Genomic DNA, 121,896 nt, shown 5'->3' with positions numbered 1-121,896 from the left:
TGGTTTCCCAGCAGTTATGCTGAAGCCCCTTGGTGCGAGAGCCTGCCAAGTCTGTAAAGGCGTCATCATTTACTCTTTTAATATTCTCCAGCAATGGCGCTTGTGCTGCTTGCTTGAAACAAAGGCGTTGAACTCGAGCCCCAGCGAGCTCTCTGCGGGGCACCTGCAGCAGGCAGCATTTGCTAACTGCAGTCTCAGTTTCTCCTTGACTGTTTGAGTCACGTGGCCGCCTTTTGCCAAATATCAGCAGTTCCTATCAGATGAGACATGTCACCTTTTGGGCTGATCAGAGGAAACTCCTTGAACTCATCAGACCAGAAAGCAAGGGAAGAGAGCACTTTGCACGATTAAAATAAATGGCAAGATCTGGGTTCAAGTCCCTGAAGGCAGGAGAATAGGAGATGATCTGAAGTCTGGCAGCCCTGCTGGGAGGTAACAAATATAGTTCTTCCACCACACTGTTGAGCTGGGAATGTGAGGCCTGTTTAAAAAAAAAAACAAAAAACACAAAGACTGAGGGCAAGCCGTTTCTGGACCTGGCTAAGTAGGAGGCACCGTCATGGGAGCTGACATCCTCCACAGCAAGGAGTGAAAGGTTTGAGGCAAGAAACCTAAGAGCCAGGACATCTACCTAAGGCTGTTGGTCAAGCGGTGCAGGTTTCTGGTCAGACAAACCAACTACACCTTCAATCAAGTTGTTCTGAAGAGATTGTTCAGGATTGACACCAACTGGCCACCTCCGCCCTTTCCCAGATGATACTGAAGACGAAGATTCCTGCAGGGGAAGGCAAAACAGCTGCGGTTGTGGGGACTGTAACCCATGATATGCATGTGTCCAGAAAATGAAAGTGTTAGTTGCTCAGTCGTGACTAACCCTTTGCAACCCCAGCATAGCCCACCAGGCTTCTCTGTCCATGGAATTTTCCAGGTAAGCATACTGGAGTGGGTTGCCATTTCCTTCTCCAGGAAATCTTCCCAATCAGGGATGGAACCTGAGTCTCCTGCATTGAAAGCAGATTCTTTACCGTCTGAGCCACCAGGGAACCCAAGTGTATGTCCAGGAAGTGCCCAAATTGAAGGTGTGTGCCCTGTGTGTGAGCAGCGGCACTCAGAGCTGCATCCTCCAGGCTGGGGACAAGATCCTTACCTTCGAACAGCTGTCTCTGGACTTCCCCAAGGGCTGTGGCACTATCCTCTCCGGTCCTCGCAAAGGCCGAGAGGTGTACAGGCGTTTCATACATAAACCCTGAAGAGCCACACCAAATACTGTGTAAACTCCGAGGGCCAGAAGTTTGAGTGCATCAGATGCCTAGGAGCCAGCTGGGACTACAGAACTAACCCTAGGTTCTACCTTGCTATGAAAAAGATTTTGGATACTAAAAAAAAAAAAAAAGACAGGGCAAACTTGATTTTGGGGAAACCCACAGGTTACTTGAGCTTCCCAGGTGGCACTTGTGGTAAAGAACCCTCCTGCCAATGCAAGAGATGGAGATGTAAGAGACATGGGTTCCATCCCTCAGTTGGGAAGATTCCCTGGAAAAGGGAATGGCAATCCACTCCTGTATTCTTGCCTGGAGAATCCCATGGAAGAGGAGCCTGGCAGGCTACAGTCCATGGGGTCACCCAGAGTCGGACACGACTGAAGGGACTTAGCACACAGGCCCAGGTTACTATTTCCCTGGAGATGGAGACGGTCTCCAGGGAAGATGGAGCTGATAGACCTCATGGAGGCGGCCTGGCTCACCTTCAATCCTGAATCGTCTTCACTCATTTTCTCTCTCCACCCATCCCCAAGGCTGCCTCACATTTTTTTGTTTTTATTTTCGACTTTTTGATGTGGACCATTTTTAAAGTCTTTGTTGAATTTGTTACAGTATTGTTTCTGTTTTATGTTTTGGTTTTCTGACCACAAGGCACGTGGGATCTTATTTCCCTGCAAGGATTGAACCCGCATCCCCTGCATTGGAAGGCAAAGTCTTAACCACTAGACCACCAGGGAAGTCCCCCCAATTTCTTTTTTTTTCTTAAGAAATAAATGCTGACTCTTCTACTTTTAGTGTCTGCACACTTGCATGCATTTTAGATGGAGGGAAACAGCGTGATTGGGTTTTTATACTGTACTTCCCTGGTGGCTCAGATGGTAAAGCGTCTGTCTATGATGCGGGAGACCTGGGTTCAATCCCTGGGTTGGGAAGATCTCCTGGAGAAGGAAATGGCAGCCCACTCCAGTATTCTTGCCTGGAAAATCCCATGGACGGAAGAGCCTGGTAGGCTACAGTCCATGGGGTCACAAAGAGTCGGACGCGACTGAGCGACTTTCTTTCTTTTCACCCTTACAAGTTTAGATCTTTCTACATTTCCTGTTCCTCACTTGCAAAATGGAGATGATGATTTCCACCCCAGTGTCAGAATTAAATATGAGTAGGAGGAATGGCCCCCTGAAGGATACCGGGGCTTTGGAGGAAAAGCAGACCTGTTCGCATCCTGCTTTTCTCTTAGCTGTGTGACTCAGGGCAAATCATTTTACTTCTCTGGGCCTCAGTGGCCCCAGATGTATAACTGAGGGAGTGGCTTTGTTCTGAATGGTTGTAAATGACGTGGAGAATCTTGAGCACAGTGCATGGCGCCCCAAACATGCTCAGTGCGCAGTAGCTGCTCTCATTGAGGACGTTTTTATATCAGTGCATATCCTGACTCTCAAACTTACCATATTTCAAAATTCAGTATGTGTTGGTCTGGCCTTGAGCTTGTCTAGACAAGGGGAAGCTGTCAGCACTTCATCATACCCTGGCCTCTTAGTGAAATTTCGGGCCGTTGGCCCTGACGGCGGCATTGCAGAAGGCCCGGGAGCCAGAGCCATGAGGCTGGCCTTGCTGGCAGGACCCAGCGAGCACCAGACCCTCTGCTTCGGGGGTGGGGGTCTTGCTCGACCTTGGTGTTTCGTGGCTGCCAGTTCTCAGGGCAAGATGTTAATTCAGTGGAGTCCCAGTATCAGGATTTCCAAAGCCAAAGTCAGGTGAGTGTGTCTTGGGTGTTACTTTAGTCCTTTTTCACACGTGAGAAGGTGGTTATGGATGGTCCATAGTCGTTGAGGTCCTGGGGTTGTCCTGTCATGGAGGCAAGAGATACAGGTGCACTGCGGACCCCTGGACTGGACCCAGGTGGGCTCTGAGAGCAGGATGTTGATCATTATTGCATAAAATAGACAGTAGACAGAAATTTCAGGAAATGAAAGGAGCATATCTTGAGTACAGAGACAGACACGAATATTCACTCCAGGGGTCCTACCTACTGCCTGTCCTAGGGCGAGCATCACCTTAGAGCATTTCATTAAGTTCCCAGCAGGTGCCCGGTGCTGTGCCTGGCACTTTGTGCACATTACCCTCAATCCCCCAATCCCCCAGAGTCTGTGGTTGAACTTCAGTGTTGTAGGTGGAAAAACAGGCTCAGGAGCTTGGCTGCATGATGGCCATGGAACTAGGGGAAGAGTTTTGTTTAAACCCAGGTTTCTCTGAGGCCAAGTCCAAGCTTTCTGCACTCTTGAAGTGCTATGTATTACGTTCTCGGGGAGAAAGGAAAGGCGAGGCTTCAAAGGGTACTTTGGAAACCGTATCTCTGCAGGGCTGATATGGGGATGGGTGCTGATGGTTTTGCCTGGGGAGAAGTAACCCTGAAGTAAACCCTCTTGCTTGAGCAGCACAAGGAGAGGAAAGAGGATGAAGAGATGCTAATATTCACTAAGTGGTAAGGCGTGGGGACCACTCACCCTAACCATCCTGGCCTTAAGCCTGAAGCAGGCTCTTGGAGGCCCCAGATGTGGCTGCTGTTAGCAATTATTATTGTTATTTTTTTTTTTTTTTACTGTTTTTTAAATTATTTATCTTGCCTGTGCTGGGTCTTATTGCTGCACATGGCGTTCCCTAGTTGCAGCGAGTCAGGGCTGCTCTCTAGTTGGGGTACACAGTCTTCTCACTATGGTGGTCTCTCGGACTGCAGAGCACAGGCTCACTAGTTGGGGCACGTGGACTTAGTTGCTCTGGGGTGTGTGGAATCTTCCTGGACCAGGGATCGAACCTGTGTCCCTTGCATTGGCAGCAGATTCTCAGCCACTGAACCACTCGGGAAGTCCTACTGTTAGCGTTCAGATGCTGGATCGTGGGGAGGTTCCAGAAAGTTCCCAAAGATAGACCAAGGACTATCAGGTTGGGGGGCCACACAGAGAGATTCAGGATTACAGCCATTTTCCAACTAGGTTAGAAGTTTTGTTTTGCTTTTAAGTATTCAGACATTAAAGAATCTGCCTGTAGTGTGGGAGACCCAGGTTCGATTCCTGGATCAGGATGATCCCCTGGAAAAGGGCATGGCAGTTGACTTCAGTATTCTTGCCAGGAGAACCCCATGAACAGTGGAGTCTGGTGGCTGCTATTCACAGGGTCGCAAAGAGTCAGACATGACTGAATGACTAACACTTTCATTTTCACATTCTGGTGTCTGCTGGGTCGGGGCAATTGTTGATTACCTGAGCATCAGCCTTGTTGGGAGGGGTAAAGCAGGTCTGAGACCACTGAGGCCTCCTGATTTTCTGGATGGTGAGCCGCACACCTACCCCTATGACCGACAGCCTTGTTTGGTTTTAGTGGAAGGAGCAGGAATACAAGTGGTTCTGCAGGGAGAATCTTTTGTCTGCCTCAGCCGTTTTCTCGTCTTAAAGCCAATATTGGTAGAGGGAGTCTTTTTTTTTCTTCTTCAGCATTGTTTACTTCCCGGGATTTATATGGGGTTATCTATCATGCCCTACCTTGGAGTACTGTTTTATAAAAGATAAACAAGTTTAGTTTCTTCAGCTTCTCCTAAATTTTAAATATGAGACTAATTTCATGTTCATTTGGTTTCTCTCTGCAGAGCCAAAGACTTCTCACCTCCCCTCATCATCTTCCCCATGAGTGATTGTTCTTACAGATTCATTGTTTTCTGGAAAATGTTCTGCAAAACACATTGATTTTTGTTTCAACTCAACAAGGCCCCAGTGTCCTGGCTGATGTTAACCTAAATGCTGGGGTGATTTAAGATGCAGGAGGTGCTGGACCTGTTTGATTTGGTTCCCAGACACTGGTTTTGTCCTGATTCCTTTGGGTACCTGCTCATCCATTCTGCTGTTTTCTCTCCTCCACACTCCAGCTGAAGATCCAGGGGCTTTTCTGGACATGTGGTGGGAGTGTGTGTGAGTGGTGGGGGCCCTGGGAGTGTGGAAAGAGAGCGGTTAAGGTTAGGGTCTGTTTTCTCTTCAAGTTCAATGTAATTTACAGTAGAATGGTAAACACTCATTTTTTTTTTTAAGTTGGTCTCTAGGCCTTTCAGCAGAAGGTACGCTTTGTGACTACTTTCCCTAGTTTTCAGAGTAAATCAGTGGCCAAACCAAGTCACGGTCACTCAGCTCAAAGACAGTGATTTTTGTCTTATTATAATTTTCTCACTGAAGATTCCCCTAACCCTCAACTTCCATATTTTGAGACTTCCCATCCCTTTCCTACGGGCTTCCCACGTGGCTCAGGGGTAAAGAATCCACCTGCCAGTGCAGGAGATGTGAGTTTGATTTCTGGATCGGGAAGATCCCTTGGAGAAGGAAATGGCAACGCACTCCATTATTGTTGCTGGGAAATCTCATGGACAGGCTATGTCTGTCTCTGGAGAGCTATAGTCCATGGTTTCACAAAGAATCGAACATGGCTTAGCGACTGAGCATGCATACACATATCCCTTTTCTAATCTAATAGGAAGCTCATTATTTGGCAATTTCCTCTGAAACATTAGTTCTGAAAGGTGACCCCGGGTTGATCCCCACTCTTCCCATCAGCAGGGACCTTGGGACCAGCCTGTCTCCCATTACAGTCCATCTTCATCTGAACAGCTGTGAGGGACTGGGACTGGGCGAATTGACCGCCCAGCGAGCAGGCAGCTGCTCCTATGCAGTTTGAGTAAGTGCCTGAACTTGCTGTGGCACGGAGACCAGAGACAACCAGAGCCAGAGATGCCTCTAACCACTTGGTGACTTCATCTTTGAAACCACAACCAAGAAACCTGTCTCATTCGTCATGGGTGACTCAGCAGAAACAGGGCACAGCGTTTTGTACTCAGAAGGCGCCCGTGCTTCTTTGCCAGCAGTGCCTGATAATGGATTTGTGCTGTAGATATGCACATAGAGAGATCTTACTGAATGCCACTGCTCACGCAGGTAAAGCTATTTGCTCCTAGAGAGGATGTTGTCCCGAATAAAGATGAGAATGTATTTATTGCCATCCTTGAGGGGAAGTGGGCCTAGGTCCAGAGGCTGATGGAGCTGGAGCCAGGCTGTCTGGGCCATTGCAGCACTGGTGATAGGGAAGCGAGTCACTGGACTCCTCTGAGTCAGGTCTCACGGTAAACGCAACAGAGGTCTTTCTCCAGCTCTCAGGATCGTAGGAGGATGTGAGTGAAGCTGAGGTGTCTGCTATCTTTCTGGACAAAAGGATGGGTTAAGGTGGGGCCTGTGAGTCTAGGGCAGGGGCTAGCACTGAAGGGCCCTAAAGTGAGGGTGAGAAGACCAGTCCCAGCGCAGAGGAGGAGCAGGAGTTCTTAGGGGGAGAGTCCTGGGCTTGAGGACCCCACCCCGAGGAGGCCAAGAAGAGGAGGAGACAGTATTTTGCAGTCCCAGAGTAATGAATATCTGAGCGAGAAGGAGAATGCTGGATCGAGGGAAAGTCAGTGACAACGCAGCTTCTCATGGGGTGTTCCCTCCTTTGTTTCCACAGAAGGGTCAGAGGCCAGACAGAGGGCCACCACTCAGAGTCTCTGCCACAAAGAAAACAGGTCCCAGAGCAGCTTGAAGGGCGGCCTAGGGCAGGTTCAGTTGCAGCTCCCAGCTGGTATTCCTTTGTGGTGACGAAGGTACCAGGCCTGGGAGGGGAACAACCCCAGGCTTGTCTTGGAAGAAAACAGTTGAAGGAATAAGTGAGAACTGCTTCTGAATATTTATGGAGAATGTTGTTTATCAGTGGATAGTCCAGGCGCAGGTGAAGTGTCTTCTAGCAGCTTCCCCCTCCCCAGCCACAGCGGGGCTCCTGTGTCCTATCTGCTGTCAGTAGTTGGAGGGACATCCATCACTCCCCAGCTCCTGCTCCTCTAGGTTTCCCCATTAATCATGCTTTGGTGATGCCCGAGTCTCCTGGTTGTTATTCAATCGTGAAGTCGTGTCTGACTCTTTGCGACCCCTTGGGCTACAGCATATATGCTCCTCTGTCCTTCACCACCTCCTGGAGTTTTCTCAGATTCATGTCCGTGGAGTCAGTGATGCCATCTAACCATCTCATCCTATTTCACCCTCTTCTCCTTTTGACCATCTCCTGGCCACTCCTAAATGACTGGCTTGACCCAGTCTGGTGTAAATCATGTATATGATCATATAAAATAGAAATTCTGTAACATAGGAGAAATCCTTTGAAAATATTAAATACCATCTTAATATGAAATGTAACACTATTTTTATCATCTACTCAAAATTACCTGGGCAAAAGTACTTATTTCATCTCCATCCACAATTCTTCCATAATTCCAGTTTCTTCACCCCAGTGGATGGCACCATCTTGTACCTCTGAGATTTCAAGTTATAAACTCAAGAGCAATTTTGATTCATTATTTATTTGAACAGACTGTATGTAAGCCCAGTTCCTTTACCCCAGCTTCTGGTGGGTGACCCAAGGACACTGGAGTCAGATGGCCAGGTTTAAATTCTGCTTTTTCTCTTACTAGCTGTGCAACTTTGGGCAAATTTGTTTCTGTCTTTCCATGTCTCTCTTTTGTCTTTTGTAAAATTAAAAAAATAATAATAGTATCTATCTCCTAAAGATTTTGCAAAGATTTAAGAGGCAGAAAATATCTGGTTTATAAGTGTTCGAAATACATTAGCTATTGTTATTATAAATATTAGATTCATAGAATTCCACTAGAACTAACTTTTTCTGGGGTTGGAGAAACATGATGGATTGGACACTGAGACAGACCTGGGTTTTAATACTGACTTTAAAAAAATTCCTCCCCACTTTTCCTTGGTAACCATAACTTTATTTTCTATGTCTAGTTCCATTTTTTAAATAAGTTCATTTGTATCACTTTTTAGCTTCCACATATAAGTGATATCTTGTGATACTTCTCTTTCTCTGCCTGACTTACTTCACTGCTGCTGCTGCTGCTGCTAAGTTGCTTCAGTCGTGTCCGACTCTGTGCGACCCCATAGATGGCAGCCCACCAGGCTCCCCCGTCCCTGGGATTCTCCAGGCAAGAACACTGGAGTGGGTTGCCATTTCCTTCTCCATACTTACTTCAGTAAGTATGATCATTTCTAGGTCCATTCATGTTGCTGCCAGTGGCATGATTTCATTCTTTTCTATGGCTGAGTAATGTTCCCTTACGGAGAGGGCAATGGCACTCCACTCCAGTACTCTTGCCTGGAAAATCCCATGGATGGAGGAGCCTGGTGGGCTGCAGTCCATGGGGTCGCTGAGGGTCGGACACAACTGAGCGATTTCCCTTTCACTTTTCACGTTCATGCATTGGAGAAGAAAACAGTAGCACTGGAAGTTGCTGAAGAAGGCTGGAGTTTGCTTTCTCATAAATGTTAGCTACTACTGTTATTGTTATTTGCTTTTTTGTGTGTACAAGCATCAGCTTGGGATCACACGTGGGTAAGAAAAATAACGTACTCAAGGGGCAACCTTTCCTGTCTCAGAATTAGTCTTGCTTTGAGGTTGTATTCATTCACACTGGCTTCTCTGAACTTTTTAACCTTTGCCTTCCCAGTGTCATCTGGTTCCCTGAATGCTTGGGCTCTTTGTTGTCAGTCTGCCAATTAGTCCTGGATCTCAGCAGTGTGGCTCTTTCCTGGGTTCACCTCCCGGCTGTGGCATGTACATGAAGCCTGTGACTTAACTTGCCTGAGGCTCAACCATGTTTCAAACGGTCACTGCAATAATCATCTCGTTGAGTGATTGTGAGACCTAACAGAAGTACCTGAGAGCAGCCACTGTTCAAATGTGCTCTGTCTTCAGCTGGTTTTCCTGGAAACAGACTCTGAGGTGGACATTTACATGCAGAAGATTTTAGGGACAGTGGTCTCCTGAGGAACATTTGTAAGGAAGTGAGGGTAGTGGGATTACACAGAAGAAGGAATTAAATCACAAGGCAATTGAGACTGAAGGCTCGGTCAGCTCCCAGGGGAGCCTGGAGTCAGAATGATCCTTGGGAATCATGCAGAAGGCCCAGTCTTTGCTCCTGTATCACCCAGTCCTTGGGAGGGGGCTCCCCAGGGGAACGGTGTAGTCTGCCAGGGAGAGATACAGCTGGGTGCTGCCAGCAGGGGTGCTCCTGGGAGCTGAGGACTGGGTGCCTGGTGTGAGGGAGCTGGGGGCAGCCACGGTGCCCACCACCTGCTTGGTGATGGGGCGCTGGTCAGCCCTGCCCTCTGCATCTACTTCCTTTCTGCTCCAACAGTGAAAGGTTGTTGCTGAACCATGAAAAAAAGCCGGGATTCTCAGCCTCTGGAGGAGAAGAATTCAGTCTGGGGCCAGAGATGAGGCTTGCTCGCTCAGAGCTTTTGTGTAATAAAGTTTTATTAAAGTATAAAGGAGATAGAGAAAGCTTCTGACACAGGCATCAGAAGGGGGCAGAAAGAGTACCCCCTTGCCAGTGTTAGCAGTGGAGTTATATGCTCTGCAATGAATCAAAAGAATGTCTGGAGGTTGTAAAGACCTCACCAGACCTACTCCCATAATTTACATTTTAATGACAGGATTAGCCAGAAGGTTTAATCCAGAGACTGTCCTCAGGTAGGGTACATTCAGTTCAGTTCAGTTCAGTCTCTCAGTCATGTCTGACTCTTTGCGACCCCATGAATTGCAGCGTGCCAGGCCTCCCTGTCCATCACCAACTCCCGGAGTTCACTCAAATTCATGTCCATCGAGTCAGTGATGCCATCCAGCCATCTCATCCTCTGTTGTCCCCAATCACTACCAGCATCAGAGTCTTTTCCAATGAGTCAACTCTTCTCATGAGGTGGCCAAAGTACTGGAGTTTCAGCTTTAGCATCATTCCTTCCAAAGAAATCCCAGGGCTGATCTCCTTCAGAATGGACTGGTTGGATGACCTTACAGTCCAAGGTACCCTCAGGAGTCTTCTCCAACACCACAGTTCAAAAGCATCAATTCTTCAGTGCTCAGCTTTCTTTATAGTCCAGCTCTCACATCCATACATGACTACTGGAAAAACCATAGCTTTGACTAGATGGACCTTTGTTGGCAAAGTAATGTCTCTGCTTTTCAATATGCTATCTAGGTTGGTCATAACTTTTCTTCCAAGGAGTAAGCGTCTTTTAATTTCATGGCTACAGTCACTATCTGCAGTGATTTTGGAGCCCCCCAAAATAAAGTCTGACACTGTTTCCACTATTTCCCCATCTATTTCCCATGAAGTGATGGGACCAGATGCCATAATCTTCGTTTTCTGAATGTTGAGCTTTAAGCCAATTTTTTCACTCTCCTCTTTCACTTTCATCAAGAGGCTTTTTAGTTCCTCTTCACTTTCTGCCATAAGGGTGGTGTCATCTGCATATCTGAGGTTATTGATATTTCTCCCGGCAATCTTGATTCCAGCTTGTGCTTCATCCAGCCCAGCGTTTCTCATGATGTACTCTGCATATAAGTTAAATAAGCAGGGTAACAGTACACAGCCTTGACATACTCCTTTTCCTGTTTGGAACCAATCTGTTGTTCCATGTCCAGTTCTAACTGTTGCTTCCTGACCTGCATATAGGTTTCTCAAGAGGCAGGTGAGGTGGTCTGGTATTCCCATCTCTTTCAGAATTTTCAACAGTTTATTGTGATCCACACAGTCAAAGGCTTTGACGTAGTCAAGAAAGCAGAAATAGATGTTTTTCTGGAACTCTCTTGCTTTTTCCATGATCCAGCGGATGTTGACAATTTGGTCTCTGGTTCCTCTGCCTTTTATAAAACCAGATTGAACATCTGGAAGTTCACAGTTCACATATTACTGAAGCCTGGCTTGGAGAATTTTGAGCATTACTTTACTAGAGTGTGAGATGAGTGCAATTGTGTGGTAGTTTGAGCATTCTTTGGCATTGCCTTTCTTTGGGATTGGAATGAAAACTGACCTTTTCCAGTCCTGTGGCCACTGCTGAGTTTTCCAAATTTGCTGGCATATTGAGTGCAGCATTTTCACAGCATTATCTTTTAGAATTTGAAAGAGCTCAACTGGAATTCCATCACCTCCACTAGCTTTGTTCGTAGTGATGCTTCCTAAGGCCCACTTGACTTCACATTCCAGGATGTCTGGCTCTAGGTCAGTGATCACACCATCGTGATTATCTAGGTCATGAAGATCTTTCTTGTACAGTTCTTCTGTGTATTTTTGCCACCTCTTCTTAATATCTTCTGCTTCTGTTAGGTCCATCCCATTTCTGTCCTTTATGGAGCCCATCTTTGCATGAAATGTTCCCTTGGTATCTCCAATTTTCCTTAAGAGATCTCTAGTCTTTCCCATTCTGTTGTTTTCCTCTATTTCTTTGCATTGATGGCTGAGGAAGGCTTTCTTATCTCTTCTTGCTATTCTTTGGAACTCTGCATTCAGATGCTTATATCTTTCCTTTTCTCCTTTACTTTTTACTTCTCTTCTTTTCACAGCTATTTATAAGGGCTCCCCATACAGCCATTTTACTTTTTTGCATTTCTTTTCCATGAGGGTGGTCTTGATCCCTGTCTCCTGTACAATGTCAGGAACCTCAGTCCATAGTTCATCAGGCACTCTATCTGTCAGATCTAGTCCCTTAAATCTATTTCTCACTTCCACTGTATAATCATAAGGGATTTGATTTAGGTCATACCTGAATGGTCTATTGGTTTTCTGTATGTTCTTCAATTTAAGTCTGAATTTGGCAATAAGGACTTCAGGATCTAAGCCACAGTCAGCTCCTGGTCTTGTTTTTGCTGACGGTATAGAGCTTCTCCATCTTTTGCTGCAAAGAATATAATCAATCTGATTTTGTTGTTGACCATCTGGTGGTGTCTGTGTGTAGAGTCTTCTCTTGTGTTGTTGCAATAGGGTGTTTGCTATGACCAATGCATTTCCTTGGAAAAATCCTATAAGCCTTTGTCCTGCTTCATTCTGTATTCCAAGGCCAAATTTGCCTGTTACTTTAGGTGTTTCTTGACTTCCTACTTTTGCATTCCAGCCCCCTATAATGAAAAAGACATCTTTTTTGGGTGTTAGTTCTAAAAGGTCTTGTAGGTCTTCATAGAACCGTTCAACTTCAGCTTCTTCAGCATTACTGATTGGGACATAGACTTGGATTACTGTGATATTGAATGGTTTGCCTTGGAAACGAACAGAGATCATTCTGTCGTTTTTGAGATTGCATCCAAGTACTGCATTTCAGACTCTTTTGTTGAGCATGATGGCTACTCCATTTCTTCTGAAGGATTCCTGCCCACAGTAGTAGATATAATGGTCATCTGAGTTAAATTCAGCCATTCCAGTCCATTTTAGTTCGCTGATTCCTAGAATGTCGATGTTCACTCTTGCCGTCTCCTGTTTGACCACTTCCAATTTGCTTTGATTCATGAACCTAACATTCCAGGTTCCTATGCAATATTGCTCTTTACAGCATCAGACCTTGCTCTATACAGTCACCAGTCACATCCACAACTGGGTATTATTTTTGCTTTGGCTCCATCCAAAGCAAAGAAATAACTGGAGTTATTTCTCCACTGATCTCCAGTAGCATATTGGGCACCTACTGACCTGGGAAGTTCCTCTTTCAGTGTCCTATCATTTTGCCTTTTCATATTGTTCATGGGGTTCTCAAGGCAAGAAAACTGAAGTGGCTTGCCATTCCCTTCTCCAGTGGACCACATTCTGTCAGATCTCTCCACCATGACCCACCCACCTTGGGTTGCCCCACGGGCATGGCTTACTTTCATTGAGTTAGAAAAGGCTGTGGTCCTAGTGTGATTAGATTGACTAGTTTTCTGTGATTATGGTTTCAGTGTGTCTGCCCTCTGATGCGCTCTTGCAACACCTACCATCTTACTTGGGTTTCTCTTACCTTGGACGTGGGGTATCTCTTCACTGCTGCTCCAACAAAGCGGAGCCGCTGCTCCTTACCTTGGACGAGCGGTATCTCCTCACCGCCGCCCCTCCTGACCTTGAACGTGGAATAGCTCCTCTAGGCCCTCCTGCGCCCGGGCAGCCACCGCTCCTTGGACGTGGGGTTGCTTGTCTCGGCCCTCACCCCTGGCCTTGGGCGGGGTGGTAGCTCCTCCCGGCCGCCGCCCCTGACCTCGGATACATTGAAAGTGAATGAAGTCGCTCAGTTGTGTCTGACTCTTTGCGACCCGTGGACTGTAGCCCACCAAGCTTCTCAGTCCATGGGATTCTCCAGGCAAGAATACTGGAGTGGGTTGCAATTTCCGGATACATTATTGTTACATAATCCTTGTAAAGACCTCACCAGACCTACTCCCATAATTTACATTTTAAGATAACAGGTTTAGCCAGAAGGTTTAATCCAAAGACTGTCCTCAGGCAGGATACGTTATTGTTATATAATCCTAAGGAATGTAGAGGGTAAAAAAGTTTGTCCTTTCTTCCTCCTTGAGAATTCCAGACCCCTCTCTCCTTGGGGACCCCTAGAGTTCTTATCAACCCGCCTAGGAAATGACTCTCTCAACAGCACCAGGTTTCACTCTGAGTAGCAGTCCCTTTTTCCTCTGGGGACCAAGAATCCCTGTGATGTGCCTTCTGAATTGATGTCTAAGGACTCTGTATAGTTACCATTTATTATTGGTCAACCCTTTCTTGGGTGGACTTCCCTGGTGGCTCAGACGGTAAAGTGTCTGCCTACAATGCGGGAGACCCCGGTTCAATCCCTGGGTTGGGAAGATCTCCTGGAGAAGGAAACGACAACCCATTCCAGTATTCCTGCCTGGAGAATCCCATGGATGGAGGAGCCTGGTAGGCTACAGTGCATGGGGTCGCAAAGAGCTGGACACGACTGAGCGACTTCACTTTCTTTCTTTTCTTTCTTCCTTGGGTTGGGGGAGAGAGAACAGGGCAACTGATTATTTGTTTCTTATTGTCCAATGAACAAAGACTTAAAGTAGAGATGGTATCTTTCCTTTTTAAATTTAAAGACTGCTTCTGATCATTTGTCAGTATGAAGTCTACTTAGAGTTCTGAGATAAAAAGAATTTAAGACTGTGTCTGTGCCTGGCCTGGAAAAGGCTGTAGTCAGGTAGAGGTGGTTGCCATGTGAGATAAGACACTTGGTGGTGGGGGCGTGGCAGGGGGCGGCACCCTCAGGCACCGTGTTTTCCATCCCATATGTAGAGCCTGGTCTTTCTTTCCAGTGGTGGATGTTAGCATGCTTTTGACTCTCAGTCTTCCTGGGTGAATTTCTCTGCCCATGCTTACATCAGCTTATCCCCTTTAAGTGCAATTAAGCCATATTACTAGGCTTCCCTGGTAGTCAGATGGTAAAAAATCTGCCTGCAATGTGGGACACTCAGGTTTGATCCCTGAGTTGGGAAGATGCCCTGGAGAAGAGAATGGCAACCCACTTCAGTATTCTTGCCTGGAGAATCCTATGGACAGAGGAGCCTGGTGGACTACATCCATGGAGTCGTAAAGAGTTGGACACGACTGAGCAACTTTCACTTCGGTGGGGTCAAGACTGCAAAAGTGTGTCCTGTGAACATTTGGGGCCCTAAGAGGGAGGCAGGCCTGGAGCTCTTGTGGACTACTGTCTGTGGGGTCACAAAGAGTCAGACATGACTGAGCAATTAACATTTTCACTTTCACTTTCTTTCAAGCCATATTACTAGAATTATTTCTGAGGTCACCTTGATCACTCCATCTGCAGCTTCATCTCCAAGAAACCTTCCATCAAATAACTGAAGAGTTTGTTAGGACAGTTGGGTGACTTTTATGAACATTTGTTTATTGGCTTCCCATTAAATCTGAACTCAAGTTTTGTGAACGCATCACACTAAGGATTATTTGTCTATGGATTGTTTGGCGTCTTACCTGAGCAGCACTGTTTTTCTGCCATCCCTGTCTGCCTTAGATTGTTTGAGCTCTCAGAAGACAAATGCATGTCTTTTTAGATTGCATTGTACAGTGTTATGCACAAATGAGCAATTAATTTTCAAAACACTGACAGTGGGAGAAAGCACTAGGGAACTGATAATATCTTACATGATTAAAATAATGTTTTTAATGTATTGGTTATCCCCATTATTTTTTGCTAATAAAAGCTGTCAGAAAAAAATGAGTTAATGTTCAAAGAATATTGAGTTTCTTTGAACTAAATCATTGGGTAAATCAAAACTATCATCAAAAAAAGTCAGTCAGGTAATTCTGTGTACATTCATGAGCTGTTATTGTTGGCTGCATCTACCAGGCTCTTTAAATTGTCCTTACGAGTTTGAGAGACTGAAGAATAACCATGATGGCAATGGGAGAGTGAAGGACCTATACTTAATCTGTCAGGGGTTGGCAAACTTTTTCTGTAAAGGGCCATATGGTAAAAATGTCTTCAATACTGTGAGCCATGTAGTCTCTGTCACAACTGTCACAACTACTCAACTCAGCTGTTGTAGCAAGGAAGAAGCCATAGATAATATGAAAGTAAATAATCATGGTGGCGTTTCAATAAAACTTTATTTATAAAAACAAAAGTGGGTCAGATTTGGCCTTTGGCTTGTGTTTTGCTAACATGGATCTAAGAGATAAAACTAAATTCCAGTGATGCACTACTCATGAACTGAATCAGGAATATGTTACTAAATTGAACCCATGGCAAGAGAGACAAAATTTCAAAGTCAAGAATGTGAAAAAAAAATTTTTTTTTGGATTTAAATATAGTCAAAGCTATAGTTTTTCCTGTAGTCATGTGTGAGCCAAGTGCCGAAAAACTGATGCCTTCAAAATGTGCTGGAAAAGACTCTTGAGAGTCCCTTGGACATTAAGGAGATCAAACCAGCCAATCCTTTAGGAAAATCCTTTAGGAAATCAAGAAGATCAAACCAGTCAATTCTTTAGGAAAATCCTTTAAGAAATCAACCCTAAATATTCATTGGAAGGACTGATGCTGAAGCTGAAGGTCCAGTAGTTTGGCCACCTGATGAGAAGAACCAACTCATTGGAAAAGACTCTGATGCTGGGGAAGATTGAAGGCAGGAGGAGAAGGGGATGACAGAGGGTGAGATGGTTGGATGGCATCAGCGACTCAATGAACGTGAGTTTGAGCAAGCTCTGAGAGATGGTGAAACAGGGAAGCCTGGAGTGCTGCAGTCCATGGGGTCACAAAGGGTCGGACACGACTGAGTGACTGAACAACAATAGCTGATTTACAATGTTGTGTTAATTTCTGCTGTATAGCAAAGTGATTCAGTAATATTTATGCTGTGCTGTGCTTAGTTGCTCAGTCATGTCTGACTCTTTCCGACCCCATGGACTGTAGCCTGCCAGGCTCCTCTGTCCATGGGGATTCTCCAGGCAAGAATACGGGAGTGGATTGCCATGCCCTCCTCCAGGGGATCTTCCCAACCCAGGGATTGAACCCAGGTCTCTCACATTGCAGGCAGATTCTTTACTGTCTGAGCCACCAGGGAAGCCTCTCTCTCTGTGTCTATATATAAATTGATACAAATGAACCTACCTATGAAATAGAAATACCCACTCCAGTGTTCTTGCCTGGAGAATCCCAGGGACAGGGGAGCCTGGTGGGCTGCAGTCTATGGGGTCGCACAGAGTTGGACATGACTGAAGTGACTTAGCATTAGCAGCATGAAATAGAAATAGAATATGAACACAGAGATCAGATTTATGGCTGCCAAATTGGGGCTGAGGGGAGGGGTAGATTAGGAGTTTGGGATTACCTGATGCGAACTATTATATATAAGATGGATAAACAACAAGATCCTACTATATATAACACAGGGAACTATATTCAGTATCCTATAATAAACCATAATGGAAAAGAATATAAAAAAGAATATGTGTATATAAACTCTTAATCCATCCCTCCCTAGATCCCCAACCTGGCAGCCACAAATCTGATCTTTGTGTTCATTAATCCATTTCTGTTCCATAGGTAGGTTCATTTGTATCAATTTTTAGATTCCACATATAAGTTATATCATACGATGTCTGTCTTTCATTTAGTATGATCATCTCCAGGCCCATCCATGTTTCTACAAATGACATTATTTCATTCTTTTCATAGCTGTGTAGTATTCCATTATGTATATGTACCACAACTTCTTTAACGGATGTGGAAATGGTTTTCATGATTTACACTCATACCATTTTTTTTCCTTATTTAATTACTCCTGAGTGTGGTGCACAGGAGTGTTCAATGAAAGGAGGGTTCCTAATTTGAAGGGTTCAAGGCACTTTGATTTTTTTTTAAGTAATTTATTTTAATTGGAGGCTAATTATTTTACAGTGTTGTAGTGGTTTTTGCCATACATTGACATGAATGAGCCATGGGTGTATATGTGTCCCCCCTCCTGAACCCCCCTCCTACCTCCCTCCCCATCCCATCCCTCAGGGTCATCCCAGTACACTGGCCCTGAGCACCCTGTTTTATGCATCAAACCTGGACTGGCAATCTATTTCACACATGTTTCAATGCTATTCTCTCAAGTCATCCCACCCTCACCTTCTCCCACAGAGTTCAACAGTCTGTTCTTTATATCTGTATCTCTTTTGCTGTCTCACGTATAGGGTCATCATTACCATCTGTCTAAATTCCATATATATGCGTTAGTATACTGTATTGGTGTTTTTCTTTCTGACTTACTTCACTCTGTATAATGAGCTCCAGTTTCATCCACCTCATTAGGACTGATTCAAATGCATTCTTTTTAATAGTTGAGTAATACTCCATTGTGTATATGTACCACAGCTTTCTTATCCATTCGTCTGCTGATAGACATCTAGGTTGCTTCCATGTCCTGGCTGTTGTAAACAGTGCTGCAATGAACATTGGGGTACATGGGTCTCTTTCAATTCTGCTTTCCTGGGTGTGTATGCCTAGCAGTGGGATTGCTGGGTTGTATGGCACTTCTATTTCCAGTTTTTTAAGGAATCTCCACACTGTTCTCCATAGTGGTTGTACTAGTTTGCATTCCCACCAACAGTGTAAGAGGGTTCCCTTTTATCCACACCCTCTCCAGCATTTATTGCTTGTAGATTTTTGGATAGCAGCCATTCTGACTGGTGTGAGATAGTACCTCATTGTGGTTTTGATTTGCATTTCTCTGATAATGAGTGATGTCGAGCATCTTTTCATGTGTTTGTTAGCCATCTGTATGTCTTCTTTGGAGAAATGTCTGTTTAGTTCTTTGGCCAACTTTTTGATTGGGTCGTTTATTTTTTCTGGTATTGAGCTGCATGAGCTGCTTGTAAATTTTTGAGATTAATTCTTTGTCAGTTGCTTCATTTGCTATTATTTTCTCCCATTCTGAAGGCTGTCTTTTCATCTTGCTTATAGTTTCTTTTGTTGTGCAAAAGGCTTTAAGTTTAATTAGGTCCCATTTGTTTATTTTTGCTTTTATTTCCATTACTCTGGAAGGTGGGTCATAGAGGATCCTGCTGTGATTTATGGCAGAGAGTGTTTTGCCTATGTTTTCCTCTATGAGTTTTAAGTTTCTGGTCTTACATTTGGATCTTTAATCCATTTGGAATTTATTTTTGTGTATGGTGTTAGAAAGTGTTCTAGTTTCATTGTTTTACGGGTGGTTGACCAGTTTTCTCAGCACCACTTGTTAAAGAGATTGTCTTTTCTCCATTGTATATTCTTGCCTCCTTTGTCAAAGATAAGTTGTCCACAGGTATGTGGATTTATCTCTGGGCTTTCTATTTTGCTCCATTGATCTATATTTCTGTCTTTGAAGGCACTTTGATTTTTAGGATCCTGGCCACTAAGTGTTCTCAGGATGGGCTCTTCACTTACTACCTCACAGATTGGAAAGTCCACTGAATGTCTCAGCACCTGTCTTCATATCTCTTTCCTATATGAACTAGGCTGTGGCTTTTTCCCCTACTGATTTACCTGGAGTGTTGTAATGGAATATTAATTTGCTTGTTTTACTTTTTCTCTCAAGCAGAGCATGGAAATTGGTTGATGTTTTTTTCCTGGGCAAGTGTGTGTGTGTTTGTGTGAGGGAGACAGAGAGAGAGAGAGAGAGAGAATATACAAACACTGTTGGATAATTGAATGGTTCTTAAGTTTTGCTTAACATCTGACCAGCTGCACTCTTAAAAATCCTAATGTCTCAGCAGCATCCCAGATTAACCAAATCTGAATCTTTTGGAGGTGGGATCCAGGCATTCATATTTTTTTTAAACTACCCAAGTCAGTTGTTTTCTATTGTTGCTATAACAGATTACAACAAATTTATTGGCTTAAAGTAAAAAAAAAAAATAATATTATACTTTTGTTGGTTAAAAGTCTGCCACAGGTGTCACTGGGCTGAAATCAAGAGGTCAGTGAGCAGGGCTGTGTTCCTTTCTGGAGACTCTGGTGAAAAAGGTGCCTCCTGCCTTTTCCAGACTCTGGGGCCGCCCACATTCTCTGGGTTGTGGCCCCCTCCTTTCTTTTCTAAGCAGCATCTGTGAGCCCTGTCCTCCTCACACTATATTGCTGCAACCTCCTTCTGTGGGTCCTCTCTCTCTGGCTCTCCAGTGCTTCTTCCCTTTTAAGGACCCCTGTGATTACATTGGGCACATCCAGATATTTCAAGATTAACTCCCTATGTTAAGGTCAGCTGATTAGCAAACTTAATTCCATCTCTATCTTGATTCTTCTGTGTAATGTAACCTTATTGATAGGTTTTGGGAATTGTGATATGAATGGCTTTGACCCAGTTCTTAAAGGGACCAGAATGTGAACACTTGCTGGCTGGAACAAATCAAGCCCTCATGACTCACTGATTCACTCATTCATTCCTTCTTTGATGAGTTTATACTGTGTGTTAGGTGTAAATTCTTGGGGTGCACTGGGAAACAGGATATCAAAGGTCTAATGAGAGGAAGAAGATATTTAAATCAAGAAAATGCAAGTGTCTTGGGTCCTCATAGGAAGGATCCTTTCCTAAATGTTAAGACCAGGTAAAGATTCCTGGATGAAGCAATGCTGGAATTAAGTAGGTATAGAATGCTCCCTGGTTCAAAATTGGGAATGGAGTGTGACAAAGCTGTATATTGTCATCCTGTTTATTTAACTTATATGCAGAGTATACCATATAAAATGCTGGGCTGGATGAATCACAGGCTGGAAGCAAGATTGCTGGGGAAAATACCAACAATCTCAGATATGGGGATGATACCACTCTAATTTCAGAAAGTGAAGAGGAACTAAAGAGCCTGTTGATGAAAATGAAAGAGGAAAGTGAAAAAGCTGGCTTAAAACTCAACATTCAAAAGACTAAGATTATGGCATCCGGCCCTATCTCCTCATGGCAAACAGAAGGGGAAAATGTAGAAGCAGTGACAGATTTTATTTCCTTAGGCTCTAAAATCACCACAGATGGTGACTGCAGCCATGAAATTAAAAGACGCTTACTCCTTGGAAAGAAAGCTGTGACAAACCTAGATAGCATGTTAAAAAGCAAAGACATCACTTTGCTGACAAAAGTCTGTATAGTCAAAACGAAGGTTTTTTCATAGTCGTGTATGGATGTGAAGAAGACTAGTGCCAGAGAACTGATACTTTTGAACTGTGGTGTTAAGAAGACTCTTGAGAGTCCCTTGGACTGCAAGGAGATCCAACCAGTCAATCCCAAAGGAAATCAGTCCTGAATATTCATTGGAAGGATAGGTGCTGAAGCTGAAACTCCAATACTTTGGCCACCAGATGCAAAGAGCTGGCTCATTGGAAAAGACCCTGATGCTGGGAAAGATTGAGGGCAGGTGGAGAAGAGGGCAGCAGAGGATGACATAGATAGCATCACTGACTCAATAGACATGAATTTGAGGAGAGTCTAGGAGATAGGGAAAGACAGAGAAGCCCGGCATGCTGTAGTCCATGGGGTCACAAAGAGTCAGACATGACTTAGTGACTAAACAACAGCAACAATGACCACTTTTCCCATTGTTTAGAGGGTGTGCTCTCTACACTGTTCATATTAATGAGGTGTTATTCCTCTTAGAAAAGATGTGGATTTATGGATTCCAGAAGACTGCGGACTCTTTTATTTCATATTCATCAGTTTATTGATTATTGTCTCAGTAGTGAGGTAATGAGAGATGATGACGTTGCTGTTTAATCACCTATTAGGGACCACTTGCAACCCAAATGTAAGCACCTCAAATGGATCTTAGTTTGCTTATTACCAGGACACTTGCATCATTTCTCTGTTTCAGTCTGAGTTGAAACCATGTTGTTGTTGATGGACTATGTAGCAATTCTGGTATGATAGACACCAGCAAACACACATGGAATAAACGGCCTTGCTAGGGTCTTCAAATAGCGATCAATGTCTATTTTGTTTGCTCGGCCCTCCCTCTGGCCTGTGGCTGGGCCTCCATCATGAGCAAGCTGGGATGATTAATGATCTCTTGGAGGTATTAATGCCTCACATTTTGGTGCTCTAATTATAGAAGCAGATTGGAGCCAAGCTCTAGAGTGAGTTTGAGATTGAGGGATATTTACAAAGCAGGCAATTGGTCCAAAACTTCCACTTCTTTCCATTTCCCCATAAATCAGTCATGAATGATTTTTCTACTGTTATTTTTCATAGGTTTTGAACTTGGCTAATGAGCATCCCTGTCTTCGTGAAGCTGTGATTTTCCTGGCTCTTGCTGGAAAGGCGATGAAGATTTATGAAGGGGCTTGGTGGGAAATAGATTGCATTTCTTCTTCCCCTCTGCTTGTTTTTCCCTCCTCTCCTGTCCTCCAGCCCCAAGAAGTCTCAGCTTTCATGGCCAGCATAGAGTACGGGGGAAACAGGAAAGCGCCGATGTGTCTTGACCTAGTTTGTGGTGACTGTATGATGACAAATAGGCAGCTGAGAGTGGATGAAGTAGCACTGGATTCCACGCTGAGGAGCGTGTACGGAGGAGCAGAGAGTGCATTTGCTTGGGTGGCCCTGATTCTTACTTGCCGAATATGTTGACTTCAGATCTTTAGAAAAATATGGGGCAGTCCAAGGTATTGCTCCCACTGAAGGAGCTGCCTTGAGGACTGGGAGCAAAGGTCTTAGGAACCTGGATAAAGGGAGGAGCTTCCTTTGGACGCCGTCCCCAGGGTGGCGGCCACCTCTGTACAGGCCATGCCCTACACCTGTGCCTGTTAGAAACCTGGCTTGCAAGTCTTGGAAAATCACAGAGTTTTTTGCATTTATATAATTTTTGTTTTTTAAGAATTTCACTAATTGGGAAACAGAGTGGCAGCAAAGAGCTTGTCAAATAGATACTTGACAGAAACTCAAATGGAACAGATGCTCACCTTTACCTTTACACCAGAGCAAATAGAAAGATCCAGCCACCAGGGCTTTTGAGATGCTCAGTTTTTCTGTTGCTGCAAGGTTGTTTGAAGTGCTAGGTATCAGAGCAATATATTACATTGATAATCTGTTTAAACTAAGAGGGTCATTTGTGAACAGATTTGCATTCCAGTTCTATAAATGTTCCAAAAGAATGTTTCTCTTCCTTCAATCCTTCCTGCTTGTCTACTTGTCTGCCTTTCTTCCTAAAATATCAAACCGCTCAGCTGGTCCTGGGAGGCAGAAAAGGAAGGTGATTTTGAGAATAGATGACTCGGTTCTTATCCTCAAAGACCTTACACTCTAAGTTTACATTGTTGTTCAGACAGCAGAGTTTAAGGAAAAAAAAAAAAAAGATTTATTGAGGGTGTTAGGTAGCTGACAAGGTCTTAGGAAAGCCCCGGGAACCCCATTCGGATGCACCATAGCCAACTGTGAGAGCTGGAAGGGGTGGGAACCCATCCATAGCCTTGCTCATGACATCAGCCAAGACCTCTGCCGTCATTGCCACTGGAGAGAACCCCGATGCCAGGCTGGGAATGCCCTTCTCCTCAAGAGCATCAGTGGTCTTGTGTTGCTTTCTTCATTCCAAAGGTTTGCAGAGTGCATCTTCTTGGTGAAGTCTAATCCACAGTGGCCATCTAGCCTGCAAAGTCATCTGGGAAATGTAGTTTTTGGGTTTACAGTTTCTGCCAGGTAGGAAGTTAGACTAGAAAGGTTGACATGTATGTGGAGAAAATGAAACCAAGATGCAGTAAGTCCCCTACACATGGGTGAGTTCTGTTCTGAGAGCACATGCCTAAGTCCAATTTGTTCATAAGTCACCAAAGTTAGCTTTGGTATCGAGCTAGCACAGTTGGCTGTAGCGTACTGTACTGTGATAGGTTTGTAACACTTTTTGCAAAAAATACATAAAAAACAAAGACAAAAAGTAAATATTTTAATCTTACAGTACAGTGAGTACTGAAAAGTATGCAGTACCAGCTACCTCATCATTGTTTTTACGCGTGCTTCCAAACATCCTGGGCTGGAAATACAGAGCCTGTGCTACTGTTCTCTGTACAGCACAGTGCACAGAAGCACAGCCACGTGGAGAGGATGCTCACGTGTGACAGTGTACGCCAGACACGTGAACTTACTTACATGACTGGACAGGCGAGCGCGTGTTCTCATCCTTGCAAGTTCACAACTTGAAGGTTCAAATGTAGAAGACGTATTGTCTCCAGTAAGTGAAGGCGTCTGTCTAGGAAGGAGGAGGGGCATTCAGGCAACGTTGGCTTAGGGCTGTACTTACAGAGGCTTGAAGTGCTTCATGGTTATGTTAGTCAATATAAGAGAGGGATGTGATGCAAAAACAGCTTCAAAATCTCAATGCTTCTCTCTCTCTCTCTCTCTCTCTCTCTCTCTCTCACATACACACACACACCCCACATGCAAAGTCTGCTCCATGAATGGGACTGGGTATTGATTTGTGAGGCTTGGTGCAAAATGAAAACATCGGCCCCCCTTTCTAACAATTATTCAGAATTTCAGAACATTAATAGCAGGACATTAAGCCCAGCACAGAGCGTGAGGTTTTCTGTAATAGCCTTGGTGTGCCGGTGAAGCTGGCCCTGGGGACAGAGGGTCCAGGGGTCTCTCCAAGAAGCTTTCTTCTCCTGGGTAACTCAGTGATTCAAGCAGCCTTAGTCTGCGGCTCTGCCATCTCCACAAACTTGCTCCATATTTGCCAAGACTGGGCGACAAGGCTAGGGGGCCACGCTGGGGCTTTCACAGCCTCAGGCCAGAGGTGACATGTCTCTCTTCTGCTCATGTTTTGTTGGTGAGAGCTGGTCACCTTGATTGGCTACAGGGAGTCTGGAGGGAGGGCTCCTCGGTACCCAGGAAGTCGGGGGGCGGACACATCACGGTGAACCAACAGTATGTACCTAGTCGCTCAGAGAGAAGGGAAAGGCAAATGCAGTAAGTTTACTCTTTGAAAACACGATCTGTATTTTAATTTTAATCAATCTAACGTGTGGCTCAAAAATTCAAGAAGTGTGTTTGCTTTTCACCAATCCATTCACTTTGAACAAAGCAATCTCAAAAGAAAAACTATTTTGCTAAATCGAAGTGCTACTAGAATAATTAGTAGTAACTAATGAAAATTCGAGGGGGTTTGAGTCAAATGCTTTAGAGCAAGAAAAAATATTTCTGTTTAAATCCACATGTCTTGTCTGATAACATGAATTATTTTTTTAAAACAAATGTGTATGAGAACTGAGGAAAAATATTCTCTTGAACTTGTTATCTTTTATCAATGAACCGACTCAAATATCTGTGCTCAGACAACAAACAGCATCACTAAAATTATCCTGAATATTTGTACCTGCTTCTGTGAGCTGTTCTTCACCTGCCATGTGCTCAGGTAGACTCATGCATGGAGTCTATGACTGAACTTGGGAAACTGGCCTCAAAAGAAGCTGACCCTTCATGACACTAACATTGTATATCTATTACTCTGACACTTCTTTTTTATGGTATTGGCACTTTATTTCATCATACTTTCAAAATAAGGCTTAAGTACTGATAATACCTGTGTTGACATGTCTAAGCATCATTCAAACTTAAGATGTTTAACTTAGTAGATGTAACATGCTTTTATAATGGGCTGTATTTTTGTTCTATTGTGTATTTTTGTGTGTTTTTTTAATGTCTTTATTGAATTTGTTGGGCTTCCCTGAGGGCTCAGATGGTAAAGAATCTGCCTGCAGTGTGGGAGACCTGAGTTTGATCCCTGAATTGGGAAGATCCCCTGGAGGAGGGCATGGCAACTCACTGAAGTAAACTTGCCTGGAGAATCCCCATGGACCGAAGAGCCTGGCGGGCTACAGTCCATGGGGTTGCAAAGAGTTTGAATTTGTTATTTTGCTTCTATTGCTCCTATTTTTATGTTTTGGTTTTTTGTCCATGAGTCATGTGGAGTCTTAGCTCCCCGACCAGAAATCAAAACTGTACCCCCTGCATTGGAAGGTGAGGTCTTAACACTGGACCACCGGGAAAGTCCCTGTTTTTTGTTTTTTGAATTATTTTTTAATGGAGAATAGTTGCTTTAAAATGTTGTCTTAGTTTCTGCTGTAGAGCAAAGTGAATCAGCTATACATATACATACATACCCTCTTTTCTGGATTTCCTCCCCATTTAGGTCTCCACAGAGCACTGAGTAGAGTCCCCTGTGCTATGAAGTAGGTTCTCATTAGTTATCTATTTTATAATAGTATCAGTAATGTATATATCAGAGAAGGCAATGGCACCCCACTCCAGTACTCTTACCTGGAAAATCCCATGGACGGAGGAGCCTGGTAGGCTGCAGTCCATGGGGTCGCTAAGAATCGGACACAACTGAGTGACTTCACTTTCACTTTTCACTTTCCTGCATTGGAGAAGGAAATGGCAACCCACTCCAGTGTTCTTGCCTGGAGAATCCCAGGGATGGGGGAGCCTGGTGGGCTGCCGTCTATGGGATCGCACAGAGTTGGACACGACTGAAGTGACTTAGCAATGTATATATGTCAATCTCAATCTCCCAGTTCTTCCCATACCCTTTTTACCTACCTGGTGTTCTCTAGTCTGTGCCTATTTCTGTTTTGAAAATAAGATCATCTGTACCATGACAGTTCCAATTATGAACTAAAACTCAAAAGAGCCAAGTTCATGATGAAGTACAGACAATAAAAGAAGCTCCAGTAAGAGGTAAATGAATGCGGTTCATAGTAGGCAGGTGAGAATTCCTTCTGACAGCTCTGTCTCTCTCTTTCCAGTGAACTCCTGTTATTGATGTGTGCAGTTAATTTACACTCTTTTCATTTACTCCTTTAAATCTAGTTTTTTCCCACCACTTTCTTTTGCCATTTCTTCTACTCTGGGACTGAATACTAATACAGTGTTTAGTTTTTTCTTTTATTATTTTTATACTTCATTTAGAATGCTTTATTTTATGTTATCTAGAAAATAAAGTGTGTTCAACTGGAAAGAAAATTAGACTTGAGAACAGATCATCAAGGTCCCAGTCCAAACACTGTAAATGGCTTTGTAAGTATCTCTTTTGGTGTTTCCTCATAGAGACACTTAACAGTGTTTGAACTGGGACCTTGATGATCTGTTCTCAAGAGAAGGCAATGGCAACCCCTCTGGTACTCTTGCCTGGAAAATCCCATGGAAGGAGGAGCCTGGTAGGCTGCAGTCCATGGGGTCGCTAAGGGTTGGACACGACTGAGCGACTTCACTTTCATGCATTGGAGAAGGAAATGGCAACCCACTCCAGTGTTCTTGCTGGAGAATCCCAGGGACGGGGGAACCTGGTGGGCTTCCGTCTCTGGGGTCGCACAGAGTCGGACACAACTGAAGCAACTTAGCAGCAGCATCTATAAAATGAGAATGATGATCACAAGGATTATAATGAGGAATACACTGAGTAGGATGATGGGTGATTAACTATTTCTCTGTCTGTTTTATACCCTAGAATCTGAACCAGAAGTAGGCAAACTGTAACCAAGAGATCCAATCTGATCTTTCCCCAGTTTCTGCCATCATGTTTTACTGGCACACAGATTTGGGCTCCCCAGGTGGCACTAGTGGTAAAGAATCCGCCTGCCAGTGCAGAAGATGCAAGAGATGCAGGTTGGATCCCTGGGTGGGGAAAGATCTCCTGGAGTAGGAAATGGCACCTCACTCCAGTGTTCTTGCCTGGAGAATCCCACGGACAGCGGAGGCTGGTGGGCTGCAGTCCATGGGGTCACAAAGAATCAGACAGGACTGAGCTCTCACACAGGGGCACACAGATGTGCCATTGACTTGTGTCTTGCTTTTGTGCTGCAGTGGCTGGATTGAGTGCTCACAGCAGAAACTGTAGCCTGCAGAGTTTAGAGTGTCTATGATCTACATGGTCACAAAATATCTGTTTTGATTTGGGAAAATTTAGTTATATTGCCTGAGAGAGATATAAGGCTGCCTTTAGAAAATTCTGTACTGTCTATTGTACCTAGGAAGTCCCCAAGGAGAGCCTAATCCAGCTTTCAGCCTCTAAGAGAGACACATAGAGTTGATCATTTTGTATTCTTTGAAATACTACCTACAGGGCCACTGTTGGCGGAGGTCATTATGTGAACACAGACTCATCTCTCCATGGTAGCTCACACAAGGCATTTGTGCACACATACATTGATTGCATTAAGACCCAAGTATAGTGTATATACTTTAGTTGCTTTATGAAATTGCTCAGTCATCTGGTTGTCTTGCACTGACTTTACCAGGAAATGTGAAATGGAGAACTGACCAATTTTCTCATCAATTTGATCAATGCAGACTGGATGCCTTTTGTCTTTTTTAAAAAATGCTCCCCCTGTTGCTGGAATTTATTTATTGCTTTTACTAAATTACTCTGAATTACTCCAATTTTCCAATCTATCTTACCACTGAAGGCTCAGTCTGTTGGAATTTTGCATGTGGTTGTTACGCAATTGAGGTCTGTTCCTAAAGTGTAAGTGTGTTCAGTGTAGGATTCATGTTTGTTTATCCATCTACTTGCTTGGTTCTTTTGACCTACAGCCTAAATTGTTCAAATGTCAACTTTAAATCAATCAAGAACCACTGTTGAAACACACAACACACAAAGGAGGGGAGACACTGGAATGAAAGATCCCAAACTGAAGAATTGGGAGAAATCATACTCTATTACAAAGGGGAGGCTTTAAGATAAAGAGCCTCCGAGGAGGCAAGCAGATAACAGAAGGCCATGAATGGAAACTTTGGGAGAAGCTGTGTAGGATGTGAAATGATGCATAAGCGGTCAGTGCTTCAGAAGGGACCTTTAATGGGAGAAAGAAAAGAAAGAAAGAAAGTGAAGTTGCTCAGTCGTGTCCAACTCTTTGTGACCCCATGGGCTATAGCCTGCCAGTACCCTCCGTCCATGGGATTTCCCAGGCAAGAGTACTGGAGTGGAGTGCCATTTCCTTCTCTAGGGGATCTTTCCAACCCAGGGATCGAACATGGGTCTCCGGCATTGTAGGCAGACAGTTTACTGTCTGAGCCACCAGGGAAGCCTTAATGGGAGAGGAGTGATCATTGAGTTCATGTAGATCCATGAGTGAGAGAGAATGTTTTATGAAAGGTTAATGGCCGAAGCTCCAATACTTTGGCCACCTGATGTGAACAGCAAACTTACTGGAAAAGATCCTGATGCAGGGAAAGATTGAGGGCAAAAGGAAAAGAGGGCAATAGAGGATAAGATGGTTAGATAGCGTCACTGACTCAATGGACATGAATTTGAGGAAATGCCAAGAGATGGTGGAAGACAGAGGAGCGTGGTAGGCTGCAGTCCATGGGGTTGCAAAGAGTCGGGCACAACTTAGTGACTGAACAACAACAACAACAATGGCCAGTAAAGTTATATTCAAGAATAACCAGTCTGGGAAAAGAAAACTGGATGCGAATTACAACATGGTCCCGATGGAAGAGGAAATCTTGAACTGGTTCCATCTTATCCTGCTTTGGCTAGATGTGCAAATTTTCTCATCATGCTCCCACTGTCTCCTCCTGTGTTCAAGAATCCTTCACCCTGTAGGGATTAATGAATGTCCTAATCATTAAACAAGGGTTTATATGTGGAGTGGGAAGAGGGGGTCAGAAGCAAAGTTACAGGACCAAACGGATGTCATCACTGAGGGACATCAGCAGGCCTCCTGTGTCCTCGGTGGCATCAAGGAAGAGATGTCCAGATTCTGGCCTCTCAAAGCCCCAGATTCTGGTCACAGATGCTGCGTGCTTCAGGGAGGATGTTGGTTTCTGAGTCTCACGCCTTCCTGCTTACACATCTCCTCTCCTTCGTCTTATGCTCATTTATGCCCATGGTTTGTACATTTTGACTTTGTAGCTTTTGAATTTACAGTGAAGTAGTTTTGCAGTCTGTTTTCAGGTTTCCCCCAAATTGACTCATTCGTATTCTAGAAAGAGCCCTAGAAGTTCTGAGGAAGGAATTCCATGTGAATAATGCCTTAAAATACTGTAACCTGCCAAAAGCAGTCATTAGACTTGATGATGTAGAGTTTATTGATGACTTCTGACATTGGAGGAAGCCATGTCTGAGGACCAAGATCCATACAGTTTTCAGAGAGCTTTGTTACTGGTTTGTTGGTTAGCTGTTTCTAGATAGGAAGTTTTAAGTGACTACGGAAAGGCAGTGGGACATTCCAGAGTGATGGCAGAAGACCACACACTGGGCCATGTCTCAGTCACTCAGCTCAGAAGACAGCTGTCACAATTAAAGTGGAGAATCTGAGACTAACAGGAAGAAGCAGGTCAAGTCCAAAAGAATGGGATGGAGAGAGGTTTTTGGCCAGTAGGTAGGAAAAGTTCCTGCAGAGAAGTTTTGCAAGTGAGTGACATCTTTCGAAAGCCTTCCTGCCAGTGACCTTTCTCAGATGCAAGGGACTTTCCATGATTCGATAAGTGGATGTCTGAGGAAGTAGTAGTTAACTTGTGTCTTGAAGACATATACGTTAGCTTGGTAACTTGGAGGGAATATAAGGTCATTCTAATTAAGAGGATTTACTGAATGAAGACAGAAGTGGTCTAAGTCTGGTGTATCCTGAAGACTCTTAGCAAACTGGCATATTCCAGTCAAAGCTTTCCAGGAGCTGGTATGTGTTCTGAGGGTCTCAGTGCAACTTTTGATTTTGTGTCTTGTGCTTTTCTTCAAATGTAAGTGTATAAGCTGTTGGCCAAGTTAGGTTATCAACTTGAAGGCTTAGCCTCCATCTTTCATCTCAAAGGACAGATCACATTAGTGAAATTACAGCAGCTTTAGTACAGTTTTAACAAAATGCTGTAATTCTTTGTCTTCCTTCCCTTATCTCACCATAGGGTTTCTTCACCTAGATCTGTGCAGATTTTGATGTATATACAAATCACTTGAGGATTATTCAAAATGCAATCTTCGACCACTTATATGTGGAATCTAAAAAATGGTACAAATAAACTTACAAAACAGAAACAGACTCACAGACATAGAAACCAAACTTATAGTTAGCAAACAGGAAAATGGGGAGGAATAAATTAGGAATTTGGGATTACAGATGCACACTTCTATATATAAAGCAGATAACGAGCAAGGACGTACTGTATAGCACAGGAAACTATATTCAATATCTTGTAATAACTTATAATGGAAAAGAATATAAAAAAACATAGATATATACATATATGAAAACTGAAAGAAAGAGTTAGTCACTCAGTTGTGTCTGACTCTTTGCGATCCCATAGACTGTAGCCCACCAGGCTCCTCTGTCCATGGAATTTCCCAGGCAAGAATACTGGAGTGGGTTGCCATCCTCTTCTCCAGGGGATCTTCCCAACCCTGGGATTGAGCCTGGGTCTCCTGCATTGCAGGCAGATTCTTTACTGTCTGAAGCAGCAGGGAAGCCTAAATACATATATATGTGTAACCAAATCACTCTGCTGTACCACCCGAAACTAACATAATGTGAATCAGCTCCAGTTGAGTGAAAAGCAAAGTGCAGTTTCTGATTCAGTAGGTCTAGTGGGGGAAAGGCCTAAGAGTCCTGCTGGTGGTGCTTGTCTGAGGACCGTATATTTTGAGTAGAAATTGCTCAATGAAGGGGAAGGTGAGTAGTGGCATAAAAGGGTTGAGGCCTAGGTGATTTGAATTCTGCCTCTGAGACTTATGACTTGAAATTTGTGTGATTTGGACAAGTTATTTAAGCTCGGTGAGCCTTATTTCTTTATCTGAAAAGTGAGCGTAATAACTCTGCCATAACATGTGTGGTTCTAACATATGCACTTCCTCCCACCTCTGTCTTATTTCCTCTTTTATCTACAGTGCCACTCACAGAGCCTGATGTATCATAGATAATCCACACACATGCAGTGAATGAATGAGTCAATTACCAAAAAATAGGCCAGATTGTATATTTTAGGATGTAAATAGAACATACAGCAGAGTGGCTGGCCCTAAGAGACATTTTCATAAATGTTGGTCACTTCCCTGTCTGCTCCCTCTCCCTCTGAAACCGAAAGCTGAATCTGGGTGCATCTCTCAAGCTGTTGAGGCGACAAAGCATAAAACAGGTTCTCTCTTTGTGATCCTTCAGTGAAATAAGAGTCACACTTGGATGATGGAAGGTTGATGGATGTTTGAGGAAGCAGTTTCACAATGTTATTGTTACACATACATGGACCAAGGTACAGTTGGCAATCCCTTCTCACAAACTGATCATCAGAATCTGTGTATGTGTTTACCTGCTGCTGGAGCCCTGGGAGAGAAGCAATTGTGCAAAAATGCAAAGCTTTTTAGAATTCTGGGGATTCATAAAAGACTGAAACCAGGAATACAGCTGTCTTGGAAATTCAATTTTGACAGATCTGGCTCACCAATTCATAGGACCCTGTGTCTCAAAAATGTTGAAATTTGAGTTTAACAAGTTTGATCTTTTTGACTTATACAACAGTTGTTAAAATAATAAAGAGTTAACATTAATTCACATATTACTATGAGTTCTTCAGGCAGTCTGTCTACCAGATCTAGTCCCTTGAATCTAAGACATTTGCTCCTTGGAAGGAAAACTATGACAAACCTAGACAACATATTAAAAAGCAGAGATGTTACTTTGCGAACAAAAGTCTGTAGAGTCAACGCTGTGGATTTTCCAGTAGTCATGTATGGATGTGAGAGTTGGACCATGAAGAAGACTGAGTGCTGAAGAATAGATGCTTTCAAATTGTGGTGTTGGAGAAGACGCCTGAGAGTTTGGACAGCAAGGAGATCCAACCAGTCAATACTAAAGGAAATCAATCCTGAATATTCATTGGAAGGACTGCTGCTAAAACTAAAGCTCTAATACTTTGGCCACCTGATGCAAAGAGCTGATTCACTGGAAAAGACCCTGATGCTGGGAAAGATTGAGGAACAAGAGGAGAAGGGGGTGACAGGATGAGATGGTTAGATAGCATCACAGACTCAACAGCCCTGAATTTGAGCAAACAGGGAAAGGGAGATAGTGAAGGACAGTGCAGTCCATGGGGTCACAAAGAGTTGGACATGACTTAGTGACTGAACCCCAACAATATGAATAGTTTAATCAGAGTGCTTTCCTCACTTTCAACCAGTCAATAGCATTTGGTAATACCAGCCATATATAGGGGCTGAAGGAGATGCTGATCAATCTCATCATATCTTAGGCAGGACACCTTGGGCAGTTTCTGAGTTAAGAATGATGAGTGAGCCCATGAGCTGGCTGGGTCATCAGGTAGATGGGACCACCATTGGTTCTAAGAGCAGTCAACCACACTAGTGGTGACTGGGGTGGTTGGGGGGCAAATTAGTGCTCTGGGATTAAGAGATACATACTGTTATGTATAAAGTAGATAAGCTACAAGGATATATTATACAGCTCAGGGAATTACAGCCATCAGGTCAGTTCAGTTCAGTTGTTGAGTCATGTCTGACTCTTTGCCACCCCATGGACTGCAGCACGCCAGGCCTCCCTGTCTAGCAACTCCACCAACTCCCAGAGTTTACTCAAACTAATGTCCATTGAATCAGTGATGCCATCCAACCATCTCACCTCTGTTGTCCCCTTCTCCTCCCACCTTCAGTCATCCCCAGCATCAGGGATTTTTTTAAATGAGTCAGTTCTTCACATCAGGTAGCCAAAGTATTGGAGTTTCAGGTTCCGCATCAGTCCTTCCAATGAATATTCAGGACTGATTTCTTTTAGGATTGGCTGGTTGGATCTCCCTGTAGTCCAAGGGGCTCTCAAGAGTCTTCTCCAACACCACAGTTCAAAAGCATCAGTTCTTTGGTGCTTAACTTTCTTTATGGTCCAACTCTCACATGCATACATGACTACTGGAAAAACCATAGCCTTGACTAGAAGGACCTTTGTTGGCACAGTAATGTCTCTGCTTTTTAATATGCTATCTAGGTTAGTCATAACTTTTCTTCCAAGGAGTAAATGTCTTTTAATTTCATGGGTGCAGTCAAAATTTGCAGTGATTTTGAAGCCCCCAAAAATAAAGTCTGTTACTTCTTCCTCTGTTTCCCCACGTATTTGCCATGAAGTGTTGGGACGAGATGCCATGATCTTAGTTTTCTGAATGTTGAGCTTTAAGCCAACTTTTTCACTCTCCACTTTCACTTGCATCAAGAAGCTCTTTAGTTCTTCACTTTCTGCCATAAGGATGGTGTCATCTGCATATCTGAGGTTATTGATATTTCTCCCAGCAATCTTGATTCCAGCTTGTGCTTCATCCAGCCCAACGTTTCTCATGATGTACTCTGTGTATAAGCAGGGTGACAATGTACAGCCTTGACGGACTCCTTTCCCTATTTGGAACCAGTCTGTTGTTCCATGTCCAGTTTTAACTGTTGCTTCCTGACCTGCATACAGATTTCTCAAGAGGCAGGTCAGGTAGTCTGGTGTTCCCATCTCTTTAAGAATTTTCCACAGCTTGTGGTGATCCACACAGTCAAAGGCTTTGGCATAGTCAACAAAGCAGAAACTGGAACTCTCTTGCTTTTTCAATAATCCAAAGGATGTTGGCAATTTGATCTCTAGTTCCTCTGCCTTTTCTAAAACCAGCTTGAACATCTGGAAGTTCACGGTTCACAGTTGAAGCCTGGCTTGGAGAATTTTGAGCATTACTTTACTAGCGTGTGAGATGAGTGCAATTGTGCGGTAGTTTGAGCATTCTTTGGCATTGCCTTTCTTTGGGATTGGAATGAAAACTGACCTTTTCCAGTCCTGTGGCCACTGCTGAGTTTTCCAAATTTGCTGGCGTATTGAGTTCAGCACTTTCACAGCATCATCTTTTAGGATTTTGGAATAACTTATGGAGTATAATCTGTAAAAATACTGAATCTCTTTGTGTTCCAGGAAAACCCAATTATGACTCCATGTTGGATCTATTTCTTTTTCTTTCACCTTTGCTTCCAGTTACTTTTGTTCACTAAAAGGATACTGTTTATTTCTTTTTTCTTTTTTCTTTTTAATTTTTCCTGAACCCTCCTCCCTCCTCCCTCCCCATACCATCCCTCTGGGTCGTCCCAGTGCACCAGCCCCAAGCATCCAGTATCGTGCATCAAACCTGGACTGGCGACTTGTTTCATATATGATATTATACATGTTTCAATGCCATTATCCCAAATCATCCCACCCTCTCCCTCTCCCACAGAGTCCAAAAGACTGTTCTATACATCAGTGTCTCTTTTGCTGTCTCATATACACGGTTATTGTTACCATCTTTCTAAATTCCATATATATGCGTTAGTATACTATACTGGTGTTTTTCTTTCTGGCTTACTTCACTCTGTATAATAGGCTCCAGTTTCATCTACCTCATTAGAACTGATTCAAATGTATTCTTTTTAATGGCTGAGTAATACTCCATTGTGTATATGTACCATCGCTTTCTTATCCATTCATCTGCCGATGGACATCTAGGTTACTTCCATGTCCTGGCTATTATAAACAGTGCTGCGATGAACATTGGGGTACACACGTCTTTTCAATTCTGGTTTCCTCAGTGTGTATGCCCAGCAGTGGGATTGCTGGATCATAAGGCAGTTCTATTTCCAGTTTTTTAAGGAATCTCCACACTGTTCTCCATAGTGGCTGTACTAGTTTGCATTCCCACCAACAGTGTAAGAGGGTTCCCTTTTCTCCACACCCTCTCCAGCATTTATTGCTTGTAATCTTTTGGATCACAGCCATTCTGACTGCATGAAATGGTACCTCATAGTGGTTTTGATTTGCATTTCTCTGATAACGAGTAATGTTGAGCATCTTTTCATGTGTTTGTTAGCCATCTGTATGTCTTCTTTGGAGAAATGTCTATTTAGTTCTTTGGCCCATTTTTTGATTGGGTCATTTATTTTTCTGGAATTGAGCTGCAGGAGTTGCTTGTATATTTTTGAGATTAGTTGTTTGTCAGTTGCTTCATTTGCTATTATTTTCTCCCACTCTGAAGGCTGTCTTTTCACCTTGCTTATAGTTTCCTTTGTTGTGCAGAAGCTTTTACATTTAATTAGGTCCCTTTTGTTTATTTTTGCTTTTATTTCCAATATTCTGGGAGGTGGGTCATACATAGAGGATCCTGCTGTGATGTATGTCGGAGAGTGTTTTGCCTATGTTCTCCTCTAGGAGTTTTATAGGTTCTGGTCTAACGTTTAGATCTTTAATCCATTTTGAGTTTATTTTTGTGTATGGTGTTAAAGTGTTCTAGTTTCATTCTTTTACAAGTGGTTGACCAGTTTTCCCAGCACCACTTGTTAAAGAGATTGTCTTTAATCCACTGTATATTTTTGCCTCCTTTGTCAAAGAAAAGGTGTCCATATGTGCATGGATTTATCTCTGGGCTTTCTATTTTGTTCCATTGATCTATATTTCTGTCTTTGTGCCAGTACCATACTGTCTTGATGACTGTGGCTTTGTAGTAGAGCCTGAAGTCAGGCAGGTTGATTCCTCCAGTTCCATTCTTCTTTCTCGGATTGCTTTGGCTATTTGAGGTTTTTTGTATTTCCATACAAATTGTGAAATTATTGTTCTAGCTCTGTGAGGAATACCATTGGTAGCTTGATAGGGTTTGCATTGAATCTATAAATTGCTTTGGGTAGTATACTCATTTTCACTATATTGATTCTTCCGATCCATGAACATGGTATATTTCTCCATCTATTAGTGTCCTCTTTGATTTTTTTCACCAGTGTTTTATAGTTTACCATATATAGGTCTTTAGTTTCTTTAGGTAGATATATTCCTAAGTATTTTATTCTTTTCTTTGCAATGGTGAATGGAATTGTTTCCTTAATTTCTCTTTCTATTTTCTCATTATTAGTGTATAGGAATGCAAGGGATTTCTGTGTGTTGATTTTATATCCTGCAACTTTACTATATTCATTGATTAGTTCTAGTAATTTTCTGACGGAGTCTTTAGGGTTTTCTATGTAGAGGATCATGTCATCTGCACAGTGAGAGTTTTACTTCTTCTGTTCCAATTTGGATTCCTTTTATTTCTTTTTCTGCTCTGATTGCTGTGGCCAAAACTTCCAAAACTATGTTGAATAGTAGTGGTGAAAGTGGGCACCCTTGTCTTCTTCCTGACTTTAGAGGAAATGCTTTCAATTTTTGACCATTGAGGATAATGTTTGCTGTGGGTTTGTCATATATAGCTTTTATTATGTTGAGGTATGTTCCTTCTATTCCTGCTTTCTGGAGAGTTTTTATCATAAATGGATGTTGAATTTTGTCAAAGGCTTTCTCTGCATCTATTGAGATAATCATATGGTTTTTATTTTTCAATTTGTTAATGTGGTGTATTACATTGATTGATTTGTGGATATTGAATCCTTGCATCCCTGGGATAAAGCCCACTTGGTCATGGTGTATGATCTTTTTAATGTGTTGTTGGATTCGGATTGCTAGAATTTTGTTAAGGATTTTTGCATCTATGTTCATCAATGATATTGGCCTGTAGTTTTCTTTTTTTGTGGCATCTTTGTCAGGTTTTGGTATTAGGGTGATGGTGGCCTCATAGAATGAGTTTGGAAGTTGACCTTCCTCTGCAATTTTCTGGAAGAGTTTGAGTAGGACAGGTGTTAGCTCTTCTCTAAATTTTTGGTAGAATTCAGTTGTGAAGCCATCTGGACCTGGGCTTTTGTTTGCTGGAAGATTTCTGATTACAGTTTCAATTTCCGTGCTTGTGATGGGTCTGTTAAGATTTTCTATTTCTTCCTGGCTCAGTTTTGGAAAGTTGTACTTTTCTAAGAATTTGTCCATTTCTTCCACATTGTCCATTTTATTGGCATATAATTGTTGATAGTAGTCTCTTATGATCGTTTGTATTTCTGTGTTGTCTGTTGTGATCTCTCCATTTTCATTTCTAATTTTATTGATTTGATTTTTCTCCCTTTGTTTCTTGATGAGTCTGGCTAATGGTTTGTCAATTTTATTTATCCTTTCAAAGAACCAGCTTTTGGCTTTGTTGATTTTTGCTATGGTCTCTCTCTTTTTTTTTTTTGCATTTATTTCTGCCCTAATTTTTAAGATTTCTTTCCTTCTACTAACCCTGGGGTTCTTCATTTCTTCCTTTTCTAGTTGCTTTAGGTGTAGAGTTAGGTTATTTATTTGACTTTTTTCTTGTTTCTTGAGGTATGCCTGTATTGCTATGAACTTTCCCCTTAGGACTGTTTTTACAGTGTCCCACAGGTTTTGGGTTGTTGTGTTTTCATTTTCATTTGTTTCTGTGCAAATTTTGATTTCTTTTTTGATTTCTTCTGTGATTTGTTGGTTATTCAGCAGTGTGTTGTTCAGCCTCCATATGTTGGAATTATTAATAGTTTTTGTCCTGTAGTTGAGATCTAATCTTACTGCATTGTGGTCAGAAAAGATGCTTGGAATGATTTCAATTTTTTTGAATTTACCAAGGCTAGATTTATGGCCCAGGACGTGATCTATCCTGGAGAAGGTTCTGTGTGCACTTGAGAAAAAGGTGAAATTCATTGTTTTGAGATGAAATGTCCTATAGATATCAATTAGGTCTAACTGGTCTATTGTATTGTTTAAAGTTTGTGTTTCCTTGTTAATTTTCTGTTTAGTTGATCTATCCATAGGTGTGAGTGGGGTATTAAAGTCTCCCACTATTATTGCGTTATTGTTAATTTCTCCTTTCATACTTGTTAGGATTTGTCTTACATACTGTGGTGCTCCCGTGTTGTGTGCATATGTATTTATAATTGTTATATCTTCTTCTTGGATTGATCCTTTGATCATTATGTAGTGACCTTCTTTGTCTCTTTTCACAGCCTTTGTTTTAAAGTCTATTTTATCTGATATGAGTATTGCTACTCCTGCTTTCTTTTGGTCTCTATTTGCATGGAAAATCTTTTTCCAGCCCTTCACTTTCAGTCTGTATGTGTCCCCTGTTTTGAGGTGGGTCTCTTGTAGACAACATATGTAGGGGTCTTGTTTTTGTATCCATTCAGCCAGTCTTTGTCTTTTGGTTGGGGCATTCAACCCACTTACATTTAAGGTAATTATTGAAAAGTATGATCCCGTTGCCATTTACTTTATTGTTTTGGGTTTGAATTTATATGCCCTTTTTGTGTTTCCTGTCTAGAGAATATCCTTTAGTATTTGTTGGAGAGCTGGTTTGGTGGTGCTGAATTCTCTCAGCTTTTGCTTGTCTGAGAAGCTTTTGATTTCTCCTTCATATTTGAATGAGATCCTTGCTGGGTACAATAATCTGGGCTTTAGGTTATTTACTTTCATCACTTTAAGTATGTTTTGCCATTCCCTCCTGGCTTGAAGAGTTTCTGTTGAAAGATCAGCTGTTATCCTTATGGGAATCCCCTTGTGTGTTATTTGTTGTTTTTCCCTTGCTGCTTTTAATATTTGTTCTTTGTGTTTGATCTTTGTTAATTTGATTAATATGTGTTTTGGGGTGTTTTGCCTTGGGTTTATCCTGTTTGGGACTCTCTGGGTTTCTTGGACTTGAGTGATTATTTCCTTCCCCATTTTAGGGACGTTTTCAACTATTATCTCCTCAAGTATTTTCTCATGGTCTTTCTTTTTGTCTTCTTCTTCTGGGACTCCTATGATTCGAATGTTGTAGCGTTTAATATTGTCCTGGAGGTCTCTGAGATTGTCCTCATTTCTTTTAATTCGTTTTTCTTTTTTCCTCTCTGATTCATTTATTTCTACCATTCTATCTTCTAATTCACTAATCCTATCTTCTGCCTCTGTTATTCTACTATTTGTTGCCTCCAGAGTGTTTTTGATCTCATTTATTGCATTATTCATTATATATTGACTCTTTTATTTCTTCTAGGTCCTTGTTAAACCTTTCTTGCATGTTCTCAATCCTTGTCTCCAGGCTATGTATCTGTGATTCCATTTTGATTTCAAGATTTTGGATCAATTTCACTATCATTATTTGGAATTCTTTATCAGGTAGATTCCCTATCTTTTCCTCTTTTGTTTGGTTTGGTGGGCATTTATCTTGTTCCTTTACCTGCTGGTATCCCTCTATCTCTTCATCTTGTTTATATTGCTGAGTTTGGGGTGTCCTTTCTGTATTCTGGCAGTTTGTGGAGTTCTCTTTATTGTGGAGTTTCCTCACTGTGTGTGGGTTTGTACAGGTGGCTTGTCAAGGTTTCCTGGTTAGGAAAGCTTGTGTCGGTGTTCTGGTGGGTGGAGCTGGATTTCTTCTCTCTGGAGTGCAATGAAGTGTCCACTAATGAGTTATGAGATGTCTATGGTTTTGTAGTAACTTTGGGCAGCCTGTATATTGGAGCTCAGGGCTGTGTTCCTGTGTTGCTGGAGAATTTGCTTGGTATGTCTTGCCCTGGAACTTGTTGGCCCTTGTGTGGTGCTTGGTTTCAGTGTAGGTATGGAGGCGTTAATGAGCTCCTGTCAATTAATGTTCCCTGGTGTCAGGAGTTCCCTGGAGTCAGGGTTTGGACTTAAGCCTCCTGCTTCCAGTTATCGGTCTTATTTTTACAGTAGTCTCAAAACTTCTCCTTCTATACAGCACCATTGATAAAACATCTCCTTTTGAAGACAATGGGTTGCTTTTCTGGGTGCCTGATGTCCTTTGCCGGCATTCAGAAGTTGTTTTGTGGAATTTACTTGGCGTTTAAATGTTCTTTTGATGAATTTGTGGGGGAGAAAGTGGTCTCCCCGTCCTATTCCTCTGCCATCTTAGCTCCTCCTCTCATTTTTGAGAACAGTCTGGTATTGCTATCAGAAACTCACTTTTGAAGTTGTGTCTTGGTTGAAATATTTCTTTAAAACCAGGCAGACTCTTCTGGAAGGTCCTGGTTGAGCAGCCCTCTGTCAGCACACCGCCCTCACTTGGAGAGTTCTGTCTAGTCAAGGATACTGTTTATACATAATGGCCTTCCTTGGGGAACCCTGCCGCTCTGCCTGAATGTTAAACAAAAACCCCTTCGTTCAGGACCCAGTCCACCAGTGAATTAGCTACAGGAAGGAAGAAACTGACTAGTCCCCTCCCCAAGGTTGGGCTTCCCTCACAGCTCAGTTTTATGTAAAGAATGTGCCTGCATTACAGGAGACCCCGGTTCAATTCCTGGGTCAGGAAGATCCGTTAGAAAAGGGATAGGCTACCTACTCCAGTATTCTTGGGCTTCCCTGTGGCTCAGCTGATAAAGAATCTGCCTGCAATGCGGGAGACCTGGGTTTGATCCCTGGGTTGGGAAGATCCCCTGGAGAAGGGAAAGGCTACCCACTCTAGTATTCTGGCCTAGAGAATTCCATGGACTATATAGTCCATGGGGTCGCAAAGAGTTGGACACAACTGAGTGACTTTCACTTTCCCCAAAGTTGGCCATTTTAGGAGATATTTGCAAGATTAATGGCCTTTTTACTTTACTTCCTCACCTCCCGCCTCTTGTTCTCTAAAAGAAACTGGCATCCAGACCCTGATAAGATGGTTAAGGCATTAGCCTACCCTCTTCTCTGTCAGCCAGGTTTCCGAATAGAGTCATATTCCCTGCCTCTACACCTCATCTCTTGGATTTATTGACCTTTTATGCAGCAAGCAAATTGAGCTTGGACTTGGTAACATATGAATTGAAACTGGTATAATATTGTAAATCAACTATACTTCAGTAAAAAAATAAAGATAAAAAAATAGTCAGCCATATTAAGATTAGAAGTCCTTAGAAATGTGAATGGGGCTTCCCAGGTGTAGCTCAGCTGGTAAAGAATCTGTCTGCAATGTGGGAGTCTTGAGTTCGATCCCTGGGTTGGGAAGATCCCCTGGAGAAGGGAAAGGCCACCCTCTCCAGTATTCTGGCCTGGAGAATTCCATGGACTGTATAGCCCATGGGGTCACAGAGAGTGGGGCACGATTGAAGAAGCCACTCTCAGTTTCTCTTTTTCACAAATGTGAGTAGCATCAGTTGAAGTACTGCTGCTTAGTGTTAGCTGTGAGGGAAATACTGATACTGAAAAGTGGTAGGGCGAGAGGGGAATAAATCAAAAACACTGTCAAAAGAAATTTTCTTGTCCTGAAGCAATAGTCTTTCTAGAGATCTTGTCCCAGGAAATCAATCTTTTCTCATTCAGTTCCGTTCAGTTAAGTCCAGTCGCTCAGTCGTGTCCGACTCTTTGTGACCCCATGAATTGCAGCACGCCAGGCCTCCCTGTCCATCACCAACTCCCAGAGTTCACTCAGGCTCACGTCCATCGAGTCAGTGATGCCATCCAGCCATCTCATCCTCTGTCGTCCCCTTCTCCTCCTGCCCCCAATCCCTCCCAGCATCAGTCTTTTCCAATGAGTCAACTCTTTGCATGAGGTGGCCAAAGTACTGGAGTTCCAGCTTTAGCATCAGTCCTTCCAAAGAACACCCAGGACTGATCTCCTTTAGGATGGACTCCTTGCAGTCCAAGGGACTCTCAAGAGTCTTCTCCAACACCACAGTTCAAAAGCATCAATTCTTCGGCGCTCAGCTTTCTTCACAGTCCAACTCTCACAACAATGTGAAAGTGAGAAATAATTGCTCTTTCTATTTAATAAGTTAGAGCAGAAAGACGTCTCAGGGTTATATAAGAAATAAGCCATGAATAATACACTATTTTTCTGGAAGGCTAAGGGTGGAGCGGAAGGAGCCAAGTACAGGGAAACTCATTTCCAAATGGGAAAATGTGGTCTTGAGAGTAGGTGCAAGAAATGGGCAAGAAGGCAGGAAACCAGGAGGAAATGAAACATGGCTTGAGGAAAATGGAACTGGTCTGGAAGCAGAGGAAGAGGAGGGGGTGAAAGGAAGGGGAGTGGAGGACACAGAGAGAGAACCAGGAGAGCAGACTGCCTCTCAGACCAGCCATGTGCCTGTCCTGTTCCAAGCAGAGCGGATGGACTACACTCAGGGGTCTTCCCTCGTCCTCTGTATATTCTAGGCATGTGGGAGGGGCCTGCTTAGGGTGTAGGTTTGGTTCAAAGGTGGCTGAAGGCTAATGATCCAGGAGTGATCTCTAGATTTAACAACTTAGGATTTTCTGACTTTTATCATCTCTGTAATAGGGAAGGATTGATGATGAAAAGCAAAGCAACACTTCTATTTTATGCTTCCAATTAACTGAGAAACATACTGTACTTGCTTAGTAATCTGTATGTAATGTGATTTGATGATGTGCAATTAGCACTTGTATCTCCAAAATCTTGTTACTCTCATGCACACATTGTTTAGAAGAGGAGTCCCCAAATTCATGTTGACTCACTGAACCACCAGCTTCCTAAAGTGGCATGGAGACGAAATAGGAAATGGACTAAGGTCCTGGAAGGAAGCGCTACATGTGATGTCCCCAGTAAGTCACATGTTGCTTAATTCATACAGGTTATGAGCTCAGTGTTGGCATTTGATTTATTGGATTGGGTAATGTAGAGACTCACCCTCTCTTAGTTCCAGCAAAGTAAAGATGCTTTAATAGACTGGCACCCATAAGGAGGTACTGAAATGCTTCACAGGGTTTTGGTAAAAATGAAATGAGTTCTCTCAGTGGCATATTATGGTGTAGGGAGGACCCGGGGTGAACAAGGGAAGGAAGGGCAGGGTGATGGTGAAGAGCCAGGTAACTCCTTCTGAGCCAACTGTAGGGTGAGTTACTGACGATGCTGGGTTAGGAAAGCAGGAAGAGAGGATCGGCAGGCAGACAAAATACGGTGCTGACCAGAGACTCTTTTCTGTAGCTCAGAATGCTGACCCCACAGTTTCTTGGAAGTTGAATGGGTCTTCTAGGTAAAATGAAGGAAACAGCATAAACCTCCTCTCAACTTGATAATGAGAGTGCCTTTTAAGAAGAACTTTCAGTGGAGTTTAGAATGACTAAAATAATCTATTAATGATTCCTATAATTTTATCTTTGCCAATGTTATTTTAATAGAAAACCCATTTAAAAAATTTTGGCATGTATTTATTTGTTTAATTGGAGTATAATTGCTTTACAATGTTGTATTATTAATAGTCTCCACTGATGAGTGAATCAGCTATACGTGTATATATATCCCTCCCTCCAGAGCCTCCCTCCCACCCCCTCATCTCAGCCCTCTAGGTCATCACAGAGACAGAGCACCGAGCTGAGCTCCCTGGGTCATAGCAACTTCCCCTACCTATTTTACAGATGGGAGTGTATATATTAACACGTGAGTGCTTCTCTCTCAGCTTGTCCCACTCTCTCCTTCCCCCACTGTGTTTGTAAGTCCGTTCTCTGTCTGTGTCTCTATTCCCGTCTTGCAAATAGGTTCATCAGTCTTAACAGCAGCAAACAGCTCATTCTCACTGATGGCTAGCAGTAGCTACTGTACTGTAGGGCCCTTTTCCTTGAAGGACCAGACAACATTAGAGAAGGAGCACAGAAGCCGTTAGAGGATATGCTGACGTCATAAAGCATCTTCTGGTAAGCAGCTGCCACCAGCAGCAGCACCCGTGATCAGGGCTCCGCTTGCTGCCCGAGTCCTCCAGCCCCTTGAATTTGCAGGAGCTGCATCTCATCCTCCTGTTAGCTTCAGGACAGGTTGGTCCTAATAGTATTCTGACAAAGGTCAATAAGTATCTCAAATAATGTTGTGTTATATCCAGCACATTAAAAGAAAAAGCCAGAAGCAGTTACTGAATTGTTTTCATCTGGCAAATAATGGAGATTGGTTTTTGACCTGTCGTTATGCCCAGAAATAGTTAATCCCATTATTGTGGAGAAAATGAAGCTATTAGCCTAATTTATAGAAGGATATTTTAAAAGACTGAACAATTGGGGCCAGAGAACACTTTCTCAGGCTTTTAAACACAATTAGATTTTCAACTAAGAAGCTGAGAATGAAAATTGCTCTTCGAAATGTAACTTGAACATGTTATTTTGTATATCATTATCTGTACGGGAACAATTATAAGAACCATATATTTTGAAGCCAGATAATTTTCCTGAATTGTGTGCCTTTTTTAACCCATTCAACTAGACATTCGGAGACCCCCAGTCTTATTCTGGTGTCATTTGTCAGAATTATATCAAAAGCTTAGTATGCATGCACTCATGTTATCACTTGGGGTAATGCCTTCAAGCCCTAAATGAAATAAACACATATCGTTATAATTTATATGTTCACCTCTTTAGTTTGTTTTTTCCCCACTGTTCTTTACCATTATCAGTAAACAAAGTGGTGCAAGACTTTGAACAGTCTAAGAGGATGTTAGAATCATTTTTGACATTTCAGGGCTTGACACACTCGACTAATGATGTCCTTGATGACACAGGATGTGTTTTGCTGCTTGAAAGCTCTAATGTGCTTAAAATTGATGGAAAGAACTAATCTCCTTGGGGTGACAAGTCAGTTTATAGTGAGTTAGTTGCACACTCAAACTCTGTTTTCAAGACAAGCCGGGATTTTATTTTCCTGTGCAGAATAGTGAATGCATGATTGGATCCCCTAGGTACTGAAGGCTTTCCTCCTGGTGTGCAGGGTATTTTGTTTCTGGGTGCATTTCTCAGAGTAACTACCTGCCGTTCAGCATTGTTTCTCAGCGGGGATGAGGTCACCTGTCTCAACTGTGAATGGCCTGGCGTGTGCATCAGAGATTTGTTGAAAGGCTATGCAATGCTGATTCTTGACTCCTTCCCTGCCCCCTGATGCTGAGTTACTGTAAGGCCACCATACATATTTTTGGCCTTAACATTCAAGTCCTTTGTCCCATTAACTGAGCCATAGCATCTGTCTCCTCGCTTTTCCTGCCGCACTTCAATCTCTAGAAAATTTGCAGCTGTCTTTGCTGTGATTTTTTCCCCACTGATTCTGACCTCCTGAAATGCTTCTGTCCTCCCAAATCCAGTACACCCACAAGTCCTACCCTTTCTCTGAAGCCTTCCCTGACCAGCTCAGGGACCACCTTGGCTGAACTAAAACTGTGTTCTCAGCACCTGGACTGTCTTTTCCTGTTGTTTCTCTGTTCTGTTGTAATCCAAGTTTGCACTTCTGAGCTTCTCAAAGGCAGGTTCCTACCACAATTGTGTACATCACTTCCTTATCCAGTGCGTGTTTATATATAGTTGAAGCAGTTGGGCAAATTGAAAATTATTAATCTGAGTCCATCTCTTTACCTTTATGTGAGCCTGATACCCTAAACCAGAAGATTATAAGCTTGTTGAGGACAGGGACCACGGTAAAGTAAAGTGAAGTTGCTCAGTCGTGTCCGACTCCTTGAGACCCTATCGACTGTAGCCTACCAGGCTCCATCCATGGGATTTTCCAGGCAAGAATACTGGGGTGGGTTGCCATTTCCTTCTCCAGGGGATCTTCTTGACCCAGGGATCGAACCTGGGTCTCCCGCATTGCAGGCAGACGCTTTACCATCTGAGCCACCATTCTTTAGCACCCAGATGCTACCATGCTGTAGGCACTCCACACTGTGTGTTGAACTAAGCTGAATTATCTCTAGTACCTGGATATACATGCCCATTTTAAAGATATTGAGAAAGAATCATATTTCACATGCCTATGAAAAGGCTATGGAAAGATATTTCATAGCCTTCCTTGATGACTTGGCTTCTGAACATTATTTGTGTGTTACTGAAGCTGTCCTAGCTGAGATGGCTTCTGTTTTGGCATCGGCAAAACCTTAGGCTATCGATGGTGGGTTGACTTAATCATCCATTCTAATGAGAGTTGCATTATTCATGTACACAGCCTCCCAGCTTAATTTAAATATTTTAAAATAAAATGACAAATATCCCAAGATACTTTAAATCCTATGAAAGGGGCAGATCCAACTGAGAGCTGCAACCATGGCTCTTACGATGAAATCTTCACATGGACGTGTGCGGCTGCCTTTCCACATTTCTGAGTCTGACTCTCAGCTTTATCTAGAGAATGCTAGACTCACTGGCCAAAAGAGAATAAATGTGAAGTCATTTGACTAATCAGCCTGAGTATTTCTCTACATTGACTGGTAGATACCCAGCCTGCATCCCCACTCTGGTGATGGTCCCAACATTTACTGTCCAGGGCCTGTTTGGAACATGATGTTGGTGGTGGCTTATGAACAGTGTTGTGACATGGTGTTAAAACTCATAAAATGTGATTTTTCATTTGCCCTGCCATGGTCAGGGACATTCCATACATCTCTGAGAATAAATCCACCAAGAACAGACGCACCCTCAAATATCAAGGTGACAAGATGTTCATTTCCGTTGTCCTTTAAGTGTAAGTATAGATGTAAATACTGAGGAAAATGTACTGTTATTAAAATTCTGTGGAAGGAGAGCAGGGTTGGGGAACACGTAGCCTCTTCCTCCCCATCCCCCCACAGCCATGTCCTCGTTGGTCTCCACCACCTACAGAGACACTTAAGCCTCAGACCTGAGAAATTTGTTGGACATAGTATGTAGCCTGGATTGTACACTCAAGTAAACACACTCTGTGTGTTCCCCAAAAGGCCAATATTTATATATCAAGCTCACCAAGTTAAATTTACTTTCCCGCATTAAGCCTGCATGATGAATGGCTTTATCTTGCCTATTACTGCCTGTTAAGTCATAAATCCCCAGGCAGGAGAAAGAGAAAAAATGACTTCTATGAAGAAAACCACTGTGGGACAGACTATTACCATTTAAGATGGTTACACAGAACCACATTTGCTAACAATAATATGCAAAAGACCTGGGAAAAGCCATTTACTCTTATTTTTCTTCCATTTCAATTTCTGTTGCTAACAACAACCAAAAAGGAATGTTGATACAGGAAGAGATATTCTAATGACTAACCCAATATTTCCATTTCCTTATTTTATTACCTCCATTATGCAGTATTCCTGGAACCAATTTCACTTATTTTCTTATTTGTTAGATGAGTAAAGGGATGACTGAATAAGCGTGAGCCACAGTGCCGCTGTGTTCCAGTAGGGAGGCCCTTCTGCTGACAGGAGGCCCTGCCTGCTGCTCAGGGTTTAGGACACTCCCCGTTTCTCAGAGGCTCCCTGCCTCGGTGGGCGGGGCTCCCTCTAAACCACACTTCCCTACAGGTCTGTATTTTGTTTAGGTAGCTATTTTAATCTGCTTTCTACTCAAGGTATTTAAGTAGTGTTAGTGGTCACTAGAAAGGACCTATGGAAACAACCTAAGTGTCCTTTGGCAGATGAATGGATAAAGATATATCCCACCCATAAAAAAGAGTGAGGTAATGCCACTTGGAGCAACATGAATGGGCCTAGAGATGATCATGCTAAGTCAGAAAAAGACAGTCACCAAATGATACCAGTTATGTGTGAAATTTAAAGTATGACAGAAATGAACTTATCTATGAAATAGAAACAGACTCACAGACAGAGAGAACAGACTTCCGGTTACCGAGAAGGAGGGGTGTGCGAGAGGGATTGTTTGGGAATTTGAGTTAGCAGATGCCAACTATTATACATAGCATGGACAAAGAGCAAGGTCCTGCTGTATAGCAGAGGGAACTATACTGCGTCTCCTGTGATAAACCATAATGGGAAAGAATATGCGAAAGAATATATAGCTGTATAACTGCGTCGCTTTGCTGTTATAGCAGAAATTAACAGAACATTGCAAATCAACTATACTTTAATACATTTGCAAAAAACACCAAGATGGTGTTTTTTATGCTTCTTTGTATTCCACAGTGTGGAGCGTAGTGCATTTAGAAGGTAGGTTAGCACCAGGTGACCATATAATTTATAGACCAAACCAGACAGATTGAGAGCAAAGGAGTAGTATTAGAAATTACGCTGGGACGGCAGGTATAAGCCTTGACCCTCCTGGGCAAACCAGATGTCTGGGCTTCTTAGGAAGCACGAATAACTGTGGTTTAAATAAGACTGAAATGTGAAGGACTTCTCTGGTGGCTCAGTGGATAAGAATCCACCTGTCAATGCAGGGGACACTGTTTGATCCCAGGTCCAGGAAGAGTCCACATGCTGCGGAGCAACGGAGTCTGTGCCGTAGCTGTCACGCCTGTGCTCCAGAGCATGGGAGCTGTGACTGCTGAGCCTCCCTGCCACAGCCACCGCAGCCTGTGCACCCTAGAGCCACAATAAGAGAAGCCACCACAATGAGGAGCCTGCACACCTCAAAGAAGAGTGGCCCCACTTGCTGTGGCGAGAGAGTCTGTGCCTAACAACAAAGGCTCAGTGCAATCAAAAATAAGTAAATAAATAAAAATTATATATACATATATAAAGATTGAAATGTGAATGAGATTGTGCAGAGGTCATTGTGTTTGGTTCTGTTTTCTGATACCTAAGAACAGACTTTGGTGGAATATTTTGAATCCATGGTTCTTAGTATTTCTATTAGAGTTACACACTGAAGGACAAGTGAATAAACATGGAAAGCAAATTTCGGGGTTGTTCAGACTCCAGCCTGGCAGGTGAGAATACAAATAAGATGTGTGGTTTCTGTTGTGTTGGGTTACACTGTATACCGGCTGCCCTCAGGAAATAATTGTTTATAGCTTAACATGATGGCTGTGTGCATGTCTGTCTCTGTAACGAGATGAAGAACAACTTCCCAGCAGAAAGTGCTTGTTATTTATGTTTTTTAGAATATTTATTTACTTACGGATGCACTGGGTCTTCATTACTCTGCAGGCTTTTCTCTAGTTGCGGTGTGTGGACTTGTCATGGCTGTAGCTCCTCCTGTTGCGGAGCACAGGCTGGAGGGTGCGGAGGCTTCAGTAGCTGTGGCTTGCCACCTCTAGAGCACGGGCTTCGTGGTGCTGGCACGTGGGCTTAGTTACCCCATGGCACGCGGAACCTTCCCAGGCCAGGAGCTGGACCTGTGTTCCCCGCATTGGCAGGTGGATGCTTAATCAGTGGCCCACCAGTGATGTCCCTGTTATTTATGTTTGTGTCTCTTACAACATACGTTGTACAACAGTGAAACACTGCGCTGGGAAATTGTGTGGAATTTTGAAAGATTTTACTAGTTCTATCTATGCTCAGTAAAGCTTCTTCTATAAAATTCTTGACTGATGGAACTCTCCACTCAGGAGAAACTTACAAAAGAAGCCATCCAATTTTTTAATTGCTCTATGTATGGGAAAACATCTCTTTAACTTGAATGAAAACTACACCTTGTTATAGCTATGCTTTGATCTAACATGTTTCTTGAATGCTCACCAATACACGGCATGGTGAATCCATCCACTAATCTTCACTTGCCCTTCTGAATCTACCGAGAATAAACCTTATCCCCTTCTTTTCAAGTAGCTGAAGTCTGCTGTCATGGGCTACTGAGTTTGCTTTTATAAAGCCTTGGCTTTACCAGGGCTTCAAATTCTTTCTCCTAAGACTTACTTTCTAGGCTTAATTGCCAATCTATTCATCTTTGAAATTATCTCCCTTTGAAAGTCTTTCTTAAAAAAGGATACCCTCACACCAGTCAGAATGGCCATCATTAAAAAGCATCTACAAGCAGTAACTTTGGGAGAGGATGTGGAGAAAAGGGAACACTCCTACGCTGGTGGTGGGAATGTAAATTGGTGTAGCTGCTATGGAGAATAGTATGGAGGTTTCTTTAAAAAATCTACAAATAGAGCTACCATATGATCCTGCAATTCCACTCCTGGACATTTATCCAGAGAAAACTATAATTTGAAAATATTCATGCATCCTGGTGTTTATTGCAGCACTATTACAATAGCCTGGACATGGAAGCAACCTTAATGACCATCAGCAGAAGAATGGATAAAGAAGGTGTGGTACATATATACAATGCAATATTACTCAGACATAAAAAGAATAAAATAATGCCATTTGCAGCAATATGAATGGACCTGGAGATTATCATACTAAATAAGTCATAGGAACACAAATGTCTTATGATATCACTTGTATGTGGAATCTAAAATATTACATAAGTGAATTTATTTAGAAAAGAGAAACAGACTCATAGAAATAGAAAGCAGAGAGTTACCAAAGGGGGATGTAGCAGGGAGAGATAAATTAGGAGTTTGGGATCAATATATACATGATTATATATAAAATAGATATAGGACCTGCTGTATAGCACAGGGAACTCCACTTAATGTTTCATAATATTGTATAAAGGGTAAAGAATCTGAAAAAGAATATATATATATGTGTGTGTGTGTGTGTACATGTGTATATATATATATATATATATATATATATATAACTGAATCAATTTGTTGTATACCTGAAACTAACACATTGTAAATCAACTATACTTCAATCAAAAAAACAATTTAAAGGGTCACGCCATTCAGAGCAAAATCTGCTGGGTGAGGTCTGAGCAATGCTCTTGATAGCAGTTTATTGCCAAGGCTGCCATCCAGCTGTGCAGGCTGCAAACTGCGCGATGATGCTGCCAAAGGTGGTGGAGGGAGGCCAAGCTCCAGCCTGTGTTCCCCTCTCAGTCATGTGCTCTGGCTGTGGGCTGCATCCTCACAGAGGCTCCATTTTATCAACAGGAAGTCATGGTATGGCCTGCCAATACCAACTCTGACCCCTTCTTACCTTGCCCACCTTCTAGACTCTGTACATCTTTAAAATACTGCCTAAAATTTCCTACTGTGTTTGGGCAAGCATATCATTCAAGCATCATTTTGACCTTGTGGCTACTGAAAGTCCCTGGGTCTCTTCATGGGAGCTTCTGTTCAGCCAGATTCCTTCTTTTGTATCGGACACTGATATATGTCATTGAAAAGGATAAAAACTTTCTGCAACTTATACAGACTTTCTTCCACATTGACCTGAAGTCATTAATCAACACTCTTTGGGAATATTGTTTTCAACCAACAGTTAATCCATCTCATTCCTAGTCATTTCTCCATCTTTTTTAAAAGGATATCTTGAAATGGTAAAATCTTTCTCTGAGCTTGTCATTTCATGTCCCTGAATCAGCCAGATTTGGTAACCTTATCTAGGTAAACAGATATTAATTCTTGGCAATCATGTGTTCTTTTGAAACAGCCACAGTTTATTTAATGTACATTAGAGCTTTTTAAATTTATTTTTTATTGAAGTATAGTTGATCTCTCCCTTCCTGGTAGCTCAGATGGTAAAGAATCTGCCTGCAATGAAGGAGACCTGGGTTCAATCCCTGAGTTGGGATGATCCCCTAGAGAAAGGAATAGCAACCCATTCCAGTATTCTTGCCTGGAGAATTCCATGGACAGACCGGGGGGTCGCAAAGAGTCAGACACGACTGAGCGACTAACACTTTCACTTTTCACTTTCACTTCACATAGTTTATTTACATTGTTGTGTTAATTTCTGCTTACAGGAAAGTGACTCAGTTATACAGAAATATATATATATATATATATATATATATATACACACACACACACACACACACACACACATTCTTTTTTATATTCTTTTCCATTCTGGTTTATTATAGGATATTGAACAGAGTTCCCTGTGCTACACAGTAGTACCTTGGTATTTATCCACTTTATATGTAGTAGTTTGAGGTTAGTAGATGCATATTAGAATTTAATTAAGGCTTTATATCAAGCTCACCAGTTTCTGGAGTCTGTTTTACCCCTTCATTGCTCACCCCCCTCCTTTTGTAAATCAGGATATTTCTCGCTGGGCATCTGGCATCTCTCTCTTTCCTCTTACTCTTCAGGGTGACATCTGTGAAGCTGACTGCCCACTCATTCATTTGCCCACCTATCCCTGTTAACTCCTCTTTTGGGGCATTACAGCAACCAGAGGAAGAAGTCTGGAGGGCCCTGAGGGCGCATTCCCCAGAGATTCCCAAGAGAACTGGCATGGAGTCTCAGAGTCACCGGGCAGAGGAAAGGGACAAGCAACAATGAAGGTGCTTTACCTCACATAAGTGTTGGGGTTGGTCAGGATGCTGACTTCCGGGGTTTGTGGGGAACCCACCTCTTCCCACCTGTGGCTTCTGCTCTTTGAAGGGTCCGCAAAAGCTGACTCCACTTAAACACGGTGTTTTATTCCACGAGGAAGTGAGCACCTTCCAGTCTCCAGAAGTACAAGACGAGTGTCATCGGTGCTGTGAGAACTTGAGATCAGAAAGGACTCGTCACATCTGAGAAGAAGCAGCTCATTCAGAGCTGGCCTATTAGTGTAAGAAATACCACTTTCTACTCGCCCTCTCTGCATGAGAACATCCGACATCTTCATCTGCACAAGTTACTTAACTCGCTACTGACCAGGGGATTTTTTTAGGAACTAGCACCTATGGCTGGAGGTTTATATTTTGGCTGGCCAAAAATTAGTTCTGGTGTTTCACTAACAGTTTGCAGATCATTGCTTTCAATAGTTACCCCGGACGCACCTGTAAAGTCTTCTAATTTTCATGAAATGTTGTCCTCAATCCACTCTTCTGTAGAAGCAAAGGAACATTCTCCAGCACTGTGAGTTTCATTCTCACCTTCCGTGTCAGAATCAGTCACTAAAGTTTGTTGTCTTTTTGTTGGTCTAATATTCACATCATCTGAGTCAGAACTATATTCTGAAGAGCTATCATCTTCTGAGACACTAGTATATATGTTGCTTGAACAATCTGAGAAAGCCTACATAAAACTCACCAAAAAATTCTTCACTCAAAAATTTTGCGATGAATCACTTTTGAAAATTTTATGTTTATAATATGCACAGGGGTTGGAAGAAAGACCTAAGAGAGCAAAATGTGAATGATAACAACAATCATAAGTTGTGTAATGAATCCTCAATCAATTTTAAGCCCTACCAACTTTGCATCAGATCAGATCAGATCAGATCAGTCTCTCAGTCATGTCCGACTCTTCGCGACCCCATGAATCACAGCACGCCAGGCCTCCCTGTCCATCACCAACTCCCGGAGTTCACAGAGACTCATGTCCATCGAGTCAATGACGCCATCCAGCCATCTCATCCTCTGTCGTCCCCTTCTCCTCCTGCCCCCAATCCCTCCCAGCATCAGAGTCTTTTCCAATGAGTCAACTCTTCGCATGAGGTGGCCAAAGTACTGGAGTTTCAGCTTTAGCATCATTCCTTCCAAAGAAATCCCAGGGCTGATCTCCTTCAGAATGGACTGGTTGGGCCTCCTTGCAGTCCAAGGGACTCTCAAGAGTCTTCTCCAACACCACAGTTCAAAAGCATCAATTCTTCGGCACTCAGCCTTCTTCACAGTCCAACTCTCACATCCATACATGACCACAGGAAAAACCATAGCCTTGACTAGATGAACTTTGCATAGGAATGTTAATTGTATCACTCTCTAAAAATGTATTGATACATCTCTGGTCAATAATGTTTGGATAAAAAATACTTATTAATGTGTTATTAGTGATTAGAAAAGCACACTTTATCAGAGAGGAAGACTAAGCAGGCTGTACAGTAGGATATGTGAGACTTTGTGACAATAACTAAAGACCCTCAAACTAAGTGGCTTGGTGGCGGTTGAGTTGCTAAGTCGTGTCTGACTCTTGCAACCCCATGGACTGTAACCTGCCAAGCTCCTCTGTTCATGGGATTCTCCAGGCAAGAATACTGGAGTGGGTTGCCATTTCCTTCTCCAGGGGATCTTCCTGACCCAGCAATCAAACCCAGATCTCCTGCATTGCAGGCAGATTCTTTACTGACTGAGGTGTGAGGGAAGCCCTTAAGTGGCTTAAAATAAGCTTAATTTTTTCCCACCTTCTGTGTTCACTGAAGCCTGGTTGAAGGGCTCTTCTCCACTGCATGCTTATTCTTCCTGTGAGACTCAGGTGATAGAAAATCTGCTCTCTGGAATAGCAGTGCTTGCTGGTACTAAGTGTGACTGTCCCTTAAAGCCCTGCTCTGATAGTTTGCATCTGTCAATTCCATTACTTCTACATTAATAGGAACACCTTTCCAGTTGATCATTTGGCCATCCATGCACATTTCAGTCCTCTCTCTTTCCAGACACATCGTGGGGTTCTACTTCCGCCCATGTGAAGGTCCATGTGACTTGTTTTTGCCATTAAATGAGGAACGTGTGATGTGTAACTTCAGAGCAGGGCTTTAAGGGACAGTCATATTTCAAGTGATGCCAGATTAGAATCTCCAAATTCTAGAATTAAGAAAAAATGCTTTCCAAAAAAAAATAAAGAGTAGTCTGTCATGATGATCAAATACAGTTCTTAGAAGATTGTATAATGATTATTTCACAACACAGAGCAAAAATACAAAGAAATGAATATACTGAGTGAAAATATGAGATGTAGAAGGTAGTTCCAAGACATTTAATTTGCAAATAAAAAATTTCTAGGAGAAGGAAGGAATAGATGGAAGAGAAATAATGATTTTTTTTTAAAAGTTACCTTCAGATAAAGAAAATGTTTGAAAAATATGGTCCATGTCCAGCCTAGTTTCATGAAAAAACAAAAGTATGTGTATACACATCCATACAGATTTCCACACATGTATAAGCTCACACTCACATATATCTACACCTGTTTATACACACATTAATATATAGACTCATGTGAACACATCCATGAATACATATGGGTTGTGTATTTTATATATTGATATTTAGTACTATGTACAAATAAAGTCTATACATACATGGGGCTGTGTGTAGGTAGAAGAATATATGGAATATATGTACAATCTCTATCTCCTGGTGAAATTCTGGAAGCTCAAGGAGACAAAGATATTTTTCTAAGATTCAAGAGAGAAAGACTATATTTTCCAGTTGGGGAAGAGAACCAGACCAGCGCTAGCCTGAGACCACTGAAGCTAGAAGGCAGTGAAATGCTAGGAGACCATTGAGATTTCACTCACCAACCAGACAGGAGACATGCACAGTCTCAAGCTGCCATCTGTTCTTGCACTCTCTGTGTGAAAGTGCTGGATGGAATAACATAACCAAATGAAAACTGAACATTTCAAGATGGAGATGGACAATGATCAACAGTGAATTTCACAGCATATGGTTAAATACTTTCTCATCAAAATTACTCTATAAATGTGTTACTGGCTTTTCTCCCCCCAAATTTATAATTGGGATGACAGATACTTCGAGCAGATTGGCATCCAGGGTGGCTGAGTTGGAATTGAGCAAGTTGGAACTGAAGGTTTGGGGATAGAGCATGGTCTAGTTACCTGATGATATGACTTTCCTTGAAGCCTGGGTGTCTTGGTCTGTACTGGCTCCTATGACAAAATACCGTGGACTGGGTGGTTCATAAACAGCAGACTTTATTCCTCCTGGTTTTATAGACTTGGTCACTTCCCAAAGGCTCCACCTCCTCAGGCCATCACACTGGGCATTAGGATCTCAACATACAAACTTTGGGGAAAGCATGAACTTACAGACCATAGCACCTGGGTAGGGGAAGGTGCTGCTTAGGTAAAACAACAAAACCAGGAGCTACAGAGGAGAGAGAGACACATGGGTCAACCAAAGTGTTTAACAAAAGATACCAAAGGCAGAACTTAAAGATCAAAAGCAAACTTGGGAAACAGTACACATCACAGGGCAGGACAAAAGTTAATATAATTAGTGTGCTCACACCAACTGATACAAAAATAAAAAGTGGGCAAAGTCTATGAACAGGCTGGTCATAGACGAAAGAAAGCAGATTGCCAATAACTTACAAAAATGTCACTCACCTCATTTGTAATCTGATGGCACAAATTAACACTGAAATAAAATGTTCTAGCCTTTCAGCTAAAAGTGAAAGTGAATCACTCAGTCATGTCCTCTCCTCTTTGGGATCCCTGCCAGGCTTCTCTGTCCATGGAATTCTCCAGGCAAGAGTACTGGAGTGGGTTGCCATTTCCTCCTTTAGGGATTTTCCCAACCCAGGGATTGAACTTGGGCTCAATCTGTCTGTAAAAACTCTGTCTATAAAAACTCTCAGCCCCTGCTTTTTGGGGTGGTAATTGGCCTTTGGACAGATGTCTGCCACCCTCCCGCCTGCCCCTACCCTCCTCTGCCCCCACCACAGTTGCCGGCATCTGAAACAATACACACCCAGTAAACCCACTGAGAAACACAGTTCTGTCAAAGTCACAGTGTATTATATCAAGACACTGGTGTCCTGGCAAATGTTTAACTACTGGCTCTCGAGAAAAAGAGAGGAAGAAAGGGAAGAAGGGAGGTGAGGAAAGAAATAAAAAGAAGGATGAAAATCTCTCATTTGTAGCACTTGCCAGTTTCCATGCTGTCAAAACTCCCACGAAGGCCAAGTTCAAACTGAGAACATGCAGACTTGGGAAAAGATGCACATGATCATACGGCCGTGCTGCAAGATTGCTGTAATCCCACATCTTTGTCTTCTGGATTCTCTCTCTGTATTGTTAGACTTGTTTTAAAATGGCATTTAATACTTTTAAAGGTTTTAACATTCTTATAAAAATTGTTAATGGATGAGATTTCCTGAGTGTTCTACGATTATCCTATAAAGCCTTGCAGTATTTTAGGATCTAATTTACTGGTTTCTAGAGTCTCAAGACCAGTCAAGTAGTTCATGACTATCTCCTCCTCATCTCTTAGACATTGTAAAGCAATCTGATAGCTCCATCAGTAAAGCGAATCTTCCATATTCCACAGTTGGCAGAGGAGTAATGAACAACTTTCTTGCTAACCTTGGAGGTTCTGTGTGCTTGTATCAAAGAAGCTTCCAGTTTCCCTTCAGTATTCATGTCACCAGCATGCAAGTTCCACGCTGATAGACCATGTTGTTGTCTTCTCCAAAGTTTGCAGAAATTCCAAAGATTGAACAATTCCTGGCATGTGGGAGTGACTTAGTAAACAATCAATCCGCTGGTATGTAACTAAATAAGTAAGTTTTCTCTTTGCCATGCTCGACACCTTTTGTTTGAAAACCATCTTGTTAGAGAAAAGGACAGCAACAGACTTGTTCTGCTCCTTGTCTGCCGTGAGCATCTGTTCTGCTGTAGGTAGCTGGAGTGGCCCTAGCTTTGTTTTCCTTTCACCTTGAGTGAATAAGTAGGTCTCCTAGAAGAAAAAGGTGCTTGTGTTTCTTTATATTTTTCTGAATACTGTTTGGTTCTTTCTCAGCCTTTCTAACCCAGTGTGTCCTGCACATCATCCATGCTTCCTTTGTTGATTCTCATACTTTGGAAACCTAAGCTCATCAGAGCTCTTTGGGCAACCACGCAATCAGTTCAGTTTAGTCGCTCAGTCATGTTCCACTCTTTGCAACCCCATGGACTGCAGCATGCCAGGCCACCCCATCCATTGCCAACTCCTGGAGTTTACTCAAACTCATGCCCCCTGAGTTGGTGATGCCATCCAACCAGTTCATCCTCTGTCATTCCCTTCTCGTTCTGCCTTCAATCTTTCCCAGCATCAGGGTCTTTCCAAATGAGTCCGCTCTCCATATCAGGTGGCCAAAATATTGGAGTTTCAGCTTCAGCATCAGTCCTTCCAATGAATATTCAGGACTGATTTCCTTTAGGATGGACTGGTTAGATCTCCTTGCCATCCAAGGGACTCTCAAGAGTCTTCTCCAACACCACAGTTCAAAAGCATCAATTCTTCGGCACTCAGCTTTCTTTATACTCCAAGTCTCACATCCATACATGACTACTAGAAAAACCATAGCTTTGACTAGATGGACTTTTGTTGGCAAAGTAATGTCTCTGCTTTTTCATAAGCTGTCTAGGTTGGTCATAACTTTTCTTCCAAGGAATAAGCGTCTTTTAATTTCATGGCTGCAATCACCATCTGCAGTGATTTTGGAGCCCCCAAAATTAAAGTCTGTCACTGTTTCCACTGTTTCCGCATCTATTTCCCATGAAGTGATGGGACCGGATGCCATGATCTTCGTTTTCTGAATGTTGAGCTTTAAGCCAACTTTTTCACTCTCCTGTTTCACTTTCATAAGAGGCTTTTTAGTTCCTCTTCACTTTCTGCCATAAGGGTGATGTCATCTGCATATCTGAGGTTATTGATATTTCTCCCAGCAATCTTAATTCCAGCTTGTGCTTCATCCAACCCGGCGTTTATTATGATGTACTCTGCATAAGTTAAATAAGCAGGGTGACAATATACAGCCTTGACAGTCTCCTTTTCCTATTTGGAACCAGTCTGTTGTTCCATGTCCAGTTCTAACTGTTGCTTCCTGACCTGCATATAGGTTTCTCAAGAGGCAGGTCAGGTGATCTGGTATTCCCATCTCTATCAGAATTTTCCACAGCTTGTGGTGATCCACATAGTCAAAGGCTTTGGCATAGTCGATAAAGCAGAAGTAAATGTTTTTCTGGAACTCTCTTGCTTTTTCGATGATCCAGCGGATCTCACTTGGATCTCATGATAGCATTAGTAGAATTTTCCCCTTTAATCATCTCTTGCCTCCTTTGAGCCATCTCCTTTTTCAATTTCTCAAGCCATGATGTTGCGGTTCTGTTTGTTTTGGTCAACAAGCTTAGAACTATGGTTTTGCAGCCTCCTTACCCTGGTGGAAATGAGTGTCGCTAGGTACTGGAATGTGTTCCCCAGTTCTACACCTCACTTTGCTCCCCAGCTCAGAAGCCCTGGGGCTGTGGTGTATGGAACGGGCACTTCACTGTCCTTCACCGTCTGGCGATGGAGGTAGTGTGTGCTGGGGGCCCACTGCCTGTCTATCCCAGGCAGTAAGACCTATTTTACTGTAATTTGCTAGGGAAAAAAAATCAGATGATCTAATACAGTGTAGTTCCTCTGGGCCCTTAAATACTGTGTGTGCTTGTGTGTGGTGTATGTGTATAAAGAAAATATTTTGTTTACAAGTTTTTCCCCCCCATGGGGAATTATAAATTTTATGTATCTATTGTTATTGGAGTATGATTGCTTTACAGTGTTTGTTCATTTCTGCTGTACAGTGAAGTGAATGAGCTGTGTGTATACATACATCCCCTCCCTCTTGGACCTCCCTCCCACTCCTCAGAAAGTTCTGAAATAGGTTGGTATTTAAGTAATTCCAAGTCCTTTTAAAATAGTGTAGTATCTGTGAGCAACTACAGAGGGTTGAAGGATAAACCTTAGAGTAACACAGAGTGAGTGCTTAATTTATTTAGAATGATTTTCTAAATTAGAAATAAACTATAAGAGGGTTCACAAAATTGGTCATATTTCTAGGCCGCCTGTTTTATCCTTTTTGCCAAAGCCATGCTAAGAAGAGGAACCAGGAAATCTGGAAAGGGCAAAGGGGGTATTCTGTGCTGAGTAGTGTGGCAGTCAGGAGCGTTATATGCTTCTGTTAGTTTCAGTGTTAGAGAAAGTGAAGACTTAAATATGAAGAATGGCCACACAGAGTGAGACTCTCATGATGCTGGACAGATGATCTCGAGCAAAGAGGGCCACTCAAAACGCAGATGCATGCAGACATACACCAACACGCATACACACAGAAACAAGAAACTTCGGCAGCAGGAGGCCTACTCAGGTTTGCTTGTGATCACACTTAGCATGAGCAATGACTCCTAACAGTGTTAGATTTGTAAATAGGGCACCTAATGGGACTAAGTGTTTGAATGTCTTTTGCTATTGCTGTGTATATTGTTAGACTAAATGCAAAGAAGGATAGGGATTTCCCTGGTGGTCCAGTGGTTAAGAATCCACCTTGCAATGCAGGGGACTCAGTTTCCATCCTTGGCTGGGAAACTAAGATCCCAGATGCCACAGAGCAACTAAGCCTGCACGCTGCAACTGCTGAAGCCTGCGCACCACGGCTGGAAGAGCTGAGCGCCACAGTACAAGATGCTGAGTGCTGCAACTAAGACCAGATGCAATGAATAAATAGATAAGCCAACAAGTGAATATATTAAAAAACAAACAACAACGCCAGAGATAATTGTTTAAATAAGCAGGTCCACTTTAGGGGGAAAAAAAAGCAAACCTTACCTAAATGGGATTATTGTGCTATTTATATCTGTTTTAGCCTAAGAAATCATTGTTATGCCACTACGGAATATCTAAATCATAATCTGTATTTAGGAAGACATAAATAGCCTCATTCTGTGAAGCTGTGTCTAGAAAATGATGGTAAGCATCATTGTCATTAGCTCTTACACTGTGATTAGGGACAGATAAACCTGCCAAAGTATATTTATCTTTAAATCTGTGGCCTAAACATTTCATTGTCTGAGTTCAAGAGACAGAGCGTACATCTCTAAGGGATCTGGGATTATCACTGAGTTACTCTGCTTCACCTGCGAAAATGGGCACACTCTTTTCCAGAACTCCAAGGGGATGTAAAGAATGGTGTCCTTCAAGCTCTCTGTGTGTGCTCAGTTGCACAGTTGTGTCTGACTCTTTGTGACCCCATGGATTGCAGCCCACCAGGCTTCTCTGTCCATGGGATTTCCCAGGCAAGAATACTGGCGTTGCAGTTTCCTTCTCCAGAGGATCTCCTCAATCCAGAGATTGAACCCATGTCTCTGGCATGGCAGGTAGATTCTTTACCCCTGAGCCACATGGGAAGCTCTTCAAGGTCTACAGAACATGTATAAATAATTGTTTTAATTGAACCCTGTTTATAAGCAGACAAATGGGCCCTGTGATGTGACAGGTCCCTTCTCACGTGTTACCTCAGATGGAAATGTCAACTCCCATCTGCCCAGCTCATGTGTTAACATCCTCACGGGGTCCCGATGGATCTACCCACCTGGATGGATGTGATAGCTCATCAGCTTCGCATTCCAGTTGTGTAACAAACTTGGAACAGCAAGAAGATCCTACTTGGCTTTCATGTTGCCCAGTCTAGTAATGAATTCATTCCCCCTTTGTCCTTGAGAGCACCGAGAAGAGTCTTCAAAGGGTGAAGTGTTTTCAAGTGATGACCAGACATGAACAGGCCTGATTTCATCAGACAAGTTATTACAACGACACTTACTAAGTACAGGACATTCTAGGAGGTCTTTACTGGGGAAAACGTGTCCAAATGCCAACAGTGCTTGATCTCTCAAAGAGCTTAAAATGTAGTTTAGGAGGTAATAATACATATTTAATACCAGTGAAAATAAACTGGGACAAAAGACTGTACTACCAAGGAGAGAGTAGCTGTGTTTGATAGAATCAGGTTTATGTAGACAGAGAAGATGATTTGAGGTAAGCCTTGAGTACTTAAAGTCATGACTGTTGCTATTTCTGCACTTTTAAAGATAAAAGTCTACTTAGAGATGACAGAGGCCACCCAAGATGACCATTTATTGGATGAATGGTCCCGAACAGTTAGTGTCAATGTTTAACCCTGAGAGTATTCATTAAGTCTTTAAGCAAGTGAGAAGCTTGAGGAAGCAGAGGAGGGAGCTTCCTGAAAGAAGGATGTTCTCAGAGGCTTGTCCAGTGGCGGTGCTGAGTGTCGTTCACACAGACATTCTGAAGAGGCTCATCTCAGTTTGGTGCCTTGGAACTGAGATGGGAGCCTGAGAGAGGAGTGGGGTTCTAGATCATCAGGTCCTAACAGGAGGCAAGGTGTTAAGAACAGACGAGAACAAAGAGAGGAAGCGCAGATGAAAGAAAGTGGGCAATGCACACATAGGCCCCCTTTCAGGCCTGCATTGGAGGGAAATTCATGCTTGAGGGCCATCAATGCTGCTGAGTCATTACAGTACTGACTTACCTTGGAGTCCAAACATTTGCATGCAGTTGTGCTTTTGTGGAAGATAGTATTGGTTCCCTGAGTGTTTTACCTTGACAGTGTTGATATCCTAAGCCCTGTTTACCCACATAGTGACTCTGGATAATTGTATTTATCTACCTAAGTAGCATTCTGTCCTTGAAGACATCAAACTGTACTGTTGGTGACTCTGACGACCCTTGATTTCAAGACTGTCACAAGAAAAGAAAATCTAGCTCTAATTTTAGACAGTGAATCAAAGTGCAGGGCATTTCATGTAGATTTTTCGTTTATTTCTTGTTTGTTTTTACTTTTATCTATTTTATTTATTGATCTCTTGAAACTCAATCTTTTCCCCAAGGCTCAGCATTGTCCCTACTTATATTTTGAGGTATTTCCATTCCTGAATTAATAAAAAAGAAAGGGAGCCTCCTCACATTTATTTCCATTTACTCTTTCTTCAGTACACCATGTACATTTCTTTTTTAAATATTTATTTATTGACTGTGTAGGTCTTAGCTGCTGCACTCGAGATCTTTGTTGCATCATCAGGATCTATCACTGGCCATATGGACTAGTTGCTCCATGGTATGTGGGATCTTAGTTCCCTGACCTGATATTGAACCCATGTCCCCTGCATTGCAAGGCAGATTCTTAACCACTGGACCACCAGGGAACTCCCCCCATGTAGGTTTCTTTCTTTAAAAAAAAGAAAATAGTTGATCTCTTGGGTTTTGTTGAAAAGTATAAATTATCTTTTGGATTTTATATAAGAGAGAAAGTCTTTTCTGTCTTTTCTTCTTGTCTCTTTCCCTTTTAATCAGTAAATTAAGACAGGGTCATATCAACTTCATCAGTCATTAACAACCACAAAATAGCACCAGGCTACTGGTTAGTTCGCTCATCTTCTCCTGTGAGAACTCCAAAATTACAACTCGCTGCTGAACAGCCATTGACAGGAGAATGTTGGACCTGCCAAAGAAAGATACCCCATGTCCCAGAACAAAGGAGAAGCCCCAGAAGACGGTAGGAAAGGCAAAACTGTGTTTAGAATCAAGCCCCATACCCGCCAGACACACTCGAGGGCTCAGACAAAAACTTGTGCACACCAGGAGACCCCACAGACACTGAACCAGACCTACCTTTGAGGGTTTGAGTGTCTCCTGAGGAGGTACGGGTCAGCAGTGGCCTGCCGTAGGGGCAGGGGCCCTGGGTGCAGCAGACCTGGGTGTGGCATAAGCCCTCTTGGAGGAGGTTGCCATTAACCCCACCACAGAGCCACCAGAACTTACACAGGACTGGGAAACAGACTCTTGGAGGGCACAAACAGAACCTTGTGCACACCAGGACCCAAGAGAAAGGAGCAATGACCCCACAAGAGACTGACCCAGACTTGCCTGTGAGCTGTGAGTGTCCAGGAATCTCCAGTGATGGCGTGGTTGGCAGTGGCCTGCTGCAGGGTTGGGAGCACTGAGTTCAGTGGTGCGTGCATGGGACCTTTTGAAGGAGGTTGCCATTATCTTCATTACCCCCACCATAGCTGGTCTCAGGTCAAACAACAGGTAGGGAACACAGCCCCACCCATCAACAGAAAATTGGATTAAAGATTTACTGAGCATGGCCCTGCCCATCAGAATAAGACCCAGTTTCCCCCACAGTCAGTCTCTCCCATCAGGAAGCTTCCCTAAGCCTCTTATCCTTATCCATCAGAGGGCAGACAGAATGAAAACCACAATCACAGAAAACTAATCAAAGTGATCACATGGACCACAGCCTTGTCTAACTCAATGAAACTATGAGCCATGCCATGAAGGACCACTCAAGACAGACAGGTCATGGTGGAGACTTCTGACAAAACGTGGTCCACTGGAGAATTGAATGGCAAACCACTTCAGTATTCTTGCCTTGAGAACCCCATAAACAGTATGAAAAGACAAAAAGATATAACACTGAAAGATGAACTCCCCAGATCGCTAGGTGCCCAGTATGGTACTGGAGAAGAGTGGAGAAATAACACCAGAAAGAATGAAGAGACGGAGCCAAAGCAAAAATAATGCCCAGCTGTGGATGTGACTGGTGACAGAAGTAAAGTCTGATGCTGTAAAGAAGAATATTGCTTGGGAACCTGGAATATTAGGTCCATGAATCAAGGTCAATTGGAAGTGGTCAAACTGGAGATGGCAAGAGTAAACATCAGCATTTTAGGAATCAGCGAACTAAAATGGACTGGAATGGGTGAATTTAACTCAGATGACCATTATATCTACTACTGTGGGCAGGAATCCCTTAGAAGAAATGGAGCAGCCTTCATAGTCAACAAAAGAGTCCAAAATGCTGTACTTGGGTGCGATCTCAAAAATGACACAATGATCTCTCTTTGGTTCCAAGGCAAACCATTCAGTATCACAGTAATCCAAGTCTATGCCCCAATCAGCAATGCTGAAGAAGCGAAGTTGAATGATTCTAGGAAGATCTACCAGACCTTCTAGAACTAATACCCCGAAAAGATGTCCTTTTCATTATAGGGGACTGGAGTTCAAAAGTAGGAAGTCAAGATATACCTGGAGTAACAGGCAAATTAAAAGACGCTTACTCCTTGGAAGGAAAGTTATGACCAACCTAGAGAGCATATTGAAAAGCAGAGACATTACTTTGCCAACAAAGGTTCATCTAGTCAAGGCTATGGTTTTTCCTGTGGTCATATATGGATGTGAGAGTTGGACTGTGAAGAAGGCTGAGCACTGAAGAATTGATGCTTTTGAACTGTGGTGTTGGAGAAGACTCTTGAGAGTCCCTTGGACTGCAAGGAGATCCAGCCAGTCCATTCTGAAGGAGATCAGCCCTGGGATTTCTTTGGAAGGAATGATCCTAAAGCTGAAACTCCAATACTTTGGCCACCTCATGCAAAGAGTTGACTCACTGGAAAAGACTCTGATGCTGGGAGGGATTGGGGGCAGGAGGAGAAGGGGACGACAGAGGATGAGATGGCTGGATGGCATCACTGACTCGATGGACATGTGTCTGAGTGAACTCCGGGGTTGGTGATGGACAGGGAGGCCCGGTGTGCTGCGATTCATGGGGTTGCGAAGAGTCGGACACGACTGAGCGACTGAACTGAACTGAACTGAACAGGCAAATTTGGCCTTGGAGTACACAATGAAGCAGGCAGAGTGTAACAGAGTTTTGCCAAGAGAATGCAAACACCCTCTTCCAACAACACAAGAGAAGACTACATATGGATGGTCAGCACTGAAATCAGATTGATTATATTCTTTTCAGCCAAAGATGGGGAAGCTCTATATAGTCAGCAAAAACAAGACCAGGAGCTGACTGTGGCTCAGATCATGAACTCCTTATTGCCAAAGTCAAACTTAAATTGAAGAAAGTGGGGAAAACCACTAGACCATTGAGGTACGACCTAAGTCAGATCCCTTACGATTATACAGTGGAAGTGAGAAATAGATACAAGGGATTAGATATGATAGAGTGCCTGAAGAACTATGGACAGAGCTTTGTGACATTGCACAGGAGGCAGTGATCAAGACCATCGCCAAGAAAAAAAGAGAAATGCAAAAAGGCGAAATGATTGTCTGAGGAGGCCTTACAAATAGCTGAGAAAAAAAGAGAAGCAAAAGGCAAAGGTGAAAAGGAAAGATACACCCATTTGATGCAGAATTACAAAGAACAGCAAGGAGAGCTAAGAAAGCCTTCCTCAGTGATCAGTGCAAAGAAATAGAGGAAAACAATAGAATGGGAAAGACTAGAGATCCCTTCAAGAAAATTAGTGATAGTAAGGGAACATTTCATGCAAAGATAGGCACAATAAAGGACAGAAACGGTATGGACATAAGCAGAAGATATTAAGAAGAGGAGGCAAGAATACATAAAAGAACTATACAAAAAAGATCTTCATGACCCAGATAACCATGATGGTGTGATCACTCATCTAGAGCCAGACATCCTGGAATGTGAGTCAAGTGGGCCTTAGGAACCATCGTTACGAACAAAGCCAGTGGAGGTGATGGAATTCCAGTTGAGCTATTTCAAATCCTAAAAGATGAACTAGAGCTTCATGGAAAAATTTTCTGGGCAGGAACCAGGAAACCTCCTTTTGATTTTGACTTTGCCTCCTACCAGCTGGGATGTGACCACACTGCCTTTTCCTCTGGGTCTCTGTGTGCACATCAGTAAAATTTAGGGTTTAAAGACTGTTTCTTGGTTATAAATATGTTTACACTGAACATCACAGTTTGACTGTCTACATCTATAATTTTATCTGTAGAGGACACCTAGGAATTTTGGCAATTTACAAACCAAGGCTGACCTCTCCATATGTCTTGTCTGCCTGCATGGGATTTAAAATATTTTGTAATGGCCAACATTTTAATTTGAGGAGGCTTCCCATAAGTAATCTAGATTTCTGGCTTCTTGTGAAAAATGAAGCATCTCCTGATCCTAATCCTGCCATGGCCAGTGACCAGTGACCAGTGAAATGGAGTCAGGTGACCCTGGCTTTTATAAGCCCCTCCCACCCCTTTTTGTTTTCTGTATCACTTCCAAGGCCTTGGAGTTAACCTGAGTTTGTGGTTTCTGGATTAGATGGAAGATTTCTTCTTCAGAATCAAGCCATTGACAGGTCTGCTGCATACTGTAGCACGTGGCCTCTTCCACGTAGCCTCCTGCTCTGGGCATCCATGGGAATGCCAGGCATAGTGGTGTGATTCCTCTTCCGTGAAGCTTTTATAGACAGAGCATTTCTCCAGCATCAGTGACATTTCCAAGTCAGGATGATGAGCCAAGTAATAATTGGCCCTGTCACTATTTGGGTTTGGTACTGGCACCTTGAGTGTTTACTCTGGTTGAGTAATCTGTTTGCATCTGGGTGGACCACACACAGACAAATGTGAGCTGTGTTTGTGTTCATTTCCTGCCTGGCAGCTTGATTCCTTTGGGTCACAGCTTTGGAAAGATTGATAGATCGGAAATTTACCGGTGTAGACTTGGAGGCAGAAACTCACTTGAACCCGTTTTGGGAGCTGACCTTAATAACCTTCGTTGGGCAAAGAAGCCTTTCTCATCCGTGGATTAGAGCAATTGCATGAACATCACATCTGGATTCAAGGTTTCCTGTGTTGTTAAGACAATCGTTATTCCCTTTCAGTATGATGAGGCAATCAAAACCGAAATGGTCTAAGGTTACGCTGTCTAGGTAAGTTCCCGGATGTGTCACTAGAACCTCAATAATGGGTAGAATTCCCTCTTGCTTCCTGGGTACCTCTCCCAGGCAAGTCAGCTAGCTCCACTTCTAGAACTCCTGAGGTGGCACGTCTGCTACCTGTCTTCTGTATCTCGGAAGTCATGGTATGCACGGACCAAGAGGGAAGGGATCTGGCTTAGAAGACTGAACACTCCTGAGTCTTCTCTCTGCCTTGCCCAGGGGCAGCCACTGACGCTTCCGAGGGCCTCCTTCCCCTTGTGATGGGGTAGAGTCTTGTAGTATTGACCTCAGGGAGCTGCACATGTGACTTTCTGACATTGATGATCTCCTTCTCAGCCTCTGTCTCTAATCAGTGGATTACAGGGAGAAGTGGGAGAGATGTAAGTGAGAAAAAATGGGGAGTCCTGGGAGGAGGCTTGTTGGGACTATCCTCATTAAGAACACTTCTCTGGGACCTACCCTTGGGAGACTGAGGGAAGCCTAACCCAAGTCTGGTAGCACTGCAAGATAGCTCTGATTACAGAAGACACACAGATGGCCAAAAACCACAGGAAAAGATGTTTGATGTTACTAATCATTAGAGAAATGCAACTCAAAACTACATTGAGGTACCACCTCTCACTGGTCAGAATGGCTATCATTAAAAAGCCTACAAACAATAAATACTGGAGAGAATGGGCAGAAAGGGGAAACCTACTTGCTGTTGATGGGCATGTAAATTGGTGCAGCCACTATGGAGAACAGTATGAAGGTTTCTTATAAACCTAAAAACAGAGCTACCATATGACCCTGCAATCCCACTTCTGGGCATATATCCAGAGAAGACCATAATTTAGAAAGATAGTTGCACTCCAGTGTTCATTGCATCACTGTTTACAATAGCCAGGACATAGAAGCAACTTAAATGTCTTTCAGCAGAGGAATGGACAAGATGTGGTACATACAGACAATGGAATATTGTTGTTGTTGTTTAATCACTATGTCTGACTCTTTTGTGACCCTATGGACTGTGGCCCACCAGGCTCCTCTGTCCATGGGATTTCCCAGGCAAGAATACTGGAATGGCTTACCATTTCCTTCTCCAGGGGATCTTCCTGCCTCAGGGATCAAACCCACATCTTCTGTGTTGCAGGCAGATTCTTTACTGCTGAGCCACTGAGGAAGCCCACAATGGACTATTACTCAGCCATAAAAAAGAGTGAAATAATCCCATTTGCAGCAACTTGGATAGACCTAGAGATTGTCATATTGAGTGAAGTAAATCAGACAGAGAAGGAGAAATAGAATGTGACATCCCTTATGTGTGGAATCTATAAAGATGATACAAATGAACTTATTTACAAAATAGAAACAGACTCATAGACTTAGAAAATAAACTTATGGTTACCAAAGGGAAAGGTTAGAAGGAAGGATAAATTAGGAGGTTAGGATCGACACATATCACTATACATAAAATAGATAATCAGGACCTACTGTATAGCACAGGGGAAATAAAAGATATGTCCTATTACATTAATTGTTGAGTTTTTTTTTTTAATTAGAAAATATAATCACGTTAACTCAATGTCCAGCTCCCTACTAGGCCTCAGGAGACAAAAGGGAAATGCATAAGAAGCCTCAGCCTTCAGGGAGTTTATGCTCTAGTTGCTTAAGTCAAGACTGTATAAAATGTTCAAATAGTATTTTGGCTTCTTTGAGGCACTGGCCATCAGCATCATAAAAACATTCCACACAATTAATAAAAACACTCCCTGCCCATTCCTGATACCCAGAGACTGTTGAGGACAGGTGCAGTTTAGGAGTGAAGGCAAAGAATTGCTCTATAACTAGGGTAGGGAGATGTTAAACTGCCTTCAGATTAGATATGAGGCAGAATTAGAACTGACTTCAAATAAGCCTCTCATTCATGCTCAGTGTCTCAGTCGTGTCTGACTCTGCAACCCCATGGACTGTAGCCTGTCACGCTCCTCCATCCATGGGATTTTCCAGGCAAGAATACTGGAGTGGGTTGCCATTTCCTCCAGGGATCTTCCTGGCCCAGGGATCAAATCTACGTCTCCTGCATTGCAGGTGGATTCTTTACAACTGCACCATCTGGGAAGCCCATACCCAGCTACTTTCAACATTACCAGGACTACCAAGGGCTTCTGTTTAAATGGTAACTTCCCTACAGTTTAAATGGCCAGTGAAAAGTTCAGTGCAAACTTGAGCACAGTTTGGGATAGTATGGCATATTTTTCACATGACTCTTAAGGAAGTGCCCAAGTTTTTCTTCCTTGTGGGTAAAGTTGTTGGCAACATGTGATACCATCCTCAGGCTGCGATGGCCACCAAGCATGCATGCAGAGAACCCAGAGAGTAAATAAGCCCTGTTGGAAATGTGTTTCCTTTTTCCCTTTTGCCACGGTTGTCTTTCAGCAGATTTGTAGCTCTCAAGGTAATTAAACCTTGCATGGGCATTGTGTTTCTCAGGTGTGAAAAGTTAGCAGTTTTGTCCCATAAAGAGTGTGCAGAATCCTTGTAAATTGACCAGCTCATCTACACCTTCCCTGAGACGCAATTGCTCCGACTGCTGTGCGTGTCTTTGGTGCATCTCATGTGCCTGATGGTTTGTTTGCTACATGAATTGGTCTGGCTGTCAGAGGGAGCCTCTGTCTGCAGAAGGGGCAGCAGGTAGAGGAAGCCGGCTGGGTGCCTTCACATTTGCTGTGTAGAGGTCTCTGCTTTTCACGTGCGTCCCTCCTCACCCTTTATAATTCTGCTTTCTTCCCAGCCATTGTGACAGCTATTTATTGTTCATTCCAGGATGGATTACCCTTGAATTACCTCTCTGCTTGTCACTGTTGTGGTTTCTTCAAGCTCCCAGTGATGGGGGAAACAGTAAACCAGTCTGGGCCCTTTAAAGGACCCGACTTTCTGTTCAAAGAGAATTATTTTTAGAAAGCTGCTATAGAATTTAACTTTCTTCAATCAGCAGGATCTATGTGAAGCCATATGTTGGTGTGATTTCCCCAGATAAAGCCTTAGGAATCTTCTTTCAGGCTCCTGGAGCGGGTGCACAATACATCCTGTGGGCAGGCTGCCCGCTGCCTACAGGGGTGCAGAACCCCTTTGATGGGCTGAGGGTAAGGCTTTCCAGCGGCCTTGGGTCTTGAGGCTCCAGCCTCAGCCAGGAAGGGCCGAAAGGATGTGACAAGTGACCTCTGCTAGCAGCCAAGCTGGGAATGCGAGTGATATGTTTAATCAATACTTTATCTCAATTGTTGGATGTAAAAGGCTTAGAAAATAATTCAACAGAGTACTCAGTTCTGAAATAACACCAAGTGTCATTTCACCTCTCTTTGATTCAGAAGGTCCTTTAGAATCCTTTCATCCTTGGAGAGCTAGTTAAAGATTCTGGGTCTAGAATGGCTGATAAACCAGCCTTTGTTTTAGTTAGGAAGGGAAATAGTAGAGCCAGGAGAGGGGTGAGAGCCCCAAGCAAGGGCGGTGTTTGTAGTCGGGGTGTTAGTGCTCGGCTCTGTCTACCTCTGACCATTGTCCCCCAGTCTTCCCTGGTTCTGTGGTCAAAGGTGGGTCCAGGTAGGGCCTCCTCTCCCCGTTTTGGCCTCTCACCTGTTAGCACCCAGTTCTGTAATACACTTTGAAGAAGTGAAGTGAAAGCCTGTCAGCTGTATCAGACTCTTTGTGACACTATAGACTGTAGCCCACCAGGCTCCTCTGTCCATGGGATTCTCCAGGCAAGAATGCTGGAGTGGGTTGCCATTTCCTCCTCCAGGGGATCTTCATAACCCAGAGATTGGACCTGGGTCTCCTGGATGGCAGGCAGGTTATTTACTGTCTGAGCACTTTGAGGTGCTTAATAAATCAGATGGCTAGTGATTTCCAGAAAAGGAAATGGCAACCCACTCCAGTATTCTTGCCTAGAGAATCCCACGGACAGAGGAGCTGGTGGCTTATAGTCCATAGGGTCACAAAGAATTGGACACGACTGAAGTGATTTAACACACACATACACGATGATCGCCAGCAAAAAAACACCCAGAATTTTCCTTCTTCTTCTGGGGAAGGAGCTTGGTCTGTCCAGCTCCCCAGTCTCAGTTGGCCTGGATGAATCTCTCAGTCTGAAACGGGTTGGATGGCGTGGTAGGTGCCACTTGACTCCACTCTCCTGACTCGTGCCCTGTCTCACTGCCAGCTTCCTTTCTGGGCTTCCAGGCTCATCCTTCAAAGAGCTGAAAATAGCATCGCAGTTCCCCTCTCTGAGGAGCTTTCTCACCCTTGACAAGCCTGGAGGACAAAGAGACCTGACCTCCGTGGCCTCCTGTCTGTCGGCCCTGATTAAACATTCACTCTGCAGAGCGTCATGCCAGGAATCGTGAAAAGTCATCGAAGAAGGACATCACGCACTCCTGGCCTTTGCACGTCTTATCAGCTGACAGGAGAGACAGAACCAGCACAATGCAAAATACACGGGAGCGCAAATGTCAGCCAGACGCTTACCTACCGTTCCTTATTTACAAATCCGGTGAACATAGCCTGGGGATGCCTGTTTATATGTACATAGACCTATGTGTGCAATATATGTGTCTTATACATATAGAGCTATATGTACATGTGTTTATGCCGGGAGAAATATCAGTAACCTTAGATATGCAGATGACACCACCCTTATGGCAGAAAGTGAAGAGGAACTAAAAAGCCTCTTGATGAAAGTGAAAGAAGAGAGTGAAAAAGTTGGCTTAAAGCTCAACATTCAGAAAACTAATCATGGCATCTGGTCCCATCACTTCATGGCAGATAGACGGGCAAACAGTGTCAGACTATTTTTTTGAGCTTCAAAATCACTGCAGATGGTGATTGCAGCCATGAAATTAAAAGACGCTTACTCCTTGGAAGGGAAGTTATGACCAACTTAGATAGCATATTCAAAAGCAGAGACATTACTTTGCCAACAAAGGTCTGTCTAGTCAAGGCTATGGTTTTTCCAGTAGTCATGTATGGATGTGAGAGTTGGACTGTGAAGAAAGCTGAGTGCCGAAGAATTGAGGCTTTTGAACTGTGGTGTTGGAGAAGACTCTTGAGAGTCCCTTGGACTGCAAGGAGATCCAACCAGTCCATCCTAAAGGAGATCAGTCCTGGGTGTTCATTGGAGGGACTGATGCTGAAGCTGAAACTCCAGTACTTTGGCCACCTCATGCGAAGAGCTGACTCATTGGAAAAGACCCTGATGCTGGGAGGGACTGGGGGCAGGAGGAGAAGGGGACGACAGAGGATGAGATGGCTGGATGGGATCACCGACTCAATGGACATGAGTTTGAGTGAACTCCAGGAGTTGGTGATGGACAGGGAGGCCTGGCATGCAGCAATTCATGGGGTCACAAAGAGTCGGACACGACTGAGTGACTGAACTGAACTGAACTGATATGTATATGTGTGTACATAGATCTATATATACACAGATCTATATGTACAAGTTTATATATACATAGGCTTATAATTACACATGTTTATATATACACAGATCTATATGTACACATGCTTATATATACACAGATTTATAATTGAAGTGAAATGAAGTGAAGTTGCTCAGTCATGTCCAACTCTTTGCAACCCCATGGACTGTAGCACACCAGGCTCCTCTATCCATGGAATTTTCTAAGCAAGAGTACTAGAGTGGGTTGCCATTTCCTTCTCCAGGGGATCTTCCCGACCCAGGGATCGAACCCGGGTCTCCTGCATTGCAGGCAGATGCTTTACCGTCTGAGCCACCAGGGAAAAGGCATACACGTTTATGTAATGTATGTTTCATGTGGCATGGCGCCTTCAAAGGAAATAAAGACCCAGACCCACAGAACTGCATATTTCTGTGCTTGGTGTGGTGTTTAGAAAATCACACAATGTTAGTACTAATGGACGTTTCCCCCTTAAGGGAACTATCGTTTTGAGAACACACACGCCGGGTACCATGCTAAGGACGTTACCGGGAGTGTCTTATCTAACCTTCCTCAGAACTGTACGAGGAGCTGCCTGACTACCCCTATTTGACAGAAGCGGCAACTCAGGCACAGAGAGCTGAAGTGACTGGCCTGCAGAGGCACAGCCTGTGAGGACAGAAGGTGTTTACCCCGATGTTTTTATTTGGGGAGGGTGGGAGGGAGTCTGAAGCAGAGCAAGGAACATCTTGATAACCTATATCTGGAGTCTTCACGGAGTCAGGGAATTGTTCGTCAACTCACAAGATTATTTTATTTCACATCCATTTCTATTATCTATCCATATCTATCCAGATTCTGATCTGAGAGACTAACAAGTGTTTAACCCCGTTTAACCACCAAATAGGCCCATACGGTAGGTGTTCAACACCCTCCTCATTTCTATACCTTCCACATGTTATGAAATCTTGGTGAATCCTGCAGGAGTGGGGAAAGAGGACAGAAGAAAAAGACTACAGGGAGACCAGAGAAACTAATAGCTATAGAGGGTCTATGAGCTCAGGCTCAGTGTTTCGTGTGTATTTTCTAACTGAATGCACAGCCCTCTGAGAGAGGGGAGAGTCTCCCTGTGTATAGACGAGGAGATAAGCTACAGAAGTTTAATAACCAGCCAAACATCCCACAGCTAATTCAGAGTGCGGGCTGGGCTTCTAACCCAGGCCAGATCCCAAATCCCATACGCTTTCCACTGCATCTTGATGGCAGTCAGTAGGGAAGATAACACTTTTGCATGTTTAATATAGGGTACAATGAAAGAAAGATATAGATGCACTGTCCTCAGAGTTAAGAGAGGGAAGGGATGACTCCAGCCAGGGGTGTCGTGAGAGTCTTCCTTGAAGAGGCAGCATTTAAGTGGAGCTTGGAAGTAGGTGGATGTGGCAGGTGGGTCTGGGGGCAGCAGAGCCCCCTGGAGGGTGGAGGGGCTGGAGGAGGGAGGGGGACAAGCAAAGATGCTGGCGGGATGAGGCCAAGGGGTGGGGGATCTGTCTGGGTAGGAAGCCGTGTTTTGCCAGACATATTGCTTAGAGTTGCCAAGGAGTGCATGGTCACAGTGAAAACTAGACTGGTTCTTAGTTTTATTAATACTTTTTCTGCAGACAACATGCCCACCTTATTACGTGTGCCCACTCCCGCCAGCCCCTACCCCCTGACAACTCAGGTTGTGTGGCTGTGTCTCAGGAATGCTTTCCTCTCCCTGCCTTCTTGGAAGCTCTTCAAGTCCCGATGGTTCTCAGCCCTGTTCTTCCTCATGGCTCCCCAGTGTTCTGGGGAGACAGGTGCTGAGCAGGACAGAGGGGTGGCCCTGGGTGCTGGGGAAGGATGGGCAGACGAGGAGCCAGGCGTACCTCTCGCTCCAGGGCTGGGCTCTGCTGCCCAGACAGGGAGCCTGCCTCTGACAGACATTCCCTTCCGGACCCGGAGGCTGCTTTGCAAGAACCAAAGTGAGGGCACGGGCCTGGGGGATGCTCTTAGAGACTTGACACCTGGTGGGAAGTGGAGATTTGGCAGCTGACTGGATGCGCTAAAGAGCAGCCCAGGTGGCAGCTGATGCTCCTCCTGCCCTGTACCCCATCCTCTCCCGAACTGCTCCTCCAGGGCCGAGGAAGAAGGCACCCACCCTGCTAATCTGTGCTGCGGTTTGCTCTTTGTTATGTAGTATCTCAGTGGCAGGACCCACTCGGGAGAGCTGGGGCGAGGCTGGCTGAGGTCCTCGAGGAGCTTGGACTCAGGCGCCTGCCTGGCAGTGGAAGGATGCTTCCTGACCTCTCAGACCTCTGGGCGCACTTAGAAAGCACTTCACGCCTTCTGTCGGCACACGGCTGCCCAGGGGAACCTCAGGGACAGGGGGCAGGTAGAGTATCCTTTCTGAGTTTCTTGTCTCCTGTCCTCGCACTCCACCCCTTCCTTTCCGTGTGTCTGTGTGGCTCTGTTGTGTCTCCTCCTTCTCAAGGTTCCACAGACCAGTGACGTGGGGAATTGACTAATGTTCTTGTCAACAGAGATCGTGGCCTGCGAGATGACGGGTACCCTGATGCACTCACGACAGTGTCTCAAAGATGCCACGCCACTGGCTGCTCCCAAGAACGAAGCCACCCTCCCAGAGAGGTGGCAGGAAGCCGGGCTGGAGGAGGTGAGGAAAGTCGCTCTTCCTCTGCCCTCAACTCAATCAGCGTTTAGCTGTCAGAAGGTTCTGGCCTTGGCCTGACGGGTCTTTTCCTGTGTGTCCTTCCACAGGCTCGACTTTTTAGCCGGAGGATGCACTGCCTTCTCAGGTGTCCTGGGAACTGCTGAAGGACCATGATGGGGAGCAAGCTGGTCCACAGAACAGAGCAGAGCAGCTGGAACCCAAGAAGCGCCCGGAGCCAGATGCAAAGTCTGCAGACCTTCAGATTGGAGCGCCCTGAGCCATGGTTCCTGATTGGACGGTCTTTGCTTTGCCATCACCCTATTGGCTCGCAGTTCTAGATGATTTTGAATGGTTGGCTGGTCTTTTTTTTTTTTTTTTTTCGTCTGTCTTTCATTCTTTTTTCTTGGCCTTGGGGATTGTGTAAGAAAAGAATTGCTTTGGAAAATATAATTCTGTGGCTGAAATTAACCTTGTTTATGAACCAATATTGTCCCTAGGGGTTTCTGAATTGTCATCTGGGTTACCTAGAAAATGGGTCTGCATGGTTGATGTGTGTATTCCTGATCTTTAGATTAAAAATGTATTTTCTCTCTTACTCGTTTTCACATCTGGATCCAGGTATTGGGCCAAGTCCCACTTGCCTCTGTACTGAAGCGATCTCAGTGCGGCATCGCTTGGAGTTGAAATATAATCAAACATATTGTACCTGAGGCTCTTGCATTCTCTTTGGGGTTTATGCTACCTCACAAAGAAATACAAACCTTGTAGGTGGAAATGTAATTCCTGTTTGATACTGCAGCTAGAATGGTGGAGAAAGTATAAATATCGAAAAGCGGCTTCAAATACATCAGATGTCAACTAACCAAGAGTAAGTGGCTGATTCTCTAAGGCAGAGCAGGGACTGGAGACCACTCCCCACACCCTGCCGTTGACCCTGCTCCATCTGGAGGAATCGGAGAAGGAGGCCCGCTTCTGTGTTTGCGTTTGCGGGGACTGTGGTGTTTCTGACTCGTGCTCTGTAACTGTGCCCACCTCGCAATAAAACACCTTCGTTGACTCAGCGACAAGATCTCTGTCCGTTTCCTGCAGTCCTGTGTCCTCATCGGCTTTGTGAGAAGGTCCAGGGTAGATGTGCGAGTGGCCACCCTGCCTGGGATCTCAGCTGGATGCAATGCTGGCACTTATCCAGGATTATCTACTGGTGGGGCCTCACACATTGGACACATGCTGGGCTGGGGCTGCCCCCAATACGTGGTAGACATTTAATCTCTGTTTCTTTTTTATTGGTGGATTATTGCTTTACAGTGTTGTGGTAGTTTCTGCTGTACCACAAAGTGAATTGGCCACTCCCCTCCCTCTTGAGCCTCTCTCCCCCCATCCCTCCCCTCTGGGTCATCACAGAGCTGAGCTGAGCTCCCTGTGCTGTACAGCAGCTTCCCACTAGCTGTCTATTTTACACATGTCAGTTCATGTGTAAACTGACATATATGTCAGTTCATCTCAATTAATCCTTTCTCGATTTGTCCCACCTTCCTCTTCCTCTCCACTCCCCACCCTGTGTCCATATGTCTGTTCTCTATATCTGTGTCTCTATTCCAGCCTTGGAAATCATCACTACTGTTTGTCTAGATTCCACATATATGCGTTAATATACGATATTTATTTTTCTCTTTCTGACTTAATTCGCACTGCATGATAGTCTGTAGGTCCATTCAAGTCTCTACAGATGACCCTATTTCATTCCTTTTAGTAGCTAAGATCTTTTTTGACCCCGTCCCTAGAGTAATGAAAATAAAAACAAAAATAATCCAATGGGACCTAATTAAACTTAAAAGCTTTTGCACAGCAAAGGAAACCATAAACAAGATGATTTTATTTCTTCATAAAGAATTGAAAGAACATTTGAATTCCTTAGAGCTGGTCTTGGCTGAGAATACCGAGTAGCCTCTGAGTGTCTTCCTTGGCCTTCTTGTTGAAAGCCTTTAGAGGGAGAGGTGGAGATTCATGGGCAGAAGTCAGGCAGGAGACTGTGGCCCCTGCCTTGACCTTGTTTTCAGACATCTGGGTCCCTCCTGCAGGACAGGGCAGGGCTGTACCTCCTCTGAGGGCGACACCACTGCCTTTACATCAAGTGAAATTGACATGCACTCATGTGTGTGAAATGCCTTTTCACCAGCAGGCCCAGGCCATCCCAGAGCTGGCCAGTCCCTCTAAATATGATACGCAGAGGTCTCATTCACCATGGGTAAGAACTCGCCCAGTCCTCATCAGACTGGATCTGCCACTTTAATAGAAAGCACTTTCAAGAAAACCCCAGTGCTGTCTGCCTCCACTCCTGAGGTTTCAAATGTGATGCACGGATCAGAGATATGATAACTTTGTCTGTATGGGGTGGCAGATGGAGTTTGCTCTGATTGCCGTGGCGTGCATTATAGTCCCTTAGATATTACCCCGGACTGCAAGCCCTGCAGAGTAGAAAGAGCATTGCCTACTTGCTTCCTGGAAGTCATTAAAGTGACAATAAATAATAAATAAATGGGTCCCAGCACCCATCCACTTCACTGGCTTTTGACTTCAAACCTCCTCTTGGGAACTTCTGTGTCCTTCCTTATAACTTGGAACCTCCTGACTGCTTCCCAGTATTATTGTCTAAGCTTGACAAATGTTTGCCAGCCAACTGCAAGTCAATATGAAACATTAAAGTTCTATTTTAAAAATTACCCTTTTTAAGTTAAAAAATACATACTTTTGAGTAGAGTCTGGGTCAGCCCACCTTGTGCTGAATTTGAGCTCTTTTTAGCCTTCTAAAGTTCCAGAACCCTGTACCCAAGGGAGGGCCTCGCAGGTGGGAGTGTTGGGTCCAGGAGCTGTGTCAAGGGTCAGAGTCAGTGAACGGACACCCTCCACAGCCAGCAACCATGTTAGATTCTTCAGCAAAGTGATGCTGACTCTGACCTTCATTCCTAAAGTCTGTATCAAACGGACAGTGTCAAGTCAGGTGGAAGTCATCTGTTCCTGGTTACCTCCAACAGCTTATCCAGGAGGTGGTGTTATTGTCTGTCTGTCTGTCTGAAGGACCACTAGCATGGAAAGCAGTTTATATATTTGTAGGCAGATTTTAGCGGATGTAATTGGCACCTTGTCCCTGTTTCTGAGGGCTTTTTTGGGCAGAGAAGACTGTGCATCCCAGGTCAGAGGTTCTGGAGTCTTATTCCCCACCCCACTTAGTCTAGCCCTCAACCAGGAGGAGTGTTAGTGTTTAAACACCCCAGCTCCCTCACCTTTTGGATGGATGGACTGAGGTTTGTCCTAAGCTGATCTGAGGTCCCCAGTGAGGTGACAGTCTGGTGGCCCACAGTGGGAACTAGTTTTTGAACCCACTTTTAAACATTTTAACTGAAGGGTAACTGTTTTACAATGCTGGGTTAGTTAGTTTCTGCTATACGGTGAAGTGCATCAGCTCTGTGTATGCGTGTATGCCCGCCCTCCCTCCCCTCCCCTCCCCTCCCCTCTGGGCCACCACAGAGCAGCAAACTGAGCTCCCTGTGCTGCACAGCGGGTCCCCGCCAGCTGCTCTACCCGTGGTGCTGTGCACATGTCGCTGCCGCTCTGTCGGTCCGGCCCAAACTCTCCTCTCCCCGCTGTGTCCACCTGGCCATTGTCTGTGTCCACGTCCTCTGTTCCCCTGTCGGCTGCGTTGTGTCCCACCTCACATCTTAGCCAGCGCTTCCTGGGACTGCCTCCCCAGTAAGTAGCTAATTTGTGCACAAGTACAAATCCCTCTGCAAGGTGAGGAACGGAAACCGTATCAACGGGAGACACTTGCCAGAGGGCGATTTCCTTCCTGTAAAAAGGGCCCTGCCACAGGCTACAGGATATTTTTCCTTTCGGTGCAAGACTCAATTAACATAGGAGACCAGTCCAGAGTCACCTGACGGCAAATAAAATTACAACTCACCGGCTAGAACGAGTAACTAAATATAAGGGAGTAATGGGAAAAAGAACAGGTCACAACCCCCAGGTTCCCCCATTCCCCGCCCCATCACCCTTCAAGGACTCCTGCTTGCCCTTGAGCCCCTTCTGCTTCCATTAACACTGAGGGAGCCTGCCCAGAGTGCCTGGCTCTTGTCAAATCCTGTTACAAGGGCCTCCAAGACACGCCGTCCAGGTCTTTGTTGTGCTGGTAACCTTTCTGGGGAGTAGTGAATATGGTGTGAAGTGGCTAATGCATTGATCAGGCCTGTTAGACAAGAGGTCTGCTTTTTTCTGGCACCACAGTTTTGTAAACGGGGTTTCATCTCTGCCTTCATTGTGATCACCTCAAACCAATTCTCTAAGTTCAAGTTACAAAGGTCTAAAAAGCATGTCAGGCTGACCCAGGACTACTTGTCAGGATAAACATAGAAAATATAGACCCTATACAGTGAGAGAATGTGCTGGAATCTCTGTTAGATTCATTTCACACTTCCTTTGCTTTAGTTGTCGATATTGAGCAGAGGACACACACAAAGACCCACGTTTCCTCGAAGAGGCCCCCAACCTTTTAGGCACTGGGGATAGTGTCATGGAAGACAACTTTTTCACGGGGGTGGGTGGGTGGGGTGGTATTGGGGTGATTCACTTGCATTATATTGATTGTGCACTTTATTTTTATTATTATTACATCAGTCCCACCTCAGATCATCAGGCATCAGATCCCAGAGTTGGGGTTCCCAGTGAAGACTTGGTGTGTATCCTATCAGGGATGTAAACAGAATTATGACCGCACCAGAGTCTGCCTTGTCGCTTCTCGCTCCCTGCTGAGGGCTGGGAGCGTGGGGCTGTTTCATATGCTTCTTTGTTTTCAATGTATGCCGAAGGTCAGGGCTTCCTTCCTGATCGGTAACTGTTCCACCTTTACTCAGAATAACTGAAGTAGATAATGGAAAATAATTAGTTTATAGATTTCCTACTGGATCTGAGTTTAAGCCAACGCGACCCTGTGCTTTTTGCAGGGAGGAAGGAAAATCCAGAGTGCGATTCTTGGGTGTATTACCTGATGTTGAAAGGCAAAATTCCTGCTAAGAAAAAAATCAGACAATAACCCTGCTCCTAGGATCTTTAGCCACCAAGGATCTTTTATGAAGGGAAAGTACTTGTTAATATTAGCAACTTGTTACTTGCTCATATTTGTAATCTTATTCATTATTAAAAGTTTTCCTCATTGTTCAAATACTACTTTTGCTACTAAATAAATCAAAACAATCTTTCCAGATGCTGGGAAAGATTGAAGACAGGAGGAGAAGGGAACAACAGAGGATGAGATGGTTGGACGGCATCACTGATTCAATGGACATGACTCCGAGCAAACTCTAGGAGATACTGAAGGACAAGGAAGCCTGGTGTGCTGCAGTCCATAGGGTCACAAAGAGTTGAACATGACTAATTGACTGGACAACTAAATCAAAACATACCTTAGGAGTCAAATCATCTTAAGTCTTTAATTGCTGATTACAAATTTAAGTAAATGGAGCCTCCTAAATATTTTTATAAAATCTCTCTCAATTTCACTGAAAAACTTCACGAAATTCAGACAGCATGCCCATACGTGCATAAACACACACAAGTAATCACAGTAGGATTCAAAATATATTATACCTACCTTTAAGTGATCAAGAAATATTTTACTATAGTTTTGATTTTTCTTCCTTATTTATACACTTGTTTTATGCATTCCTAGTGTTTTGTACTTATACCGTACTTACGCAGTGCTTATACTGTCCTGATGCTGCTGCTGCTAAGTTGCTTCAGTCGTGTCCGACTCCGTGCGACCCCTGAGACGGCAGCCCACCAGGCTCCCCCGTCCCTGGGATTCTCCAGGCAAGAACACTGGAGTGGGTTGCCATTTCCTTCTCCAATGCATGAAAGTGAAAAGTCAAAGTGAAGTTGCTCAGTCGTGTCCGACTCTTCACGACCCATGGACTGCAGCCCACCAGGCTCCTCCGCCCATGGGATTTTCCAGGCAGGAGCACTGGAGTGGGTGCCATGGCCTATACTGTCCTAGAGCTGTAGTAATTCAGAAGGCAGTGTCAGACCAGCTGAGTCTACAGATTCTGGGTTATTGGTCCCTTATTTTTGGTTGGCGTACGGTATCCTAGTGGATCACTTCAAAGTTGATGAGCTGATGTTTTCTGGCTTGAGTTTTGTCTTAGAGTCAAGGTTCTGTTGCTATGGCAGCAAGCCATCAGAAGCCCTTTTGTTAGCAACATGGAGCCCCCCTCCTCCTCATCAAGAGCTCCCATGTCCATCCGGTTTTTAGTCCTGGGCAGCGAGCCTTTACTTCGTGATGTCTTAGTCTTTCAGTATTTTTGGCATGTAAACGCCCCGTGGTTTTGTCATCAAAGGGGTGAAAGGGGAGTCTGGGCAGCAGACTCTTCTCTGTGGGTGCTGCCTCCTGCATCAGCCCCTGATGCATGGTGGACTTCCTACTGGCTGTTAAGTGCGGCCACAGGGAGTGATCCCTCTGGGCAACCAAGAAAAATCTCCAACTTTCCTTGAGTTGTCGGACTTAAATTCAACTCTAGAAAGATCAAATAAAAGAAATAGAACATCTTTATCATATCTATCTGTATAAATTCTCCAGCCTACTTACTAAACATATTTTTAAAAAATAAATATGCCCTTATTTTTGCTTTCCAATGACCTTTCTGTGCACATCACACATTTTCACTGTTGAGTACTATTATGCATCAAGGCTTTTCATAGTCATATTGTCCCAATGGACTATAACTATCCATGTTGCTCGAATTATTGCAATGTGTACACCCCATTAAACTGCCTCCTTTGTCTTCCTGAGGCATTTTTGAAAGTCTCTTTCTTAAAGGCAACAAGATGTTCCATACCCATATTGATTTTTCTCTACTATTAGCTAAGCTTTTAGCCTCTGATTCCTATTAATAGAGAGTAGCACTAGGATTGCATCAGTCTTATCACCATGAATGCGGAGATAGATAACCTAATGCTACTTTTGGCCACTGTAACAGAAATGCTGGAAAATGCCTATTTTAAGATCGTAAGTTTTATTATTATTTTCTAATAGGAGAGTGCTAATATTATTACCTGTTCTACTTTATAAACTAATATGAATTGCAAACATTTATTTTCTATACCAGGCTCTCTTGGTCTATCAGCTCTTCCTTTCCCAGTTCTTCACCTTGTAAGTTTTATTGATCCCTGTCTTGGAGTTCTTTTCTTGACAAACATGAGATAGAATACAAGTGGAGATAGCTATGAAATACAGTAGAAAGATTAAACTTTTCATCTGTAAATGGAATGTGCTAATGAGGTTGAGAATTGAGATTTTTGTCCTCTGGGCGATGGACTAATCCTTGGAATTTTATCATTGATCTAAGGTGAAAGTGAAGTCGCTCAGTTGTGTTCGACTCTTTGCAACCCCATGGACTGTAGCCCACCAGGTTCCTCCGTCCCTGGAATTTTCCAGGCAAGAGTACTAGAGTGGACTGCATTTCCTTCTCCAGGGGATCTTCCCAACCCAGGGATCAAGCCCAGGTCTCTGGCATTGCAGGCAGACACTTTACCATATGAGCCACCTGGGAAGCCCTTGATCTAAGATAAAGATCACATTCTGAGGACACAAAGTCTAAAAACATAAAGTAAGCTTTGTTGGCCAGGTAGGACTAGTCTTTGGGACGTTGAACTTTGAGGCTATTAATCAAGCTGAAAAATAAGTTAAAAAAAAAAAAAAAACTTCTAGCAAGACAGATCCTTGGGTTATAAAAATTAAATTATCCTTGTGAATCTTGCATAGTCAACCAAGTCGGTCTGCTACTCCTTGGCACGTTTCTTCAGGCAACTGACTGCTTATCAGCTGTAGATCTCATATGGAGACTAAAGTGCAGAGAGGTATGCAAACCTCCATAAAGAACAGAATTCTCATAATTCATGTAGAAAATTATTTTCTCCATAAAAAAAAATAAACTTTCTCTCCCCAAATTCTTTGGAGGGGGGAAAGAATTCACACAACAAAGGAATTTTGTCTCTAAACCCAGATCCTAAAACCTGATTACCTTTTAAGGTAAAAGTGTACACCTTGCTTCCTTTTACCTGACATCTGTTATCGCAGGAAGTCTCTCTGCCTAAGTGTTTAGGTGAGTGCCAGGGATCCTGTCACTTTGAAATGAATAATAAACAGCTATGATAAATGGATGTTGTGGGTGACATTAATAAGACATTTGCAATCCTGCAGGAAGAATCATCCTGGAAGATAAATAGGTGCATAAATTGATGCTATTGTTGGGAACTTGAACTTCTGACACGCAGAGCAGGTGCTCAGTCTGTTTGGGAACTCCCTGACAGAACTGCCTTGTCTCCCTGCTCCTCTGCCTGACCCCTGAAATAGAGATGTGCCTCTTCCTTGTCTCCCTGCTCCTCTGCCTGACCCCTGAAATAGAGATGTGCCTCAAGGTTCAGTCTTTCTGTTCCTCGACCTCTGTATTTTTCTGTCAGTGAAATTTTCTTCACAGTTGAAGTTCTCTCTAGCAGAGATGATTTCACAGTCCAACTAACCACCACCCCTCACCCAGTCTTCATTTCCAGCTGACGGTAGGATGTCTTTATCCAGATGTCATGCCAGAAACTCGGACCACCTGCCTACAGCAGGCCTCAGCGCTTCCTCTTTCAAACCCAGTTTATCTGCATTTTCTTCTTCTCTCTGAATACGAGCCACGCTATTTGCTTCACTAACCTTCTTTTTATCACCCGGGACGTCCACGAGAGTCAGCCCCCAGGGTGTCTCTCTGCCACTGATGTGTTTATTTCATCTTCTACGGACAAAACTGGACCTCAGGTTCCCAACATTCAGCTGATTGTTAAAGCCTCTTAACTGATTTTCATTCGCTCTCCACTACAATCCATCTTAAATATCAGCACAGCAAAGGAAAGGAAAGTGAAGTCACTCAGTCATGTCCGACTCTGCAACCCCATGGACTGTAGCCTACCAGGCTCCTCTGTCCATGGGATTTTAGGCAATAGTACTGGAGTGGATTGCCATTTCCTTATCCAGGGGAATCTTTCTGACCCAGGGATCGAACCCAGGTCTCCCTCATTGTAGACAGACACTTTACTGCCTGAGCCACCAGGGAAGTCCTATCACCACAGCAAAAATCTTGCCAAAGATCACATCACTGATCACAACATTGCCCTAATCTGAAATCGTTCATGACTCCAGTTATGTCTTGATATGTGGTCAGAGTCTTTAACCTGCCTCGCTGGGTTCCTGGGACAGCCCTGACTGGCTTCTCACTTTCCTCTTTCACTCTTAGCTTATGAAGCCTCTCACTCCACTGGTGTAATATTACTCTCTAAGCACATCCTCACTGTCATCTTTGGTTTGTATTTCGCCTCTTTCTTTGTGCCCTCTTCTCTTTTGTTTACACAGTGGAATCCCACACATGTTTTAATTTGTTTATTTTGGCGTCGCCGGGTCTCCGTGGTGGCACGCAGGATCTTCACTGTGGCTCACGAGCTTCTCTCTGGTTGTGGTGCAGGCACTCCAGAGCTCGTGGTCTGTAGTTTGTGGTTCTCAGCCTTAGTTGCCTTGTAGAGTGTGGGGTCTTAGTTCCCTGACCAGGGATTGAACCCTCAGCCCCAATGCTGAAAAGCAAATTCTTTCTTTCTTTCTTTTTAGACTTTTTATTTTGTATTGGGGTATAACCAGTCAACAATATGATAGTTTCGGGTGAAGAACGAAGGGATTCAGCCATACGTACACATGTACCCGTTCTCCCCTAGACTCCTCTCCCATCCCCGCTGCCAAGTAACATTAAACAGAGTTCCATGTTGGAAAGCGGATTCTTAATCACTGGGCCACCAGGGAAGTGCCTCCAACACAGTTTTTAAAGATTCATAAGAAATGCTACTTTTCTATAAACTGTTGCTTAATTCACCTCAACCAGATACCAATACAACCTTCCCCCGCTCCCCGACTTTAACTCTTACGTTACTTTCCGGAGTTTTCCCTCCTGACTTGCACTTGTACCTGGTGGTTGTGATGATTCTTCATTATCTGCTGAACTCTCAAATCTTGCCGTACATCTATATGGGAAATGTTGAGGTGGCCACTCCTGGCATCGCATGCTGTTACAATCACGTGCACATCTGAGAGCCTTTTCTTGGCCAGGCACTGTTCCAGACATTGGAGTCACATTCAGTTCAGGCTTTCAAAGGGTTTATGTTCTAGAAGAGAGAGAAAGGCAAGAAATAAATTATCATGGGCTATGATTTGTACTAACGAGAAAAGCAAACAAAATGATGTTCAAGGGAGTCTTGGTATGTTAGGGCAAGTTCCTCTGAGTTGGTGAAATTTCATCTGAGACCAGAAGAATGAGAAAAAGCCAGTGAGGCAGAAGATTGGGGGAAAGGGTTGTAAACTGAGGATCAGCTTGTGAGAGGCCATCAGTCAGGAGTGAGCTTGGTATGCTTAAGGAAGTGATGGAAGGCCAGTAGGACAAAGGATCGTAGATGAAAGTTGTGTGAAATGAGATTGAATTACAAGATGAGAGTCAGATCGTATTGGGCCTTATAGACTATAGTGGAGCCTTTTGATTTTAATCTAAGCATGATGAGAAAACATTAATATAAAGTGCAAAAGTGCTCTGTGGAAATGGAGTTTCAGTGGCACACAGAAGAAGCAAGCAGATGGCTTATTGTCCTAATGAGTTAACTCCAAACTGTTGTTTGGAAGCTCTGAGTTGGGTAAGCTGGGCTATGACGAGACCTCAAAGATTCCCTTTACACTGTGATCTAGATCAAGAGTTAGTTAAGTTGCCATCTTGGCTTCTTTCCGCATTGGCCACAAACTTACCTTGGCCCTTTATATCTTATGAATCCTAGGGCAGGAAAAGGAGGGAAAGAATAAATGCAAAGATAAATATCCCATGGATGCTCAAGAACTGTCTACCAGGGACATAGAAAAGCTTTCAGAAAAGGGAAAGTCTATAAATACAGGAAATCCAAAGAGTCTAGGCTCTGTGGACCCTACAGTTTTTAACTTTTTGCTCATAACACTGTAGCTTCTATGATTACACCACTGCTTCATGCTCTACCCGTAAAGCCAGCTAGTGAATCCTGGTCTGTGTCCCATGTCAGCATACCCTCTTAGGGATGGACAAAACCTGTCTTGAACCCTTCATAAAGGCAGTCAATTTTTTTTTATCCCTTTTTAGGAATAGTATGTATATAATATACACAAAACATATGACTGCTAAACTAAGTCAACAATTTTATAAGCCACTATTTTTAATCAAAGACCAAGAGGTAGTCACACTCTAAAGTTTTTGCAGCGTGATCTCGGTTCTCTGTCTGTTGTCTTTTTCTGAGCCCAGCATAGTCTGTACCTTTTATTTTTTTCCCTAGAAGTGACTAACTCTACTGTGTCACTCACTGAAGTAAAGCCCTTTCAAAACTTTAAAGGGTATAAACATTATTCAGAAACTTCTCTGATCTTATCAGAATTTTTCAAACTACTTATTTTGAGTCTCATGAGAGCTCATTCTATTTAACTAAGTAGTGAAGTAAGAGTATTAATTTATTGATGAACAGTGATACTTAATATATCGTTTTTCCCAGATTAAAAAATAAGTTGTTTTAGCCATCACGGCCTTAAAGTAAGGAGTAGTTAGTGAATCAAAGTATTATCTGACATAGCATATGCTTACATGCTTCAGCTGTATTCTATTTCCTGTGCTCGATTCGGAAATGAGTGAGAATAGTCTATGGCTCTATAAGATCACAGTCTAAAGTCCAGTAAAATCTCAGGGGAGGGATTTTAAGGATTATCATCCAAAGCTTACATTCCCTCTGTAGAGTTGGTGCCACATGGTGATCTAGCTTCCCTTGGAAATCCTCAGTGTCAATGACCTTGTTATCATCCATAGCAATCGATGTATCCCTGGGGAGCTCATGCTTATTAGCAGGTGAAAATCTGTGTCTCTGCGAGCTTACCCAGGGAATCTCATTCTAACTCAGGAAATCAAATCCAAATGCCTACAGAGACATGGGAGATGGTACACATGAGTTTAAGCAATTTTAAGGTATTAAGAATCTCAATGGTTACAGTAAGTGGTACCTGGTATGTGGCTACAATATAGTGAATATAATAGAGAGTGGTGGTGCCTGTGGTAAACCCAAGGGCATGCCATTCTTCAGCTCTCACTTATTTATTTTTTCTGAGAAATGTGGGCAAATATTTTTATGTTTTTTCAAGGAAACCAGAATGTGGGTTTTTTATGTGGCATCATCTGACTTTTAAATTGGCAACCAATTTAAAACCAAATTAAAAACCTTGAAGACAGTCTGTGGGTCAGCCTTCGAGAGGGCAGCCACACATCTACAGCTGGATTTGGCCTGTGGCCATGAAATTTCAGCTCTTGTTTTGAGCCTCAAAGCTGTAAGCAAAGAATACAAGTTTTCTTTCACTTGACAGCCCAATAGCCAATCACTGTCATTCATTGCCACAATCTTCTCCATAATTGCTCCTTCATTTAAGAAGCACTTCCGCTAAACTCACAGAATATTCTTGATCTAATCCATAAAGCCTACCAATAAATAATTGTGGTTAGGTGACATCTGTATAAGAATTATGAAAAAACTCAAATACTATGCTTGGAAAACCTTTGCCAGACTGTTTCTTAACTATATAAAATGTTATTCTCCCAAAGCCTCAGAGCACAACTATAAATCCAAATTTGGTTGAATAATATCAGGTTGAAAATATTTGGGGAATGGTTTTATCAAATCATCCACCAATTCTGCATATGAATTTAATTTTGTTTTTCTGTAGTGACAGATACATACTCTTTCCCTTCCTCCTTAGCTCTTACCATGCCCTCTCTCCATCTCTGAATGATGGGAACTTGTCTCTAAAGAAAGGTTTTTAATTTGTAGTTAGGAGTATTCCCTTGTGTTCTCTTGTTTTACTCTCTTGATAGGAGTCAAGATCCTCGTGGACAAGTCAGCCTCCAGAGTCCTGTTTCAAAGCACTAAGAACCATCCCATGGACCCATGGGGTGCAAGAATACCTTTTTTAAATGTTTAATTAAAAAAAATATTGGAGTACAGTTGATTTACAACATTGTATTAATTTCACATGTAAAGCAAAGTGATTCAGACACACACACACATGTGTATTCATCCTCTTTTAGATTCTTTTCTCATATAGTGATTGCAGATATTGACTAGAGCTCCCTGTGTTATACAGTGGTCTTTGTTGGTTCAGTTCAGTTCAGTCGCTCAGTCGTGTCCGACTCTTTGCGGTTATCTATGTTTTATTTATTAAAAATTGTTTTACTTATATGACTGTTTTGGGTCTCCATTCCGGCATGAGGAAATCATTAGTTCTGGCATGTGGGGTTCTAGTCCTACGACCAGGGATCAGACTCAGGCTCCCTGCATTGGGAGTGTGGAATCTTAGCCACTGGGCCACTAAGGAAATCCCAGTTTTTTGTCTTAATGAATGTGTAAGGTTGCTGTCTCCAGCACACTCTGCACGTCCAGAAGCCTTACTTCTTCCTGCTTTCTGAACTGGACCTCACCACCTGGGATGTATCAGAAGCTTTATTCTCAATAGCAGGATAGGAGTTAATCTTGCTTTTCTGACCCCTGTTACTGGTGAGCTTGAAAAGATGCCCACCAAACCCATCCTTTACTATACTTTCACTTTGGGTCTACTCTTACATATTCTCCTTTCACTCCTGGAGATGCTTTCTAAATTGTACAAATTTCCCAGAATCATAGCCCTTCTACCTCGCCCAATCTCACGTATAGAGGGTGGCATGGAGTCTGGATTCAAGCCTCTTAGGGCCCTGGAATTTGGTCCTCTGGCTTTGGCTACACCCAGTCTCTTTCTTCCCTTTCCCTTATGCCCTTCAGTTAAGTCCAGCAGTGGTTTGGGGAAAAATCTGAACCAGTTACAACAGTGTAATATAACGGGTCACCTTCTGCAAACAAAAATTTTATGACTACTAAATGTTAGGGGCCAATAAACATAGCATACAGCAGTCCTGCATCTGTAAAATACACTAACAGGTAATTAGGGAGAAATGAGTAGAGGTTTGTTTTATGTTTAGAAATTCCAAATATCTCTTAGCAAAATCCATTTTTAAAATAATATGTGTTTCAAAAGCTGCACAAATAATTTTAATATGGTCTTATCTTTAAAGCACTTTCTCAGCGCTCATTTCCCCAGTGTGCTTTGAAGTGTGTATCATTACCAGAGGTGTGTGTCAGACTGGGTTATTTTTAAAACAAATTAGTATAGTGAATAAGCATTCTGTTTTTACCTTAATAGTTAAATTGAATTTGGGGAGTAACAAGTAAAACTACAGAATCAAGGCAATTGGAGTTTTATTTTGGGGGTTGGGATAGAGTAGGTCTGTATAGACATTTCATAATGGTATGGGCAATGCCCATTTCTTTTCTGTTCTATATTCCTACAGAGTGACCCCCTAGAGCAGAGATGCTCAATCAGCAGCAGAAATTTTGGTCTTCATGGGAGGCTGGCAATGTCTGGGGACATATTTTTAAAGTTTATTTATTTGCTTATCTGTTTACTTAGAAGTAAAATAGCTGTGTAATGTTATTTAAGTTACAGGTATACAGTATAGTGATTCACAATTTTAAAGGTTATACTCCATTTGTGGTTATTGTAAAATATTGGTTATATTTCCCATGTTATACAATACATACTTGTCACTTATTTTAAACCTAACAGTTTATACCTCTTAATCACCCGTCCCTGTTTTGCCTCCCACTGGCAGGTAGCCACTAGTTTGTCCTCTATATGTGTGAGTCTGCTTCTTTTTTGCTATATTCACTGCTGCTGCTAAGTCTCTTCAGTCATGTCCAACTCTGTGCAACCCCATAGACGGCAGCCCACCAGGCTCTGCCGTCCCTGGGATTCTCCAGGCAAGAACACTGGAGTGGGTTGCCATTGCCTTCTCCAATGCATGAAAGTGAAAAGTCAAAGTGAAGTCACTCAGTCGTGTCCAACTCTTAGCGACCCCATGGACTGTAGCCTACCAGGCTCCTCTGCCCATGGGATTTTCCAGGCAAGAGTACTGGAGTGGGGTTCCATTGCCTTCTCCAGGGCTATATTCACTAGCTTATTGTATTTTTTATATTCCTATATAAGTGATATCATACAGTATTTGTCTTTGTCTTTCTAACTTATTCCACTTAGCATAATACCTATCTTTTTGGTTGTCCTGATGGAGAAAAGAGGGAAAAGTAAGGTACTAGTATCTAGTGGGGAGAGGCCAGGAATGCTTCTAAGTATCCTACAGTGCACAAGAGTGGCCCCATCAACAAAGAAGGATCTAGTCCAAGATGCCAAAAAACCAAGGTTGAGAAGTCCTGCCCCAGAGAAAAGTGTTGTTATTTGCCATTTCTGCAGGCTGTCTCAGAGAAGGCGATGACACCCCACTCCAGTACTGTTGCCTGGAAAATCCCATGGATGGTCCGGAGCCTGGTAGGCTGCAGTCCATGGGGTCGCTAAGAGTCAGACACGACTGAGGGACTTCACTTTCACTTTTCACTTTCATGCATTGGAGAAGGAAATGGCAACCCACTCCAGTGTTCTTGCCTGGAGAATCCCAGGGACTGGGGAGCCTGGTGGGCTGCTGTCTATGGGGTCGCACAGAGTCGGACACGACTGAAGCGACTTAGCAGCAGTAGCAGCAGCAGGCTGTCTGCCCCCACCCCTCCCAACCCCAAGACTAGTGCGAACATCTCACTAACTTCAGGTAGTTTCAGTTAAAGGGGATTTTTCTTAGGCTTTCGTCAGCCTCGCTACATATTGGCCATGCGTGTGATGCCGTCTCCATAGTGAAACAGAGGTGCTTATTGGGGTCCTCAATCAAAACACGGGTAGTCAGTACAGAACATTGTGATTTGAAACCCAGCTGACTGTAGCTGCCTTTCCTGTTCACAGAAGGGGGGCCGGAGAATAGAAAACAGCTGGTTAACTCTTATCCCCGGGAAAGTAAGTCCTGATAAGACTTCTTCCATTCATAGAAAGACACTGAGGAAAGAGCCAGTGAGCCTGCATCTGGGAAGCCCGTCAGTCCTGGGTTTCTGAAGGTGAGGACCAAATGGCCCTTTCGTTTATCTAAAGACATCAGCGAGTGGCAGTGAGCGTTGGGGTTTGCACAGGGAGGACTGGGAGAGGTTACCTTGTTCAGTGTAATAGAATGAGGGGTTGGCTTTCTGGTTGAAGGAACCCAAATCTGAGAGACCAAGAAACTAAGAAAACTAGACAACATGTAGAGAGTCTAGAGGAAGAGGAAGAGCGTCAAGCAAATAGTATGAGATCAGAAAAGGCTGAGAAAGGAGACTTGTGGGAGATCCCTTCCAGAGGTGGGGACTCTACATAGCTTTACAGAGATGGTGCAGCTGACAGTCAGCCCAGGTTATCTGTCTCTTTGTGCTGCAAACACACACACACACACACACACACAGCCTTTGTGAGTAGGTTTTGGCAATGTCAATGTAAGAGGGATAACTCCCATAGCTGAATCAGCGTAGCATGCCAAGAAACACATCCGCCTGGGACCATCAGCCATCACTAGACACAAGTTAAGAACCCAGAGCTAAATGTAGGAAGTGAAACTGTAAGTCTTGGCAAACTGGGGAAATCTGGGGAAAGGCAAATGAATTACTATGGAACAGAGGGTAGGAGATCCAAGTACATTTTATTTAAATCTCAAAGGATGAGGTTACTTTAAGTGGATCTGGAGAGCATCATATATTAAAAGATGCCTGGTTTCCAGTAACAGAAATGTATATGAAACTGGCTTAGGCAACAAAGGGATTTATTGGCCTTGATAAGTGGGATAGCCCAGAGTCAGCTGCATGAGGGACTCTGGAGCTGAGAGGTACCACCCACCCTGGGGGCTTTGACTGTCTCCATGCTGGGGCTTTACTCTCTGCTATGAAGGCGTCCCTCTTAAGATTGTTCTTCTCATGTGGCAGCAGAGATGGCTCCTGCTGACTCCAGGCTTCCAGACACTTTTGGAGTCTCCTGACTCAGAAGGAGAAGGGCTGTCTTCCTGGGTCAATACCCGTATCTAGAGGGTGGCATAGTTTGGCCCTGCCGTGTCATGCTCTTACCCTCTTGCCTGGGGACTCAGTGTTGTGTGATTGGCAGGCCCACCAGGTTTAGGGGGACATTTCCCCATAGGAAAAATTACTAAGGAGACAAAAATATAATGAGTATGCACTGAACACAAATTCATCTCTGGCAGCAGGAGGGCTGGGCTGAGAAGCACAGGGAGGTGGGGACATCGTCCCCATCCTCCCTAGCCCAAGCTATGGCTTTCTTAGCCTCTTATCATCCACTTGAGCAGGAGTGGAGGCCTCTTCTCTGACCTATCGCCCTTTCCCCGTCCCCTGATACACTGTGGGAGAGAAAGGGGAGTGAAGCCCCTGGGGAGGAAAGGCCTCCTCGTTTGGAGGAACTGGCCTGACCCTGGCAGGGGGCAGGGTTTCACTGTCCCTCCTTCCTTTGCTCTCTCCTCTCCTCTCCTCCTCTTTTTGCTTTTCTCCCTCTCCCTTTCTCTCTTTTGAACTGTCTTTGGTTTCAGTATCAAGAAAATTCTGGCCTCAGAAAATGAGTTGGGAAATGTGTCCTCTCTTTTCTGGAAAAAAGAGATTATGTAAAATTGTTGTTAATTCTTCTTTGTTTGAGTAGAATTCTGGCCCTGAAGAGTCCTTATTAAGGAACTTTTAAATGACAGATTCCTTTTCTTTGATGGTTATAGATCTATTCAGATTGTCTATTGACTATTAGTTGAAGTTTTGTCATTAGTGGTTTTCAAGCAATTGATTCATCTCTTCTAATTGTCAAACTTACGAGCATAAAGTTGTTTGGTCATTCATGTTGTTGCTTAGTCATGTGCGACTCTTTGTGACACCATGGACTGTAGCTTGCCAAGCTCCTCTGTCCATGGAATTTTCTAGGCAAGAAAATTGGAATGGGTCGCCATCTTTCCAACCCAGGGGTCAAACCTGCATCTCTTGCACCTCCTGCATTGGCAGGCAGATTCTTTACCATTAGCCCCACCTGGGAAGTCCAGAGTTGTTTGTAATTTTCATTTATTAACTTTTAAATGATGGAGGATCAGTAGCCGTATTCCTCAGTTCATTCCTGATATTGATGGTTTGTGCCATATCTTTATATAAAGAAAAGAAAGCTTTTTTATTCTTTGTAAATGTTTATCAGTTTTATTATTTTTTTCTGAAGAACTAGCTTTTTGTTGCTGTTGATTTTCTTTATTGTTTTACTGTTTTGTTTCACTGAATTTTATTCTTACCTTCATAATTTTTTTCTTTCTTCTGGCTTTGAACTTATTTCATATTTCTGTTTCTAATTTTTTGAGGTAGAAGACTTAGTTTATTGATTTAAGATTTTTCTTTATGTCTGTTGCAAGCATGTAGCAATATATGTGTCCCTCTCTGCACTGCATTATTTGAAACCCATAAAATACATGTTTTGTCTTGTTTTTATTTAGTTTCATATATTTTTTTCACTTTTTGAGACTTTTTCTTTGACTCATGGATTTTTCCATGAGTTTATTTTTCATGAATTTAGGGATTTCACTGTTGTCTTTCTGTATTGATTTCTAGTTTGATTGCATTATGTTCAGCAAACACTTTCTGCATAGTTTCAATTCTTTAAAATTTTTTGAGGTTGTTTATGACCTTGGTATGGCTTATCTTAGTGAATGATCTATGTACACTTGGGAAAAAAAAGTATTTTCTATTACTGTTGGATGGGATGTTCTATTGATTCTGTTAGTTAATTGTGTTATTTTGATATTCTATATCCGTGCTGAGTTTCTGCCTAGAAATTCTCTCTTACCAACAGAAGACACTGGACAGTTTTTCCAGTAAAAAAAAAAAATACATAAATGAAGATGCATACAAATGATAGCACATAATTTCAAGGGTTCTCTAGATTTATTTCCATTGCTCTTGTAGGAACAATAGTCTCTATTTAAAATCTCTGGTCTTGATAGAGATTTTCCCTTTTTTCCATACAATGAATAACAGAGATTGTCTGATAAAATTATGAAGGGCAAAAATTATGACGGGGAAGAGGACTTAATCACAGATGAGATGATGTTAATAATTTGCATCCTTCACAGTTTTGCCCAGGCTTGAACATGACTGCTTTAATATTAATAACAGTAGAGGGGTTCCATGTAAATAGGAATTGTGATCATCATAAACATCCCTCTAAATGTAAGGACACCATTTAGGCACCTTAGGTCATGTCCCACACATCAATCATCTATCATAATGTAGCAGGTACAGAGTATATGTCCAGAGTCGGTGTGTGTCAACTCCACTGAGGTTAATAAATGTCAGATAGATCAATGAATATGTGGTGAGGAGATGAAGATGAGGCCTATCAGTTAGCTATGGCTGCATAACAATCTACACCTTAAGAGCAGGCAAAACTAATACAATTTGTAAAGTTTAAAAATAAAATAAAATTAAAAAAATATATATATATAAAAATATTTATTATTGAGTACAAGTCTTTGGTTCAGCTGAATGGTTCTTCTCATCTCAGATGAATCAGGCCGTGTGTCTGAGGTGAGTTCCATGTTGGGTCAGCCGTTCTGTGGACATCGACTGGCTTCTGTCCCTTATTTGAGGAGTTGGTTCCTGACTGTCTGGTCATTGATAGTGCTCTCAGCCAGGACAATGAGCATTGGTCCACATGGTCTCTCTGTATGACAGTGGTAGAGATCTGAGCTGGAGAGTCTAATATGTGAAGGGCCTGAGGCCTATGCCTGAGATGGACACACCTCTCTTTTGCCGTGTTTTACTGTATAAAGCACGTCATAAAGCAAGTCCAAACTGAAGGAGTAAGGAAATACATTCCCCTCTCAGTGGGAGGAGCTGCAAGTCACCCTGCAGTGGGAGAGGACACAGCATGGCCGTGAATTGGGTCACGACTGCAGTCAGTCTCCCCGATTCCTATTGGGAAGCATATTAGGAAGCAATTTGGTTTTCAATAACTGAAGCTTGCTTTAGAAAAATTTCCGCTACTAAAAACCGTAAACGTCTTTGTGAGATTTTTCTCCGTGTCTTAAGTAAATTGGGTGCTATTTTCTTTACTCTAGGTGAATTGTTGTCATTATATACTCCTAGAAATAAGATTACAAAAGAGAGAGGGAGGGAGGAGAGAGAGGAAAGACACAGAGAGAGGGAAGGAATGAGAGAAGGCAGGAGTGAGGGAGAGAAAGAGAGAAAAGCCTTGTGTTAGAAAATCCAGACTTCCTGGATTTCCAGGGCACTCATAATAGCTGTTAATTCTATTAGGCAGGCTAGACCCCTACTTGTTATTTCCAGATAATCCTTTCAAATGCAATGCCTTTATTGGAAGGTATTGCAGTTACTATTGAGCATTGACAGACTCCTTTATGTTTGCAAAGTACTTTACATTCTCCTTTATTTTTATTTTTCTAGGAGTAGTTTGGCATTTTTACTTTTTGTTTTATAGCAGAGTAAGGGTGGTCACACTCTCTTCTTATTATCATCCCTTCAATATTATCCTAGAGCCAGAAGGGCCTTTGAGAAGTCATGTGATAGAAAAAACTCTTGGGGGCTTTCCCTTTGGACTCCCCAGGAGAAAAGGTTCTGGAGACTCTGGAATGTTCTTTAGCATCCCCGTTTCAATATTTTGTCACTATGGCAGATCACTTCTCTTCTTGTGCAACCCTACCACCTGCCACTTCTTTTTTATATATATTTATTGTATTTATTGGGCTGTGTCTTAGTTGCAGTAAGCAGGATCTTTCATTGTGGCAAACAGGCTCTCTAGTTGTGGTGTGCAGGCTTAGTTGCTTTGTGGCATGTGGGATCTTAGTTCCCTGACCAGGTATTGAGCCTATGTCCCCTGCATTCCATGGCAGATTCTTTACCACTGGGCCACCAGGAAAGTCCCCCAGCCATGTGTTCTTGTTCAGTCTTACAAGGGTATACAAGGCAATGGCCGGCATCTTCTGAAGACCACCATTTACACAATCAATAGAGTTGCCGGGGGTGGGGGGGGGGGCGTTATCCTTGGGGAAGGAAAATTTTCCTGAAGTTGTTGATTTCTAGGGATAGTTCCTTAATGCAAAAATCAATCTAAGAGGCAGAGCAAAGCAGTGTATCTAGGCCAGATAAATCAGCTTGAAAAACCAGTGTTCATTCAAGGAGTTATCAATCAATCAGATATCTTCTGGGTGTCATGTGCTGTTCTGGGCCTTGAGGTGATAAATGGGAAGCATTCCCTGCCCTCAGGAGCTCACCTTCCAGTCTAGGAGGAACGGACTTGTAAATAGATAAATTACTACCTTCTGTCACAAGTAAACAGGTGATTATTATACATCCCATCGCCCTTGTTGTTTTTAATGGGACGATTTGAGAACACAGAGGGGTTTCAGAGACCCTGACCAATTCCAACTTGCCATTTGCTCTGGTAAGATGTCCTGGATCTTCCAGGACATGCAGCTCTTGTCTGCTCTTTCTGCCACATCTGTTGCATTCTAATTCCTCTAGGTTAGGACATAATACTAGATTTTAGAAGCCTTTCCACAGCAAAGTATAAAACTATCACAGGTCTTTTTTTGAAAAAAATCTCATACTATTTTAAGAACATTCAGTCGCTCAGTTGTGTCTGACTCTTTGAGACCTCATGAATTGCAGCACGCCAGGCCTCCCTGTCCATCACCAGCTCCTGGAGTTCACCCAAACTCATGTGTATCGAGTCGGTGATGCCATCCAGCAATCTCATCCTCTGTTGTCCCCTTCTCCTCCTGCACCCAATGCCTCCCAGCATCAGCGTCTTTTCTAATGAGTCAACTCTTCACATGAGGTGGCCAAAGTATTGGAGTTTCAGCCTCAGCATCAGTCCTTTCAATGAACACCCAAGACTGGTCTTCCTTAGGATGGACTGGTTGGATCTCCTTGCAGTCCAAGGGACTCTCAAGAGTCTTCTCCAACACTACAGTTCAAAAGCATCAATTCTTTGGCACTCAGCTTTCTTCACAGTCCAACTCTCACATCTATACATGACCACTGGAAAAACCATAGCCTTAACTAGACGAATCTTTGTTGGCAAAGTAATATCTCTGCTTTTGAATATGCCATCTAGGTTGGCCATAATTTTCCTTCCAATGAGTAAGCGTCTTTTAATTTCATGGCTGCAATCATCATCTGCAGTGATTATGGAGCCCCCCAAAATAAAGTCTGACACTGTTTCCACTGTTTCCCCATCTATTTGCCATGAAGTGATGGGACCAGATCCCATGATTTTAGTTTTCTGTTGAGTTTTAAGCCAACTTCTCACTCTCCTCTTTCACTTTCATCAAGAGGCTCTTTAGTTCTTCTCTGCTTTCTGCCATAGGGTGCTGTCATCTGCATATCTGAGGTTACTGATATTTCTCCTGGCAATCTTGATTCCAGCTTGTGCTTCATCCAGCCCAGCGTTTCTCATGATGTACTCTGCATATAAGTTAAATAAGCAGGGTGACAATATAGAGCCTTGACGTACTCCTTTTCCTATTTGGAACTAGTCTGTTGTTCCATGTCCAGTTCTAACTGTTGCTTCCTGACCTGCATACAGGTTTCTCAAGAGGCAGATCAGGTGGTCTGGTATTCCCATCTCTTTCAGAATTTTCCACAGTTTATTGTGATCCACACAGTACTCATACTATTTTAAGAACATACTATTGTACATACTATCATACTATTTTAAGCTTACTTTTGAGGAATGACATCAAAAGTTTGGGAAATCATAAATCAGCTTTCCACTGAGAAAAGAAAATGGACATCTTGGTATTCACTCAGGCAGTTAACAGGGGAGTCAGGCGATTTATTTGGATAATTGAGATTCAGATGGAGGAGTCTGGATGAATGGCTCAGCTTTCCTGTGAAGGTTTTGTGATGCTCCGTAGGACAACAGAAGGCCTGCCATCAAGACAGTACTTGAAACAACAAAATGATACTTGAGCAGAGATGAAGTCAAATCATTCCTCAAATTCTCCAACTGCATAAGAAAACTCTGCACATAAAGTATCACAAGAATATAAAATGTAGATGGTCCCTGACCATGATCAGATATACTTGGTATTAGCATCTTTGTGAAACAAAGGGAAGATCTGTCAAGGAAAGTTTGTACTTTGGGATGAATCCAGGTGGAGAGCAGGAACCCCTCAAGGGTAGACTCTCTATCGCTTAGCAGAGAAATGTACTTTTGAAATGCTTAGTCACTGGGACTAAAGTTTGTGCTGATTGGAGACCCTGTTTTGGGAGGATCTCAGACCTGTTTAATGTAGAACAGAGAGGCATAGGGTGCATAGAAAGAGTGGCATCTGGGATTTACGTGTTGCGATTAAGAGTTAGATTACTGGAAAGTAAGTCTCTCAGTTGTGTCCAACTCTTTGTGACTCCGCGGGCTCTATAGTGCATGAAATTCTCCAGGCAAGAACACTGGAGTAGGTAGCCATTCCCTTCTCCAAGGAATCTTCTCAACCCAGCGATCAAACCCAGGTCTCCCACATTGCAGGCGGATTCTTTACCAGCTCAGCCACCAAGGAAGCCCTATATTACCGGAGGTCTCGGGTATCCTCATTCTCCTGAGGCAATGTGGACCTCATGCTTACAGGCCTCTCCTAGAGAGATGGACACGATGTCTTAGATGAGTGGATTAGTCAGGATAGGCTAGGTCGTACACTGTAACAGTCATCTTCCAACCTCACGGATTTAGTGCAAGGAAATATCGTTTCCCTGTTTGCATTTTTAAATTAATTTTTATTGGACTATAGTTGCTTTACAATGTTGTGTTAGCTTCTACTGCACAGCAGACTGAACTATCTGTATGTATCCATCCTCCTTTTTTGGATTCCCTTCCCATTCAAGTCACTACAGAACATTAAGTAGAGTTCCCTGTGCTAAACAGTAGGTTCTCATCCGATCTCTGTTTTATGCATAGGCTCAATAGTGTATATATGTCAATCCCAGTCTCCCGTTTCCTCTCATCCTTCTCCCTCCTTGGTATCCACACATTTGCTCTCTATGCCTGTTTCTCTATTTCTGCTTTGCAAATAAGATCATCTATACTATTTCTCCGGGCTTCCCTGGTGGTGCAGTGGTAAAGAATCCACCTGCCAATGCAGGAGACACAGGTTCAATCCCTGGGTCGGGAAGATACCCTGAAGAAGGAAATGGAAACCTACTTCAGTGTCCTTGCCTGGGAAATCCCATGAACAGAGGAGCCTGGTAGGCTACAGCCCATGGAGTTGCCAAGAGTTGGACACCACTTAGCAACTAAAAACAACAAAAGTATTTTTCTAGCTTCCACATATATGTATGTGTTAATATAAAATATTTGTCTTTCTCTTTCTGACTTATTTCACTCTGTATGACAATCTCTAGGTTCATCCACACCTCTGCAAATGACCCAATTTCATTCCTTTTTATGGCTGAGTAATATTCCATTGCCATTCCTTTGGTCCAGTTGGAAAGCAGGTACTGACTTTAAGGCTGTTCTGTGGGAATCTTTCCAATCTTCTAAAGAGAGTTAACATAAAAAAATTAAATTTAGCAGAGCTGCAAAAGTATGTTTTTGGCTGGCTTCTGCTTTGGCAGTCTGAGCACTGGATATAAGAAGGTGCTTTTGGTTACCATCCAAAAGAGAAGGCACGTTCATTTTGACAAGTTTCTCCATTCTAGTATTTTAACTGAATGAGGCTGGGAAATAGAAAACTGTTTCATTTATCACATTTAGTGATAATTAAAGAGGATATTGCATCTTTTCCTGGAAAAAGTTAAAAATAAAATTATGAGAGATTGAAATTCACACACGCAAAGCATGTTACTATAGGAAAATGGCTGGCTTCAAGTAGTGCTCATTGACTCAGATTCTGCCAAGCATGAACATTTTGTCATCATTTAAGGATATTGGAAACCCAGAATATTTTAGCTGTGTTGTAGTGGCTAATTTGGACTGGTGCTTATGACATAAACCACACAGTACCTTGATTTGTGTCCACTGAAACCATTGAAACATGTTTTTTATGTTTTTACATTGGATTGAATAGCTTGTTCTCACTCTCAGCGTCTTTGTGAACTTTGTTGCCACGCAGTAGAGTGGTGCAGAGTTCCCTGACTTCAGTTCTACTGATGTCGACCCACCTCCTTTGCTGCAGTACTGCCCTGTGAATGGCATCCTGTGAAATGCCCCGTGAAAGCGCATCAGGGACCCGACTTACCAGATGCCAGTGACACGCCCTCACTGACCCAGTTTTGGCACCCACAATATCTCCAGATTTTCCCAAATTTCCCTTGGGTGTTCTTCACCCCCAAGTTGAGAACCAGGGATGGGTACCAACTGAGTTGAAGTTAGCCAACCAATACATTTAAAAGTTTTATTTAAAAAATTTTTATTTTATATTATAGTTGATTTGCAATGCTGTGTTTATTTCAGGTATACAACAAAGTGATTTTAATTATACGTATACATGTATCTATTTTTTAAGACAACATTTTAAAAATCAGAGCCATCACTTTGCCAACAAAGGTCGATATATTCAAAGCTATGGTTTTTCCTGCAGTCATGTACTGATGGGAGTGTTGGACCACAAAGAAGGCTGAACACAGAAGAATTCGTGCTTTTGAGTTGTGGCTCTGGAAAAGACTCTTGAGAGTCTCTTGGACTACAAGGAGATCAAACCGGTCAGTCCTAAAGAAAAGCAACCCTGAATATTCACTGTAAGGACTGATACTGAAACTGACACTCCAGTATTTTGGCCACCTGATGTGAAAAGCCAGCTCATTGGAAACGACCTTGATGCTGGGAAAGATTGAAGGCAAAAGGAGAAGGGGGTGGCAGATGGTTAGATAGCATCACCAACTCAATGGATATGAGTTTGAGCAAACTCCAGGAGACAGTGAAGGACAGGGAAGCCTAGCATGCTGCAGCCTACGGGGTTGCAAAGAGACAGACGTGACTTAACAACTGAAACAACAGCTTTTGTTTTTAAATTCTTTCCCCATTTACATCATTACAGAATATTGAGTCCCTGTGCTAGCCGGTGGGTCCTTTTTGATTATCTATTTTATCTATAGTAGCGTATATATGTTCGGAGAAGGCAATGGCACCCCACTCCAGTACTTTTGCCTAGAAAATCCCATGGACAGAGGAGCCTGGTAGGCTGCAGTCCATTTGGTCGCTAGAGTCGGACATGACTAAGCGACTTCACTTTCACTTTTCACTTTCATGCACTGGAGAAGGAAATGGCAACCCACTCCAGTGTTCTTGACTGGAGAATCCCAGGGATGGGGCATCCTGGTGGGCTGCCGTCTATGGGGTCACACAGAGTCGGACACGACTGAAGCGATGCAGCAGCAGCAGCAGTGTATATATGTTAATACTAAACTCCTAATTTATCCCTCCCCTTCTTTCCCCTTTGGTAACCATGAGTTTGCTTTCTATGTCTGTGAGTTGTATAAATAAGTTCATTTGTATCATTTTGTTAGACTCCACATATAAGTGATATCATATGGTATTTGTCTTTCTCTGACTGGTTTAGTGTGATCATGTCTAGGTCCAGTCATGCTGCTTCAGATGGCATTATTTCATTCTTTTTATGGCTGAGTAATATTCCACTATATATATATATATATATAAATTAACTAATTAATTTATATATACCACATCTTCTTTTCCAGTCCTCTGTTGATAGACATTCAGGTTGTTTCCATGTCTTGGATATGAACATTGGGGTACATATATCTTTTCAAATTAGAATTTTATGCAGACAAATGCCCATGAGTGGGATTGCTGGATCACATGGCAGCTCTATTTTTAGTTTTTTTACGGAACCTCCAAACTGTTCTCCATAGTGAAGGTAGCCAGTATTTAACCAATTGAAGTTTTAGAAAATGAGATTCTCAATGGTAGAGAACAATTGGAATGGTTCATTATAACTACACAGACCAGTTCCTTTTTAAAGACTACATTCAGCTTCCCAATTCCATGTAGCAATTGTTTGCAGAGAAGGTCGTGGATTTCATATGACGTCACAGCTGGAAAGGAGCTGGGATGTCATCTACTGTAACCCCTTTGTGACAGATGAGGAAACTGAAGCTCAGGCTGGAGGTGGTCTGCTGACACCGGCAGCATGAGGTAAATGGTGCTGTCCTTCTAATGCACTTTGGAAGACTGGTTAGACCTAATGATTTTCTCTCCTGTGTGATTTTACGCTGATAATACTTTCTACAGAAACAAGACCACAGTGCATCGGGATAATTTGACACCATACTTCAGGAGGCTCTAGAGGAGAAGAAACGGGGAAAACCAAGGCAGTTTTCATCAAAGGTCTCTTCTTACGTCCGCTTAGTCTGGATCCAAGACCTGTGGTCAGCAGGACAGAATCCCTCCTACTGAGAGTTTGAATTTATTTGCCCCATGCAGGTTTTTCCGAGGAAGCAGGACTGTGGTTCCGGTTACTAATGCCACTTTTTATGAAGTGTTTAGCAGACACTATATTATTATGCATTTGCTGTGTACTTTTAAAGTTGAGAGCGACAGTATTATGATGTTGAGCTGAGGGGAAATGGACCCAGAAAGATGGTTTTTCAGCAGAAATAGAGGTAACATCTCAGAGGTAAATACATGCTTGGTACAGTCACATTAAGGATAAAAGCATAGAATCATAGAGTCAAGAAGTGGAAGTGCCTGTGATAGCATTTGGATCAGGGAGGGCAAAGATACAGCATTCACATGGTCACTTCCCCTTCTCCTGTGGGGACAGTTATTAACCAGTCATGACATACTTGCTGGCCACAGGCTTGTCATCTTTCTCAAGACAACGCTCCAGGGAGTCACTTCCAATGCATAGGAAATAGATCTATGATTTAAACATACTTTTCACCTTAAAGATACATCTTCCAGTCATCATTTTTTTTAAAGAAAGTAAAGACCCCAAAGTATGAAACCAGTTATTTAAAGTACTAGGAACCAGACTGTGTATTTTTTGAGTCACTTCCTTCTACAAGGCTGGGAGGTTGTGCTGGAAATTCTTTCCGGAGGAGATAAACATGTGCCAAGGATCGGTCAAGCAAAAATGCAGGCTGGGTGATGCTGCAGATCAGCGTCACCTTGAGGGCACCTGAGGATAGGGAATGCCCTTGAACCAAGGAACCTGGTGATCCGGGGTCACTCTGCAGCCGCTTTGCTTTGCGGAATAATGTTAGTGAAGAGCATGTTTCCAAATCTAGGGACTAGCTTGGGGGTTAGACACAGGGTGGATTATTAAAGAACGCCCCCGTCGTCTCTCTTGATCGGTGGAGTTCTTTGAAAGGACAGAGACTTGGGTCCGTGTCTACTATGGGAGGGAAGGTTGAGAGGGTGTCCATAACAGAGAACCTAAGCTCCAAAAGAAGAGGAAGCAGAGTTTTCTCCTTGGTGATGCTGGGTGCCGTGTAGGGAGGTTTTGGCGGTTCTTTTCTGTCCTACCGTGAAGCCTGCTCAGCACAAGTGTGTTTTGCATGGTTGCTTCTGTCTGTTCTGCCGTCAGCTGCCCCATTCTTTCTTTCTGTTCTGAAAAATGTTGCTTTGCCCCGTTGCTTTTACTTACTGGAACAGAGATGTTCTTTTTTTTTTCTTTAAGCTGTGCTAGATCTTTTTAGCTGCTCATGGACTCTCTCTAGTTGCAGTGAACAGGGAATACTCTCTAGTCATGGTACACGGGTTCTCATTGCGGTAGCTTCTCCTGTTGTGGAGTGCAGGCTCTAGAATGAAATAGTTGTGGTGCATGGGCTTAGTTGCCCCGTGACATGCGGAGTCTTCCCCCACCAGGGATCGAACCTGTGTCCCCTGCATTGGCAGGGTTCTTAACCACTGAACCACCGGGGAAGTCCAGTAGAGATGTTCTTTTGACATCGTTTATAAGACTGGTTTGCTACTATTCCTCACAGCTTTGTCATTAATCCTTTCCCTGTGTTTCATCTCCCTCCACTACTGCTAAGTCCCTCATGCTCTCAGAATGTCCTGGTTCAAATTTTAAAGAAAGGGAGTCCAATGGGACTTGCTATCGTGTAGTTTAGAGGTTCTTAAAGAGTGGTCCCCCAACCAGCAGAATCAGCGGCATCTAGGAACTCACTAGAGATGCAAACCCTCAGGCCCTACTTCAGCCATTCTGAGTCAGGAACTCTGGGGTAGGGCCCAACCATCTCTTTTAACAACTCCAGGTGATTTTGATGTACGTGTAAGGTTGGGGACCATAGTCTAAGCCCAGTAGACCTGTGGTTTGATTACCCTCTGGATCAGTTCCTCACCTCTTGTCTGCTGCGCTGTGAGGTGCTGCTGGGATTGGGAAGAGAGATAAGAGAGTAAGAAGAGAATGACCTGATATAAAACAGTTTCCCCAGGGCAATCTCTTCCTTGGTGACTGTGAATGGGGCAAGTATAAAAGGTGACATTTCTGGTGCATCTTCTGTCTACTACAGCACAGAATTTGGAACCAAAATTCTAAATCTCAATTTCAATCATATCTCTGTTACTTGGACTTCCCTTCTGGTTCAGTGGGTAAAGAATCTGCCTGCAATGCGGGAGACCCGGGTTCGATCCCTGGGTTGAGAAGATCCCCTAGAGAATGGAAAGGCTACCCACTCCAGTATTCTGGCCTAGAGAATACCATGGACTGTATAGTCCATGGGGTCACAAAGAGTCCGACACGAGTGAGCAAATTTCACTTCACTTACTGACCATAGTTTCACTTTGAACGTGAATTGAACGTGAAGTCGCTCAGTCGTGTCTGACTCTTTGCGACCCCATGGACTGTAGCCTACCAGGCTCCTCTGTCCATGGGATTTTCCAGGCAACAGTACTGGAGTGGGTTGCCATTTCCTTCTCCAAGGGATCTTCCCAACCCAGGGCTTGAACCCAGGTCTCCCACATCGTAGACAGACACTTTACCGTCTGAGCCACCAGGGAATGCTTGGGAATCTGTAAGGATCACATTATGATGATAACTTAAGTAGCTGCTACAATTTATAGCACATTTATTCATATGTGTCTCAGTTTGTCCCTCATGATGGTAAAGTTTTTATAAACATATATCTGCTATGAAACTGCAGCTCTTGTGGTTATGATGTGGGTTTTCCCAGGAAAACTTGAGCAGGAGAGTTGTTCCTGTGGTCCAGCCTGACCTGCACACACGTGACCAGGCGCTCGTATTACGAATCTAGCTCTGCAAGATCTGCTCTTATAAGGACAGCACCCTCATGTGTGTGCGTGTGCTAAGTCGCTTCAATCACGTCTGACTCGTTGTGACCCCATGGTCTGTAGCCCTCCAGGCTCCTCTGTCCATGGATTCTCCAGGCAAGAATACTGGAGTGGGTTGCCAGGCCCTACTCCAGGCGATCTTCCCAATCCAGGGATTGAACCCGCGCCTCTTATGTATCCCGCATTTTCAGGTGGGTTCTTTACCACTAGTGCTGCCTGGGAAGCCTTCAGCATCCTCAGGCCCTGGTTTCTGATGCTTGAGTAGGGCTGAATCAGGCCGTGCACGTGACCCATCTTGGAACTTGCATAGAACTTGACTCTTCTTTTACAAGAAGTACATTAGCCACATGCATTTTTTAGAGAACACCTAAACTCTTTTTTTTAAAATATTTCTTTGGCTGCACTTGGTCTTTGTAGCAGCATGTGAGATTTTTAGTTGTGGTGCATGGGATTTTTTCTTTTCTTTTTTTCAGTTGTGGCATATGGGATCTTCCCTGACCAGGAATTGAACCCAGGCCCCTTACAGAGAGAATGCGGAGTCTTAGCTGCTAGACCATCAGGGAAGTCCCAACCTAAAAGCCTTAACTCTGGTAACTTATCAAAAGCTTATTCATGGTACAATTTTAGTCTCCATAAATGACCATCCCTGTAGTCTGAGGTCCCATGGCATCTATAATTAACTATTTCTTATAAGTCAGTCATCCTCAAAGTGTGGACCAGCAGCATCAGCCTTTTCTGGGAACTTGTTAGGAATGCAAAGTCTCAGGATCCCTTCCAGCCCTCCTGGGACCTCCTACGTGTGGCCCAGCAATCTAAGTGGGGTTTTGTTTGTTTTATTGAAGTAGAGTTAATTTACAATGGTGTGTTAGTTTCCCCTGTGCAGCCAAGCGATTCAGTTATACATACACATACATTCTTTTTAAAAAAATACTCTAATGAATCTTCCTGCTGGTGATAAAGAACCCACCTGCCAATGCAGGAGATATAAGAGATGCGAGTTTAGTTCCTGGGTCGGGAAGATGCCCTGGAGAAGGGCATGGCAACCCACTCCAGTATTCTTGACTGGAGAATACCATGGACAGAGGAGCCTACCAGGTTACAGTCCAGGGAGTCACAAAACAATTAGACACGATTGAAGTGACTTAGCAGGATGGCATGATGGCAGAATGAGTCTTCCAGGTGGATCTGATGCTCTAACATTTCTTAGCTCTTCTTTTTTTTTAAGATTTTTTTTTTTTTTTTTGATGTGGACCATTTTAAAGTCTGCATTGAACTTTTTACAATATTCCTTCTGTTTATGTTCTGGTTTTTTGGCTGTGAGGCACATGGGATCTTAGCCGGAGATCAAACCTGCACCCTCTGTATTGAAGGTGAAGTCTTAACCACTGGACTGCCAGAGAAGCCCCTTCTTAGCTCTTCTTTTTTTTTTTTTTATATTCAATATTTTATTTTTTATTTTATTTTTTTTTTACTTTTAAATTTTATTTTATTTTTAAACTTTACATAATTGTATTAGTTTTGCCAAATATCAAAATGAATCCGCCACAGGCATACATGTGTTCCCCATCCTGAACCCTCCTCCCTCCTCCCTCCCCACACCATCCCTCTGGGTCGTCCCAGTGCACCAGCCCCAAGCATCCAGTATCGCGCATCGAACCTGGACTGGCAACTCGTTTCTTACATGATATTCTACATGTTTCAATGTCACTCTCCCAAATCTTCCCACCCTCTCCCTCTCCCACAGAGTCCATAAGACTGTTCTATACATCAGTGTCTCTTTTGCTATCTCGTACACCAGGTTATTGTTACCATCTTTCTAAATTCCATATATATGCGTTAGTATACTGTATTTATGTTTTTCCTTCTGGCTTATTTCACTCTGTATAATAGGCTCCAGTTTCATCCACCTCATTAGAACTGATTCAAATGTATTCTTTTTAATGGCTGAGTAATACTCCATTGTGTATATGTACCACTGCTTTCTTATCCATTCATCTGCTGATGGACATCTAGGTTGCTTCCATGTCCTGGCTATTATAAACAGTGCTGCGATGAACATTGGGCTACACGTGTCTCTTTCCCTTCTGGTTTCCTCAGTGTGTATGCCCAGCAGTGGGATTGCTGGATCATAAGGCAGTTCTATTTCCAGTTTTTTAAGGAATCTCCACACTGTTCTCCATAGTGGCTGTACTAGTTTGCATTCCCACCAACAGTGTAAGAGGGTTCCCTTTTCTCCACACCCTCTCCAGCATTTATTATTTGTAGACTTTTGGATCGCAGCCATTCTGACTGGTGTGAAATGGTACCTCATAGTGGTTTTGATTTGCATTTCTCTGATAATGAGTGATGTTGAGCATCTTTTCAAGTGTTTGTTAGCTATCTGTAGGTCTTCTTTGGAGAAATGTCTATTTAGTTCTTTGGCCCATTTTTTGATTGGGTCATATATTTTTCTGGAGTTGAGCTGTAGGAGTTGCTTGTATATTTTTGAGATTAGTTGTTTGTCAGTTGCTTCATTTGCAATTATTTTCTCCCATTCTGAAGGCTGTCTTTTCACCTTGCTAATAGTTTCCTTTGATGTGCAGAAGCTTTTAAGGTTAATTAGGTCCCATTTGTTTATTTTTTATTTCCAATATTCTGGGAGGTGGGTCATAGAGGATCCTGCTGTGATGTATGTCAGAGAGTGTTTTGCCTATGTTCTCCTCTAGGAGTTTTATAGTTTCTGGTCTTACGTTTAGATCTTTAATCCATTTTGAGTTTATTTTTGTGTATGGTGTTAGAAAGTGGTCTAGTTTCATTCTTTTACAAGTGGTTGACCAGATTTCCCAGCACCACTTGTTAAAGAGATTGTCTTTAATCCATTGTATATTCTTGCCTCCTTTGTCAAAGATAAGGTGTCCATATGTGCGTGGATTTATCTCTGGGCTTTCTATTTTGTTCCATTGATCTATATTTCTGTCTTTGTGCCAGTACCATACTGTCTTGATAACTGTGGCTTTGTAGTAGAGCCTGAAGTCAGGTAGGTTGATTCCTCCAGTTCCATTCTTCTTTCTCAAGATCGCTTTGGCTATTCGAGGTTTTTTGTATTTCCATACAAATTGTGAAATTATTTGTTCTAGCTCTGTGAAGAATACTGTTGGTAGCTTGATAGGGATTGCGTTGAATCTATAAATTGCTTTGGGTAGTATACTCATTTTCACTATATTGATTCTTCCAATCCATGAACATGGTATATTTCTCCATCTATTAGTGTCCTCTTTGATTTCTTTCACCAGTGTTTTATAGTTTTCTATATATAGGTCTTTAGTTTCTTTAGGTAGATATATTTGTAAGTATTTTATTCTTTCCGTTGCAATGGTGAATGGAATTGTTTCCTTAATTTCTCTCTCTGTTTTCTCATTATTAGTGTATAGGAATGCAAGGGATTTCTGTGTGTTGATTTTATATCCTGCAACTTTACTATAGTCATTGATTATTTCTAGTAATTTTCTGGTGGAATCTTTGGGGTTTTCTATGTAGAGGATCATGTCATCTGCAAATAGTGAGAGTTTTACTTCTTCTTTTCCAATTTGGATTCCTTTTATTTCTTTTTCTGCTCTGATTGCTGTGGCCAAAACTTCCAAAACTATGTTGAATAGTAATGGCGAAAGTGGGCACCCTTGTCTTGTTCCTGACTTTAGAGGAAATGCTTTCAATTTTTCACCATTGAGGATAATGTTTGCTGTGGGTTTGTCATATATAGCTTTTATTATGTTGATGTATGTTCCTTCTATTCCTGCTTTCTGGAGAGTTTTTATCATAAATGGATGTTGAATTTTGTCAAAGGCTTTCTCTGCATCTATTGAGATAATCATATGGTTTTTATTTTTCAATTTGTTAATATGGTGTATTACATTGATTGATTTGTGGATATTGAAGAATCCTTGCATCCCTGGGATAAAGCCCACTTGATCATGGTGTATGATCTTTTAAATGTGTTGTTGGATTCTGATTGCTAGAATTTTGTTAAGGATTTTTGCATCTGTTCATCAGTGATATTGGCCTGTAGTTTTCTTTTTTTGTGGCATCTTTGTCAGGTTTTGGTATTAGGGTGATGGTGGCCTCATAGAATGAGTTTGGAAGTTTACCTTCCTCTGCAATTTTTTGGAAGAGTTTGAGCAGGATAGGTGTCAGCTCTTCTCTAAATTTTTGGTAGAATTCAGCTGTGAAGCCGTCTGGACCGGGGCTTTTGTTTGCTGGAAGATTTTTGATTACAGTTTCAATTTCCTTGCTTGTGATGGGTCTGTTAAGATTTTATATTTCTTCCTGGTCGAGTTTTGGAAAGTTGTACTTTTCTAAGAATTTGTCCATTTCTTCCACGTTGTCCATTTTATTGGCATATAATTGTTGATAGTAGTCTCTTATGATCCTTTGTATTTCTGTGTTGTCTGTTGTGATCTCTCCATTTTCGTTTCTAATTTTGTTGATTTGATTTTTCTCCCTTTGTTTCTTGATGAGTCTGGCTAATGGTTTGTCAATTTTATTTATCCTTTCAAAGAACCAGCTTTTGGTTTTGTTGATTTTTGCTATGGTCTCTTCTGTTTCTTTTGCATTTATTTCTGCTCTAATTTTTAAGATTTCTTTCCTTCTACTAACCCTGGGGTTCTTCATTTCTTCCTTTTCTAGTTGCTTTAGGTGTAGAGTTAGGTTATTTATTTGACTTTTTTCTTGTTTCTTGAGGTGTGCCTGTATTGCTATGAACTTTCCCCTTAGGACTGCTTTTACCGTGTCCCACAGGTTTTGGGTTGTTGTGTTTTCATTTTCATTTGTTTCTATGCAAATTTTGATTTCTTTTTTGATTTCTTCTGTGATTTGTTGGTTATTCAGCAGCGTGTTGTTCAGCCTCCATATGTTGGAATTTTTAATAGTTTTTCTCCTGTAATTGAGATCTAATCTTACTGCATTGTGGTCAGAAAAAATGCTTGGAATGATTTCTATTTTTTTGAATTTACCAAGGCTAGCTTTATGGCCCAGGATGTGATCTATCCTGGAGAAGGTTCCATGTGCGCTTGAGAAAAAGGTGAAATTCATTGTTTTGGGATGAAATGTCCTATAGATATCAATTAGGTCTAACTGGTCTATTGTATCGTTTAAAGTTTGTGTTTCCTTGTTAATTTTCTGTTTAGTTGATCTATCCATAGGTGTAAGTGGGGTATTAAAGTCTCCCACTATTATTGTGTTATTGTTAATTTCTCCTTTCATACTTGTTAGCATTTGTCTTACGTACTGTGGTGCTCCCGTGTTGGGTGCATATATATTTATAATTGTTATATCTTCTTCTTGGATTGATCCTTTGATCATTATGTAGTGACCTTCTTTGTCTCTTTTCACAGCCTTTGTTTTAAAGTCTATTTTATCTGATATGAGTATTGCTACTCCTGCTTTCTTTTGGTCCCTATTTGCATTGAAAATCTTTTTCCAGCCCTTCACTTTCAGTCTGTATGTGTCCCCTATTTTGAGGTGGGTCTCTTGTAGACAACATATGTAGGGGTCTTGTTTTTGTATCCATTCAGCCAGTCTTTGTCTTTTGGTTGGGGCATTCAACCCATTTACGTTTAAGGTAATTACTGATAAGTATGATCCCGTTGCCATTTACTTTATTGTTTTGGGTTCGAGTTTATACACTGTTTTTGTGTTTCCTGTCTAGAGAATATCCTTTAGTATTTGTTGGAGAGCTGGTTTGGTGGTGCAGAATTCTCTCAGCTTTTGCTTGTCTGAAAAGCTTTTGATTTCTCCTTCATACTTGAATGAGATCCTTGCTGGGTACAATAGTCTGGGCTGTAGGTTATTTTCTTTCATCATTTTAAGTATGTCTTGCCATTCCCTCCTGGCTTGAAGAGTTTCTATTGAAAGATCAGCTGTTATCCTTATGGGAATTCCCTTGTGTGTTATTTGTTGTTTTTCCCTTGCTGCTTTTAATATTTGTTCTTTGTGTTTGATCTTTGTTAATTTGATTAATATGTGTCTTGGGGTGTTTCTCCTTGGGTTTATCCTGTTTGGGACTCTCTGGGTTTCTTGGACTTGAGTGATTATTTCCTTCCCCATTTTAGGGAAGTTTTCAACTATTATCTCCTCAAGTATTTTCTCATGGTCTTTCTTTTTGTCTTCTTCTTCTGGAACCCCTATTATTCGAATGTTGTAGGGTTTAATATTGTCCTGGAGGTCTCTGAGATTGTCCTCATTTCTTTTAATTCATTTTTCTTTTATCTTCTCTGATTCATTTATTTCTACCATTCTATCTTCTAATTCACTAATCCTATCTTCTGCCTCTGTTATTCTACTATTTGTTGCCTCCAGAGTGTTTTTAATTTCATTTATTGCATTATTCATTATATATTGACTCTTTTTTATTTCTTCTAGGTCCTTGTTAAACCCTTCTTGCATCTTCTCAATCCTTGTCTCCAGGCTATTTATCTGTGATTCCATTTTAGCTTCAAGATTTTGGATCAATTTCACTATCATTGTTCAGAATTCTTTATCAGGTAGATTCCCTATCTCTTCCTCTTTTGTTTGGTTTGGTGGGCATTTATCCTGTTCCTTTATCTGCTGAGTATTCCTCTGTCTCTTCATCTTGTTTAAATTGCTGAGTTTGGGGTGTCCTTTATGTATTCTGGCAGTTTGTGGAGTTCTCTTTATTGTGGCTTTTTCTCGCTGTGTGTGGGTTTGTACAGGTGGCTTGTCAAAGTTTCCTGGTTAGGGAAGCTTGTGTCGGTGTTCTGGTGGGTGGAGCTGTATTTCTTCTCTCTGGAGTGCAATGAAATGTCCAGTAGTGAGTTATGAGATGTCTATAGTTTTGGGGTGACTTTGGGCAGCCTGTATCTTGAAGCTCAGGGCTGTGTTCCTTTGTTGCTGGAGAATTTGCTTGGTATGTCTTGCCCTGGAACTTATTGGCCCTTGTGTGGTGCTTGGTTTCAGTGTCGGTATGGAGGCCTTTGATGAGCTCCTGTCAATTAATGTTCCTTGGAGTCAGGAGTTCCCTGGAGTCAGGGTTTGGACTTAAGTCTCCTGCTTCTGGTTATCGGTCTTATTTTTACAGTAGTTTCAAAACTTCTCCTTCTATACAGCACCATTGATAAAACATCTACATTAAAGATGAAAAGTTTCTCTACGATGAGGGTCACTCAGAGAGGTTCACAGGGTTACATGGAGAAGAGAAGAGGGAGGAGGGAGTTAGAGGTGACCCAAATGAGATGAGGTGAATCAATAATGGAGAGAGTGGGCTAGCCAGTAGTCACTTCCTTATGTACACTCCACAACTGGACCACTCAGAGATGTTCACGGAGTTATACAGAGAAGAGAAGGAGGAGGAAGGTGACAGAGGTGGCCAGAAGGATAAAAGGGGGGAATGAAAAGGAGGGAGACAGATCCAGCCAGTAATCAGTTCCCTAAGTGTTCTCCACCGTCTGGAACACACAGAAATTCACAGAGTTGGGTAGAGTAGAGGGGTTAGGGAGGAGACACAGGCGACCTGGTGGAGAAAAAGGAGAGTCTAAAGGGAGAGAGAGCAGTCAAGCCAGTATTCTTGCTCCCTAGTGAAAAATGGGTCCTGAAGATTGGGTTCTTAAAGGTACAAAATTGGTAACAATTACATAAAAGCAAAAATTAAAAATCTAGAGTAGAGTTTGGAATTTCAAAAATACGATGTTAAAGAAAAGAAGAAGGAAAAGAAAGAGAGAAAAAACGAACAAACAAAAACAAACAAGGTCGCGAAAATTGTAAAGAAAGTACAGGTACAAAATTGATAACTAATACCAAAAAGCAAAAATTAAAAATCTAGAGTAGAGTTTGGAATTTCAAAAATACAATGTTAAAAAAAAAGAAGAAGAAGAAGAAGAAAAATAAAGAGAGAAAACAGACAAACAAAAACAAACAATGTCACAAAAATTACAAAGAAAATACAGGTACAAAATTGATATTATTCAGATATACAATGTTATATAGAAGAAGAAGAGAAAGAAACAGAGAAGAAGAAAAAAAGAAGTCACAGAAATTATATAAAAAAAAAACTATAGGTACAAAATTGATAACAAATACCAAAAAGCGAAAATTAAAAATCTAGAGTAGAGTTTGGAATTTCAAAAATACAATGTTAAAGAAAAGAAGAAAAAAAATAAAAAACAAGGTCAAAAAATTATAAAATATATATATATGAAGTTTGCTGAAGAAGAAAAAACTAGGGTCTTTTTTTTTTTTTTGCAAAGTAATAGGTTATAAAAGTGAAAATTAAAGGAACAATAGAGGACTTAAAATTTTTTTTTTAATTAAAAAAAAGAAAGAATGATTGTAAAAATAATAAAAATATATCTAGGACTTTCTTGGTGTTGTTGTGGGTTCAGTTCATTTTTGGCTCGTTCCTTGGTCAGACTTATATTTCTCAAGATCTATAGGCCCCTTCCTATGTAGTCCGTAGTAACCACAGGGTTTTGGTCTATTGCCTGTAGCTTCCAAGGCGTTTCCCTCTGTTATATCTTCTGTTTGCTAGTCTCTTCAGTATCTGGTTTCCGCCCTGACACAAAGGGGACGGTGGAGGACAATTTTTTTTTTTTTTTTTTAGGCTTACTTGTTCAGTCGCGCTGTGGGGAGGGAGGGAGGAATGCTGCAAACAAATAACACTGGCGTGGGCTCGCAGTGCCTCAGCCACCCTGGGTCTGCCCCCGCTCACGGCGCATGTAGCCACCCTGCCCACACTGCTCGGGCTCTAGGTTGTTCCGCTGGGAACAATCCGAGGCCGGCCCTGGGTTGCATGCACCTCCCAGGTCCAAGCCGCTCAGGTTCAGGCACTCGGGTAGTCCTCAGAGGAGCAGACTCAGTTGGGCCTGCATTTTGTGCTCTTCCCAGGTCCGAGCAGCTCAGGTGATGAGGTGTTTGGCGAGCGCCAATGCTGCGACTTAACGCCTCCCCGCCACTCGGTTATCTGGGTGTAAAACCGGCGCACCTTCTCAGGCAGATGTTGACCGTCCAGACTCCCAAGAAGTTTTAGTTATCAAAGAAGCCTGCTTACAGTTTTATAGATAATGTCTCTCTGGGGCTGCAATTGTCCCCTTCCGGCTCTGGCTGCCTGTCACCGGAGGGGGAAGGTCTGCAGCCGGCTATCTCTGTTCAGTCCTTTGTTCCGTGCGCGGGCCTGGTGGTCTTAGGTTAAGACTGGCTTTTCGCGTGGTAGATATCCCACAGTCTAGTTTGCTAGCCCAAATTATTTCGCTCAGATAGCGCTCAGGGTATTCAGGCCAGATTCTTACTCTCAGCGATGCAGCCCGCGCTGCGCCTCCCTGCCCAGCCCCCGCTTGCTAATGGCGGATGCAGGCGTCTGTGCTGCTTCTCCGCTGGGGGAGTTACCATAGGGCTCTCAATCTGCGAGTTTTAATTGTTAATTTATTTTTTCTCCCTGTTATGTTGCCCTCCGTGCTTCCAAAGCTCGGCACAGATTCGGCAGTGAGAAGGTTTCCTGGTGTTTGGAAACTTCTCTCTTTTTAAGATTCCCTTCCCGGGACGGAGCTCCATCCCTCCCTCTTTTGTCTCTTTTTTTTTTTTGTCTTTAATATTTTTTCCTACCTCCTTCCGAAGAGTTGGGTTGCTTTTCTGGGTGCCTGATGTCCTCTGCCGGCATTCAGAAGTTGTTTTGTGGAATTTACTAGACGTTTAAATGCTCTTTTGATGAATTTGTGGGGGAGAAAGTGTTCTCCCCGTCCTACTCCTCCGCCATCTTGGCTCCTCCTCCCCCTTCTTAGCTCTTCTTAGCCATATTTTGGGGGAGCAGGGCTGTGCCCTATTTCTTCCCAGTGCAGACTTCATGGTTTCTTGCACGTGGAAAGGGCTGGATAACCATAGGCAAATGAGGCGGAGGTGGGGGAAGTGAGGACTGCCAGATGCACAGTCAGCAGACCTCAGTCCGCATCTTGGGTTCATTATTAACAATGAGCACGAGAGCCCATGTCCATGGGGAAATGTGACATCACTGTGGCAGAGGAAAGGGAGTGAAGATTTTGATTTCCAGTGAGTCTCCTGGTTTACAGGATTCTTAGTCATTGAATGAAAAGTCACCTTTCAATCCACTCATGCCCTAAACCCCAATATTTCATCTTCTTTCCATGTCTTGAGGCTGTGTCCTACTGTGACCAAGTGGCCCTGTATTATCCCATTTGTCTGAACTACTCTGCATCCGTGTGCTTTTCCAGGAGCCAACTTTTTGCCTTGCTGCATTTTCCTGGGACCCTCCCATGTTTCCTGGCTCCCAGTTGCCACCTTCACAATACCACACACTAAAGTAAACACAGAAGATGCTGTCAACTCCCATCGGCACCCTCTCCCCTTCTCGGTTATCTGCTAAGAGCATCCCCTCACCTGGACGCTGTTTACAATCCATGGCTTCACCTTTAATTTTGATATGCCCTGGGATCTTTCCTGGGCTTCCCAGGTGGCTCAGTGGTGAAGAATCCACCTGCCAGTGCAGGAGACACAGGAGGCCTGGGTTAGATCCCTGGGTCGAGAAGATCTGCTGGAGGAAATGGCTACTCACTCCAGTATTCTTGCCTGGAGAATTCCATGGACAGAGGAGCCTGCTGCTGCTAAGTCTCTTCAGTCATGTCCGACTCTGTGCGACCCCATAGACGGCAGCCCACCAGGCTCCCCCATCCCTGGGATTCTCCAGGCAAGAACACTGGAGTGGGTTGCCATGAGCCTGGCGGGCTACAGTTCATGGGGTCACAAAAGGGTTGGACACGACTGAGTGACTCAGCACAGTATACTGTACAGTACAGAGGGAGCTTTCCCACTTGTTATTATTTTTCTGTTTTATGAATCTCAGACCTGGCGCAGCCTTGATTCCAGAGAAAGTGCTAGTTTCTTATTGATTTTGAAGGAAAACACCCTGTTAAGATAGTATAGGCTCACACACAAGAAGAGTTTCAGGGTTCTCAAACATGGTGGTGGTGCCAATCACATTTTAAAACTGTGGTTTGGGCTGTTGACTTAGAGCTGAGTGAGTTGGTTCACTTTTAGTATTGATGCTTTCTGAGGGTCATGTGTGTGTGTGTGTGTGTGTGTACGTGTATATATCCTTCTCACTTTTCTTAGAGGAATTTTGCAGGCAGATTATGCAACATAAATATATATATGTATTTATAAATTTTTAAATTTAAATATATAAATAAACATATATAAATATAATATAGAAGCATATATATATATATAAAACATATATGTAGTGTAAAACTCAGATATGGACATCATTTTAAAAATTCAAAAGTATAAATGAATAATTGGAATGTCTCCATAATTTCAATTATGCTGTTGGCTGCTGTTTTTAGATCTTACTGTTTATCCATTATGACGGTCAACTATTTGTAAATAATTTTTCCCTTTTTAATCAGTTTTTGCTATTTACCAGATGTCCTTTGGCATTCATAAGATGATTATGCAATTCTTCTTCCTTGGTCTAATGAAGTAATACATTTTGTTAATAGGTTCTCTAATATTAAACCTCTATTACATCCCTGGGATAGACTCTCCTTGGTCATAAAGGATAAAAAAAATTTATTTAAATATCAACTCCATTTTACTGTAGTTTTCAGCTCAGGGTTTTGTATCTAAATTTTAAAGAGTGTTTTGATTAAAAAAAAAAAAAAAAACTATGTTCATGATTTTAAAATGCAGATAGTACAGAAGGATACACAATGAAAAGTAGAAGTTCTCCCATCTCAAATATGCCCTAACTTTACCCCTTTATGAAAACAACTCTTTTAACGAATCTTTCTAGGTATTTTTATGCACACAAAAGTATATATATAAATTCATTTAATACACATGAGCTTATTCATGTTATATGTTGTTATTTTTAATAAATATATTTGGAGATCTTTCTGTATTGCCAGAAATATACTAAGAAGTGCATCATATTTCATCATTATTTTAATGTCTCATTGATGACCATTTAGATTGTTCATATTTCAATTTTATAAATGGAATCACAACACACACCTTCATATTTACTTCCCTATGTATCTATGTGTCTCACAGGCAACATCGTTAAACTGGCATTGCTAATTCTTTTTTACATTCTTTTTAGAAGTGTATTATTTTCCATTATGATTTATCCTAGGATATAGAATCGAGTTCCCTGTCTTATACAGTAGCACCTTGATGTTTATCCGTACTATATACAATAGTTTGCATCTGCTAATCCCAAACTCTCAATCCATCCCTCTCTCGACCCATCCACCCCTCGGCAACCATCCGTCTGTTCTGTCCGCCCGTGAGTCCGTCTCTGTTTCATAGGTTCATTTGTGTCTTATTTTAGATTCCACAGATAAGTGATATCATATGGTGCTAGTCTTTCTCTTTCTGACTTCCTTCACTTAGTATGATCATCTCTAGTTTCATCCTCATTGCTGCAAATGGGCTGATTTCATTCCTTTTTATGAGCAGCTGGAGTTGCTAATTCTTAATGTCATGATGGATATTCCCAAGTTACTCTTCAAAGCAGTGGCACCAATGTGCAGTGAGAAGTAACCAGTCCCTCTTTTTTTTTTTTTTTAAACAGCTGTTCTTTTCACTTGTTTTATTTATTTATTTTTGGCTGTGCTGGGACTTCTTGCTGCATGTGGTCTTTCTCTAGATGTGGGGAGCAGGGGCTAATCTCTAGTTGGTGGCACGTGGGCTTTGGTAGGGCTCTAGAGCACAGGCTCAGTAGCTGTGGTGCACGGGCTTAATTGCTCTGAAACATGTGGGATCCTCCCAGACCAGGGATTGAACCCTTGTCTCCTGCAGTGGCAGGCGGACTCCCAACCCCTGCACCACCAGAGGAGTCCCAGAAGTGACTGGTTCTTGATGTGGGTGGCAAGTCTACCCATCCCATAGGGGTTTGATTTAGAGCTGGGACCTGCAGCTCCAGCCTCCACTGAGCAGGCACTCGGAAGGACTATCCTTCAGACTCTTCTTGGCTCCTTCACCTGTGAGTTCTCTCTACCTTTTCTCTCCAGGGGACACTAAAGAGACTATTTCTGCCCATCTTCTGGGTAGAAATCTATTCTCCCTCTGAGAGCTTTTAATTTCAATATTCCCTTCCACTACCTCTAGCCAATTTGAAGCTATTTAGCTTTTAGAAGGAAAAGCATTTCCAGAAACTATTAAGGGAAACCTGGTAACAAAATTTGCATCCAATCCCCATGCAGTTGTGCTTTTGTTTTATTTAAAATTTTTTTTTTTCTTTTTTGACCTTGTCATGTGGGATCTTAGTTCCCCGACCAGGGATTGAACCCATGCCTCATGTGGTGGAAGTGCAGAGTCTTCGCCACTAGACCCCAGGGAAAGCCCCTCCTTGTGCTTTTAATGAACTGTAAGGAAAGGCCCACAGGTGCCCTCCGTCAGAGCTTCCCTTCCCACTTCCGGGAGGGCAGTGCCCCCTCCTTGCCCTCACTCTGCTCATTTCTGCCTGTCTTCCTGTCTCTGTGAAAAGTTAGGATGTTTCTGCTCCTTCTCATTTCACCCCATGTGCCCCGCTGGCCTATTGACACACTTCCTGCCCTACTGACACTCTTTCATCCCAGCTCTTCCCTACCTGCTGTTGGTCCTGCTGTGAATCTCAACTCTTTGTAATCTCCCGAGCCCTAACCCCACGGGGGCCTCAGGGTCTGCATTACCGTCATGGAAATCACTGTAGCATGTTCATTTCATAGCCTTTGTGGAAGCATCACCTGAAAAATATATGTCAAGTGGTGAATGGCGCCAGGTCCATAGTTGGAGCTCAGGAAGCTCTGAGAAGGCCTTCCCCTCCTAAAATTATTGTTGTGATGTACAAATGACTTTTTGTCATCTTTTTAGGGTCTCAACAAAATGCATGGGGTTCAGAAAACTGAGACAGTAGGCGGGTCCATGTTTATCCACATAGTCGTGTATCTTTCCTTTAAATATTAAATCTTTTCTCTCTTCTGTCAACTTTGGTCTTCAGATGAACTTTAACAAACATACTTGGGTCTCACTGAGATGCAATGTATGCATTTGTGTGTGTGTGTGTTTTGTTTAACTTTTCGGTACTGGAACTGATTCCTTAAAGGAGACTAAGTCACCGGTAAAGTCCAATATCACACTGACGCTCCTGAAAAGTTTAAACTGCTCAGTGAAATAACCTAAGTATATTTGGCACACAGATGCCCTTCCATTTCCTTCTAGCTGTTCCTCACCGTGAGCTAGGCACACACTTGTACCTTCTCCAGTCCAACACCAAGGCCTCCTCCATATTTTCCCTCTCTGAATTCTCCCTTGTGAATGTCTCCAAAGCTACTTTACTGACTCTCAGCACTTAATTCAAACCTCTGGGCAGAGTAAGATGTAAATCTCAGTCTCTTTTGACCTCAAACTGAGACCGGCTTGGCCTTTCTTATGAAGAATACTTGCGTGTGATTTACATAGAATGGCCCATCTAGTGTCAAGAACTTTTCATGATAAAGTGTAATTCAAACCTCTTTTCCCCCTTTCTGTTTTGATTTTTCCCTCTTATTATTTTGATGGTGCCCATACCAGCAGGTTTGGCTCCTCTCAGAAGTTCCTGGAAAAATGGATTTCTTTTTTTGTTTTGGGGTTTTTTGTTCTTGGCTGTGCCTGGAAACTTGTGGGATCTTAGTTCCCTGACAAGGGACTGAACTCAAGCCCCGGCAGTGCAAGTGCCAAGTCCTAGCCTTTGGACCATCAGAGAATTCCCCCAAAATGGATCTCAAGAGACGTCTTGAAGCACATGAGTGTGTGATCTGACTAGTGTGCGCTGAGTCTTTCCCTGCGCCGGGTGGTACACCAGGAGACCAGACCCAGAATTTCCCTTCTTCCTTACATCAGCACCACAAAATAGACATTTTAATGTCTCTTCTCTCCTTTATAGATGAGGAGACTATGGGAGAAATATGTTTGGAGTGACAAGAGAGGGGTAGTCATGCTGACTTCATCCGAAATGCAAACCTGTCCACAGGCAAGCAGACGTGATTGGGGGGGTCGTGAGTTATGAAGGATGTCACTGTGTCCCAGCCAGACTCAGGGGCATGGCAGCCTCCCTTCCTCGTACGTCAGCCTCAGGAAGGGCTCTTTCTCTCTTCCCCTAAAGCCTGCTGTTCTCTTTTGTGCAGAGAAGCTACACGAAAGGTCTTTTGTAACCAAGACACTTCTTTCCTTCCTATGGAAGGACCTCAAACCAGTTTGAGAACTTGATGATGTGGAAATAAAAAAGACATTACCAGCTGGAAGTAGGGTTGGACTGAGGTTCCAGAATCAGGAGGGCATGAAGAGGGCATCAGAAAGAAAGTCATATTGTGAAAAGACCACCTGGTAAGTTAGCGTAGCAGGGATTTTCAAAGGGTTGATGTGTGGTTCAGAGTTTCTGGTGAAAGCCGGAGTTTAGGTGAATGGAAAGCCCCAAGGATGTGGACACTGGGTTGGCCATTATGCAGTTTTAAAATTTTGTTTTTCCCATCTGATTTTTTCAAAAAACAAATTATTGAACTACAGTTGATACATTATTGTCATTGATGTTTAGTTGCTAAATCATGTCCAACTCTATTGTGAGTCCACTAGGCCCTTCTGTCCATGGGATTCTCCAGGCGAGAACACTGAAGTGAGTTGCTATTTCCTTCTCGACCCAGGGATCAAACCTGCGTCTCTTGCATGGGCAGGCTGGTTCTTTACCACTGAGCCACCTGGGAAGCCCATAGCTGGTTTATAGGGTTGTGTTAATTTCTACTGTACAGTGAAGTGACTCAGTTATTGCCAAGGGGTGCGGGTAGGGGAGGGATGAACTGAGACTTTAGTATCAGCAAATTCAAACTAGTATATATAGGATGAACAAACAGCAAGGTCTTATTCTACAGCACAGGGAACTATACTCAATAGCCTGCGATGAAACATGATGGAACAGAGTATGAAAAAGAATACATATGTATAATTGACCCTTGTGAATTTGCTCAGAACGTCTGGAGAGTTGGGGCTCCATTGTGAGTCATGGAATC

General features: G+C 42.9%; 1 pseudogene; it reads left to right on the top strand.

The window, feature by feature from the left end:
• The first annotated feature begins 559 nt into the window (after window positions 1-559).
• LOC113880475 lies at window positions 560-73,520 on the top strand (annotated as a pseudogene).
• Window positions 73,521-121,896: the final 48,376 nt, after the last annotated feature.

This window comes from Bos indicus x Bos taurus, chromosome 22, assembly GCF_003369695.1.
Source record: "Bos indicus x Bos taurus breed Angus x Brahman F1 hybrid chromosome 22, Bos_hybrid_MaternalHap_v2.0, whole genome shotgun sequence".
In the NCBI taxonomy this organism is placed as follows: domain Eukaryota; kingdom Metazoa; phylum Chordata; class Mammalia; order Artiodactyla; family Bovidae; genus Bos; species Bos indicus x Bos taurus.
Note: the sequence above shows the minus strand (reverse complement) of the source record. Positions and strands in the feature narration are given on the sequence as shown.